The sequence below is a fragment of the Macaca nemestrina genome, chromosome 8, assembly GCF_043159975.1.
Source record: "Macaca nemestrina isolate mMacNem1 chromosome 8, mMacNem.hap1, whole genome shotgun sequence".
NCBI lineage: Eukaryota > Metazoa > Chordata > Mammalia > Primates > Cercopithecidae > Macaca > Macaca nemestrina.
Window position 1 is genome coordinate 51,861,372 of NC_092132.1, and position 144,179 is coordinate 52,005,550.

A 144,179-nucleotide genomic window follows, 5' to 3' on the forward strand; every position below is an offset into this window, starting at 1 on the left:
TGTTTTTACTTTCAGCCTATCAGGGAAACTGGAGAGAAATGGTACTCATTACCCACTAGGAAATATCTGTCCATCTTCATAGCATAGTGTGTATATATTTTTAGGGACAATATTTTATGTTACACTTAGACCTCCCCAAGAGAACCCAAGACATTATACTGGGGCAGGGAGTCTGATGCCTTATATAAAATGGGCCAGACTACCGACTGGTAAAGAAAAACACAAATTGTGTACATAGCAAGATTTAGTTTATTTTGTTAAAAATGTGTTTGCTAAGAATATAGAGGGATAGGAACATTCTTGGGATTGTTTCTTTTTTTTCTTTCTTTTTTATCTTTTTTTTTTTTTTTTTAACATTTGGAACGATTGTATAAATTCCTGATGCTAATAGAGTGTGGGTTGGTGTCCTTCCTTTACATTGTAGAGCCACTGTCAGGAGGGTAAAAAAGAGCCAGACCGGCAGCAGAAGGGCCCTTCTGTGCAGGGACAAGAGCCATTCGGTTCCCTCTGGGCTCCCTCCCGTCCATGTCCATGAGCAGCCAGAGAGGGACACAGGTGACAACTCTGGGCCTAATGGCCCTCTCTCTATTTTTATCTCCCAGCTGGGGGTTGAATGTTCTTATTTTATAGTCACTTGCCCTTTTCAACTCTGAGAAAAGAGATGGTTTCTCCCTCCCCCAACTCTATTATCTGTGTTTCGTGTTCTTTGTTCCAGAAAGAAAAGAAAAACAAAACCCTAGGATTATTTCTCTGAGAAGTTTCTTACATTCAGAAAACTGCATGTGAATGTAGCTGAGTGCTGTGTGAGGTGGTGCAGGCTGCCCCACTTCTGTCCAGAGTGTAGAGAGGTTGTGGAGCCACCTGCAGCCTGGGGATCAGGCAGGTGTGAACGTGGCTTGGGTAGGTATGGGAAGATGAGTGTAGTGTGCTTGAGAAACAAGTAAATCTTTAATCCTCTGGATGCCACCTCGGGTTCTGCATTGTTGTCAGTGAAATGGTGACTGGTCCGTCCGTCCATCCATCCATCCATCCATCCATCCATCCATCCATCCATTCATTTGTTCATGTGTTAATTGAATCAGTATGCATTTGATGAGCTTCTCTGTGTCAGGAACAGATGCCTGGTATGTAAACTGAAATAAGTCTACCAATGGAAGACACTCACAATAATGAGAGCTTCGATTTATCGAGGTTTACAATTTGCCAGGTACTATGCTGAGTTCTTTATATGTGTCATATTGTTCATCATTTATTACCCCATTTTTTTCAGATTAGGAAACTGAGACTCTAAAGGGCTTGTTCAAGATCACATAGCTAGTAAGTGACAGAGTCAGATTTGAACTTGGATCATTGCAATATTGTGATGAATTTATTTGTTCTTCAACCCCATTTCTTGACATGCAATTCCTGAAATCCTTAGTATCTTCAAAATGATGTCTTTTTGTATGCTAATGATTGACTGATGGCTAAAAGCTCCTAAGCAGCTTCTGGATAGAGGCTGGTCACCTGAAAGACCAAGGCATGATTAGAGGGTTTTAAGACTTTCAGCCCATCTCCCCACCTTCTGTGGACGGGAGAGGGACTGATGATTAAGTTGATCACCAGTGGCCAATGGTTTCATCAATCATGCTTATGTAATGAAACCTTCATAAAAACCCAAAAGGACTGGGTTCCGGGAGCTTCCAGACAGCTGAAAACATGGACGTTCCTGGAGGGTGGAGTGCGAAGGAGGGCATGGAAGCTTTGTGTCCTTTTCCACATACCTCACCCTATACATCTCTTCATCTGTCTCCTTTTAGTATCCTTCATAATAAGGGTAAATGTAAGTGTTTCCCTGAGTTCTGTGAGCCACTCTAGCAAACTAATAGATCCCAAAAAGGGAATAATGGGAACCCCAACATGAAGCCAGTTAGTTGGAAGTTCTGGAGGCCCAGACCTGCAACTCGTGGGGGTGGGGGCTGGTCTTGTGGGACTGAGTTCTCAACCTGTGGGGTCTGACCCTATCTCTAGGGAAATTGTGTCAGAATTGAATTAAATTAGAAGACACCCAGCTGGTGCCTACTGCAGAACTGACTGCTTGCTTGTTGTGGGGGAAAATCCTCCACATATTTGGACATAGACGTTTTCTGTATTGATTGCTGTTGTGGTGTGAGAGCAGAGAAAAACATAGTTTGAATTGGCTTTTCCACTTACAACTATCTTACTCTGGAACTTCCCATGTGGAGAACATTGCACTAGACAATGGTAAATGCAATGATGAAGCATGCCCGGGGGGAACTGAGTAATCAGAGAAGAGGGATTCCATCTACCTTTGAGAGTCAGAGAAGGCATTTTGGAGGTAGTAGTTTTTGAGTTTAATGTTCAACTATAGACCTGAAATAGCAGATTCAGCTTCTACTGGAGATTCTAGGCAGAAGGGATAACTTGTGAAAACAAGTGTGTGTGGGAAGAGTTGAAAATATTTGGGTGTTTCTGAAACATCACATGCAAGGCAAGGAGTGGTGAGAGATGAGCCTGGAGAGGTGGGGAACAGGGCAGATCATGGCGGATCTTTTAAAATCTACAATGCCAAGTCATGAGCTCAGTGGTCTAGGTGAAAAGTGGACATGGCAGGCACAGTTGGCTGGCAAGAGGGAAGAGAGGGAAGACTTGATGACTGATTGAGAGGGGATGGGAGAGATGGAGAGGGTACAGGATGCCTCCAAGACTTCTAACTTGGTGCCTGGATGGATGGAAATGCTAACCATGGATACAGAGGACCCAGCAGGAGGACTGGGTTTAGACGAAAGGTACTGTGTAGTTCTATTTCTCACCAGTCTGTGGTTATAATCACATATCATTAAGCTTTTTTAAAAAATAGCAGGTCAAAATGGTATTGCATGGATTTCAAACTATGATTTATAGTTAATTATTAACTTATAATTTCATAAATAACATATTTCTTGCCTGGGGGAAATGAAATACATTTGCTATAATCATGAAAATCAAAGAGTTAAGTAAGCCATAATTTATGAATACTAATCATAATAGCCACTTATTGAGCACACACGGTCCATATATTGTTCTTTATGCTTTTATATTCCATACTACCCAAAGCAATCTATAGATTCAATGCAATTTCCACCAAAATACCATTATCATTTTTCACAGAACTAGAAAAAACAATCCTAAAATTCATATAGAACAAAAATGAGCCCACATAGCCAAAGCAATACGAAGCAAAAAGAGCAAATCTGGAGGCTTCATATTATCCAACTCCAAATTATACTACAAGGCTATGGTTACCAAAACAGCATGGTACTGGTATAAAAATAGGCATGTTGACCAATGGAACAAAATAGAGAACCCAGAAATAAAACCAAATACTTACAGCCAACTGATCTTCAACAAGGAATAGAAAAACATAAATTGGAGAAAGGACACCCTATTTAATCAATGGTGCTGAGAAAACTAGCAAGCCACATGTAAAGAAAAAAAGTGGATCCCCATCTCTCACCTTATACATAGATCAACTCAAGATCTCAAGACTTAAATCTAAGACCCGAAACCATAACAATTCTAGAAGATAGCACCAGAAAAACTCTTTTGGACATTGGCTTAGGCAAAGAATTCATGACTAAGACCCCAAAGGCAAATGCAACAAAAACAGAAATAAATAAATGGGACCTAATTAACCTAAAAGACTTCTGCACTGCAAAAGAAATAATCAGCAGAGTAAACAGACAACCCACAGCATGGGAGAAAATGTAAGCAAACTATGCATCTGGCAAAGAACTAATATCCAGAATCTACAAGGAACTCAAGAAAAAAAACAAATAATTTTATCAAAAAATGGGCAAAGGAAACAGACATTTCTCAAAAGAAGATGTACAAATAGCCAATAAACATATGAAAAAATGCTCAATAATCATCAGGGACATGCAAATTAAAACCACAATGAGATTAAAACCACTTACTCCTGCAATAATGGCCATAATTAAAAAGTCAAAAAACAATAGATGCTGATGTAGATGTGGTAAAAAAGGAACACTTTCACACTGCTGGTGGGAATGCAAATTAGAACAACCACTGTGGAAAACAGTATGTGAATGTCTGTCTGTCTTTTTTTTTCCCCCGAGACAGTCTTGCTCTGTCGCCGAGGCTGGAGTGCAGTAGTGCAATCTTGGCTCACTGCAACCTCCGCCTCCCAAGTTCAGGCAATTCTCCTGCCTCAGCCTCCTGAGTAGCTGGGATTACAGGTATGCACCACCACATCCAGCTAATTTTTTTGTATTTTTAGTAGAGACGGGGTTTTGCCTTGTTGGCCCAGCCTGATGTCAAACTCCTGACCTCAGGTGATCCACCTGCCTCAGCCTCCCAAAGTGCTGGGATTATAGGCTTAAGCCACCATGCTTGGCAGTAATTTCTTTTTCTTTTTTTTTTTTTTTTTGAGACGGAGTCTCACGCTGTTGCCCAGGCTGGAGTGCAGTGGCGCGATCTCGGCTCACTGCAAGCTCCGCCTCCCGGGTTCCCGCCATTCTCCTGCCTCAGCCTCCTGAGTAGCTGGGACTACAGGCGCCCGCCACCGCGCCTGGCTGATTTTTTGTATTTTTAGTAGAGACGGGGTTTCACTGTGGTCTCGATCTCCTGACCTTGTGATCCGCCCGCCTCGGCCTCCCAAAGTGCTGGGATTACAGGCTTGAGCCACCGCGCCCGGCCGTAATTTCTTAAAGAACTAAAAGTAGAACTACCATTCAACCCAGCAATCCAACTACTGGGTATCTACCCAGTGGAAAAGAAGTCGTTATATGAAAAAGACATATGTACATGCATTTTTATAGCAGCACAGTTCACAATTGCAAAGATATAAAACTAACCTAAGTGCCCATAAACCAATGAGTAGATAAAGAAAATATGGCATATATATACCATGGAATACTACTCAGCCATAAAAAGGAATGAAATGATGTTTTTTGCAGCAACTTAAATGGAGCTGGAGGCCATTATTGTAAATGAAGTAACTCAGGAATAGAAAACCAAATATTGTATGTTCTTACTTATAAGTGGGAGCTAAGCTGTGAGGATGCAAAAACATAAGAATGAGGTAATGAACTTTGGGAGCTTGAAGGTGGGGAAGGTTGGGTGGGGGTGAGGGATAAGTCTACATATTGGGTACAGTGTACACTGCTTGGGTGATGGGTGCACTAAAATCTCGGATATCGCCATTAAAGAACTTATCATGAAACCCAAACTACCTGTACCCCCAAAACCATTGAAATAATAAAAAAAGAAAAGCAATCATGGAGGAGTAGGAAAAGGAGGGCAGTCATCACAATTAAAAGTCATGATCTATTTTTGTAGTTATTGAACCTGAGCCAGTTTTTAGCCTCAGACTTCAGTGCCTGAAGGGGTGTCTAGTTTCCAGTGAGAAGGATTCTGCATCATCATGGCAAGTGCATATGGTAATAATTCCTCCAGTGCTTCCACAACAGGACCTATGGCTATTTACTTGGGTGGTTATATAATGGATTTACTGAATTTTACCACAGCCTCACTGGGTGGTCCTTTTTCCTACCTCCTAAATATATAATTTGAATTGACAAACTTGGAAATTGGGTATTTTAGCCTGTGGAGTAAAGCTATGATCATGGGGAGGGCCAAGAAGAAGCCTTTGAAACTTCCTGCTCACGTTTCTAGCTGAGATAATAAATAAAAAGCAATAGCACACCATGGGAAGAAAGGTGAAAATTAGTGCCGCCTTAAGGATCTCAAGAATGTAGTAGTGATGGTCCCCACCATATCTTTATTTAATTAACCAGTCTAGTTTCTGCAGAAATTGGATGGATCCTGGAGAATAACTAGAGACTAACACAGACCCAACAAAGTCATAGCCTTGATTATGGTGGCTGTGGTAAAATGAATCTAGCTTGCTAGAGCAGACTAATATGCCTTTGTTACTCAATATGTAGCCATTGATTTGGTGATGAGGCTCTTTTCTTTCCCTATCAGGGAAGAGGCTGGAAATAGTTTACATCCATATACAAGGATGAAAAGCAATATACATTTGTAGTTTTGCCTCAGGGGTATTTTAAGTTGTCTGCTCTGTGCGTTAATATAGTCTGAAAAGATATAGACTGCTGGGACATCCTGCAAAATATCCACTGACTTATTACACCAGTGACATCATGCTGGTCAGGCAGTAGGTGCAAGAGAGATTAGTTAGCATGCTGGAGGCCCTTGGTGCCCAGTCCAAAAGGTGGTAGATAAATTCTACAAAGACTTAAGAACATGAAGCTTTGGGAAAATTGTTACGGGTCCACTGGTCACAGGGCAGGCTGGGACATCTCCAAAATACTTTGGAGATGGCAACTTGCGTCATCTACCATGCACTGCCACAAAGAAGGAAGTACATGTCTGTTAGGTTTTCTCAGGTACCAGAGGATCACATTCCACATCTAGGATTACTGCTCCAGCCCATAAATCACAAGACCCAAGCGGCTTTTTTGATAGGGGTGTGGAACAGGAAAGGGCCCTGCAGCAGGTTCAGATGGTGGCACAAGCAGCTTTGTCATATGGGCATGTAATCTGCAAACCTAAATAATCACGCATGTGGAACTGCTTTTATGAGTTGGGTTCTATTGACCCATCATGCCATACAATTGGGTGAGCACAGCAGCATAAGGTAGAAATGGTGTAGCCAAGATCATGGCCAGAGGGCATAAGTAGCCCAGACCCCATGACACTCATCATAGTTTCACCCAACTCATCCCTTAACTCAAACATGGCTATATGGTAGGAAGACAAAGTGGGAAGAGAGCCGAAAGAGAAAGAAAATCCCTGAGGTTCGTTAATCGATGCATTGGCTTGGAATTTGAGCCCATGCTAAAAATAGATGGCAGCAGCAATACAGCCACATGCAGGGGAGGCCTTGAAAAGTAATGCTGAGAAAAAAAATCTTCCCATAGTAGAGCTTTGAGCAGTGTACTTGGTTATCTACTTTGTGAGGAATAAAAACTGGCTCGAGGTGATAATATATACTAACTTCTGGGCAATGATGAATGGCCTGACCATGGCCTGGAAGGGAAAAGATTGGAAGATCAAGTGTAAGATCTGGGGTAGAAGTATGTGGTGGAAAAGATGGAAGTCGGCATGAAATGTGATTTTTGTATTACATGTTAATTAATGCTTACCTGTATGCATATACCATTGAAGTGGCATTGAAACAAACAAGTAGACAAAGCGACTCAGACAGTTGACATTAGCCAGCTTTTGTCATTGGCACGCTGGCCCCATGAATGAAGAGGCCACAGAGGCAGAGATGAAGGCTACACATGTACAGGCATACAGGTAGCTGAGTCCAGCTACATGGTCACAAGTTGACTTCACTGGAGTCTTTTTGTTCTGGGAGCACTAATGATTTGCTCTAACAGGAATAAATACGTATTCTAGACATGAGTTTGCCTTTCTTGCCTACAGAGCCTCAGCCAGCACCAATATCTTGAGGCTTTCTGATCCACAACATTTTACTATTTTTTTCTTTCTTTCTTAGAGATTGGGTCTTGCTTTGTTGCTCAGGCTGGACTTGAATGGGCTTAAGTGATATTGCTGGCTCAGCCTCCTGAGTTTCTGGGACTACAGGCATATACCACTGCACCTGGCCTGATCCATAGCATTTGTGCAATGAAGGATATGGGAAAATGCAATTGTTATCGTGGGATCTACTGGTTGTATCACACGTTACACCATCCAGAATCTGCCACCCTAATTGAGCATTGGAATAGCCTGTTGAAGATGCAGCTAAAGTGTCACTTTGGGGACAATACTCTGTAAGTGTGGGGTTCCTTGATTAGAAACATAAGGGAAGAGTCAGGTTGCTATTTAACTGTAGACTAGACTGTTGACATTCTTAGGGCTATAGCTTCATTCCAGCTCTGGAATGTGGCTTTCCTATACAATGTAATAAAGTATACCTTAAAATTCAGTGACCTCCCATTCAGTGATAAAAGAACAGCAAAGCTAAACTGAGATACCAGTGTTAGCACCTTCATGCTTCACCAGAGTGCTCCTCCCTGCCACCTGATTCTATAAACCCTTCTCTCCCGTTATTGCTCTAGGTGAGACCACTCTACAGTACACACAGTTCAAATTAACATACAAACAACATTACAAATGATGACGTGTTTTGGAACTTTAGGGTGACTCTGAAGTGCTCAAAACCATAAATGTTCTATTTGCTGAAGTTAAGACCCCACTGAATTGTGATTGCAAATTCTTTTGATTAAATGCTAGCCTTTCAATTGCACAGGTTTCTCTGGAGTCATAGCAATCTTCCAGCTCAGGTCTCTCATGCATTCCATTTGGAGGAATAATTTCCCATCTTTGCATTCACGTCTCTTATAATAGTGTGTCTTTTAGAGGATAAAATAAATATATATGATGCAAATAATAGCAAGTTGGGACAATGTATTTCATACATATAAATGTAATTTCTTGGTGCGACACATATGTCTACCACATGCTTGGTCCATCTTGTTTGGAAGCAGAACCATTTATTGTGTGATAAGAAGTCCCACCTCCAGTATTCATTTGGATCCTAAGGTTATTAGAAACGTATTCTTACTTCCAAAATGATTGCCTTGTTTTAAACCCAGCTGTATGTAAGTTATTATTAATCCCAAACCCAGAAGGAAACACTTATCTTTACAAATGTGGTTATTTTGTTGGAAATAGAATCAATATCAGATGGTTTTTAAAGAGAATGATTATATTCTTAAAGAAATCTGGAAGAGTGTGATGCCGCAAAGAGAGATTAAGACTACATAAGGAAAATTACATACTACCTCACTAAATTAGCATCAAAATGACTTACTTTACCTCTTACCTTTTTAGAAAGGTTCTGTTAAACAACCGTGGTATATTTTACTTGTTATTATTCAATGCTAAGTATTTTCACTGGGCTCTTAAAATAGTTTAAAAATTTCCAATTGTACTATTCCTCTGCAAAAAAGGACAGTCAGTGAAATAAACAATTCCATAAATATGGTTCCACCAAAGGTAGACAACATGCACAAGACACAGAATTTGTCTTGGTGGAACTCACTGTTGGGTTAAAGTAGGACTCTTGCTCATTAATCGCTATTTCAGAACTAACCATAGAATATAGCAAATGATATACTTAGGGATTAATGTCAAGTGCCAATGAGGAGCCACAGGGCCCTACTGCAAAGAAAAGTTACAAAGCCTCATTTTCTGTGGAGTCAAGAAGAAGGAAAAGGGAGACAATCTCAGACAATGTCGGTGGTGGGAAAGAACATAAGACACTTCTCAAGATGACTGAGTAATCAACTGCTCTCTGTTTTGAGATGGGGGAGATAAGTCTTCTATCCAGAAATGCTGCCTTTCAAGGGGACTTTCTTGACAGAGAGGGCCAGGTAGTCCCAAGGAAATCTGCTTGGCTCTGGGGAGCATCATCCACTTTCTACAAGCTGACTAGCTGGGCACCTACCATTTGCTAGGTACCCTGCTAGGTGCTGTGAGGGTTACAAAGATAAATAAAGGGCAAATTAACTTTTTTGTGTGTTTCTATTTTGTGTCAAGCCCTTGTTAGGAATTCTGTGAAATAAGCTTTACAGTTGCCATTTTTACACATAGGGAAATGGGGGTTTGGAGAGGTTAAGTAGTGTGCTCCAAGTCACACAACCAGCAGATGATAACCATATGATCCACTTCACAGGGTTGTTGTTAAGTCCTTGGTGCAAAGTGGAAGCTCAAAAAAATTTGCTTCCAGGGAATTATTTTATCTTAATGCTGCTTTCAAGCGGTGTCATCCAATTGACACCTGATTATAACACGTTCATCTTAGTGATGGTCTAGAGTTTTAAAATTATGCATTAGTTTATGCCGCTATGAAAATCTGTAAGCTTTTTGGAGATCTGAGACTATGACTCATACTGAAAGGTAAACTTTCACTGCTCCACAATTTGCCTCCTTGCTCATCAGACATTGCCTAGTGAAGACCTAGGTTTCACTCTTTAGCTGAAGTGCTCATTCATTCATCAGTGAGAATCACTGATGGGAAAAATTAGAATTTTACTTTAGATCAGTATGCTTTAAAAATGGCTTTCAAATTTCTGTCTAAAATCTACAGATGTGTTTTTCATTGGGCACTGCATATGCGTGCTTACATACACTTCAGTCAAAGGTTTCATGAATCAATACTTCCCATCAACGATGAACTCTGATTTGTGCTATTCTATTCTGTTCTCCCATTCCATTCCACCCCCATCCCATTAAATGTTTATCACAATTCACTAAATTGATTTAATAACCCACTAATGGATCATGGTCCACCTTTTGAAAAAACATTTCTTTAAGATATTTAAAGTTTGGGGCACATATGATTTTATTATTATTATTATTTATTTATTTATTTATTTATTTATTTTTGAGACAGAATCTTGCTCTGTAGCCCAGCCTGGAGTGCAGTGGCACGATCTCGGCTCACTGCAAACTCTGCCTCCCGGGTTCACGCCATTCTTCTGCCTCAGCCTCCTGAGTGGCTGGGACTACAGGCGCCTGCCACCACATCTGGCTAATTTCTTTTGTATTTTTAGTAGAGACGGAGTTTCACTGTGTTAGCCAGGATGGTCTCCATCTCCTGACCTCATGATCCACCCACCTCAGCCTCCCAAAGTGCTGGGATTACAGGGGTGAGCCACCACGCCCAGCCTTTTTTTTTTTTAAATTATACTTTAAGTTCTGGGGTACATGTGCAGAATGTGCAGGTTTGTTACATAGGTATAAATGTGCCATGGTGGTTTGCTGCATCCATCAACCCATCATCTACATTAGATATTTCTCCTAATGCTATCCCTCCCCCCTCTCCTCACCCTACAACAGGCCCCAGTGTGTGATATTCCCCTACCTGTGTCCATGTGTTCTCATTGTTCAACTCCCACTTATGAGTGAGAACATGGCAGTGTTTGGTTTTCTGTTCTTGTGTTAGTTTGCTGAGAATGATAGTTTCCAGATTCATCCATCTCCCTGCAAAGGACATGAACTCATCCTTTTTTATGGCTGCATAGTATTCCATGGTGTATATGTGCCACATTTTCTTTATCTAGTCTATCATTGATTGGCATTTGGGTTGGTTCCAAGTCTTTGCTATTGTGAATAGTGCTGCAATAAATATACGTGTGCATGTGTCTTCATAGTAGAATGATTTATAATCCTTTGGGTATCTACCCAGCAATGGGATTGCTGAGTCAAATGGTATTTCTTGTTCTAGATCCTTGAGGAATCACCACACTGTCTTCCACAATGGTTGAACTAATTTACATTCCCACCAACAGTGTAAAAGCATTCCTATTTCTCCACAGCCTCTCCAGCATCTGTTGTTTCCTTGCTTTTCAATGATCACCATTCTAACTGGCGTGAGATGGTATCTCATTGTGGTTTTGATAGGCATGGGCAAAGACTTCATGACTAAAACACCAAAACCAATGGCAACAAAGGCCAAAATTGACAAATGGGATCTAATTCAATTAAAGAGCTTCTGCACAGCAAAAGAAATTATCATCAGAGTGAACAGGCAGCCTACAGAATGGGAGAAAATTTTTGCAATCTATCCATCTGACAAAAGTCTAATATCCAGAATCTACAAGGAAGTTAAACAAATTTACAAGAAAAAACAACCCCATCAAAAAGTGGGCAAAGGATATGAACAGCCACTTCTCAAAAGAAGACATTTATGCAGCCAACAGACATATAAAAAAATGCTCATCATCACTGGGCACAGATGAATTTTGAACCTCATGTAATAACTAGCATGGTACTAAAATACAACTTGGATAATCTTGTGTGGTAGATTGCAAAAATTGCCCCCATTTTTTACCCACTCCCTATATCCACATTATTTGCCGTCTAACTTTACAGTGTATATCTATCTTAATATTAGCCTAGGCCACATGACTTCCTTTGGCTGACGGGAGGTTGGTAAACGTAATACAGTCAGAAAAGAAAAGTGTATGTGTGCTTGGGCTTGTTTGCTCTCTGCCTTGGTTATGAGAACAAGCCCTGACTTGTTGCTAGAGACACACGGATCAGAGCTGAATTGCTTTAGATATCCCAGCTGAGGCTATCTGAGATTAGAACACAGCCAGCCAATACTCACATGTGAGTGAACCCAGCCAAGATAAGCAGAGGCATCTAGCCATCTAGCCAACCATTCCAGACATGTGAGAAATAAACATTTATTGTTAAATGCCACTAAGGATTTTTGGTTTGTTACACATTATTACTGTGGCAGTAGATAACACACACCTGGCAGCACTCAGTCATATACTGTTCATGTTTGAGTGCATGATGTATGCCTATGTAACTTGAAATCTAGCAGAATCAATTAAGGACTCCCCCATCCTGCCTCACTCCTACTTAAGCACCAAAATGTATCCAGCTGGTTGATTGGAGTCAGCTGGTTCCAGCTTTTTCCACTTCAAAAAACAAACAGCAGTTCTCAAATCTTAGTGTCCATCAGATCACGTGATCTTCTGAATCAGAACCTAAGTTGAAAAGTGTGAGAAATGTTGATTTAGTAAATTCTTTATCTTCTTGGACTTGGAAGTGAAAGAATTAATTGATCAAGACCAATGAGTGAAATGCAAATTCAAAAAGTTTGCTTATACAATTTATTTAGGCATATTTATTTTATATACAATGAGTGATAACACATATGACACACGTTTCTTTGCTTAACTGTTAGTCTTCACACATTAAGTGATTAAAAGTAAAACTTCATCTTTGGTTCTGTTGTTTTAGTGCATGATCTCTCCAAAGGTTTTGCCTGTTTTGGCTGATGGAACCCCTTCGAGTGGTGGTAACATGCTTAGGTCTGTGTCGCACAGAAAGGCTGCAGGGACTCCTTTTGTTTTTAACAAAACTCAATTTCTAGTGTGCAAAACGTTTTCCTTTTGTTGCTGTTTAGCTGTTTATTTCTATTTTGCATCTTTCTCTTTCTCCTTGTATTTTCCAATTATCAACTTTCATTAACCTTTGCTGTACTTGGTTTCTTGGTGTTGGACAAATGTGGGGACACCTTGAAAATAAAATACTTTCTTTTTGATCATCTAATTATGAGGATAGTCCTTAGTATGCTTGCTTTCCTCAGAAGACTTCCCCTGGCTGTATGAAGGTTGTTCACAACCTTGAAAAGACCCCATATTGGCCTCTGAATATAGGGCCATTGATATTGTTGACAGCTAAGAAGATTATAGAGCATCAATGTTGAAACAGAATGAAGTACACTACATATGCATATTTAAAAAAGGGCATACTACTTCATATAGTTTGGATGTCTGACCCCTGCAAATCCCATGTTTAAATATGATCTCCAATGTTGGAGGTGGGGCATAGTGGGAGGTGTTTTAGTCATGGGCGTGAATCCCTCATGAATGGTTTGGTGCCCTCTAGGTGGTAATAAGTGAGTTCCTGCTCTGTTATTTACCACGAGATCTGATTGTTAAAAAGAGCCTGGCCCTTCCTCCCTCTCTTGCTCCCTGTCTCTCTATGTGACAAACATGATCCCCCTTTGCCTTCTGCTATGTCTGTAGGCTTTCTAAGGCCTGACCAGACACGGATGCTGACACCATGCTTCTTGTTAAAGTCTGCAGAACCATGAGTCAAAAGTAAACTTTTTCGTTATAAGTTACCCAGTCTCAGGTATTCCTTCGCAGCAATGCAAAATGGACTAACACACCAGTGTTAGGAATTTGATGGTTATTTTAAGTTAGAAGAGCATGACTGCTTATCCTTTTCATCTGTTCTTTCAAGTTTTCCAGCTTTTTGTTTTAGGACTTCTGTCCTAATTACTCTTGTCCTTATTGGCATTAGCCTTTTATTACTCCCTAAAGTAGGTATGAATGTTCTTCATTCTTCCCTTGTAAAACTTAGAAACTTGGGGTCTTCAAAAGAAGATACTGCCCACTGCTCTGGAAAATCTGAAATAGATGGGAGTATCTAGGTGTATTATTTGTCATGGATATCATCAAGAAAGTATAATGGCCAAAAAAAGGGTTATTAAAAGACACATGAACCGCTACCTCTCTCTCTGATATCAGAATGATCTCTAAGACTGAGCCAGAGTGCATAGTTTTAAAACAGCCAGAGTAGTCTCATTACCTTTCACTATAGAAGTCTTCACATAGTTGCTTTACTTATTATTAACCAAATTGAGTTTTGTCTTCCTAAGTTTGCCTGGGACCCCAAAAAGGCTAGGCCTTCTAGAGGGAGGGGGCCCAGCACCCTAACAGATATTCCTGGTCACCCCTTCTTTCAGGTGCACCAAGCATAGATGTCTTTATCAGTCAGGTCCCAGTGGCAGAACCAGACTGGCTTTCATCTTCACGTCTTTTTTGTTTCCTCTGACTCTTGAGTATGGATGAAACCTCTGGCTTGTGAACTCTGGGATATCAATAAGCCCTTTAGCCCAGTGGTTTTCAATCTCTGTTGCACTTTGGAATCACTTGAGGCACTTTGAAAAATCCAGATGCCCAGGCCACACCACTATTAATTATATTAGGGTCTCTGGGATCTCAGGCATTAATGCTTTTGTCAAACTCTTGGAGTAGTTCAGCATGAAGAAAAGTTGAGAACCATTGCTCTAATTAATTTCTCACAGCTCATTCTAAGTTCTGTACTTTCAGTAAATTGGGATATACTGTTTTATACCTCTGTGATTTGGGGGTAGAAAGTACTAGATTATATGCATTGTGCCCATAACAAGACTATCTTAAGATCTTCTTTTTCTTCTCTACCTTTCCTGTTTGTAAAAAAAAAAAAAAATCTATTTTTTCCTTCATGGCTGTTAGTCAAAGTATAAAGTAGTTCTGCTTTAAATGTAAAGCATGGGGCTTATGTTCAAACCACTGCTACCCCAGCAGAAAGTCTTGAAACCATTATGTCTTTCAAACCTAGCATATGGTATGAGGTAAACATATAATTGTTAAATTAAATTGAAACATGCATGTTTCTCCTTCACTCATAATAAGCACATTATCCCACTGTGTCCCTACATTTCTGAAACTCTCAGGTAATTCTGACTTGCCTGGACTAAACAGGATCCTTTCATCTTTCTAGATGTCTAGCTCCAAGTACTCACTGCCATGATGTTTAATATTCTATGAATTCTTAAGTTCTAAGGAGATTTTCAAGATAAATACAATATTATTTTGGCAGGCAGTTGTATGTTTGTGGGTGGGGGATGATACATGCTCCTATATATCTCTTTAACATGGAAGGAGCTTGGTTTATTTCGCTCCTATTTTATTCCCTTAGGAGCCAGGAAGAATACTCAAGAGGAAAAGGGATTTTATTTCACTCTGAGAGGTAACAGTGATAGAAACTTGGAAATGAAAGCAAGTGTGCATAGGTATGTAGGTCATGAATTTTAGAAGTCTGAAGTACTTCTGGTTTATTCATCTAAAATGAAAGTATTCTTCAACCATCCAAATCATATTTATGGCTTATTTGGGAAAATTTATCTTAAAACCAGATATGGATTTTGGAAGGAATCCAGAATCCTGGACGGTTAAATTCACTTGGGGTCGAAGGCAAAATTGCTGGAAGATTAAATTTTTCTTATTAAGCCTGCAATATTCAGATTTGGGGAATACAGAAGAAATAACTTAAAATATCTTCCTGGAAGTAACTGTATATCATCAACTTTAGATGAAAAAGCTAGGAATTTTATTTGAAAGGATAATTACTCCTCTCTCTAGAGTTTGCTTAAATAAATTCAAGGACCAAATTTACAGCTTCAATCATGCACTGTTAAAAGTTTTTTTTTTTTTTTTTTTTTTTTTTTTTTTTTTTTTTTTTTGCAGAATTTGTTAAAGTTGGAATACTTATTAAATTTTTGCTTGTTCATTCATTTGGGACATGCTTATTGAATGCCTACTATACACCAGGTTCTCTCAGGTCCTGGAAATACAGTGGTGGACAAGACGGTCCCTGTCCTCATGGAACTTACAGTTTAGAGAAGAAGAAAGTCATTGAACAAATAAGTGACCCATGTAGTGATTTAATGCCAGTTGTGGTAAGCACAACAAGAGGAAAATTACAGTGCGCAATGGAAATCATTAATATGGGAAGTGCCTTATCTTGGGGTTTAGGATGGTTTTCCTGAGGAAATTACATTTCAGCTGGCACTAGTGGGATTAGCACCTGTTAACTCACATGTTATTTTGCTAGTGATTTAAATCAAATCACTGGAAGCTGACATTTGTAGAGGAACCAGTTCTGTGTGACCAGTAGCCTAGGAACTTGTGTAAAATTTAATCTAGGATATCAGTAACTCTTTATATCCATAGAACCCAAAGCTTAACAGCCAAAGTGGCAGGAATAACTCAAAATATATTCATTCACTCAATAAATATTTGCACTGGCAGTACAGCAGTGAACAGAAATCCCTGTCCTCATGGAGCTTGCCTGATAGCAGAACAGAGAGCCATAAACAAGGTAAATAAGTACAATATATAGCATGTTATTGATAACTGCTCTGGAGGAAAAATAATGCAGATAGGGAGTTAGGAAGTGTTGGTGGTTTCAAACTTACCATAGCTTCCTTTAGCATAATGCTCTTGGAAGAAAATGTACTCCGATTCTACTTACAGACCAGGATTGCAGTTGGCTGGGACTGGTACCATATTTGAAAGTTCATTGGAATTCTTCAGAGCTGTCATCCCTAAATTATAGTGAGGAGACACTAATGTCATTTTCCTCACGACTTGTGATTTGTAGACTTCAGAGAAGCAAAAGTGCTGGCAGAGACGTCCTTGACTGCCACAAAGTGAGAGGCTCATCTGTTGGCTGAGGGCCTTTGTGTGTCTGCAGAGGCAGGGGAGTACAGTGTGATACAGTGGAGGGGGCTGGGCTTCTGGAGTCAGACCCAGGCTCTGATTCGTAAGCTGTATGATCCCTGGGAAACTAATACATCTCTCTGATCCTTAGTTTCCTTAATTGAAAAATAAATGGCTTGGACCAGATCTCTCAAACTTTTTCAAACCTGAAGACATCCTAAGCCGAAAGGCTCAGGGATGCTTCTTGGAGCCATTGAAAGCACCTTGTATACACTAATTTCCCTGCGTTCATTCATAGCCTTTCTCCTGGGAAGGTAAATATATTGTAATTATATTAACAACATTTTAATAACAATAATCAACACTTGTGTATTACTAGTTATGTGCTAGGTATATTTCTCAGCCTCTCACCTATAGTCCTCACAACAGTCTTACAGGGTGAATATTATTATCATTCCTATTTCACAAATGACAAATTCAGAGAGGTTAGTTAACTTGCGCAAGGTTTCCCAGGTAGTAAGGGATAGGAAATAGAAATAAAATTCAGGCAGTTCACGTCATTTTGAAAACACACATCCCACTAATAAAATAGTTTTGAGCACTCATCCCAATATATTTATTGATTTAAAATTATATGTATGTATTAATGTAATAATAGTATATACATTATAAAGCCTGCATAAAATAGAAACAAATTATCGGTCAAAGTGAAATAAATTTTATAGTTTTATTAACAGCACAAAAGGTTTTGCTTTCATAAATATGATCAAATATGCTTCCTTTTTTTTTTTTTTTTTTGAGACAGAGTCTCGCTCTGTCGCCCATGCTGGAGTGCAGTGGCTCAATCTTGGCTCCCTGAAAGCTCTGCCTCCCGGGTTCACGCCATTCTCCTGCCTCAGCCTCCTGAGTAGTTGGGACAGCAGGTGCCTGCCACCACACCTGGCTAACTTTTTATATTTATAGTAGAGACGGGGTTTCACTGTGTTAGCCAGGATGGTCTCGATCTCCTGACCTTGTGATCTGCCTGCCACGGCCTCCCAAAGTGCTGGGATTCCAGGCGTGAGCCACTGCGCCCGGCCCATATTTTGTTTTAAATTGTGGACTATGGTATGTGATTCAGCTATTCAAAGATCTATTTCTAAGTTCTTAGCTGAAAAAAATACCTCTGAAGATACTTGGATCTTTATGGAAGAAGTACAGCATTAGCTGCCCTTCATTATGATATGTGTTTTGTCAATCATCCACTGTTTATATAAAGGAGTTTTAAATTATTATTGTTGAAAATTCCTATCGTTGCTGATTTTATTAGTTGTTCCTGCAAACTCCTTGGAAGCAGGTGCATTTTTACATTTTAACGGATGAGATTAAAACCAACTAATATGTTATTTTGAGGGTGTTGAAGCTGCTTAGAATATTGTTTCTACCTTTTTTCTTTTTTGGTAAAGGTTTTAGAGGAAATATCCCTCCTTAGCTTAGTTTCCGCAGAAAGCAGAACGTGAGTTTTATTTATCTACTTTTATATTAAACTTATATGAATTTTTTAAGTTCAGGGGTACATGTGAAGAATGTTGTTGCATAGGTAAATGTGTGCCATGGTGGTTTGCTACAGGTTTCCCCCTGATGTGTCCATGTGTTCTCATCATTCAGCTCCCACTTATAAGTGAGAACTTGCGGTATTTGATTTTCTCTTCTTGCATTAGTGTGCTAAGGATAATGGCCTCCAGCTCCATTCATGTCCCTGCAAAGAACATGATCTCATTCCTGTTTTATGTATCTTTATGACAGAATAATTTATATTCATTTGGGTATATACCCAGTAATGGGATTGCTAGGTCAAATGGTATTTCTGCCTCTAGGTTTTTGAGGAATCGCCACACTGTCTTCTACGATTGAACTAATTTACACTCCCACCAACAGAATAAAAGGGTTCCTTTTTTGTGACAACCTCACCAGCATCTGTTTTTTTTTTTTTTTTTTTTTTTTTTTTTTTTGTGGTGGTTGTTTTTTTAAGATGGAGTTTTGCTCTTGTTGCCCAGGCTGAAGTGCAATGGCATGATTTCGGCTCACTGCAACCTCCACTTCCTAGGTTCAAGCGATTCTCCTGTCTCAGTCTCCTGAGTAGCTGGGATTACAGGAGCTCGCCACCATGCCTAGCTAATTTTTGTATTTTTACTAGAGACGGGGTTTCACTTCGTTGGCCAGGCTGGTCTCAAATTCCTGACTTCAGGTGATCCACCTGCCTCAGCCTCCCAAAGTGCTGGGATTACAGGTGTGAGCCACCACACCAGGCTGGTGTGAGATGGTATCTCATTGTGGTTTTGATTTACATTTCTCTAATGATCAATGGTGATGTTTTTTTTCATATGTTTGTTGGCTGCATGTATGTCTTCTTTTGAGAAGTGTCTGTTCATGTCCTTTGCCCACTTTTTAGTGGGGGTGTTTTTTTTTTTTTCTTGTAAATGTGTTTAAGTTCCTTATGGATTCTGGATATTAGACCTTTGTCAGATGGATAGATTGCAAAATTTTTCTCCCATTCTGTAGGTTGTCTGTTTACTCTGTTGATAGTTATTTTATTTTATTTTATTTATTTTTTGCTGTGCAGAACCTCTTTAGTTTAATTAGATCCCATTTGTCAATTTTTGCTTTTGTTGCAATTGCTTTTGGGATCTTCATCATGAAATCTTTGCCTGTGCCTGTGTCCTGGTGGAAAAGAACAGATAAGTCAGAAATAGGACCACACACCTACAACCATCTGATCTTTGACAAACCTGACAAAAGCAAACAATGGGGAAAGGATTCCCTATGTAATAAATTGTGTTGGGAGAACTGACTAGCCATATGCAGAAAATTGAAACTAGACTCCTTCCTTACACCATTTACAAAAATCAACTCAAGATGGATTAAATACTTAAATGTCAAACCCCAAACTATAAAAACCCTAGAAGAAAACCTAGGCAGTACTATTCAGGACTGAGTTTTATTTAGAAGTGTACAATCCTGTTGAGGATGTGTTATGAAGTTGGCCACTACTTCATATAGAGCATGACTGTTTGATATTGAGAGATGACCTTCCTACAATTGCTTTTCAGGACAGTCTCTTTGGGGAAAGGAATCTTCTCTAGTTCCCATCCTCCATTGTTCAAACCTTCATTCCATTTTTGGGTTGTACTTATGTGGATACTCATGGGGGCATCCTGTAGTCTTTCACTCTCCAAGTCAGCATGAAAGACCTGGGGTGGGAGGAAAGAAAGAGACATCTCACACAGGTAAGAGGCAGGGAGCTGTCAGCTTTTGACTACTTGAAGGAGATTAGAGCCCATGCACACACAGGGCTGCACAGGACAGAGGTGGGGCAGAAAGAGTTGAAGTGATACTGGAAAGACACACTTAAATGATGTCTATGGCAACAGAAATGTTTTCATAGTCACATAACTATGCAAACATTTTTAAATAGCCACTTTCAAAATACTCTCCCCTAAGCACTTTAAGAAAAACATTTACATTTTATTGTTAAAACATCATCTATATCTACCTAGGTACAGTGAACTGCAGCATGCTACAATATATCAAAGTAAAATGGGAAGATGGGGGGCTCCACTGTGAAATGCTTAAAGGAGTAAACCCTCCCTTCTCCCAGGATGCTCACAGACTGTATTTGAGTGTTTAGCAACTAGACTAATTCATGCACCAGGATCAACCTGTATATTAAATATTGGCATAACAATATTGGTATTAACTTGTATGTATTAGTCCATTCTCACATTGCTATAAAAAACAACCTGAGACTGGGTAACTTATAAAGAAAAGAGATTTAATTGACTCACAGTTCCACAGGCTGTACAGGAAGCATAGCTGGGGAGGCCTCAGGAAACTTACAGTCATGACAGAAGGTAAACAGAAGGTAAAGGGGAAGCAGGCACATCTTACATGGGCAGAGAAGGAGGAAGACAGAGTAGGGGGAGGTGCTATACACTTTTTAACAACCAGATCTCATGAGAACTCACTATCATGGGAACAGCAAGGGGGAAATCCACCCCCATGATACAATGCCACCAGGTCCCTCCTCCAAAATTGGGGATCACAGTTCAACATAAGATCTGGGTGGGGACAGAAATCCAAGCCATATCACTGTATATTAAATATCAGCATAATAATTTCTTATTTTTAATTGAAAATAAATAGAAAAAGATGTCAATATTTTCTAAAGAAGTTCTACTATTTTATTGCATCCAAACAGTGGATTGTCTTGCCCCATACTTCAGTAATCAGTAGTCTAGGTCTTGTAAGACATAAAGGAGTTAAGGCAGCTACGTTAGTGAATGTATTAATATATTAATGGATGTCTCTATAGTACGGAGTGTGAGAACATGGGCTTTGCAGTCAGCAGGCTTGGGTGTCAATGCCTTGGTGAAGCTATCTAAGTTTACTTTCCTCATCTGAAAATGGGCATGATAAAACTGATCTCTATATTACACAGTAAATTCTCAAAAAAAGAAAGTCATTGTAGTAGTAGCTGTTGACATAACAAGGGACAAGGAGAACTAGTTATGCAGCAGACTGCTGCCAGTGCTCCCATTCTAACCCAAGGTTTACAAAGTACTAGGAAAATGAGTTTTCTGCCACCTCCAGATCTTCCAAGGCTTCTTCACCAGCAGCTATACTGGTGGGCAGGGCAGTAGGCAAGAATTCATGCACATGAAATTACATGATTTATTATCTACACGGACTTAGCTCAGAAGCTCTGGAATATGAAACTCAAATTCTTTTCTTTATTGGTCTCACTTTGTTGATCACAAATTGGTTCCTCCTCAGACCTTCTCAAGATGGAGAAATCCGAAATCCATGTTGCTCTGTTGATAATTACTATGTATTTCAGTTGTTTATAATTTTTTCTTTCTTTTCTTTTTTTTTGGGGGGGGGGATGGAGTCTCGCTCTGTCGCCCAGGCTGGAGTGCAGTGGCCGGATCTTAGCTCACTGCAAGCTCCGCCTCCCAGGTTTACGCCATTCTCCTGCCTCTGCCTCCCGAGTAGCTGGAACTACAGGCATCTGCCACCATGCCCGGCTAATTTTTTGTATTTTTTACTAGAGACGGGGTTTCACCATGTTTGCCAGGATGGTCTCAATTCATTATTTTTTTTATCATTTTTTTTTCATTTTTTCATTATCTCACCAGCAGGGGAGAAGGATCCTGCTTTCTGAGGCAACCTTTAGTGGGCCAGGAGTTGTTCGGACCTTGTTGGAGCTTCTTTATTTGATCAGACGTGAACACTGATATTTACTTGCTTTCATTTTGTGGTCACGAGAATGAAACATTTCCCACAGTTCAGCCTGCAGCTTCTCCCTAGTTTGCATCTTTTCGATAAAATCCCTGACTTGTGTACTTTCAAATTTAAGTCATTTTGTATCTGCTAACCTTGATAATTTTTACCAATCTCCTATTCAGTGAATTTTATTCCTAATTTTATTTTCTGTGATTGATGGGGCCCATGCAACAGTAATAATTTCCAGAAGACAGTTTTTCAAACAATTGATAACTTTCCTAATATAACCTTACCTAATATAGCACAATTTAATGTTTTGCTTCTACTAATATGAGAAAAAATGATATTGCAAGATATATGAGCATTTAGCCTTCAAGTTTCATGTGTACTTATTCCAATCTGGCCTGAAATCCCAGCCTTCTGTGCAGATGAGCAAGGCTAATGCTATAGAGTGGGGTTTGCATAAAAATGTGAGCAAAAAAAGGCTGTAGTTGAGTGTCCTCTGCTTTAGAATTGACACTAATACTTTCTGTATTGCCAGCGTCCCCTAGGCAGTAGGAGCTCCCAAAGCAATGCTAGCATCCCCACCTTTCTGCTTATTTGTACCTATTAGGTTCTGACCTTTATCTGAGGCAGGAAGATAGATGGTGGTTAAAGTAGACCCAGCATTTGTAGAGATTGGGAAGGGTAGCTCTTCTGGTAGCATGTTTATGACCAATGTCCCCAATAATAATCATTTTCTTGCAGTGCCTAATTGAAATTGTGTGTGTGTGTGTGTGTGTGTGTGTGTGTGTGTATGAGAGAGAGAGAGAGAGAGAGAGAGAGAGAGAGAAATAGAGATCCCAGGAGGACAAAAGAGGTTGCTGCCTACTGGTGGTTGGGGTGGCACTCAGTGGGTATGGAGAAAAGGGTTGCTGTGCAGTGTTAATTAACATTGACTGGGTGGAGACTGACCCTCTCTCCCTGAAAATTGTATGGGCTCTGGTTGAATCTCTTTTTTGCCCCTGAAAACTGTTAAGTTTTAAAAGACATAAATTTATGTGAAAGAAATCTATCCATCCATACCAAAACTTCAAAAAGCAGCTCTCACTGGAAGCTTAAGCTGAAATTCTTTGGATCTCATCACCTTTTCGAAAAGATCTTTTATACTTAGTTCAGGCCCCCTGATGCCACCACACTCTGTATTTTTTCTATTGTAACTTTCGACACTCTTTATTTGCTTGTTTTATTATCTGTCTTTGCTGCCAGCCTGTAAGCTGCTTGTTCACCAGTATGTTGCCAAGGGGGCCAGCACTGTGCTTGACATTCAGTCTGGATGCAGCGGTCTGGCTATATATAAACAGTACTTTGCATATGTTTGTTGCAAGTTGAAAAAGTGCTTTAGCTTTACTCCTCATAAAAAGTCCTTCAAACACATTGCTTTCATTTCATGACTTTGTCTTTAATATCATGCATCTGTAAGAATGTGCGAAGACCTGTAAGTAGCCCACCTAGATCCATACTGAATATTCTTTACTTCTCTGCTGTTGCACGAAATATACAAGGAAGTATATTGATTTTTGTTTCTTTTGGGCTACTGCCACACACATTTCTACATAGTTTCAGATATTAACAACCAAGGCAGTCACTGATGTTATAGTTTTGGGGGTTTTGACAACAGGTTTGGTCTACGCAGCTCGTTCATCTTTGGACATGTATCTCCATCTGCCAGGCTGAGGTGCTTTTTCTCAGAAGCATTAAAATACACTGAACATGTGTTTGGGTTTGCAGAGATGGTGTGTCAGAATAATAATCTAAGCTGATGCCTCGGCAACAAAGAGGGCTGAGCAGAGCTCTAAGGCAGACAGGACACTCAGGAGAGCAGCAGTGACATTTCTGATGAAGGAACACAAACCTCACTCCCACCCATCCAGCTTCTCCCTTGAGGCATCCATGTCTTAGTAAGAGACACAGAAAAGGACAGAAATCCAGGTTTATCTGTGTCTGTGGGGATGGGGCCAATTATGTAGCCCTATCTGAAAGCCGCTGAGTGCATTTCTTAAAGGGTCTACCTTTGGCTGGAGGACTACAAGTATAATCACTTTCTGGTTTCTTGATTTTCCCTCTTAACTAATTATTTCCCTTTTCCTTCATCCGATGAAGAGAAAGCAATGGGAAACAGAATTATCATTTCCCCTGTAGTCTTAATTTGTGTTTAAGAGAAAAATAATCCATTGAATGTAATCAATGATGCATTTGTGAAACCTCTTGCTTAGTGATTGGGGTTACAGCTGATGCTGTCTAAACATCAGAGCTAGGGAGTCTACCCTGCTTTCAACATGGCACAATTTTCAACTCAGAGGGTAAACATCTTTAGTAGAGTCCCTGTGGAGATGAGTGAATGAATTATGCAGTTGAGACCTTGCTTAAACATTCACTGTTGTAGTTGACTACAGTGTTGGTTGGAGGTCCACCTTAGACTATTTGCATGCTGATATTTTAAGAGTATCCAAGAAGGGAGGTCAGCCTGGGAAACTCATCTTACCACATGATGGATGCAGAGCACACACATCTTGCTCAGACTGCTGCGTTGAGCCTCCAAGTTGTTTGCATGAATCCACTAAACTCTAAGTTCTCATGCAGGACATGAAAAGTATCTTGGAAAGTGACTTACATTCTTCAGTTTGAAGTTGGACCACAATCTAAAACATTTTTAAAATGATAAAAATGAGTGTCCTGGTATCATGTTTACATCATTGGCTTCAAAAAATATCAGAATCTACGGCTTCTTTGTGATTCATGAAGGATTTCTATCAAAGATAATATGGCTGCGCGTGATTCTTAGTTCTCAAGACGTGTTCGTTGGTTTTACCATGGTAGCATCAATGTAGACCTTGTTGTGCAAATGTAATTTTCAGATGGAAAACTTTAACATTTCTAACCCACCAGCACCTCCCCTCACGGGTCAATATCTGATGATATGGGATGTTGAAGTTTCACTGCTTGCTGGAGTCATGCTTAAAGGTGATGGGTCAGAGAGGGACAGCAGAGGCCAAGTTCTTTTTGTTTTTATTATGATACTTTAAGTTCTAGGGTACAAGTGCACAACGTGCAGGTTTGTTACATATGTATACTTGTGCCATGTTGGTGTGCTGCACCCATTAACTCATCATTTACATCAGGTTTATCTCCTAATGCTATCCCTCTCCCCTCCCCCGGCCCCACAACAGGCCCCGGTGTGTGATGTTCTCCTTCCTGTGTGCCAAGTTCTAATGATTGTATTAGGCTTCCTCCTAGCCACTTCTTACCACTTGGAGAACAGAAAATTGAAACTGTTTGTTGAAAAGAAGTTTTGGAGATAATCTATGGATTTGGTGTATCTTGGTAGCTGTAGGAAAGGAGACAAGATAGAGGACATGAAAGGGACTGGAAAAATAATGAAGGTCACCATGGTAGAGATGAGAGGGAGTGGATTATGTTGGCATTAATGTATATATGCCTCTCTTTCTCTCTCTTCTGTTTTCCTTTCATTCTTTTTCTCTCTACTTGTCACCCTTCTCCAAGTGGAAAGATAGATCTGGGTGTGTACCAAGGCCCTGTCTTTTGATCATGTCTTCTGCCCACTATTTGTTCAGTCTACTATATATTGAAGGCACAAATTGCATCTAGTAATACTAAAGTGAACAAAACAACATAAAGTGAAGTCTTGATTTAAAGTATATATGGGGAAATTTAATGACATTGGGGCACTCTATAGGCTGTGTGTATTGTTACACAATAATCATTAATATTTACTGAATGCCTTCTGTGTGTCAACTCCAGCAGTGGCAAACACATAGAGACAGGAATTTCTATGTCACAATTGCCATTATAAAAATATGTAAAAGGCACAATTGGGAGTGTCAAGAAGGAGCCTTGAAGTTTGCTTGGAGGAAATCAAGAGATAAACTTTTATCTTGACAACTGCTGTAAAAGTTTGTTGGGGAGAACTGGGATAATACATTCAGGGCAAGGGAGCACCATGTACAATGAGAAATGTGGGACATTTGGTATGGATAGAGTGTGAGCTGCAGGGCTAGAAAAGAGCATATGATGAATAAGTAGGAAGGCACAAGATCACAGCAGATGCTGAATGTTATACTCCTTCCCCTGAGCACTAGGGGCACAGAAGGATTGTAACCAAATCAGAAATAGATTATGAGTACGTGTAAGATTGAGTGGGAAAAGTTTATACTGGAAGCAGGGAGAGCATTTAGGGTATATGGCAGAGCTTCAGTGAGAAATCATTAAACCTAAACCAGGGCAGTGTTTTTCATACAGAGAAAGGTATGGTTTTGAGAGAGGTTTAAGATAATAAAAATGTCTAGGACTTATCAGGTAATTGGATATAGGCAATTTTTTTTTTTTTTTTTTTTTTTTTTTTAAGACAGAGTTTTGCTCTTGTCACCCAGGCTGGAGTGCAATGGCACAATCTCGACTCACTGCAACCTCTACCTCCCAGTTTAAGTGATTTTCCTACCTTAGCCTCCTGCATAGCTGGGATTATAGGCACCTGCCACCACGCCCAGCTAATTTTTGTGTTTTTATTAGAGACTGGGTTTTGCCATGTTGGCCAAGCTAGCCTTGAACTCCTGACCTTAGGTGATCCTCCCGCCTCAGTCTCTGTAAGTGCTGAAATTACAGGCATGGGCCACCATGCCCGGCCCTAGGCAATGGTTTTGTTTATTCATTTGATAAATATTTATTATATATTCACCAGGTCTCAAAAAAGTATTGGGACTACCTAGATGAAAACACATGAGACCTGCCTCCACGGTGTTTATACTGTAGTAGGAGAGACAGATACCTCAGTGGACAAATTAAATAGGGCACTTGCATAATGGAATTATGACTGTTACTTCCAATAAGGACCCTAATAAGGGGTTCTAGATGATGTGTTCACTTATAGATGTGTTAGCTTAAGAAACCTGTGAGACAACCGATGGAGATGCAGTAGCTGCCTGGGGACAGACGACCAGGACTCAGGAGACACATGCTTCAGACTAATCAGGGTAGTTCACAGCCAACATCTTGTGAGCAATGGAATAATGAGGCAGACTGGGTTGTGTCTTAAGCAAAAAATGGGCAAGGGGAGAATAAGATTTTAAGGGCAACAGAGAAAAAGATGCTAGTGAATGAGACCGAGGAACTTGCCAGTGGGATAATGGGGAACATTTGTGTCTTATCTCCTATTTCTTTTGAAAGTCCTGCTTTGATGGAAGAGAAGCACCTCTACTATTTCCAATATCTATTTCAGTGCCTAGTATAGAGCAAGTACTTTAAAAATGTTGATTTAATTAAATGTAATATAAACATTAGGGAATTAATTTCATCCTAATTGTGTGATGAAGGAAAGAGAAAGAGAGTGAAATATGCAAGATTTGAAAAGAACTGAACTTGGTATTTATTAAATTTGTGACCAGGGAAACTTTAGTTGTAGACTTTATCACCAACCACTGGGCCAGTTTGTTGTTCTTCAGTCTTGTACTATGTATCTCAGTGTCCTCTTAGTAAAATCAGGGGCTTGGGCTAAGAGACAAAGTCCTTTTTGGTTCTAAAAGTCTGAATTTAGAGACACCATTAGAGGGTCAAGCTGAAAGGATGATGTATTATCGACAGAAAGTGTGCTGTCAGTTTTCACTGATATATTATCTTATAAAACATTAGGACATTAAATATTTGATAGTGAGTGGAATTCTGGATATTGATTTTTTTCCCCTAGTCGTAAATGGCCTTTGCTTCTGAAGAATGGTAGGCATTGCAGAGTTGTTTATACCAGTAGATTGCATCTCTGCAAAACGAATGTCAAACAGTGCATCTGGGTATTGTCTTGATAAATTACATGACTCAGTGATCACTGACCCACATTTTGTAATATGATTTTATAAAACCCGTGTGACAATGCTAATGGAGATAGATGCACTGTAGTTCTTATACAGTAGAAGCCAACAGTGTTCCTTGGGAAAAAATGGAAACAGGAAATGTTATTACAGATGCGCTATTATAAGATTTCATATAAAGAAAAAATGTCAGGTGGGTAGATATTCTATATAGGGAAGTTGTTAGAATTTCAAGCAAATTTACTGAATGCCAACAAATAATACTACTTTGTCAAAAGTAACAGTTTAATTCTGTGCTTCTAGAATCTCCACTGGCATAGCACCAGGTGTGAAATAATAGGTTTGTGCTCTCTACATATGCTGGGTGCGTGATACTTTGGCTTATGTGGTCTTGGCTTGGGATTTCCGATTTATGACTTATTTTAGTGGTGGCAGCCTGCATCTGAGGCTTCCCAGCAGAGGAAAGACTCTGACCTTAATAATGAAGAGTTTTAGACAACCTCATGCAAAGAAGAAGAGTACCTCAAACAATAAATTCACCTGTGTTTACCAAAAAAGCAATTGGACAATTTTAAAGATTCTTTTATTTTTTTTTTTGAAACACAGCAGCTTGTATTGTTTCATCATGTAACCTGCCAAGATAGAAGGAAGAATTTAGTGAGCTTTAGAATGCAAGATGTGTTACCCCAAATCTCTTTCTAAACAGAACATCTGGATTCCCAGAGTTTTGTATGTCTGCTCTAATCCAGAGTCCAAGTTTTTGCTTATTGAAAAAATAGAATTATTGATTGGCAACTGCACATGATTATAGCCACCCTTTTAACTTTATTTTAAAAATAACTGTAGGAGGCAGGACATGGTGGCTCACACCTGTAATCCCAGCACTTTGGGAGGCTGAGGCAGGCGGATCACTTGAGGTTAGGAGTTCAAGACCAGCCTGGCCAACATGATGAAACCCCATGTCTACTAAATATATAAAAACTAGCCGGGTGTGGTGGCACATGCCTGTAGTCCCAGCTACTCCGGAGGCTGAGGAACAAGAATAGCTTGAACCTGGCAGGCAGAGACTGCAGTGAGCCAAGATCACACCACTGTGCTCCAGCCTGGGTGACACAGCGAGACTCTGTCTGCCTAAATAAATAAATAAATAAATAAATAAATAAATAAATAATTGTAGCAATCTAAAAAACACTAAGCTTATTTTTATCACCTTTTTAGAACAGAGTTTCTAGTCTCTAATTGCCAAGTGTGTATATAATGTTCTATTATTTTGCATCTTAGTCATCATTGTCAGAATCAAAGTGAGGGTGGAAAGGTGAAGCCAAATTTACAAAAACAAAACAAAACAAAAACAAAAACCACCCAGATAATTTAGGTTCATGAAAGGACGAAAGGATTTTTTTTTCTCCTGAATTTTTTTGAGGGTTTGAGGGCAAGGAAACTGATGAGGTGAGTTTCTGTGAGTTTGAAGTCTTAAGCTTAGAGCATATGCAAGCACAGATGTGAGCCTAGAGGTCAGATGTCATCATCTGTAAGTGTTAGTTGAAATTTGTGTGTGGGCGAGATTACTCGAGGGACAGCTTGAGGAGTGAGATAAGTAAAGCTCTGAGAGTCATATCTTGGTAAAGATCAATTTTTAAATGGCTGGTGGAGAGAGACAAGAAAACTCAAAGAGAAGAGTCAGTCAGTTATGAGGAAAACCTTGAAGCTTAAGGCAGAAGAGAATTTCAAAAAGAAGGGAACTGTCAACAATGACCAATGCTGCAGGGAGATAAAGTAATAATTGAACTGGAATGTGTCCATTGTATTTGTCAACCAGTAGATGTTACTGACCATTGTGAGAGTCAGTTTGGTGGAACAACCATGGCAGAAACCCAGATTGCAATGGATTGAGGAGTAAATAGAAAAAGAACAAATAGAACATACATCATTTCCTTTTGAAAAGAGACTAGTTTTTCTTCAGTGAAGTTGCATTATTACGTGTGTGTGTGTGTGTGTGTGTGTGTGTGTATGTGTGGTGGTGGTGGCAGGGTTGTAAAATGAGATTTCAAGAAGAAAAAGGAGTTTTAGAGTGTTGTAATAATGGAAAGAAAAGTCTGTTGTGATCTAAACTGGGGCCAGTTCGGGGATTTTATGAAGACAACAGAATCTGAAAAAATGCAGACAGACTAGATGCAGCATTATTCAGTAAACTTTCTTGGAAGAACATGAAGTACAAGCAAGAAAATAGAAGGAGGAAGGCAAGAGGCCCAGGGTCAGACTGAGGTTAAACACTGAAGCCCTTTAAAAAAAGTGGTTGAAAATTGTATTATAGTCCATAACATAATGGAATCTCAAGGTGTTAGGTATGGGACAGTCATCCTGAAAGCCAAAATAAATTTGTCAGTAGCTTTGAGCACTGACAATTTCCAAACAAAGAGGACTCTGGAAGCGACAGGCTGTAGAGGTGGCACAGGTAGAATTTGGAGTAGTGGGATTGGGGTTGCAGGAAAGGGGTGGCCCCAGCAAATGTTTGGAGGATACCAGTGGCTGTGCTTGAACTCAGCCTCCATGTAAGAGGTCAGAGGTGAGTGGAGAGCCACTTTTATACTTGTTTCTTGAAATGTTTGTGATAGAGTGGCATGGTCATGGGAAAGGAAGGTTGCTCAGCATTTATGACTAAGAAGATGGACAAAAAGGGACCACTAGGTCCTACGTCAGAATTCCTTAGGAGAAACTTATCCCAAAAGCTTTGATATCTTTGGTTATTTATGCTACAACATCTGTCATCATGGAGGTGTCAGAAATTTTAAGAAAGCATGAAACATGAGGAAGAGATGTTTGGGATCCTTTAAAAGAATGAGCAATAAAAGAAGGAATCAATTCCTGAAACCATAGGATAAATATTGAATGAAAGCAGACAGGAATGACTCTGAGGTGGCAATATTGGTCTGGAATAGTCATTCTCCTCTAGTCCTTCAGTGACATTGAGGTAGGGGTGGTTATGATGAATTTTTAAAATAGGATCTCAAGGTAGGAAAAGCCAGACCTCTCTTCCAGTATAAAAATTCCCTTTAAATATTCCCAACAAATTGAATGAACATCTCCAGTATCTTGGGTTTGTTATTAGACATGTTCATCTTTAGTGACCATCTCTGAGAGACGGCACAAGCCTCTCCATTGGTAGGAAGACCACAAGCTACAAGTCCACCTATTCCACTTACAGATTTGACATACATTGTCATCCAATGCTCTATAGTCAATTACCTCAACCACCCAAATTATTTTTCTTTCTTTTTTTAATCTACAAGTACATCAGAATATTTATTTATAGAGAAAAGCACTGGAAAGGAGGAACACAAAATACAAAAGACACAAAATTATTTTCTTCTAAAAATGTCTTCCTTATATAGAGCTTTCATTCGGTGGTCCTATTTCAATCCTCTGGAGTTACTCTTTTAAAAAATTAAAGTCTTCTATCGCTGTTCAGTTATATCTTTCTACCATTTTCTTATACCATGGTCTTCAAATACCTTGACATTGGGTATCTGAACCTAGAATTGGACACAGTTCCTAAATGTGAGCTGGTGATGTTTACTGGAGCCACTGCCACATCTAGAGCCAAACACAGTAATATCACTCACACGGTCTGTGTTTTATTTTCCTAGCAAGCAGGGTCACAGTCGCTGGCACAACAGGTTTTTGACTCTTGAATTTATAATTTCACATGAATTGTTATAAAGTGAGGATTCCCCATTTTATTCTTCTGGAAGAGATTATCTTTAAAACATAAATGAAGATTAAAATTTTATCTTACTGGCAGAGGCCCTTTGCTCCAGCCTGTCAAGAGCTTTCTGAATCTTGATAATGTTTCAACAACACTTTGCCTCCTTCCCAGCTTTTTGCAGTCCATAAAAAAGACTCTGCCTCAATTCTTGATAAATACACTGAATAAAACAGAATCAAAGAAAGGGCATAGAAAAATGCCAACAGAATTCGTTTTACTTGCTAACAATTTTATGCATTGACATTTCATGGGACAATTTTTCAAATAGTTACCAACTGACCTACTTCATTGCTACGCAGTTCGTAGTTCTCCATCATATCCCCAATAATGTGATGGGAGACTGTCAAATCACTTGGTGAAATCAATGTGCATTTTCTGGCTTACAGACCTCCAAAGGTTCTCTACTACTCTCAGAATAAAGTCTAAAGTACTTAACATGGCTTTTAGTTTGGACTCTTGTCTGTTTCTTCTACCTTTCTCTCTGCATTCCTTACTCTCGACTTTGAAGTCTATGCTTCAGTCTTCCTGAACTACCTACAGCCTCCTAAGCCAACTCGCTCTGTCAGCTTGAAACCTTTCACCTCCTGTTTTCTCTGTCTGGCACGTTCTTCACCTCCAGTTCCCAGTTGTTTTGGCCTGGCTTATTTCTCTTTATGCATCCAATCCCCTTAATACGCCAACTTCCTAGAATAGAGTTTCCCTCATCTAAGAGCTTCCTTTCATCTTTCCCCATTGCACCCATGCTGAACCCCATGAAGACTGACCTTGGGTTCTTTTCAACTTCTCCCACTAGACTTAAATCCCCTTGAAGGCGACAACTGTGTCCCGTCCGGCATTTTATCCCAAAGGCCTATTACGGTAAACAGCACATAGCAGGGACTCAATACATTTCTCTCTTTAAATCAATCCTGACTGGTGTTTGAATAAAATCTGCCTGTAATATTCTTTCCATTTCCTTCTAATATAGTAAGTGCATAAAAATAATTTGTCATGAATTATTTTTGGCTACTTTATGCTGGCCTTTGGTGATTGCCTCTTTCCCTATTAAGTGCATACACATAATTGAGTTAAGAATCCATTTTAAAATGTTGCTGGGTATGAAAGTCAAACTCATCTGGCTTTAGATTATGAAATCCCTCTTTTTGAAATCTAAGGCATTTACTTAGCTCTGATCTTCTGGCAATTTTCCCATTCCCTCTGATTTTTTTTTTTTTCCCAGGACACGAGCAGCTGCAATAACAGCTGCAAATTGTTTTAATTGTCTTAGATATAATGCATCTGGACTTGAACACATTTTAAAGCTGTTAGACACTCTCTTACTATCTCCCCTACTAGGATTTGTGTTCTATCCTTCGTAGTCGGAGTATCTTTCTCTTTCGTGGAGGAGAAATGGAATCAAATGAGAAAGAGAATCGTTATGCTTTTTTTCTTTTATCATCTTTAAATTAACTCGTCTAATCTTTTGTGTTATTATTAAAAACATGACTTTAAAACACACTAACAACATTATTATTTTGGTCTCATCTAAACTGAGGTCTGGAAGGGTTTCCCAGCGAGGTTGGTGGAGGTGGGTGTCAGGGCGGGGGTTGGGGGGCAGGAATCTAAATGGATAGACACGAAATGGCAATCATTGTGGGTACCGAAGATCTGCTTGGTTCCAGACATTTCGATAGATGGGGATGTTGCTACAAACATAATTTATTCCCCATCCTCAATGAGCTCATGGACAAATAGTGGGTATTAAAGGCCATAATGGTGTATTTCAGTTAGCTGTGAATCTACCTTGGTTAAAAAGAGAGGGGCTAGTAAAACAATTGTCTATTTTGTACAATTTAGTTTTATTTCCTTATATTCATCCACATACCTTTTAAGTCATGGCTCTCAACCATGGATTGAGAATTCCCCAGGGATTCTGAACTGGGTAGCAACAAAGTAAGTAGATTTGTAACTATATGGGAACTTTGCTAACACAATAGAATCAGAACCAACTTAATCAGAATCTCTGTGGGTTGAAGCCTAGGTAGCAGTATTTATTAAATCTCCCACAGAGATTCTAGATTCAGAGAGGTGAGAATCACTGTCTTAAGCATTACTATGTGTATAAATAGTGCTGTGCAGGGGCTGAGGAAGATCTATACTATCTTACGTAATAAAAGGCCTTGTTCATCAAGAGGTTATACTCTATTTGAGTAGACAAGGTGTGCACATGGAAAAGAGCAAAGTAAAACACCAGGGTAGTGTGTTGTATGGTTAAGAGCCAAAGTGAGAGGTAGAAGCAAAAAATGTCATGGAAGTTATAGGAAAAAAAGAAATCCATTATGGATTAGAGTTGTGAGAGGAGTGGGACTTTGGAGAATGTACAGGATCTAGGTAGGTAGTAGGACAGGGGCATGTGGTTCTGATAGGAAGCACGTAAATGAGCAAAACTTGATGTCAGGAATGTGTGTGGAATATCCTGAGCATTTATCGGACCAGATCAGCCAGGACTGACTGTAAATTTTATTTTGGAGAGCAGTCATAAAGTAAGTTTATGGAATTAAGACTGAAGCTTGAGCAATTCATAAAGATGTAGCAGAAATTATTCTGAAAAAGTTGGGGCCAATTGTAAATGGACTTGAATTAATTAAAAAAATCAGTCAGTAGTAGGGAAACCATGGAAGATTTTTAGCAGCAAAAAGCCATGATCAGAGCTGAGCTGATGTTTTGCATGTTATTTTGAGGTAATTTTACTTTAAAATATAGGTAATCCTTTTTTTTTTTTTTTTTTTTTAAAGAACGTAACTATAATCCATAAACATTCTCAAACCTTTTTGAAATTAGCAAATATTTTGTCATTGATCAGCCTCAACGTTGTCAATAATTAAGTGCAGAATCTGCAATACAAATTCAGTAAAGGAGGCCAGGCGCAGTGGCTCATGCCTGAAATCCCAGCACTTTGGGAGGCCAAGGCGGGCGGATCACCAGAGGACAGGAGTTCAAGACCAGCCTGGCCAACATGGTGAAAACCCGTCTCTACTAAAAATACAAAAATTAGGCCGGGCGCGGTGGCTCAAGCCTGTAATCCCAGCACTTTGGGAGGCCGAGGCGGGCGGATCACAAGGTCAGGAGATCGAGACCACAGTGAAACCCCGTCTCTACTAAAAATACAAAAAATTAGCCGGGCACGGTGGCGGGCGCCTGTAGTCTCAGCTACTCGGGAGGCTGAGGCGGGAGAATGGCATGAACCCGGGAGGCGGAGCTTGCAGTGAGCCGAGATCACGCCACTGCACTCCAGCCTGGGAGACACAGCGAGACTCCGTCTCAAAAAAAAAAAAAAAATAAAATAAAAAAAATAAAAATACAAAAATTAGCTGGGCGTGGTGGTGGGCGCTTGTAGTCCCAGCTACTCGGGAGGCTGAGGCAGGAGAATGGCGTGAACCCGGGGGCCGGAGCTTGCAATGAGCCGAGATTGTGCCATTGCACTCCAGCCTGGGCAACAGAGCGAGACTCTGTCTCAAAAAAAAAAAAAAAAAAAAAAAAAAAAAAAGAGAGAGAGAGAGAGAAAGCTAGATCTCATGGCCAAATGGAAGTACGCTAATGCTCTGATTCACCTGCGTCAGTGGTGTGCTGTAAATGTGTAATAACCCCACTCCACCACTCCAGGAGAAAAAAAGCCCTGATTTATAGCGTTTACTGATTTCCATGGTGTAAATACTACCACTATGACCAATTTCAAAGGTCCTATCGGTTTAAAAATGTTTGCAGTATTCCTGAAAACTTGACATTGACTCTCACAAACTGGTATGAGCTGTTCCCCAGCACAGCACTCTGTGTGTGTACATTACCTCTTTCGATATAACAGTTTGTCTCTGGGAAGATGGGCAGGTATGGAAAATTTGCCTTTGAAGGTTAATATTCAGTTTACTGTAAATTTATGTAATGCATTTTTAAAAGGGGATTAAGTGATTAAAGAGAGAAAATGCTAACACTTTCAATGTAGGATAATCGAAAGAATATTTGGACACCAAAGTCTCAGAAAATGCCATTGCAGAAGCGTCTTGCCCTGAGGGAGGGGCCATGTAGTGCTCAGGGGGCTGGGCGGAACTCTTCTCACCTTAGTTTGATGGTGTTTCCAGTGGAGCAGTGAAGGGTTTAAAACGCCTGGCAAAAAATATGCATGCGCTGAATCAATCAGATTTCCACGCAAGGGTGCTCTGCTTGCCCCCCGAGGAATCCTGGGCAATCTTATTCCCTGAAGCTCGGGCCCCTGCTGCACTGGATCCTTGCAGCGTTGGCCTCTGGGCCCCCTCCTGCTTAGTTCCTGGAGAAAAGCAGCCCGGCCGCACCTGCCTTGCCAGTGCAAACTCTGCAAGACTCTCAACGCCATCAGCCCTGGTCTGATTGCAGTTGCCTGTTCACAGCCCCCAATCATTCACAACGCCAATTAGCCCGGGCCGGGTCCTCCGGCGGAGCGGGGGCGAGCGCGCGGGAGTCCATTTCCAGCGCCCTGACGCCACCTGAGTCCCGCGCCCGGTAATGCGGCTTCCAAGGGCAAGGCCGCCGCCGCGTCCCTCCGTGTCAGCGCATTTCCCTTTCTTCTCCGCTTCAAGAACAACTGAAGTGTGGGTAGGAGAGCCATTTAGTCCAAACTACAGACGAAAATGTTTTTTCCTTCTGATAATGTTCCCGGTTCCGTCGCTCGGTATTATGCTCCATAATGTGCTGCGTGCAGCCATTTTGTCATCGCTTTGGGTCATCCTTGCTCACAATTGGTTATTTACTCAGGGGCTTTTGAAATTATTGAGTTGACACATCTGTCAGACGGCAAAAGCAGAAATGCTAAAAGGTCACTTGGAGAGAAACCAGCTGCTCCAGACAAACCTTTCTGCCTCCAAATAGCACAATCATTACAGCCTGACAGATGGGGCCTTCGCTTTCATTTCAGGCGCTCCCCTTGCCTTCAGGTATTTAGCTACCCTACCTCATTGCCAGGTCAGCCGGGCCTCCCTGTAATTACCCACACAATAGGCATCTCTCTGCTTAAGAAGAACAGCTCTATTTTCTCTAAGTAGGAAACCAGTTTCCTCACGGATATGAGCTACCCAATGCTTGCCACAAACTTTCCTATTAACAGATTCGTTTTGACAGTGGTAAGTATGTTTCTATTACTTCTGCAGCCTTTATTACACCCTGAAACATGAGGCTGGGTCTGATGGAACGGTTTGGAGGGCTTCTGAGGGTCTCTGAGTAGATGGCACCTGGGGAGTATGGCTGAGATTCCCTTTCCGCTTCACCTGAGTCTGCCTCCTTCTCACCTCGCTCACCTCTTTGCATGCCCCTGAGGCTGGGGGGGGGGGGGGGGGGGGGAACAGGGCCAAAGGCCATGCCTGTCTGTGCTGCTCCACTAGTAGGTTTCATGGAGATGCCTTTTTCAGGTAGCCTGACTTATGTGTGAATGTGCGTGTGTGTGTGTGCCTGTGGTAATGGGAGAGAAAGTAAAACAAAAATCAAAAATCAAAACAAGCTGATGTTGATCTTCAATCATATAGGGAGCGAAAGGAAATTCTTCCGTAGTCAGATACTTGCAAACTCTGTTTTAGGGGACAATTAATATGTCAGCAGCTGTAATAAGATCATCTTAATCTTTCAGAGTAATGACAAACAAATTGATCAACATAAGGATGTGTCTCTCAACCTGGAGTGGTAGAGGGGTGATTGTTAGAAACCTGAGTTTAAACCTGCGTCTTTTCCCTGAAGTAGTAATATTACCAGAGGTAAGGTAAAAGTTTTCTCTGTCGTTAGGGGGATGCTTCAGTAGGTAAGTTTAAAAAGCACTGCATTGAGCTACCTGCGTGAGGCTGACAGTGAAAGGGGGTTTGCGAGTTGCCACATAATTACAATTAAAATTCTAAAATCATCACAGATTGAGTAGGTGAGGTGATCTCAATATGCCCTTTCGGCTTGTTGGAGCTTCACACATAAATGAATGGGAATCCTGAGACTTCATTTGGGAAATGCTATTAAAGTGCTTCAAACAGAAAAAGAATAGCAAAACCGTTAACAGCCTAATACCATGGCAACTAATGATTGATGCTCCCAGATTGATGATTTGCTTTTAGTTTCCCCCGATCTGCTATCTTGCCTGTTAGTCTTCAATTTCTATCTGTGCATTTTCTTAATTCTATCTTTTATTCTGGAGGTTAAACAAGTGACTTGCAGTTGGCTTTATGGTCTGTGAGCTCCGAGAGTAACAGCAAAAAAGAGGGCTTCACACATTGTATCTCCGTTATCCCACAATGATTCAATAAAGTCTTGTTATATACCATAGTCTGAGCTTAGCTGTGAATCAAGAACTGGTGAGAAGTTGAGAACTCAGATAGCTTGTGTCAATATGACCTATTATTTCTAGGAAATTCTTTCTCAACAAGATAAAACTGTAAACCAGTAAATAACTTTACTGTTTGCTTTAGGAAATTCTTGCAAATTAATTTATCTGGGCAAAGCATTTGGTTATCTAGGCAAACAGTTCTATGAGAATGATAGACTCCTCATCTAAGCAACAGTTCACTTTTCAGATAATAATTTATCACAACTTGCTTCAAGACATGAGTGTTGCTGTATTCACCAATTCTAAACTACTATGTCATAAACGTTGTCTAATCTCAATTAGTTCTCCAGCTTGAAAGACTCCCCCTTAAGCCAAATTACAGAATTCTGTAAATATCCATTTTCTGATCTGCATCCTCTGAGACCAAGTTTCTGTCATGGTGGTATTCTTTACAGCGGTAAGTCTAATAAACTTTGCTTTGCTCAATCACCAGGTTTTTCTGGTGGTCTCTTTGGGGGAGTTGGTGGTTAACAAAGTGCACTGGTGTCCAGTCTTGAAGCACATCAGTGCAGGAAGAGAAAACACCCCAAAGAGACCCTAGGGAAGTTCTGATATAGCAGTATTTCAGAACATGGGTAATAGGGGGAAGTTAAGATAAATTTTGCAGCATATGGCTCCTCCACTGGGGTTCCCAGAAATTATGTATGGAGGAAACCTGGAAAAAAATAGACTTCCTGTGATTCACAGGACAGGATTCAGTCATTATAATTTTAATATTAAATAATAAACAATCTTATTTTGAGATCACTAGATGTTGAAGCCTAGGGGCATATGGATTCTTAGGCAGAAATGATGTAGTTTGGAGTTTTGGAGGAGGAGGACCTATGGGAGAAGGGAACGGTAACAGGAAAGGCTTTATGTAGGAGGTAGGTGGCATTTGGGATAGACCTTGAAGAATGGTAGAGTTTCTGTATGTGTGTATATGTGTGGTTATTTGGGAGGTGGGTGGTGAGGGCATTTGCATTTGGAATGGAGTAAGGTGAGACATAAAGTGGTTAAGGGAATGGGCATGTGATTAGAGGCCTGGATTTGAAACCTAATTCCAACACTTAATATGTTATAGGTAACCATAGGCAAGTTGCTTAACTTCTTTGAGGGGGGATATGATACCTACTTTATTAATGTAGTTATATGGATAAAGGGATATAATGTTTATAATTATCTATATTATAATTATAATAAAGAGAGATAAGGTAAAGGGATTAGAGATTATGTGGATGTAGTGAAGACTCAATAGGTGATGGCTATTACTATCATTCATTATTATCATTATAGGGTAACATAAATACCAGAAAAGAGAATGGAAAGAAAACTCAGGGCATATTCAGAGAAAGATGGAAACTTGAACTAGTCATAAGAATATAATCGAAAGCAATTTTGAAAAACTTGGGACTAATTGCAAAGAGCCTTGAATTTATTTTTTAAAAATTATTCATTTGGCAACAGGGAGCCCAGGAAGGTTTTTTTTTTTTTTTTTTTTTTTTTTTTTTTTTTTTTTTTTTTTTTTAAGCAGGGAGAAGGAATGATCAGAGCTATGCAGGATGCACAAGATGGATGACGCTGGAGAAAAGACGAAAGTTAGGGAATGAACTAATGAATCAATGAACTAAGTAGTAGACTATAAAAAAACCATTAAGAAGTAACCAGGGAGGGTTTCTAATATTGAAAATAAAGAATAAATGCAAGGGAGACTGTGGAAAGGTTTTTAGGTTAAAATTTTCTTTTGTTCGTTCAACTGTCTAGAACACATCCAATGAATTTTATCAAAACTTTAAAATAAGTTCATCATGCTGGCGTCACAGTTTATGCTCAGATCCCAAGGACATACTGGGAAGGTGAAATGAACGCATAGAGAAAGCAATGAGTGAATACACCTGAACACTGTCTAATTTATAATATATTTATACTGCCTAAGAAGTGACCATAGGATTAGGGCCCTTAAAGTAGTAGAGTATGATGCTTCATTTTACTGCAGTTCTGCAAATTCTAACCTTGTCTAACTTTTTATTATATAGGTAGTTAAATTTGATGCCCTCCCCATCCCTTTGAGTTCATATCAATTTGGGAAGGAAGCGTTAGCAAATCTACAGAATATAGTATTTTTTGAATCAATTCTTGCCATGCTTTATTTATTGGCACTTAAGTTTATTTAATTAGTAGGTGCTAATTTGCACTAAACAGAAATCCAGGACTCAGAGCAAGTATCAGGTGACACTTATGTTAACCTAATTGGTTAAATCTGTGTTAATTATCAGGTAACTTGGCTAAATAATAAAGCCATTCCCAGACAAGGACAAAGTGATTTTAAAAGTCTCTCTTAACAAGGCCTTACTTTTCTAGAACAATCTAGCAGCCTTGAGAGCCACAACGTGTTATTAATATTTACAGTGGCTTTTGTTAGAGAGTCTATTTTTAGATGAAGGCTGAGAATTAAGGCTCAGGGTTTAAGGTCAGAAGATACAAATCAGTGTAAGTGGAAGATGCACGAGGGAGGGAGATCAGCTTCAAGGGTTTGGATATTTAGAAAAAAAATGAAGAAAATAATGTATTTTATGCTTAAATAATTATGCCTTTGAAGAGACTGAGAACAATCTAGATAAAATCCAAACCACCTTCAAGGATTAATCAACAAAAGATAACACCTCCCCTCGCATACTGGGATCATATTGCACCTATGATGTGGTTTTCTGATCCTTTTACTTAACATACTATGAACATTTTTCCCCATGGTATTAATTATTCCCAAAACTCACTTGCTTAACTTTACAATTAAACTAGATAAATTATAGATAACATTTTAGCCTTTTATATGAGGAGGGAAATAACACATAAGAACAGGGTGAAGAGGGTATCTGTAAGGGTCCACATGGTTGAGTAGAAGTGCCCCATGCAGAAAAGAGGGAGGGAGCCCCTCTCTCCTTCATTCAGTCTGGGAAGTTAATTAACAATGATGTTAAGAGGGCGAGGTATGAAGCTGTACTAACCTAATTGAACCTTATTCAGATTTCTTACTCCAGAGCAGAAGCCATTCAATAACCTTTTTATATTTAGATATTTAGTTTGTTAACAACAACAACAACAACAACAACATGACCAGTGAGCCAAATTTGGCCCCTTGCTTGTTTTTGTGCAACCCATAAGCTAAGAATGTTTTTTATGTTTTTAAACGATAAAAAAAACCAAAGAAAAATATTTTGTGACATTAAAATGACATGAAATTCAAATTTCAGTGTCCATAAATGAAGTTTTATTGGAACACTGCTGTACTCATTCAGTTACATATTGTCTGGCTGCTTTCTTGCTAAGATGGTGAGTTCAGTGGTTGAGGCAGAGACTGTATGGCCTGAAAAGGTTAAAGTATTTACTGTTTGGCCCTTTACGGTAAAACTTCATCCACCCTTGCTCTAGAAGGTAAATGTTTATCTTCATATCCACATGTCTTCTTGGAATTTTAAAGGGAATTGCAGGCCTTTAATAACAACTTCCTGACATCACAACCTTGGCTACCAATTGAATATCCGCTTGTTTCTGAGAATGTTTGTTTCAAATAATTAACCACTACTGATAAGACAATTTCAGCCTGGACTACTTTTACATGGCCAAGTGCTCACACTCTACAGTCTTCTGCCTCACTTCTGGCTTGTCAGGGCTACATATGGTCACGTATTTAGAATTATTCATTAAGGAAAAATCAGCTTTCATTTGGTATTTTATTAAGCTCAGAAAGAACCTTAAAATATTGTGTTAACATAGAATGATATAATTTTAATGACTTTGCAAAGCACCTTGAGAGATCTTGGATGATAATGAGAACTGAATATGTAGCCGGCAAAACTATGTGTGGGCCAGTTGTTTATTCAAACACAGAATGGAAGATAAAATTATGTGGAGATTGTACCATCTGATTGCTGTCTTTCTTTCTCACCACGCATGTGCACGCACACACACACTCACAATAGTTGAAATACAAACTGACCACTCTATAGACAGTAGTGACTCTTATTCATGCAATATAGTATGTATTTTCATGAGACAGTAGCATTATGACTTATCTACTAACGCTTGCTTTTATTGACTATTCATTATTCATTAAATATGGGAAGAGCAACAATTTCATGTTTAGTGTGGCATAAGCACTTAATAACAGTTACTCATCATCATCATCACCATCACCACCAGTACCAGCAGCCAGTTGGCTAACATAAGTATATGTCCAGATAATATTTGGGAGGCCAACTGGCTCTAAGTGGCACAACTGGAGAATAGACCAGAGGATAGAGTTCAAATCATGCTGATGTGTCACTAATAAGATCTTGTGATATGTAAAACCAAAAGTAAGATGTTTTCAGTGTATGTAGAGTAACTGAGACAGTGAGAGATATGATTGCTTGTATATGGAGTTTTTGTTTGTTTGTTTTTTGAGATGGAATCTCACTCTGTCACCCAGGCTGGAGTGCAGTGGTGTGATCTCAGCTCACTGCAACCTCTGCTGCCTGGGTTCAAGCAATTCTCTTGCCTCAGCCTCCCGAGTAGCTGGGATTACGGGCATCTGCCACTGCGCCTGGCTAATTTTTATAGTCTTGAACTCCTGACCTCGTGATCCACCCACCTCAGCCTCCCAAAGTGTTGGGATTATAGGTGTGAGCCACCGCACCTGGCCATATATTGGAGTTTTAACAGAAATTTTTGCAGAGATCACAAATAGGGGCCCCAGAGTTGAATTTGGCCCACAGATAGCTTTAATTAGCAAAAGGAGTATTATTTAAAAATACATTTGGATGTTTTCAGGCAGGGCATGAACTCTTAGGTTTGCCATAGTCTTCACTACTCCTATTGTTTAGCATTTTACCTGTCTTATTCTTAAAGGCATTGGAGTTTGTAACTTTTGATTAGAAGTTTTAGAACAGTGTTTTAAGGAGCTTAGATAGGTGTGTGTTTATTCATATATATATATATAAAATTATAAAGTTCATATATATATAATTATGTATATGTAAAATACATATATTCATTATATATACAAAATTATAGAATTCATATATATGAAATATATACATATAAAACTAATTTTTGCTGCTAGGTTCCATGTTTCAAAATAATATAGTTAAATAAGTATTCCAACCGAAAATAACTTAAGACAAAGTCTGTGTAGTACATTTCTCTGTGTCTGGTAGTAAAAAAAACACCACCAACAAAAACAAACTCCTTCTTCCCCTTTTAAATGATGTAGTCTTATTGCCATTTACTGTGCTGAAAAAATAAAAGTCAGAGGGCATCAGCCAACAGAAAACTGGCACTACTCTGAAAATGTGTGCATCCTTGGTGTCTTAGGCTGTTTGGGCTTCTGTAACAAAATTCTGTAGACTGAGTAGCTTATGAATTATAGAAATGTATTTCTTACAGCTCTGGAGGCTGAGGAGTCCAAGAACAAAGCACTGACAGATTTGGGAGCCAGTTGGCCTCCCAGAGTTAAAATGATAGAGGGAAATAGAAATGATTATAGTCCTACTTGGCCTCTATATTTTCTGGTGAGGGCCCATTTCCTGGTTCACAGATGGTGTCTTCTCATTGTGTCCTCACATGGTGGAAGAGGTAAGAGATCTCTCTGAGGCCTCTTTTATAAGGACACTCATTCCGTTCATAAGGACTCTACTCTCATGACCTAGTCTCCTCCTCCCCACCTCTTACTACCATCATCTTGGGGGTTAGGAGTTCAACATATGAATGTGGGGGAACATGAGCATTTAGACCACAACGATTGGATTATATGAATTTGCTCTTCTGAGCTGAGGATACTATAGTCCCCCTGAGGAAAAAAAGCAGAAGCTTTTCCTGTTCAGAGAATTTTGAACACTAGCTGGAGTGAGTGTCCTCTGGATGAGTGAGGAGATTCAGACTTATTATGTAGACATCTGTCTATTAAGTACTTGTTAGACACAGTCATTTTGTTCCACAGAGGCCATAGATAAGTCTGATTTCTTTTCCAGTCACCTATTATGAGACATTCTCAGGAAGTGACTTGGTTATGTGGGGGTTCCTAATGGTAAAGGGAAAAAAATGTTGGAATGTGCCTATCCTGGTAGTAAGGTTGAAAAGAGAATTTTTAAAAGTTTACAGAATGGTTTCTGTAGCCACAGACCATAGAAAGAAATAGCATTCAAGAGGGGAAGGGAGCTGTAAAATGAAATATGGACCATGTCCATGGTAGAGCAATTCAGAAACACATCTGCTCGGTGTGGGGACTTGGCCCCTTTAAGACAAGGGTGTTCCTGACCGGAAAGTCAGATCCAACAGTGACGAAGGTATCCCTTAAGGAACCATCAATTAGTGACACTTGCCTCTGCATGGGGGACTGGAACTTCAGCTTTTAACCTTGGTTTGGCACCTGCCCACTTGCTGTCAGGTATGCTTGTCAGAGTTTGGACACTTGTCTGCCTGCCCTTTTGGCTGCCTGACACCTTCACCCAGTCTGGCCTTCCTCCTCTCCCTCCTGTGTTACAGAGAACCAACTTTGGACGCATCCTGGGCAAAATTTTGAGATAGATAAAAAGATGGAAATTCCTACTGTTTCAGAGTTTACAGTGAAAGAGAGAGCCATATGTAGGGACTAAAATAGAGATAAATGCAAAAAACTATGAGAAAATGAAGGAGGACTCTGTCCTTGATATTTGGACAGCAAAATGTATTCACAAACATTATCTCACTTAATCTCCCCATTTTCCTGTGGAGCAGGAGGTATTCACTCTCATTTCACTTTCTCATTGAAAGGTGAAGATTTGGAGGCTTACAGGTGAAAGAAGAAACAATGTGTGGAAGATTAAAAGTTCTAAATGTGCTAAGATTAGGAAAAAAGTGCTAAGAAAACCAAAAAAGATTATTTTCTATGTTTGGAACAAAAAAGAGAATAGGCCCATTATTGGAGGATTTAAAGTTAAAATGATAGAGGGAAGTAGAAATTATTATAGTCCTACTTGGCCTCTATATTTTCCAAAAAGGAACAAAAATCCATCAACTGTGGATTCCCTGAAAAGATACTAAAAGACACCTTTGATAAAACAAAGCAGTAAGAGAGACAATCGTTTCAGAGGAAGAACAATGAAAGTCATATATTTATTAGGTTTTTAGGAGTCTAGTCTAAGGCAGTTCTTTCAATATGGTGACCTGACTGGAACCAGGCAAAGTTCATGACATAATTGTTTTGATTGATGGCAAGGTGCTAAATATGTTTACATGTGCCATGTTGGTGTGCTGCATCCATTAACTCATCATTTACATTAGTTATATCTCCTAATGCTATCCCTCCCCTCTTTCCCCACCCCACAACAGGCCCCAGTGTGTGATATTCCCCACCCTGTGTCCAAGTGTTCTCATTGTTCAATTCCCACCGATGAGTGAGAACATGCGGTGTTTGGTTTTCTGTCCTTGCGATAGTTTGCTCAGAATGATGGTTTCCAGCTTCATCCATGTCCCTACAAAGGACATGAGCTCATCCTTTTTTTATGACTGTATAGTATTCCATGGTGTATATGTGCCACATTTTCTTAATCCAGTCTATCATTGATGGACATTTGGGTTGGTTCCAAGTCTTTGCTATTGTGAATAGTGCCACAGTAAACATATGTGTGCATGTGTCTTTATAGCAACATGATTTATAATCCTTTGGGTATATACCCAATAATGGGATGGTTGGATCAAATGATATTTCTAGTTCTAGATCCTTGAGGAATCGCCACACTGTCTTCCACAATGGTTGAACTAGTTTACAGTCCCACCAACAGTGTAAAAGTGTTCCTATTTCTCCACATCCTCTCCAGCACCTGTGGTTTCCTGACTTTTTAATGATCGCCATTCTAACTGGTATGAGATGGTATCTCATTGTGATTTTGATTTGCATTTCTCTGATGGCCAGTGATGATGAGCATTTTTTCATGTGTTTGCTGGCTGCATAAATGTCTTCTTTTGAGAAGTGTCTGTTCATATCCTTTGCCCACTTTTTGATGGGGTGGTTTGATTTTTTTCTTGTAAATTTGTTTGAGTTCTTTGTAGATTCTGGATATTAGCCCTTTGTCAGATGGGTAGATTACAAAAATTTTCTCACATTCTGTAGGTTGGATGGCAAGGAGAGTTTTGAAGGATAAGTAAGTGTTATGATGAGTCTAGTTGGGAGATGTATCATTGGTAGAAGGGGCTATTAACTTTGATAAGAGTAGCAGAGTTGTTCATTGAAGAAATGGATTTTTGGAAAGTTCTAGAAACAAAAGGCAATACAATTTCATTTTCTTGGAAAACTTCCTGGTAAAACTTTCATGGAATAGTAAAGTAAAGTAATATTGTAATAGTTATAGTAATAGTAAAGTAATATTGTTGTGGACAAGGTGTGGTGACTCACACCTATAATCCCAACACATTGGGAGGCCGAGGTGGGAGGATCACTTGAGCCTAGGAGTTTGAGGCCAGCCTGGGCAATATAGTGAGAACCCATCTCTACAAAAAATTTAAAAAATGAAAAATTGACTGGGCATGGTGGTATGTACCTATAGTCCCAACTCCTTGGAAGGCTGAGGTAGGAGGATTGCTTGAGCCCAGGAGTTTGCAATCAGCTTGGGCAACATAACAAGATCTCATCTCTACAAAAAATAAAAATAAATTAGCCAGGTGTGGTGACACATGCCTGTGGTCCCAGCTATTCAGGAGGCTGAGGCGGGAGGGTTGCTTGAGCCTGGAGGTTGAGGCTGCAGGGAACTGTGATTATGCCTCTGTACTCTAGCCTGGACAACAGAGTGAGACCTTGTCTCATAAAAAACATAATTCAGACAGGTGGATAGTAAAGTCATGTTAATATAAACACTGTCACAGATGGTTTCCATTCTGAATTCAAGTAGGAAAAGTAAATAACCTCATTAAGAGTAAACATAAGTTCAAAGTAAACAAGGAAAATAAAATGACATCACCTACATTTAAAAGGAATTCAATTCTTGACAAACCAGAGAAACTATAAATATTTTCTTGTAGATATGTAAACTTGAAGATGTTGAGATGTTTTCTCAGATTTGCTGCAAGTAATTGAGGATAAATTAAAATATGAGGGAGACGACAGAGTGCCAGAATGCCAGAGATGAAAGAAAGTTCCCTGGATTTTCAGAAAAATAAGGCTGACATTGATCCTATACAAAATTCTAGTCTGCACAGAGGTGTCTGACTTGACTGATCACTTACATATGCCAGGCACTAGAAATACCCTGGTGAACAAGGCAGGCATAGCCTTTTCCCACGAATTCTGTTGGTTCCTTCTCAAAATAAATTCAGAATCTGGACCCTATTTTCTTTAAACCTACATCCACTGGGTTCAAGTCAGCATCTCTTGATTCAAGTCAGCATCTCATGTTGGGATCACAGCACCAGTTTCCTAAATAGTCTCCTTGCTTTCACCTTTGTTCCTCTGTGGGTCATTCACAGCACAGCACTCTGAGTGATTCATTTAAATCCCAAATCAGATCATGTCACTCTACTGTTCATAACATTCCAAAGGTGTTGTCTCAGAACAAAGGCCAAAGTTCTTACATTGACCTACAAGACACTACAATATAGTCTCCATGATCTGGCTCCTGATACCCCACTGACTTCATTTCCTATACTTTCCACCCTTTCCATACATTCCCTCCAGCCACACTGATGTCCTTGTGCTTTTGTAAATGTCAAGTAAGATCCTCCCTCGGACACCTTTGTACTTGATGACCCTGTGCCCAGGGCACCTTTCCTTCACTTCTTTCAGGTCTCTGTTCAAATATCACATTATAAGTGAACCCTCCTCTAAGAACCCAATAGAAAAAGGTATTTCATATCTTACTTGTCCTGGGAGTCATCATGAAGGTCCTTGTTACTATTTTACTTTGGCTTTTACTCTGAGTAGCATGAGGAGTCATTGCAGGATTTTGAGCAGAGGAGTGACATGATTAACATATTCTTTAACAGGATTCCTCTGGATGCTATGTAAAAAACAAAACAAAACAAAAACAAAAAACAAAAAACAAAAAAACAAAAAAAAAAACCTGTAAGGGATGGAAACCAAGGTAGAAATGGGGACTCCATTGAAGAGACTATTGTAATAATCCAGGCAATGGGTGATGGTGGCTCAGATCAGGATGTTAGCAGTAGGAACTGACTGGATTTTGGATATATTTTAAGACAAAGTCAACAAGACTTTCTGATGGATTTGACGTAAGACATGAGAGAAAAAGGAGAGTTAAAGATAATTTCACAGATTTTGTCCTCAGCAACTACAGAAAGATGCTATGCATTGAGATGAAGAAGGCTGTGGGTGGAGAAAGTTTTGGGGGGGAAGATCAGGAGTTCAGTTTTGGACATATTGAGTTTGAGATGTCTATTAGACATCCAAATGGCAATGTTGAGTATCAGTTGGATATACAAATCTGGAGTTCTGAAGAGAGGTCTGGATTTTAGACATAAATTTGAATGTCATTGGCATATAGATGGTGTCTTAGCCTGAGTTTCTCAGAGAGTATAACTTGATGATAGTAGGAGTACAATCACAGAGAGTAGAAGAGAGGGCCAAGGGGAGCGAGGTGGGGAAGGAGAGGGAGCCAAAATGAAATGTGTTATCAGTCTGGCTGCCTCAAGATGAGACTGACTGATCTCATGGGGCTGTTGTACAAGAAATTATATAAAGTACATTTTAGGACAAGTTGCTTGGGGCTGTTTTGGTCAGCTCAAGCTGCCATAATAAAATACCATAGTCTGGGTGACAAACAACAGAAATTTATTCTCTTGCAGTTCTGGAGGCTGCAAGTCTTAAGATAAGGGTGCCAGCATGGCTGAGTTCCGGTGAGGACTCTGTGCCTGGCATGTGGATGGTTGCCTCCTTGCTGTGTGCTCATAGGGTGGCCAGAGCACTCTGGGGTCTCTCTCTCTTTTTATGAGGACACCAACCCCATCAGATTAGGACCCCACCCTTGTGACCCATTTTAACCTCTGTCATCACCTCACAGGCCCTACCTCCAAATACAGTCACATTATGGGTTAGAACTTCAACATGAGTTTTGGGGAAACAATTTGGTTTACAGCAATGCCCTATAAATCTCCTAAATTTGTGCAAAATGCATTTATTTTATCCCAACAGCCCCCAAAATCTTAATGCAGTCCAGCATCGACTCTAAAGACTAATGTCCTGAGCCTCATCTAAATATTTAAATCAGATGTAGATTAGATTCAAGGTACAATTCATGCTGAGGCAAAATTCCACAGTGGGAGAGAAGAAGAGCAAGGATATATCCATAGGCATCAATCTCCCCTTGTCCAAAAGTTCATCCCCAGGAATAAACTCTTCTTATCTTTCCAGGTTATACATTCCTGGGTATATTAGTCAGGGTTCTCTAGAGAGACAGAACTAAGGGAATACACACACACACACACACACACACACACACACACACACACACACACACGAGTTTGTTAAGTATTAACTCACATGATCACAAGGTCCCACAATAGGCCAGCTGCAGGCTGAGGAGCAAGGAGAGTCAGTCCTAGCTCCAAAACTGACGAACTTGGAGTCAAGTGTTCAAGGGCAGGAAACATCCAGCACAGGAGCAAGATGTAGGTTGGGAGGTTAGGCCAGTCTCTCTTTTCACACTTTTCTATCTGCTTATATTCTAGCCACACTTGCAGCTGATTAGATTGTGTTCACTCAGATTAAGGGTGGGTCTGCCTTTCCCAGTCTACTGACTTGAATGTTAATCTCCTTTGGCAACACCCTCACAGACACACCCAGGATCAATGCTTTGTATCCTTCAATCCAATCAAGTTGACACTCAGTATTAACCATCACACTGCATGCCCGGTGGGGCCCACCAGCATGTAGGATGAAGCCCTGAATGAGATGGGAGGCCCACAGTGGCATGAGGCAAGGCTTTGTCACATTGTGCCTGTGTGAAGTTGTTTGGAGCCATGTGGAGCTGGTTGTTGCAGTGGTGGCTGGAACAAGGGACTGTGAGGCCAAAGGGATCTGAAATGGTGCATAACAGAGCAGGATTAGTTAGGAGAGAAACCTTTCCCAGTGGTTCCCCATTCCTTAGTCAACGTAAAATGACCATATTTAAACATTTCTGGTATTAACTTACAATGCTGGAATTTATTTTAATATAGAGCAAAGCTTTTTACTCCACAATAAGGATTCAAAGTTTGAATCATAAATTAATATTTAAGGAAATACATTGACCACACTGAAGAGAACTCAAGCAATTATGGTACTCTGATCTGGTAGCCAATCCTTTCTTGATCTGATGGAAAGAAGGGAAAGTTAAAAGGTACGGGCACTGGAAAGTGGGGATGGACCTTTACTAAAGAAGACACGGTAGAAAAAAGCAATGGCATTCAATCAGCAAATTTCGAGCACTGGACCACTCTATTTGCCTGGTGCTCTTCTAGACACTGAAGTACAACAGGTTACTAAACAGACTAGATCCCCTAGGGGTTGGAGGAGGGGACAGACAGTAAACAAACAATCCACTGAAAAATATGTCAGTGGTACGTGAAAGTCCCTAAAGGGTGGTGCACCTAGAGAGAGCATGGAAGCTCCACACGCCTTCTTACGCAGTCCCTTTGCATCTGTTGGTATCTTTTGTAGTATCCTTTATAATAAAGCAGTAAACATAAAAAAAGAAAAGAAAATATGTCAGTGGTATAAGTCTTATGAAGAAGTATAAAACAGAATAGGAGTAAAGAGCGTAATAGAAGGGTGTTATTTGAAATAATTGAATGGGGAATATTGTAGAAGATGAGATTTTAGTAGAGATATAAAGCAACTCAGGGAAATGCCAGGCCAATAGATGAAAAAAAAAAATCTTGTACAGAGAATAGCTTGAGCAAGACCCCGAGTCAGGAGCATGCTAAGTTTTCAAGGAACAACAAGAAGGCCAATGTGTTTGGAAAGAAATGAGGTAGGTGGAAAATGGAGGAGGTAAATCAGAAGATGTTCTTGTGATGGAGGAAAAAGAGCATAGTTGGTTTTTTTTTTTTTTTTTTTTGGTAGATTCACTTTTCTGGGAGTAAGACCTGTTTGTTTCATTTGGACATGAATACACAAAAGGTGCAAGGAAACAGTCCATTGTGTAATGTTTTGTATGTGCCCAGTTTAATGCAACACTGTCCTGAAGCCTTATGTACACCTTTGCTTAGAATATTTCCTGAAGCCCTGGCCCTATCCATGCCTGCATCATTTGTCAATGGAAGCATCCTCACTTCAGAAAGAAAAGAGTCTATCATGCTGTTACCTACCATGTATGACTTAACTGCACCTGCCTGAATGAATCCTCCTCCTTTATACCTCAAGGCAAGATTTGTCCTTCCTGCCAGTCTGAGCTCTGGCTTCCCTCCTCAGAGTGTCTTTGTTCACAAATCACCCACTCCTCTTTTAATTACAAACTTCTTTTCCTCCATTGGTTCTTTTACTTCAGCTTTGAGAAAGGCTGAAGCCCTGCCCATCTTAAAACAACTCCCCCCAAACATGATGAGAAACTGTCTTTAGCCCATACCTATGGTGGCATAAACTCATTCTCTATACTTTTCATATTAATTTTTTACCTCAGCCACCTAAAATCTCAATTCTATACCACTTCTGCACAGAATGCTTCTCTTAGTTAATTTGCGACTGTTTGTCAAAAGTAGCTTATATCTTTCAGTTTTCGTTTTATGCAAACTCTCTGAAGTTTCTCTTTAAAAATTATTTTCCTGGCCTCCATGATGGCATTTTCCCTGATTTCCTTCCTTTGTGGCTATGCCTCAGTTTCTTTTGGTTGTTGCAGTGGTGGCTGGAACAAGGGACTGTGAGGCCAAAGGGATCTGAAATGGTGCATAACAGAGCAGGTGCATTTCCAGCTGCCTAAATGTAGATGTTTCACAGAACTGAGCTTCTCAATCAGCACAAAATAATGATCCCCTTGGTTCTTGTGGTAGCCAGAGACCCAGGAACCTTTGCCTGCAGACTCGAGCCACCTTGTCCTTTTATCTCAGTGGACGGCACAAACACTATCAATGTCCATGTTCCCTGACATGAAAAAGCCTGGAAAACATGGGTGCCCTCCACATTTGGTATTCTAGAAACTCTGTGGTGATACCATTGACTTACCTACCCCCATAGGGAGATGAATTTTAAATCTCTCATTCCAGCTATAATCTCTCTATTGAATTCTAGATCAATGTAACCTAACCAAATACCTCGTCATGGATGATCCTCAAACTTAACATGTCCAATATTAACACATTTGTTTCCAATCCCATTCCTCTCAGTGAATATCATCAACCACATACAAATGTGAAAGCGATTCTTCTTTGAACTCCATTACTCTCACATCTAATTAAACATCAAGTCTTCTTGATTTTGGTTGTGTCCTACCATTTCCAATCCTGCCTTGTCATCACTCTGATGCCACTTTAGTTTATGCCTTTGAATTGTTTTTACCTGAACCATCGTGGTAGATCTTCTTATTGTTCAAAACATTTGCAGTTCTTCCTTACAGCTCCCTTCTTTGTAAGACTCTTCGTGGTGGTGGGATTATACATTCCTCCTTCAACAAATTCAGAGAGGGTGGTCAAGGATTTGCTTAGGCTCAGAAAGTGCAAATGGAAGCTAGCAAAACTGCACAGTTCTAGGAAATGATGGTCTTCCAGTCTGCCAATTCTCCCAAGACTCCTGACACCAACCACAAGAAGTTAGAGTCCAACTACAGTTAGAGGGAAGAGTGTACACAAGACCACCCTTACTCTTACACTACTTGCAAGTTCACGGGTAATTATCCATTTGGATAATTTGTTAGAAAGACTTATAAAATCACTACAAGCTATTGTTTTCATGGTTATGGTCTATTATAGGAAAAATATACAGATGAAAAATATAGATGAAACATACAGACAAAGGAAGAGATACATAAGGTAGAGTCTGAGAGGTTTTCACAAGCAAAGATTCTGTTGTCTTCAGGATGTGTTACCCTCCCAGCGTCAGTGTGTGACAATATGCATGGAGTATTGCCAACCGGGGAAGACTGCCTGAGCTTTGGTGTTCAGTGTTTTCATTCAGGGTCTATCACATAGGCATGATTGATTAATTGATTGCCCATAGGTCGATTGCCATGTGGTTGATCCAAAACACCTTTCCCAAGTCACATGTCTTTCCAGTGACTCTAAAACTATTGGGTGTGGCTGGCCCCATCATAAGATTCACGTGGCCGGTACCTTCCCTAAACAAAGACATTCCTATGAGGTAGAACATAGATTACCTCCCAGAAGATGAAAACAAAGGCTGACCTAAATTGGGGCAAAGCCAGATTCTTTACTACACAGAAGTGAAGTGGATCAGTTCTGAATAGAAGCTTTAAAAACCAGAATAGGATTTGGAACATCTCTTTCCCCTCTGTCACCTGGCCAGCAATATTCTAGGTAAAATCAGCCTGGTCCTGAAGTGAAGATGGCATGGAAGTGAATTGCAGTTGACCCAACTGTTATATGAGTAAGAAATAAACATGATGTTCATGAGGCTCTGAGATTTTGAGATTGTTTGTTACCATGGCATAATTTCTAGAACGGGATCAGCTAAAGGATGGAGCAGTTGGCACGTGCCTCTTCCTTTTTTGCACTTTGATCTTCCAGGCCTCTTTGAGCTCAGGCCTCATTAAAGCCTATGTTTCCAGTCTCTCATGGTAAACAAACCAAGCAATTCACATTTCTGTCAGGCCCAACCAGATCCCTGCTCACTTGGTTCCAGCTTCTCCACTGGCTGTAGGCTGCTTAAGCCAGGAGCAATTAGCTCCCAGTTTGGGGAGAGAAAGAATAGAAGCCTTGCCATATTCTCTCATCCAGCTTATAAAATAAAGAATCTAATCAGATATTCTGATCCTCCTTCCCCATGGTTCCTGCCATTTGCTTTCAAATGGTTAAAACCTGGAAAGGGAAAGGTAATTGCTTAACAACCCCACACTCCAACATTGACTATCTGGGAAGGCTAAATTGCCAACTTCAGTACTTGATGGTGGGCAGAACTGGGGCAAGTAGGACTTGATAGTGTAAGTAGATTTTGTTGTTCATCCATTTTTATTTTTATTTTTGTTTTTTTATTATACGCTGAGTTCTAGGGTACATATGCACAGTGTGCAGGTTTCTTACATATATATACATGTGCCATGTTGGTGTGCTGCACCCATTAACTCGTCATTTACATTAGATATATCTCCTAATGCTATCCCTCCATGCTGCCCCCACCCCATGACAGGCCCCAGTGTGTGACATTCCCCACCCTGTGTCCAAGTGTTCTCATCGTTCAATTCCCACCTATGAGTGAGAACATGCGGTGTTTGGCTTTCTGTCCTTGCGATAGTTTGCTCAGAATGATGGTTTCCAGCTTCATCCATGTCCCTACAAAGGACATGAACTCATCCTTTTCTATGACTGCATAGTATTCCATGGTGTATATGTGCCACATTTTCTTAATCCAGTCTATCATTGATGGACATTTGGGTTGGTTCCAAGTCTTTGCTATTGTGAATAGTGCCACAATAAACATATGTGTGCATGTGTCTTTATAGCAACATGATTTATAATCCTTTGGGTATATACCCAATAATGGGATGGTTGGATCAAATGATATTTCTAGTTCTAGATCCTTGAGGAATCGCCACACTGTCTTCCACAATGGTTGAACTAGTTTACAGTCCCACCAACAGTGTAAAAGTGTTCCTATTTCTCCACATCCTCTCCAGCACCTGTTGTTACCTGACCTTTTAATCATCACCATTCTAACTGGTATGAGATGGTATCTCATTGTGGTTTTGATTTGCATTTCTCTGATGGCCAGTGATGATGAGCATTTTTTCATGTGTCTGTTGGCTGCATAAATGTCTTCTTTTGAGAAGTGTCTGTTCATATCCTTCACCCACTTTTTGATGGGGTTGTTTGAGTCTTTCCTTGTAAATTTGTTTAAGTTCTTTGTAGATTCTGGATATTAGCCCTTTGTCAGATGGGTAGATTGCAAAAATTTTCTCCCATTCTGTAGGTTGCCTGTTCACTCTGATGGTAGTTTCTTTTGCTGTGCAGAAGCTCTTTAGTTTAATTAGATCCCATTTGTCAATTTTGGCTTTTGTTGCCATTGCTTTTGGTGTTTTAGACATGAAGTCCTTGCCCATGCCTATGACCTGAATGGTATTTCCTAGGTTTTCTTTTAGGGTTTTTATGGTTTTAGGTCTGACATTTAAGTCTTTAATCCATCTTGAATTAATTTTTGTATAAGGTGTAAGGAAGGGATCCAGTTTCAGCTTTCTACATATGGCTAGCCAGTTTTCCCAGCACCATTTATTAAATAGGGAATCCTTTCCCCACTTCTTGTTTTTGTCAGGTTTGTCAAAGATCAGATGGTTGTAGATGTGTGGTATTATTTCTGAGGGCTCTGTTCTGTTCCATTGGTCTATATCTCTGTTTTGGTACCAGTACTATACTGTTTTGGTTACTGTAGCCTTTTGTATAGTTTGAAGTCAGGTAGCAGGATGCCTCCAGCTTTGTTCTTTTGGATTAGGATTGTCTTGGCAATGCGGGCTCTTTTTTGGTTCCATATGAACTTTAAAGTAGTTTTTTCCAATTCTGTGAAGAAAGTCATTGGTAGCTTGATGGGGATGGCATTGAATCTGTAAATTACCTTGGGCAGTTTGGCCATTTTCACGATATTGATTCTTATATCTATGATCATGGAATGTTTTTCCATTTGTTTGTGTCCTCTTTTATTTTGTTGAGCAATAGTTTGTAATGCTCCTTGAAGAGGTCCTTCACATCCCTTGTAAGTTGGATTCCTAGGTATTTTATTCTCTTTGAAGCAATTGTGAATGGGAGTTCACTCATGATTTGGCTCTCTGTTTGTCTGTTATTGGTGTATAGGAATGCCTGTGATTTTTGCACATTGATTTTGTATCCTGAGACTTTGCTGAAGTTGCTTATCAGCTTAAGGAGATTTTGGGCTGAGATGGTGGGGTTTTCTAACTATACAATCATGTCATCTACAAATAGGGATATTTTGAGTTCCTCTTTTCCTAATTGAATACCCTTTATTTCTTTCTCCTGCCTGATTGCCCTGGCCAGAACTTCCAACACTATGTTGAATAGGAGTGGTGAGAGAGGGCATCCCTGTCTTGTGCCAGTTTTCAAAGGGAATGCTTCCAGTTTATGCCCATGCAGTATGATATTGGCTGTGTGTGTGTCATAAATAGCTCTTATTATTTTGAGATACATCCCATCAATATATAATTTATTGAGAGTTTTTAGCATGAAGGGCTGTTGAATTTTGTCAAAGGCCTTTTCTGCATCTTTTGAGGTAATCATGTGCTTTTTGTCTTTGGTTCTGTTTATATGATGGATTATGTTCATTGATTTGTGTATGTTGAACCAGCCTTACATCCCAGGGATGAAGCCTACTTGATCATGGTGGATAAGCTTTTTGATGTGCTGCTGGATTCGGTTTGCCAGTATTTTATTGAGGATTTTTGCATCGATGTTCATCAGGGATATTGGTCTAAAATTCTCTTTTTTTTTTTTGCTGTGTCTCTGCCAGGCTTTGGTATCAGGATGATGCTGGCCTCATAAAATGAGTTAGGGAGGATTCCCTCTTTTTCTGTTGATCGGAATAGTTTCAGAAGGAATGGTACCAGCTCCTCTTTGTAACTCTGGTGGAATTCGGCTGTGAATCTGTCTGGTCCTGGACTTTTTTTGGTTGGTAGGCTATTAATTATTGCCTCAATTTCAGAGCCTATTATTGGTCTATTTAGGGATTCAACTTCTTGATTTAGTCGTGGGAAGGTGTATGTGTCCAGGAATTTATCAATTTCTTCTAGATTTTCTAGTTTATTTGTGTAGAAGTGTTTATAATATTCTCTGATGGTAGTTTGTATTTCTGTGGGGTCAGTGGTGATATCCCCTTTTTCATTTTTTATTGCATCTATTTGATTCTTCTCTCTTTTCTCATTAGTCTTGCTAGCCATCTATCAATTTTGTAGTTCTTTTCAAAAACCAGTTCCTGGATGCATTGATTTTTTGAAGGGGTTTTTGTATCTCTATCTCCTTCAGTTCTGCTCTGATCTTAGTTATTTCTTGCCTTCTGCTAGCTTTTGAATGTGTTTGTTCTTGCTTCTCTAGTTCTTTTAATTGTGATGTTAGGGTGTCAATTTTAGATCTCTCCTGCTTTCTCTTGTGGGCATTTAGTGCTATAAATTTCCCTCTACATACTGCTTTAAATGTGTCCCAGAGATTCTGGTATGTTGTGTCTTTGTTCTCATTGGTTTCAAAGAACATCTTTATTTCTGCCTTCACTTCGTTATTTATCCAGTAGTCATTCAGGAGCAGGTTGTTCAGTTTCCATGTAGTTGAGTGGTTTTGAGTGAGTTTCTTAATCTTGAGTTCTAGTTTGATTGCACTGTGGTCTGACAGACAGTTTGTTGTAATTTCTGTTCTTTTACATTTGCTGAGGAGTGCTTTACTTCCAACTACGTGGTCAATTTTGGAATAAGTACAATGTGGTGCTGAGAAGAATGTATATTCTGTTGATTTGGGGAGGAGAGTTCTGTAGATGTCTATTAGGTCTTTTTGGTGTGAGCTGAGTTCAATTCCTGGATATCTTTGTTAACTTTCTGTCTCATTTTTCTAATGTCGACAATGGGGTGTTAAAGTTTCCCATTATTATTGTGTGGGAGTCTAAGTCTCTTTGTAGGTCTCTAAGGACTTGCTTTATGAATCTTGGTGCTCCTTCATTGGGTGCATATATATTTAGGATAGTTAGTTCTTCTTGTTGAATGGATCCCTTTACCATTATGTAATGACCTTCTTTGTCTCTTTTGATCTTTGTTGGTTTAAAGTCTGTTTTATCAGAGACTAGGATTGCAACCCCTGCTTTTTTTTTTTTTTTTTTTTCCGTTTGCTTGGTAGATCTTCCTCCATCCCTATATTTTGAGCCTATGTGTGTCTCTGCATGTGAGATGGGTCTCCTGAAAACAGCACAATGATGGGTCTTGACTCTTTATCCAATTTGCCAGTCTGTGTCTTTTAAATGGAGCATTTAGCCCATTTACATTTAAGGTTAATATTGTTATGTGTGAATTTGGTCCTATCATTATGATGTTAGCTGGTTATTTTGCTCATTAGTTGATGCAGTTTCTTCCTAGCTTCGATGGTCTTTACAATTTGGCTTGTTTTTGCAGTGGCTGGTACCGCTTGTTCCTTTCCATGTTTAGTGCTTCCTTCAGGAGCTCTTGTAAGGCAGGCCTGGTGGTGACAAAATCTCTAAGCATTTGCTTATCTGTAAAGGATTTTGTTTCTCCTTCCCTTATGAAGCTTAGTTTGGCTGGATATGAAATTCTGGGTTTAAAATTCTTTTCTTTAAGAATGTTGAATATTGGCCCCCACTCTCTTCTGGCTTGTAGAGTTTCTGCCGAGAGATCCACTGTTAGTCTGATGGGCTTCCCTTTGTGGGCAACCCGACCTTTCTCTCTGGCTGCCCTTAAGATTTTTTCCTTCATTTCAACTTTGGTGAATCTGACAATTATGTGTCTTGGAGTTGCTCTTCTCACGAATTATCTTTGTGGCGTCCTCTATATTTCCTGAATTTTATGTTGGCCTGCCTTACTAGGTTGGGGAAGTTCTCCTGGATAATATCCTGAAGAGTGTTTTCCAACTTGGTTCCATTCTCCTTGTCACTTTCAGGTACACCGATCAAACGTAGATTTGGTCTTTTCACATAGTCCCATATTTCTTGGAGGCTTTGTTCTTATTACTCTTTTTTTCTCTAAACTTCTCTTCTCACTTCAGTTCATTCATTTGATCTTCAATCACTGATATACTTTCTTCCAGTTGATTGAATCGGCTACTAAAGCTTGTGCATGTGTCATGTAGTTTTCATGCCATGGTTTTCCACTCCATCAGGTCATTCAAGGACTTCTCTACAGTATTTATTCTAATTAGCCATTTGTCTAATCTTTTTGCAAGGTTTTTAGCTTCTTTGTGATGGGTCCGAACATCCTCCCTTAGTTCACAGACGTTTGTTATTACTGATCGTCTGAAGCCTTCTTCTCTCAACTCGTCAAAGTCATTCCTCCATCCAGCTTTGTTCTGTTGCTAGTGATGAACTGCATTCCTTTGGAGGAGAAGAGGCACTCTGATTTTTAGAATTTTTAGCTTTTCTACTCTGGTTTCTCTCCATTTTTGTGGTTTTATCTACCTTTGGTCTTTGATGATAGTGACATACAGATGGGGTTTTGGTGTGGATGTCCTTTCTGTTTGTTAGTTTTCCTTCTAACAGTCAGGACCCTCAGCTGTTGGAGTTTGCTGGAGGTCCACTCCACACCCTGTTTGCTTGGGTATCACCAGCAGAGGCTGCAGAGCCGCAAATATTGCAGAATGGCAAATGTTGCTGCCTGATTTTTCCTCTGGAAGCTTCGCCCCAGAGGGGCAGCCGGCCGTGTGAGGTGTCAGTTGGCCCCTACTGGGAGGCGTCTCCCAGTTAGGCTACTCGGGGGTCACAGACCCACTTGAGGAGGCAGTGTGTCCATTCTCAGATCTCAAACTCTGTGCTGGGGGAACTACTGCTCTCTTCAAAGCTGTCAGACAGGGACGTTTAAGTCTGCACAAGTTTCTGCTGCCTTTTGTTCAGCTATGCCCTGCCCCCTGAGGTGGCGTCTACAGAGGCAGGCAGGCCTCCTTGAACTGCAGTGCGCTCCACCCAGTTTGAGCTTCCCGGCTGCTTTGTGTACCTACTCAAGCCTCAGCAATGGTGGGTGCTCCTCCCCCAGCCTCACTGCCGCCTTGCAGTTTGATCTCAGACTGCTGTGCTAGCAGTGAGCGAGGCTCTGTGGGCGTGGGACCCTTTGAGCCAGGCATGGGATATAAACTCCTGGTGTGCCATTTGCTCAGACCATTGGAAAAGTGCAGTACTAGGGTGGGAGTGACCCAATTTTCCAGGTGCCGTCTGTCATGACATCCCTTGGCTAGGCAAGGGAATTCCCCAACCCCTTGTGCTTCCCAGCTGAGGCAATGCCTCGCCCTGCTTAAGCTCACACTCTGTGGGCTGCACCCACTGACTTGCACCCACTGTCTGACAAGCCCCAGTGAGATGAACCCAGTATTTAAGCTGGAAATTCAAAAATCACCCATCTTCTGCATCATTCACGCTAAGAGATGTAGACTGGAGCTGTTCCTATTTGGCCATCTTCTGTTCATTTATTTTTAATAAGACCATTCTAAGTACAGAAAATAGATGATTTACTCACTATTAAGGGAGACAAAAAAGGAGCTAGTAGGGTGTTATGGCAAATAATGAACATTTGTGTTAAATCAGTTTGGGTCATTTTCTAGGAGGGAATCAGCTAATGGATGAGGCAGTCAGCATTTCCAATGAGTCTGAGGCTGTCACATGCATGGGCAGCAAAGCTAGCAAGCAGCTGATGGGCTGGCCGTAGTGCAGCCTGTCAAGAGGGTGAGAGAGGCTCTGAGAGAGGAGATGGAGTGGTGGGTGGCTTTGAGGAGGAGGCCAAGAATCTATATTTGATCTAGGAGGTAAAAGCACAAAGTGGCTGAAGCAGTTCACAGAAGAATTAATTTCCAGGGAAACAGGATACTTAGCAAATTGTCTCTTTTCCTGAATTGACAGATATGATAGGAACTATAGTAATACATCTCAAAGGATGAGCAGTTTATTCCCAGGGGTACTTTATTTACTGAAAAGTAAATCTCACTGAGAACCCGGCTGGAAATATCTTTTCATTTACTAGGCTCTCTGCCTGCCTTCCCTTTAATAGAAAACAAGCCAGGAATGTTCTCAAATAAAACTAAAGACCATACGGCCACTAGTGAGTTCTAGAGGAACATTTATAACAATAATTGCAGACAGAAGATCATTCTTTCACGGATTGTTTCCCAGGCCTCCTTGTTGAAGGAAAACAGACGATACCGTGTAACACTGGACCTGATGCTTCCTATAAAGTTCAGAGATAGTCAACTGGAACTTAAGGGGAAAGAAAATGTGGACAGAAAGAAAATACTCGAGAGAAGGGTTTTTTTTTTAAATGGTAAAAGACCTTACAGGAAGTATGTTGAGCAGTTCATGAACTCCTGAGTTACTTTTTCTTCTTTTTCCACTTCGACAGCACCAAACCTTCTGCTTCTCTGTCTCTGCAACCCCCAGAACCCCAGGAACTGTCCCTAGGTGGGCACCAAAATGGAGCTGTCTCTAGGATCATGTGATACTATTTCTTGAAACTAGCAGAGGAATGACAATGGTGAAGGCAAGATGGCCATGATGAAATAGACACTTATGCAGAGTGGGTGTCTACTCTTCACTGATAATCTTGCTTGATATGCACTAAGCTTGGCACAGAATGTAGACCTTCCTTCGTTTTCCTTATGAAAGGGTGGAACAAGCAGCTCCTGCAAGGTTATGGTAGGGTTGGAAATACCAAATGGATCCCACGCCTCAAGATATTCCTTCTCCAGGTTTGTTCTCAGGATCTGAAAGACTTTTCTTGCCAATAAAATGATTTCTTGAGTGCCTGCTGGAGACATGCATCTTAAATGAAGCAAAGGCAAGAAGTTAGTTCTCTGGTGAGAGTGAGTGCTTGTGTTAAGTCCAGTGTGGCCCAGAACACTTCCTTTTCCTCTTTAGTATCATCTCTGTGAGGAGAGAAGTCCAGGGGAGGTGGAGCAGGGGTTAGGTAGTTTGATGGGTAAGCGGAGGTTTGAAACATGGATGGATTCCTCTCAGAACCCAGTAAAAAATTTTAAGCTAGAAAAATGCTTGTAGGATAAAGATATAAAGAAAGTAGGAATAATGGAGGGCACGGTCAGGCACAGGCTTGTGTGAGGATGCTGTGTGTGCACGCGTGTATGGGGACTACAGAAAGGGGCTGGAGGGTAACAAACAGAGAGGATGGCATTGTGAGACTTGAAGGTAGATGTTTTCAACTTCACAACTTTAAAATTTTTCTTACCTGGTAGTACCACTTATTTCCTGACCATGCCATATTAGTTTATCGTTGGTAGCTCCTGCAAGAGTTTTAATCTATATTTATATCCCTCTCTATATATTTTGTATATAATTTTAACTGTATATAATATTGTATATTATAATTTTATTTTTAGGCCAATTTCAGATTTATAGGAAAATAGATTTATGGAAAAATTGAGAGATTCTGTCTCCACCTCCTCACCCCCCAGTTCTCTTGTATTAATGTGGTACATTTGTTACAATTAGTAAAGAAATATTGGCCGGGCGCGGTGGCTCAAGCCTGTAGGCGCGGTGGCTCAAGCCTGTAATCCCAGCACTTTGGGAGGCCGAGGCGGGCGGATCACGAGGTCAGGAGATCGAGACCATCCTGGCTAACACGGTGAAACCCCGTCTCTACTAAAAATACAAAAAGAAATTAGCCGGGCGTGGTGGCGGGCGCCTGTAGTCCCAGCTACTCCGGAGGCTGAGGCAGGAGAATGGCGTGAACCCGGGAGGCGGGGCTTGCAGTGAGCCGAGATCGCGCCACTGCACTCCAGTCTGGGCGACAGAGCGAGACTCCGTCTCAAAAAAAAAAAAAAAAAAAAGAAATATTGATACATTGTAAGGCCATAGTTACATTAAGTGTCACTCTTTGTGTTATACCATTCTATGAGTTTTGGGGAATGCATAATGTCATGTATCTACCATTACACTAACAAACAGAATAATTTTTACTGCCTTAACAATCTCCATGCCTAACATATTCATCCCTCCCCCAGGGTTCATTTTTAAATTGAATATAGTAGCTAATGGAAGAGTGAATTCAATGTACACTTGTATGTGTGATGTAAGAATATGTGTATGTATATGTCTGTGTGTTTATGTGTGTGTGTGTGTATATATATATATATATTCATGCACTGCATAATGGCATTTCTATAAACGATGGATTATATATATGATGATGGTCCCATAAAATTATAATAGAGCTGAAAGATTCCTGTTTTTTAGGGATGTCCTAGCCATTTGTAAAGTTGTAGACCAATGCATTACTCACATGTTTGTGGTGATGCAGATGTAAACAAACTTACTGGGCTGCCAACCATGTAAAAGTATAGCACATACAATTATGTACAGTACATAATACTTGATAAGGATAATAAAAGACCATGTTACTAGTCTACATGCTTACTATACTGTTCTTTTAATCATTATTGGAGAGTGTACTCCTTTTACTTATTAAAAAAGTTAATTGTAAAACAGTCTCAGGCAGGTTCTTTAGGAGGCATTCCAGAGGAAGGCACTGTTACCATAGGCGATGGCAGCTCCGTGTGTATTTTCCCTGAATACCTTCTAGTGGGACAAGATGTGGAGGTGGAAGACAGTGACAATGATGATACTGACCCTGTGTAGGCCTTAGCTAACGTGTATTTGTGTCATAGTTTTTACAAAAAAATTAAAAAAGTAAAAAATAAAAATTTTAAGCTAGAAAGAAGCTCATAGGATAAAGATATAAAGAAAGAAACTATTTTTGTGTAGCTTTACAATGTGTATGTGTTTTAAGCTAAGTGTTAAATAAGCTAATTTGCTATTGAAGAAAAAATATATATTTATTATTATACTTTAAGTTCTGGGATACATGTGCAGAATATGCAGGTTTGTTACCTGCATGTTTGTTCCCTGTGTCTATATGTTCTCACTGTTCAGCATCCACTTATGAGTGATAATATGTGGTGTTTGGTTTTCCGTTCGTGTGTTAGTTTGCTGAGAATGATGGTTTCCAGCTTCATCCATGTCCCTGAAAAGGACACGAACTCATTCTTTTTTATGGCTGCATAGTATTCCATGGTGTATATGTGCCACATTTTCTTTATCCAGTCTATCATTGATGGGCATTTGAGTTGGCTCCAAGTCCTTGCTATTGTGAACAATGCTACAATAAATATATGTGTGCATATGTCTTTATAGAGGAATGATTTATAATCCTTTGGGTATATACCCAGTAATGGGATTGCTGGGTCAAATGGTATTTCCAGTTCTGGATCCTTAAGGAATCACCACACTGTCTTCCACAATGGTTGAACTAGTTTACAGTCCCACCAACAGTGTAAAAGTATACCTATTTCTCCACATCCTCTCCAACACCTGATGTTTCCTGAGTTTTTAATGATTGCCATTCTAACTGGTGTGAGATGGTATCTCATTGTGGTTTTTATTTGCATTTCTCTAATGACCAGTGATGATGAGCTTTTTTCCATATGTTTGTTGGTTGCATAAATGTCTTCTTTTGAAGAGTGTCTATTCATATCCTTCACCTACTTTTTGATGGGGTTGTTTTCTTCTTGTAAATTTGTTTAAGTTCTTTGTAGATTCTGATTATTAGACCTTTGTCAGATGGATAGATTGCAAAAATTTTCTCCCATTCTGTAGGTTGCCTATTCACTCTGATAATAGTTTATTTTTCTGTGCAGAAGCTCTTTAGTTTAATTAGATACATTTGTCAATTTTGGCTTTTGTTGCCATTGCTTTTGGTGTTTTAGTCATGAAGTCTTTGCCCATGCCTATGTCCTGAATGGTATTGCCTAGATTTTCTTCTAGGGTTTTTATGGTTTTAGGTCTTATGTTTAAATCTTTAATCCAGCTTGAGTTAATTTTTCTATAAGTTGTAAGGAAGGGGTTCATTTTCAGTTTTCTACATATGGCTAGCCAGTTTTCCCAACACCATTTACTATGTAAGGAATACTTTCCCCATGTCTTGTTTTCGTCAGGTTTGTCAAAGATCAGATGGTTGTAGATGTGTGGTGGTATTTCTGAGGCCTCTGTTCTCTACATGTATTAAAAAATACATTTAGTGTGGCCTAAGTGTACAGTGTTTATAAAGTCTGCAGCAGTGTACAGTAATGTCACAGGCCTTCATAGTCACTCACCACTCACTCACTGTCCACCCAGATCAACTTCCAATTCCGCAACCTCCATTCATGGTAAGTGCCCCCTATGCAGATGTACCATTATTTTTTATCCTTTATAATGTACTTTACTGTATCTTTTCTATGTTTTTGTATGTTTAGATACACAAATACTTACCATTGTGTTACAACTGCCTACAGTACTCAGCACAGTAACATGCTATACAGGTTTGCAGCCTAGGAGCCATAGGCTATAACATATAGCCTAACTGTGTAGTAGGCTGTACCACTGAGGTTTGTGTAAGTGCACTCTCTGATGTTTGAACAATGATGAAATTGCCTAATAATGCCTTTCTCAGAACATATCCCCATTGTTAAGTGACACATGACTGTGTGTGTATATATACATATATACACACACACACACTCAGACATACACATATACATATACATGCATATAAACAAATAATCCTGTATTTAAATGACACCAGTTTCTTCTGGCTGCTTTTAAACTATCTCCAATAAAAAAAGAGGCTGCATATGTATAAAATCTTTATTCTTCTACCTTGCGTCTGAGGTGTGTTCTTTGGCACAACAATGCAGCAGTATTGTCATCTATCATTAAACCCATGCAGTGTCAAACTTATCACCTTGACACTTTCATGATCCTTAAGATGTCCTTGTAAAGGCTTGATGTCATGGCAACCAGTGTGATATATCAGGACCTAGCACTGCTGAACTACTCTTAATAAATCAGGCATAATTGGCATATATGCATTATAATGAAATAAAAGTTATTCAACTGGAATGATTTTATATCGTGCAACATTAAGTCATTAAATTTGCTAGTCTTGATCTTACTTTGGTGTCAGTATTCTTGTTTAGTTTAAAAAAAGCCCTTACATTTTAGTATCTTGCTTTAAAAAGTAGCTATTTATGGATAATATATTGTTCAATAGCTCAATGCATGATTTATTTATTTCCTTTTGACAGTTAATTTTAAATTCTGGTGTGTTTAGGTCAGAGAGGAAATAAGTTATAAGACTGTCTTTCTGTTCTCCAGTGGAGTGAAGGTACTTGCATGTACATCAGTGTACCTGGCTGCTGTGTGGTCAGTCATGGTGCTGGTTAGCTGTTGGGTAGGTAACTGCGTGAGTTACAATGCATGTGCCAGGAGTGGTTACCTCACGCCCTCATGATTTCCTATTGTTTTTTTGATTGTTTCCAAATCTGGGGTGAAGCTAAGAAGAACTAACTATTGAAAGTTTGAAGGCAAGGAAGAATTTAGGAAGGGTGGAAGGCATAATACCTAGCTATTCAGAGTAATCAGAAGACTAGCAGATCTCTGATTCTGGAAGCTTGTTAGAAATGCAGAATTTCAGATCCCTCCCCAGTTCAACTGAATCAAGATCAGCTTATAATCATGACTCCCAGATAATTCGTATGTACAGTAAAGTTTGAGAAGCACTAGCTTAGTGGTTAAGCACATACACCCTGGAGTGGGAAGGACATGGGTTTCAACTGTGGCTCCACTATTTTCTAATGGCAGCAATTGGGCAGGTTACTCAGTTTCTATGTGGTCCTTTAATGTGGGAATCAAAATTATGCTCTTAGGAGGATAATGACACAATAGACGTACAGTGTCCAGCACAATCCTTATATTCAGTAGTGTTTGTGTCACTTGTAATTAAAACTGGTGGGAGACAATGAGATACTATCTCATACCAGTCAGAATGGCCATTATTATAAAGTCAGAAAATAACAGATGCTGACAAGGTGGAGAAAAGGGAATGTTTATACACTGTTGGTGGGAGTGTGAATTAGTTCAACCATTGTGGAAAGCAGTATGGCAGTTACTCAGAGAGCTAAAAATGGACTGCCATTAGCCTCGGCAATACCATTACTGGGTGTATACCCAAAGAAATGTAAATTATTCTACCATAAAGACACATGCATTTGTATGTTCATTGCAGCACTGTTTGTAATAGCAAAGACATGAAATCAACCTAAATGCCCATCAATGGCAGATGGGATAAAGAAAATGTGGTACATATAAACCTTGGAATACTATGCAGCCATAAAAATGAATGAGCTCATGTCTTTGCCAAGAACATGGATGGAGCTACAGGCCATTATCCTTAGCAAACTAATGGAGGAACAGAAAACCAAATACTGCATATTCTCACTTATAAGTGAGAGCTAAATGATGACATATGGCCACAAAAAAGAGAACAACAGATGTTGGGGCCCATTTGAGGGTGGAAGGTGGGAGGAAGGAGAGGTTCAGAAAAAAAAATCTGTTGAGTACTAGGCCTAGTACCTGGGTGATGAAATACAGCAAACTCTTGTGACGTGAGTTACCTATGTAACAAACCTGCACATGTACCCCTGAACTTAAAAGTTAAGAAAAAAATACTGGTGGTAGAGTCATTGCTCAAGGAAATACTGATATAAGTGACAGAGAACAGGCCCCAGCTGGAAAATGTGATAGGGCATATGAGTCAAAATCAGTAAGAAGTAATGAATAGCATTAGAACTTAGGAGGTGTCCAGAGAGTGGAGACAGTCTAACCAAATACTCTGGATGATTTACAGGGTCAGGATCTACCTTACTAGTCCAGCTGAGCTTTTCTAGTTTTGTATTTGCAAAACATCCCAAGTATTCAGTAATTGAGTATCATTGCTTCAGCAGCTCTTGCAAAGTAAGAAGAGGGCGAATAAGGAAACAAGAAAACAGCCATCTCCCTTTAGAATTATAGGAGGCCGTGTTTGGAAGAAGCTTTAGTGGTTATCTATTCACATCTCCATTTGATGGTTTAATTCCCACCAAGTTGTTCCCAAGCCAGATATTGAATAGCATTTTTGACTGAAAACTCACTGCTACTGAATCAGCTGGGAGGTGGCTGCTGTCTGTGGGCAGAGAAGTGCTGTAGAGGTCAACTGACTCAGAAATTTAGTGTCTGACGCACAGAGAAACTAATGACAGAATTTCAGATAAATTCTCCATATTCGCAGTAATATTTGTTGAATTATCTGCTATGTTCCAGGCATCAGGTTAGGTGCTGGGAATAAAAATATGAATGAGACACAGAAGCTAAACTTTTGTTGAGTTCATAGTCCAGATATAAATATAAATAAATAAACTATAAATTTATAATTTAATAATAATTAAATAATACATTATACATATAAATAATACATATAAATAATAATTATAACATCATGTAATAAAGGCAATGATAGAAGAATGAACAAGTCAACAGGAAGCAGAGACGGGTCATTCCTTCTGTGGGGGTACATTGGGGATCTTTTAAGAAGATGGTTTTTGAACTGGGTCTTGGTTGTAGGGCATTAATGTTTGCTGAATGAATGCATGGGCATATTAACTGTGTGTGTGTGTGTGTGTGTGTGTGTGCACGCGCGCATGCGCGCGCTTGAAGGTATGCATGTGTTCCTGAAGGAAACAGCAGGTATCTGCTATCTTGCAGTCCTGAGGTTGGCTCGTGCTCCATCCCTCCTTTGCTGGGTGATGTTAGGAACATTATTTCTCACCTATGAACCTAATGTTTAAACAAGAGCAGTTCTTGGTGTTTTCTAATAAATAATACTGCTTTGCAAATTCTGCTTTAAGAAACTCAGTGTGTGATAATAGAGATTTATAAAACAAAAATAATTTTATTATTATACACATAAAAACCATTCTTTACTTCATAAAATAATTTATTTTCAGAATGTTTATAATTTCTCTTTAGTGCATTTCAAATGTAGTTTGACTTAACAAAATCTTTCCTTATAAATATCTTGCTTTTAAAGAAATATAAATCTCCAATTATATGGTATGGATCATAAAACAAGTGTTATAAGTACTAGGGAAAAATAATTTATGTTAGAAATGTAGGGATCCTAGAAGCAATGAAAAAAATATGTTGAATTTTTTAAACTCAAAGGGAATTTCTTCAGTTGAACTGCTTATCCATTCATCCACTCACTAATCTATTCATCTATTGTAAGCCAAGAGTTATTCATTTTTTCCTAAAGTTGTAATTATATTGAGCACAACCAACTTAAAAATTAATCTCAGGGGTTGAAAAGTCTAAGATATTGTCTAGTTGTCCAGATTTTTTTCAAAAATAAAATTTAGATCACCCATATCTTTTATTTATTTATTTATTTTTGAGACAGAGTCTCCTTCTGTCACCCAGGCCAGAGTGCGGTGGTGCAATCTTGGCTAACTGCACCCGCCACCTCCCAGGCTCAAGTGATTCTCCTCCTCAGCCTCCTGAGTATCTGGGATTATATGTGTCCACCACCATGTCCACCTAATTTTTGTATTTTAGTAAAGATGGGGTTTCACCATGTTGGCCAGCCTGGTTTCGAACTCCTGACCTCAAGTGATCCACCTGCCTCGGCCTCCCAATGTGCTGGGATTACAGGAGTGAGCCACTGTGCCTGGCCACCCATGTATTTATACCTTTGGTGAATCATAAGGTAATACAACAGGTTATCTCTTTTCTATTAATTTTTAGATGAGAATTTGAATTTCACTCTTTGCCTGAAGTAAATGTTACTCTCCAATATTTCAAATGTCCATATATTATTTAATATGCCTGCTACTTGGATCTTAAATATTTTATAATTCATTTAGTATATTTCACCAGGTTAACCCTAAGAAAAACTTCTAACCATCTTAACATTCATAAGGATATCTTTGGCTTTTTGGACATCAACTTGGTACAAAACACAGTTTGTTACAAAAGATGTAAATGAATTAGAAACAGATGTATTCTATTTTTGTGAATAAATGCAATTAATGGTTTAAAAGCTCGGAGAAAAGTGTGTGCTAAAATTGAATTACTGGAGAGATAGTCTAGGAGATGTGACTAACCTCAAATAGGTTAGGATCCCTTTCCAAGTCCACCATAAAGTGTTTTTTTGTTTGTTTGTTTGTTTGTTTTGTTATTCTTATCTGTGTATCTACATGTTTAGTCAGTATTTGTATTTGTGACTAATTTGGAACTCTCAATTGGTGTTAGATTACCTGGAACACCCGTGAAAGGAACTGTACTTTAAACCAGGGGCCCCCAACCCCTGGGCCATAGACCAGTTCCGGTAGGAACCAGGCTCCACAACTGGAGGTGAGCCATGGATGAGCGAGCATTACACCTGAGCTCTGCCTCCTGTCAGATCAGTGGGAGCATTAGATTGTCATAGGAGTGTGAACCATATTGTGAACTGCGCATATGAGGGATCCAGGTTGCACACTCCTTATGAGAATCTAATGCCTGATGATCTGTCACTGTCTTCCATCACTCCCAAATGGGACCATCTAGTTGTAGGAAAACAAGCTCAGCGCTCCCACTGATTCTACATTATGGTGAGGTATATGATTATTTCATTAAATATTACAATGCAGTAATAATAGAAATAAAGTGCACAATAAATGCAATGCACTTGAATCATCCAGAAACCATCCGCCACTCCAGCCACCCGCTACTCTCTCTGCCCTGGTCCCTGGAAAAATTGTCTTCCATGAAGCTGGTCCCTGGTGCCAAAATGGTTGGGGACAGCTGCTTTAAGCCACTTCCTCATAGCTTAGACCTACTAGATAAATATGACAGTTAAAGTAATCACTTTATCATTTCTAGCTTTTGGTTCTGTTGTAAATGTCCACTTGTTGCATTCATTAATTGCCCCCCTTGCCTCTCTGAAGTAGGCATTATTGAGTCACGTCCAGAGTTTGCTCAATTAGATAGGACCAATAAACTGAATTCACAAGCAGATCTGATATTTAATATCCAGAAGAGGGCAGTAGGACACAGAGATTAAAACCCACTCAACTAGATGCTGTGACTAACAAAGGTTGCTATCAACTACTCAGTGTTAGATAAATCCTTACCACCTTCCCTTTGGCATACCATGGGCAGCGTGGTGTGGCTAAGAAAAGAAACTAGCACTTGCTGATCCCCTGCTACATATCAAGCACTAACCAGTTATTTTTCATGTGTTAAGTCTGACAATCGTGAGATGTAGGTATTATATTATTCCCATTTATATTGATGAGAAAATCAATGTTCAGAGACCTTAGGCAACTTGCCCAAAGTCACACAGCAAACTGAGGTCCTGACTTAACCCCATAGGCTCTGCTCATCCATATCAGGGTTTGGTTACTGACCCTACTACTCATAAATTTATTGACCTGGGGAAAGTAGTAATTTAACCATTCAGTACTTCAGTTTCTTCATCTGTAAAGTAAGACTAACAATATCCTCTTACTGTTTTAAGAATTTGTCTCTAGATCAATTTCTCCATAATCAGCTCTACCCAAGTGGATAGATTTTGTCCTTGGATAATGTTTTAAATTAGAATTTAAAAATTGGACAAAGTTAAGTCTAGAAAGAATATAGAAGAGCTTGTCCAACCCTTCTAGAGATGACAAAACCAATGCCTGGAGGGTTCAAATGACTTTAAACTGGAGTGACAGACACTAGAACTCAGGATGGACACCTTTACCCAGATCTCTTTTCTTACCTCTCTTCATCATCTGTTGGGGATACAGACACATAGATGTTGATGATAAGGGTAAATGCTGATGATAAGGGTAAAAATAACAATAAGTGTTCCTTAGGAAATTATAGAAGAGTTACTTTATTTTAGAAGGAATTTATTTTGTTAGGAAGTCCTGGTTTCCTTGTTCTGTTTAAGAGGCCAATATATATGATTTGTCTAAGACTGCTGGTTGACAAGTTGGGAAAGATCAGGGTATGCACCTTTAATATACTCTTTTTTTTTTTTTTTTTTGAGGTAGAGTCTCACTCTATCACCCAGGCTGGAGTGCAGTGTGCGATCTCAGCTCACTGCAACATCTGCTTCACGGATTCAAGTGATTCTCCTGCCTCAGTCTCTCAACTAGCTGGGATTATAGGAGCCCACCACCATGTCCAGGCAATTTTTTTTTTTTTTTTTACTAGAGACAGGGTTTCACCATGTTGGCCAAGCTGGTCTCAAACTCCTGACCTCAAGTGATCTGCCCGCTCGGTCTCCCAAAATGTTGGAATTACAGGCGTGAGCCACTGTGCCCAGCCAACATACTCTTGAAATGAGAAATGCTCACATGTAGCCTCCAGTCATAGATTCACATTACTCTCCCTTTATCAATCCATCTACCTGGCTTTCCAAGGATCTGTGATGGAGAGGCTAGCTACTTGGAAGCAAAGTGGGAGATTTATGTAGAAATGTCTCCTTTGAGAGATTTTGAGATAACCAGCTGTATTTTATTTCATTTCTTCTAACTTTTTCCTTTGTGAATTTGGTATAACTTTCTTTTTTTTCTTTTCTTTTCTTTTTTTTTTTTTGAGACAGAGTCTTGCTCTCTCACCCAGGCCGGAGTGCCTTGGGTGCGATCTCCGCTCACTGCAAGCTCCGCCTCCTGGGTTCACGCCATTCTCCTGCCTCAGCCACCTAAGTAGCTGGGACTACAGGCACCCGCCACGACGCCCAGGTAATTTTTTAGTAGAGATGGGGTTTCACAGTGTTAAGATGGTCTCGACCTCCTGACCTCGTGATCTGCCTGCCTCGGCTTCCCAAAGTGTTGGGATTACAGGCATGAGCCACCGTGCCTGGCGGAATTTGGTATAACTTTCTAGTACTCAATTGCACTCATGAAGGATAAAAGGAAGAGAAAACAGAGAAAGGAAAGAGGAAAGTGGGAAGGGAGAGGAGAGAGAGAGAGAGAGAAAGCAAGAAAGCGAGAAATGCTTCAGTCTTCATCGTCAAGAGGCTGAGATGCCAAAGCACCTTGTTTATGTGTTTGAAGCCCCAGGTTCCACTGGCCTGTGGATTTACGGACTATGGCTGGGAAAGCTGATAGTCAATTAAATAGATGCAAAGAGCTTTCTATTTTAAAGTTACAATCAAAATGACTTGTTTCCGTAATTTATCCAAAGGTGGCATTTTGTGTTAGAAATTGTTTGGAAAATGGTGATTTCTAGTAGTTTAGGTCATCTATCCCTTTGCTCACCTTTAAGGTGGTTTCCCAGATCTCACACCTTCCCGTTAGTCATGAAATCTATAAGGCTGTCCGTTTTCCTTTCCCTTCTGGAAACAGAAGTTCTCAGGAGTGTGGAGAAAGCCAGCTTATGTAGTGAGCCATGAACACATGTCCTAAGTACCAGGACATATTCTGGGCTGTCTCAGAGGCTGAGGGGAAAGGACGGGTGGAGACCAGTAATGTCATTGCTTCTGAACTCAGCACTTGAACATCTGCAGAACTCGTTGACGATTAGTCATGTGTCAAAGTCTTTTCCAGCTTTCTGTTATCACTAGCCAAATTTATATTTTATTTGTGTTTTTTGGCCTAATACTTGGCCTCCATGCCAGTTATGCCCAATCTGATCTCACATCCAGCGCCTAGAACAGTGCCATGAACACAGAGTTATGACCATACTTATTAATCATCTCAAATGACCGTTGAACTGGATGCTTCTGACCTCTGTCTAATTTAAATGGACTTACTGGAAAACTAGATTTTGAGATGCGAAATATAAAAAAAAAAAAAGAAAAGAAAACAGTGTTTGGCCATGCAACATGGTCTCTTTAAATACAGAGTTTAGCATATTAACAAATCTGACAATATTGCCTGTAAACTGCTGAAATAACTCCTGATATATTTCCTGCTGGATGGCACCAAATTGTGGTACAGCATTGCCAATGATAACCCTTTGTGAGAGGTGAAGTTTCTAGAGGGTGTAGTCTGCCCATTCTACATTGTATAGAGATCTTGCTGCCTTGGAACACTATTATTTCAGCATGATAGATGTTTGATTCAAGTTGTAATAATTTTATTTCCCACAGAATTCTTGGAAGGAAGTGATGGAGACACACACACACGCGCACACACACACACACACGGAGGCATGTGTATAATTTTTCACCAAGAAGCCCTTAGTTACCCATAGAGATGTTATAATTTTAGATGTTTGAAGGATCAGAAAAAATAGCAGATAGTAAAATCTGAGAATGAAATGACCACAATAAGTATTAAATGCTTGTATTGTCTATGATAACAAATGAGGATTGTTGCTCCTTAAAACATGGTCAGCCATATAAAAGGTTAACACGGTCAGTAGTGTTTAATACAGATTAGTGGTGTGTTGAGTTATGAGAAGACCAAAGGTCTGACTTTGCCATTTTTACAATAGGTTCAATGATGGATATTCAGAATATCCTGTATCTCATCACCCTGTAATACCACTATCACTTTTATCATAGAAGAATTATGTTATTCCATATATGAAAAATGCATTCTTGAACCACTGTGAATTAGTTTTTAATGTACTGTGACCTTGGATTGCCCTGGGATATTAATGTTAAATGATTACTTCTGAATGCTTTTTGAATAGCTGCATAGTGCAATTAAATGTGCAATACATCATGGATGGCATAGCTAAACGCTTCTTCTGGTCAAGGAACCCAAAGAGTTCTTGGGAATGATGGTAATTCTGCATTGCTGAGGATAGGAGAGAAAAGACTCTTTTGTTAGTAGTGAAATAAGTACAGACTGAAGTAGATGATAACCTTTTCCTGGGGTTAGTCAATGGGAAATAAATTTTTGATTAATAACCAGAATGGAAAATAATTTTTGATTACTGACAATGTAGTGTTCCGTTCTATCTGCCAAGTGCTCAAAGTGAATAATTGTTCTCAGTCTTTATGAGTGACAGGTTGCCAAATAGTATGTGTGGGCACGTGTGTGTGTATGTGTGTATGTGTGTGTGTAGTGGGTAGATAAAAAAGAATTTAGTTCATATTCTAGCCCATTTCCTAGAATGGGCTTATATTGAATTTCAATTTGTGTCAGTGTAGAACCTTGTAAACCTTGTACTTAATCAAATCTCTTTTTATCAAATTATTAGGTTTTGGGAAATTATAACAGATGAGTGGATGGCATGGAAGAGCCATGATGAAGTAGAGGACCTTTGGCCTATTGATCAATGACTTAAATTCAACCATGTTGGCTGGTGGCTGAAAGTGATTACTCTCCTGCTGGTTGTGGACAGGTGGTCAGAGCCTAGTTGTCAGCTGACCCCACGAAGCAAGGCCTGTGTCCAGTGGGCCCCCAATCAGAACTGGGCTTAGCTGTCTCACAGATGCTCTTTATCCTTTAGGTGAGAGGAGTGACTCTGAAAAGCCTGCTTGAAAAGTACCCAACATTTGCTGGCACAGTGGCTGGTGCCTGTAATCCTAGGAACTCCAGAGGCTGAAACGAGAGGATCCCTTGAGCCTGGGAGTTTGAGGCTGCAGTGAGCTAAGATGGTGTTACTGCATTCCAGTCTGGGCGACAGCACAAGACTCCATCTTTTTTTTTTTTTTTTTTTAAAGGGCCCAATACTAGAGATGCTCAATGTATGATCTGAAGATTTCAATCTTTGAGTTGTCAAGAAGAGGAAATTTTAACTAATGCAGAACTCAATTTTTCTTTAACTTGTAACATTTTAGAAAGAAAACATTAATAAGGACTTTGGTTTGCTGTCATGAAAACAAGCTGCAGTTGTGCCAGTCAGCACAATTTCAGAACTCAGACTTAAGTGCATCAACCCAACCAGGTCTAGGCTAGCTGTGGCCTCAAGTAAGACCTACTTGAGGGGCTGAATCAATACTGAAGTGCTCCAATGAGCCTCTCCCAGAGATCCCCTGGAGATTTTATGGGCCTCATTAAACCCAGAGACAGAAAACAAATTTATCCGTAGGGTTGAGTTCCTCATACCTAACCTTTTACTCTCTGTGCCTGCAATTGTAAGCCTTGCTTGCTGTTTGAAGACTATGACCTTATATTTTAAACGTTAGTGTTGTTGAGTAATAGCACCAGCCTAGATGTACCAATACTACTTCTCTAGAATGATACTCATGTAAATTAAATGTCAATATATTCACACTCTGTATTAGTCTGTTTTCACATTGCTGTAAGGATACTACCCAGGCCAGGTAATTTATAAACAAAAGAGGCTTAATTGACCCACAGTTCCACATGGCTGGGGAGGCCTCAAGAAACTTACAATCATGGTAGAAGGGGAAGTAGGCACATCTTACATGGTGGCAGGAGAGAGAAGCACGAAGGAGGAACTTCCAAACACTTATAAAACCATCAGATCTCATGATAACTCACTCACTATCGTGATAACAGCAGGGGAGAAACCACCCCTGTAATCCAGTCATCTCTCTCTTTTGATACGTGGAGATGACAGGTCCCTCCCTTGGCATGTGGGAATTACAATTTGAGATGATATTTGGGTGGGGACACAAAGCCAAACCATGAGACACTCCCATCTCAACTGACTGACTTCTCTGGGTGAGTCTTCAAGGACCTTTTTATGTGTACACATATATAGCTGCTATTCTAGAGTTTTATTTGTTTATGTATTTATCATGTGTCTCCCCAGTAGACTGCCAGTTTCATGAGCAAGGAACGGTGTTCGTCCTACGCACACAGCACCCTAGCACAGTGTTTGCCACATAATGGATATGCAATAAATATTTGTGGAGTGAGTAAATGAGTAAATGTATAGACATACTTGTTAGGATCACATTTACATGCCTGTGTGAATGGAAGAAGGGGCCTAGGAAGAGGAAAGGGGTAGAAGATTAATCCTTTTACCTAATCAAGTTATGAGTTTGGAATGTAATTACAAAATATATAATGTGAATCAAAGAAATTCAAAGCTCTTCCATGGGGCAGAGCAGAATTAAGAAATCTTTCAGTGCTTCCTTGCTGGCTTTGAAGCTCACTAGCTATGAGCTAATTCCCTTCTTAAATGTATTTGAGAAGCTCTGTTTCTCAAGCAGAGTTTCTCAAATTTTGATGAGAAACACGAATTATGGCAAGAGCTTTCCAACTTCTCTGATCCAAGAGTGGCCAGAGAAATCTTTCCAAAATGCAAATCTGATCATGCCACTTCCCAGTTTAAAACCTTTCAGTGGAACTCAGTACCTTTTAGAGTGGAATCCAAACTTCTTCTTGTAGTTCACAAGGCCTTTCTTGATCTTCCCTTTCTCTAATCTGCACCCTCTTGTCTCACTCCCTCTGGCTATCACCTGCAGTTTCCTGGGAAGCCAAGCTGCCCCACTGCTTTGTGCTTTTGCAAGGGATAGTCCCTCCCTTTCTTTTGCTTGGTTAACTCTTTTTTTTCTGTTCAACATCAAGTTTAGGTTTTATCTCTTTTTTTTTTTTTTTTTTTTCTTTGTGACAGAGTCTTGCTGTGTCGCCCAGGCTAGAGTGCAGTGGCGTGATCTTGGCTCACTGCAACCTCCACCTCCCGGGTTCCTGCCATTCTCCTGCCTCAGCCTCCTGAATAGCTGGGACTACAGGCACCTGCCACCATGCCTGGCTAATTTTTTTGTATTTTTAGTAGAGACGGGGTTTCACCATGTTAGCCAGGATGGTCTCGATCTCCTGACCTCTTGGTTCACCTGCCTTGGCCTCCCAAAGTGCTGGGATTACAAGCGTGTTTTTGTTTTGTTTTGTTTTGAGACAGAGTCTTGCTGTGTTGCCCAGGCTGGAGTACAGGTGGCATGATCTCGGGTCACTGCAACCTCTGCCTCCTGGGTTCAAGCGATTCTCCTGCCCTAGCCTTCCGAGTAGCTGGGATTACAGGCACGCACCACCACGCCCAGCTAATTTTTGTATTTTTAGTAGAGATGGGGTTTCACTATGTTGGTCAGGCTGGTTTCGAACTGCTGACCTCATGATCCACCCACCTTGGCCTCCCAAAGTGCTAGGATTATAGATGTGAGCCATGGTTTTACATCATTTTGATACCCTATCCATACCTTCCTATCACCAGGCTCCAATATATCTCTCTCCTTTCTGCTCCATGTACTCATGTGGCTCCTCTAGCTCTGTGATTGTGTGGTTCTGGCCTGTTCTTTCATCAGATGTTGAGCACCTTGGGGGCAGGACTCTTCCATCTCTGACTCTCTGGTGCTCGTGTAACCTGCACATTCTCATTGCTTGTGCTGGTCCCTGCATCCAGCCATGTGGAGCCACTCCTTTCTATCTGTGTATTCCATACTTTCCCACCTGTCTTGGTTCATTTGAGCTGCTCTGACAAACATGTCATACATTGAATAGTTTAAACAGTTTATTTCCCATGGTTCTGGAGGCTGGGAAGTCCAAGATCAAGGCATTGGCAGATTTGATGTCTAATGTAGGTCTGCTTTCTGGTTCAGAGACAGCCATCTTCTTGCTGTTGCCCTCATAAGGTAGAAAAATAGTGAGGGAGCTCTCTTGGGTCTCTTTTATAAGGGCACTAATCTCATCCATGAGGGTCTTGCCTTCATGACCTTATCACTTCCCATAGGTACCACCTCCTAATACCATCATCTTGGGGTTTAGGGCTTCAACATATGAATTTTGGGGGGACACAAATGTTCAGTCAGAGCACCACCTTAGTGTCTTTGCTCTGGCTGTTCCCTTTGCCAGCGATGATCCATCATTTATCACCTTAGTAGTCATTACCTAATATAGTTATGTATTTACTAGATAGGATTTGTCTGCTTCCCCTTTCTGTCCCCCTCAGGGACATTGCACAGAGTAGGTACCATATAGATATTTGTTGAATGAATGAATGAATAGAACGATGCTGGCAAGAAGACCATAAGCTCACCTTGCAGTGAAATTAATGATGTTAAACTGCATCTTGCTTCTTTTCTCTGGCTTATTTTTTTGGCTCATTGCCAATTTCTAATAACTTAAGTCCATGGTGGCTTTTCCAGATTCAGTGGTACAGTGGAGAGAGAGATGGAAACAGTTACAAAAGCACTTAGAAGATATCTTCTGGTGCAGGAGCAAAGAAAGTGGAATGAAATATTCTTCTAACACACTTGCAATAGGAAATTTCTGTTCACTGACCCCAGATAAAACCATTGTATGTATCACTCTAATAGTTTATTAAAAGTGTATTTTTTTCTTCAAATTATTGCAGATTGAATATATAATTATTTCAAAAACTGGGTCTAAAATTTGCCTTGCAAATCCTTAACTCCCTGAAGGCATTTATCAAATGCTAAGTGGCAACTCCAGAGCAGTAGTTTACTGGGTAATGAAAATGCTGAAATGGAAAAATCACAAGCTATATATTTTGGAAATCTTGTTACGTATTAATGTTTTAAAATAAATACACTTTCTTTTCTATAAGCCATAAATAGAATCACAGCTCATCTTAAAGCACTATGTTCATTTAACAATCCAAAAAGTGACTCGTAAATCAAGCTAAATGTTACTATGTTCTTAAATTGGAATGTTGTCAAATTCTTGGATGACTGTCCCTCCAACAAGGACAACCTAGGAACTGTATGAGCACCAGCAAAGGAAAAAACCAGATTCTGGCAAGGTTGGAAGCCCCAACCCAAAGCCAGAGTGAGACTTGGCCTCTTGGTTGGTCCTCAATATAGAGATAACTTGATAAACTTTTTAGCAAATCAGGTTCTTTTTCTATGCCCTAGGCATTAGTTTTCTGTTGCCACTGTAGCAAATTGCCACAAATTTAGTGGCTTAAAACAACACAGTGGTATTCTCTTACAGTTCTGGATGTCAGAAGTCTGAAATGAGTCTTATGGAGTTAAAATCAAGATGCCAGCAGAGCTGGGTTTCTTCTGGAGGCTCCAGGGGAGAATCTGTTTCTTGCTCTTCCACATCTAGAAGCTGCCAGCATTCCTTGGCTTCTGGCCGCATCACTCCAACCTATGCTTATGGGGTTACATGGCCTTCTTCTCTACAGTAGTCAAAACTCTTTTTACGTTTTGTGATTGCATCCAGGCCTGCCCAGATGATCCCATGATAATCTCCCTATCACAAAATCCTTAAACTTAATCATATCTGCAAAGTCCCTTTGCCATATAATATAACATTCAGAGGTTCCAGGGATGAGGGTGTGGATATCTTGGGGTGCCATTATTCAGGCCACCACACCTTGTTTTTCAAAAAACTTTTCTATATCCAGACTATTATTGACTTTTAAAAAACACTGACTTTCCCAGAAAGGAAAAATAAGGCATTTCAAAAGACTATGGGTTGTGGGGTGGAGAGTAGGGCAGGAAGGTTCTGATTTTGCCTTTGAATTGTGGCTCATGTGGTTTGGTTGCCACCAGTGCAGATTGTCTCTGTCACTGTGAGCCTGTGTTTGCTTCTATATGCAAATCTAAGGGGGCATATATACTTCATTATGATTTTGAGATATGAGAACCGTCGTATAACTCACTTCATCTTGCACAAAATGGATCTGTAAGCACTTAACGGTCTAATCAAGTATTTATGTAGTCCCTCTGTCACACCACCTATTATCCCTGTGCAGTCTTAGGGTACTAGGGTCACACTGTAAACCTAGTAAATTACTGTTCAAAGTGGAATTGATTTTTAGTCTGCTTGAAATTAGAAATGGAAAAATTCATCTCCACCTTCTCCCATTATTGTATCTTTCCTTATAACTCTGGGTAGAGAATAGTTTAAACCTTAATTCTGATAGTCCTTAATTTTATGAGTTACACTAAAACCCCTGGGAGTCATTTAATTTGATGGAGTTCAATGCTAATATCCAAATGCATTCTCTCTGAAATACATTTTTACCTTCTATTATAGAGATTGAGCTCCCATTTTTAACACATATGTTCTTAGTGCTTATGCAAATTTTCTGCTTATCTTTAAAATTGGCATATCATTGTTATTGTTATTATTATTATTGTGTATTGACCAAGTTGAATGCCTCATTCTCAAGGGATTGCTGTCAGAGTTATATAATACGAGAACAATGGGTGAATGTTGTTCATTTTAAATGTGAAATTATAAATCAATTACAGTGGTGGCTAAAACCCCTTCATGACATGCCACAATTTACTTCCAATGACATTTAAACCTATCTCACATGCTGAACAATCTGTAATAAATTATGATTTTTTTTTTTTTTTGCTTCTGAAATGAAGCTATAATTATGACAGTTGAATTCTTGTTCTGGGAAATAAGGTGGCATTTAATTCCTTGAGAACAAATGACACTCACAAAAGAACAGTTAATTATTCTCAGCTGCAAAGGAAGGGAGGAGGGGAGAGAAAAATTATGAAAAAGAACATGGTAGCACTTTATGTGAAGTATCTATTAACTAATCCTTAACTAAGGCTGAACTACAGTTGAACTTCTGGGGCTGTCCCCAGCCCAGGTAACACCTTTTATGATTTTCATTCTCAATAAAACCCAACTAGGAGGAATTAGCAACCTGAAACTTTCTCTATTTCTTGCACATGATAATGCAAATGTTCCACAATCAGCCTTTGGTTCTGAGAATGCAGACTGACACTCTAACCCAGTTAAATGAGACCCGGGGGGTGGAGGATAGCATAGTATTAGTTTTCAATTACGGCTGTCCTAATTCAAGTCTTTAACTGCTGTAGTCATTCAATCCATATTGCAAATAAAGGAAAGGAAAACATCATGCCCCAGAATTTTTTGTTGTTGTTGTGTTTGTTTCTAGTTTAAACAGCAGCTCTACTTTCATTGGCTTTTCTCTGATAGCCCTTTCCTGTTCATTCTGGCAAGAAGCCCTGATGCAATTGAATCTACCAGCAAACAGTAGGCCACTCCTCATCGCTAGTCCTGACACCATCAGCTGCAATGTGAGCAGCCTGCTATTAGAAACGCCTCTTTCTTTGACTTCCCTTTCTTCCTTGGGAGGAATAGATACTCTAGAGAAGGGCCCTGCTGAGTGGAATTCCCCATTTTGACTGCAATTAAGGATTGTGACTTGATTGATTTGGGGGCTCTCTGAAATGTAGCAGGATCAACACAGTTGCACACAAAACAAGGCATAATCCACTGGGTTAAATTAACGTTAAATCAGAGATGATTGGATTAATTGCTATTACATTTTATCTTCTGTGCACATGTGCTGTTGGCAGGCTTTCAGAGTCTTTTTAAAATTAGCTTAGAACTGGATGGAAATGGTACAGGTGCAAATGATTTGTGCACTGGGTCTTTCAAGTACACAGTGGGCTCATAAGAAGGTGCATTTTTTTTTCCAAATCATATTTTGGATGTGATTTACAAAAAACTGCACGGAGAATAAACTTGGCATCACTGTACAGAAGCTATAGATGTGTTAAATGGCAAAAGGACTCTGCTGACTGGAAGATAATTTGGAAAATGGATCTCCTTCAAATTGGTGGCCTTGGCACTGTCCGCCTGTTCAGTTTGCTCCCCTGACATGATTTTCTGCCCTTGTGGGAGTCTTCAGGGTCCTGGAGACCAGTGCAGCAGAGCCCTTAGCATGACGTCTGATGCCCTGGAATGTACACTTCCAAAGCTGCACCCCTTCAACCAATTTTAAAGGTAAAATGTTGGCATCATGGTTGCTAACAGGATAAATCTGTTTAAGGGAAATACTTCAGTTATGTGATGGAAAGCTTAGTGTAGTGACCAGATCAGGGACACAAAGCAAAGATAATCAAAGGCTAGAGTCTTTTTATGTGCTTGTTTCCCCATCAGCCAGTGGCTCAGGCCCACTGTGGGGCTTACTATGTGAAAACTTGTTAAGCTACTTGGAGGAAAGGTTGTGTGTTTATATTTTAGGAAACCGAGTGAATCAACAACTCTTTAAAATACCACTGTGTGCATGGACTGTAAATAGGTACTGTGGAGGAGACAAAGACTTCACTCCGGGGTTGATCAGATTTTGGATCAATACAAATAAACTGGTAAGTGCTTGATGTCTTCTTGTCCTTGGCCCCTTAAACTCTGTGGGTAATGTTAGGCTCCTTATTGCAAGCTGTGAATATCAACAGCGTTTTGCCTCCTGGGTCATCTCCCTTCTGCAGATCCTTTATAGTTTATGCATTCACTTTTGTCTAGTTTCTCTGACCTGCACTTCTTCCTCTTCTTCATCTTTTATTTTTTTTTTGAGACGGAGTCTCACTTTGTCGCCCAGACTGGAGTGCGTTGGCATGATCTTGGCTCACTGCAACCTCCGCCTCCCAGGTATCTCAAGCGATTCTTCTGCCTCAGCATCCTGAGTAGCTGGGATTACAGGTGCCCGCCACCATGCCCGACTAATTTTTGTATTTTTAGTAGAGATGAGGTTTCACCGTGTTGGACAGGCTGATCTCAAACTTCTGATCTCAGGTGATCTACCTGCTTCAGCCACCCAAGGTGCTGGGATTACAGGCATGAGCCACCACACCCGGCCTGTACTTCTTGGTTTCTTATCTGCCTTCATCATTCCTGCTGCTAGCTCTGTTCAGGCTGGTGACCATCTGTACCCATGCCCTCCTTTCTTGAACTTGTCTCTGCTTGCCTCTTGGCTTTCAACCACCCTTATTACTGCTCATGGGCACTTGTTTGCCAGTCTCTATTCCAGGCAATATCAGTTCCCCAAAGAAAGGACAGTTTGATATATACAAATATTGCATTGCAGCAAACAATTGGGAGCTGGGCCCACAAAGTCATTTCAACATATTTTAAAAAATCACCTTTTAATTTATTATTTTGAAAAAGTAACATATATATGATTAAATTCACAAGATGGCGACAAGCATAGTTAAGAAAAAAAGCTCTTTTTCCACCCGGGACTTCTAGTTTCCCACTTCAGAGACAGCCTACTGAGTTTTATTTTTCATCTGCTCTTCCAGTAACATTATAGTTATATAGATACCACATGTGCACATATTCTTCACCCCATTTTTGAACACAGAGAAATGACAGCATACTCTGAACAGTGTTCTATATATCCCGCTGATTGTTTGCTTACATATATATGGAGATTGTTCCATATTAGCACACACAGAGATGCCTCATACTTTTTAAAGTTTCCATAGTATTCCTGGATGTGCTCAACTGTATTGAATCTGTTATCTACTGATAGGTATTCAAGTAGTTTTTAGTCTTTTGCTCTCATGAAAAATGCTTAAGCTTAATTTTTAATACACTTATGCATCATATCTAAAGAGTAAAATTCCTAGAAATAAAATTTCTGATTGAAGGATATTATTACAAAATTTTAACTTCTTTGTATGTGTAGTAAGCACACTTAAGAAAGGAGAACAGAGATATATGTGCCAGCTCAGTGAATTGCACATGGAACACCTGTGTAATTATTGCTTGGGTCAAGAAAGAGACTGTGGTCAGCACCCCAGAAGGTGTCTTCCTGTGCCCTTCTGGTTTTCACCTGTTTTGCTCCTCTACTTACTTTACTTTAATACTGTAGTTTAGGTTTTCTTGCTTCTGAACTTTATATAATTGATTTACACAGTGTGTAATTTGTGTGCCTTGCTTCTTTGGTTTCTCATTGTGTTTCTGAGGATTGTTCGTGTTGTTTCATTTAACAGGAGGTAGGCCATTTTCACTGCTGTATACTATTCCATTCAATGGATATACCGCAGTGCATTTATCCAGTCTTCTGTGGTAGACATTTGGGTTGTTTCCTAATTTGGCTATTTGAAATAATGCTACAATGATCCAACAATCCCACTTCTAAGGGTATATATCCACTGTCATTGGCACTGTCACTGGGTATATAAGTGGGATTGTTGGGTCACGGGTTCTATGTATGTTTAACTTTACTATATAATGCCAAACTGTTTTCCAAAGTTGTATTCATACTAGTATGTATAAGAATTCCTATTGTTTCACATTCATGCAAATATAATTGGTAATATCACAGTTAAAAAGTTTTTTTTTTTTTTTTTTTTGAGACAGAGTCTCACTCTCACCCAGGCTGGAGGGCAGTGGCTCACTGGAACATCCATCTCCCTTGTTCAAGGGATTCTCATGCCTTAGCCTCCTAAGTAGCTAAGATTACAGATGTGCACCACCATGCCCAGCTACTATTTTTTTTTTTTTCTGTATTTTTAGTAGAGATAGGGTTTCACCCATGTTGGCCAGGCTGGTCTTGAACTCCTGAACTCAAGTGATCTGCCTGCCTCAGCCTCCCAAAGTGCTAGGATTACAGGCATAAGCTCTCACACCCAGCCAATTTATTTTATTTTTTATTTTAAACATTATGGTAATTTCATAGTGTTATGTCATTGGAATTTTAAATCATATTTTTTTGATTATGAAAGAAGTTGAATATGTTTCCTTATTTAGATATACTCTTTGTGAAGGGCCTATGGAAGTTTTTTGTCTGTAAGGTTATTAAGAACCATAAGAGTGTTTTATATATTCTGGATATAAGCCCTTTGTTGGTTTAATAGATGTAAAAAAATTTTCTCCCAATTTATGGCTTGCTCTTTCACATTTGTAATGTGGTCTTTTGATTAAAATTTCCTAGCTTTAATGTAGTTCAACTTACAAACTTTCCCTTTATGGTGATTCTTTTTCCTGTGGCATGTGTGTTGCTTGAGAAATATTTCCTTACCTTACCATAGTGAAGATATTCTTCTGTATCATAAAGTGCTACTGTTTGCTTCTACTTACTTGGAATTTATTTTTGTGTGCATGTGAGATAGGAGTTATTTCATATTTCCCATAAAGATATCCAACTGATTCAGCATCATTTATTGAAAAGACTATCTTTTTGCCTCTGAATTGCATTATTATGTTGTTATAAATAAGTGTCCATATATTTGTGGTTCTGTTTCTGGGCTTTGTATTTTATTTCATTGGTTTATTTATCAAACCTTGCAACAATATTGAATTTCTTCCATCCAAGTACTAACCAGGCCTGACCCTGCTTAACTTCCAAGATTAGACGAGATCCAGTGTGTTCAGGGTGGTATGACCATAGACTAATATTGCATTTCTTAATTACAGTTGCTTTCTAGCAAGTCTTGCTGTCTAGCGGAGCAAATTCTCTCACCTTGCTCTTTAAGATAATTTGCATATTCTTACCACTTGCATTTCCATATAGTTTTAGAATTGGCTTGTCAATTTCCTGATGAATAAATGTTGGGATTTTGTTTTTGTTTTGTAGAGACAGGGTGTTGACATTGCCCAGGCTGGAGTGCAGTGACACTATCATAGCTTACCACAGCCTTGAACTCTTGGGCTGAAATGGTCCTCCCACCTTGGTCTCCTGAGTGGTGGGACCACAGATGCAGGATACTGCACCTGGATGATTTTTTTATTTTTTGGTTGAGATGGAGTCTGTCTTTGTTGCCCAGGCTGGTCTTAAACTCCTGGCCTCAAGCAATCCTCTTACCTCAGCCTCCCAAAGTGGTGGGATTACACGTGTGAACCACCGTGTCCTGCAAGTGTTGGGGTTTTGTTGATAATCTGTAGAAAACCTGAGAGAAAACTGTATCTTTGTAATACTGAGTCTTGCTATCTATGTGTATTACTGGAATCCTGTGTTTATTTGTAAGATTGGCCCATGACTCTCCTTTCTTACAATAGTTTTGACAGGTTTTGACATCAAGATTGTTATAGTCTCATAAAAATGAAGTATTTTTATATATTCTAAGAGTTTATGTAGAATTACATCTATTTCTTCATCGATGAAACCTGAGTCTGAAATTTTCTTGGTAGAAAGTTTTTGATTTACAGATTTCGTGAATTTAATAATTATAGTAGTATCTGATTTTTCTATTTTTTCTTAGTTTTTTATTTTTTAGGATTTGTGCATTTAATTGCATTTTCAACAATAACTTTTTAAGTGTTTTTTTTTTTTTTTACAATACCTTCTTAGGATTTCTCAATGTCTCACGATGTTTCCCGTTTTATTCCTAATACGGTTAGGAAGAGTGCCTTTTGCCTTTTTTTTTTCTTTTGATGCATCTCACGGGTGTCAGGTTATCAAATTTATTGATTTTTAAAATAATGAAACAACTTTTGGTCTTGTCAATCCTCTCAGTTGTATATTTGTTTTCTATTTTATTAGTTTCTATTCTTATCTTCATAGTTCCTTCCTTTTACCTTATTTAGGCTTATTTTATTGTTCTATTTCTAACTTCTAGAGATGGATGCTTAAGTCATTGATTTTCAGCTTTTCTTCTTTTGTGAGGGATATTGGACATTTTCCCTCTGAGAATGGGCCCAGCTACATCCTACAGCATTTTACCATAGTCAGTTAATAAAAATAAGAAATGTGTTTATTAATCTACACACATATGGAGGCTTTCTAGTTATTGTTTTTGCTAGTGATTTTAAGCTTAATAGAGCTGTGGTCAGAGAACATATTTTGATCATTTAAATCCTTTGGAATTTGTTGAGCTTCCTCGATGGCTCAGCATATGGTTAATTTTTGTTAGTGCTCAGTGTGTATTTGAAAGGAATATGTATTCTGCAGTTGTTGGGTACTGTTTTCTACAAGTCAATTAGCTTAAGTCTGTTGATCGTGTTGTTCAAAATCTTCTAAATATTTACTGATCTTTTCTATACTGCTATCGTTTGCTAAAAGAGTTTTGTTTATGTCTTCCACTGTGATGATGGGCTTTTCTATTTCTTCTTGTAGTTCTGTCAATGATTGCTCTCTTTATTTTGAGGCTATGATATTAGCTGAATACAAATTAGGAATAGGTTAAGATGGATTGACCCTTTCATATGAAGTTCCCCTCTTTGTCTCCAAGTTATGTTTTTTCTGTACTTTACCTGATATTAATACAGTTTAAGCAGCAATTATTTTTAGTTAATGTTTACATGTTGTATCTTTTTTCATTTCTTTATTTTAAACTTTTTGTTCCTTATCTTGAGATGTGTTATTTATAAGCTGCATATATTATGTTTTAAAATTTCAGTCTGATCATCTTTATCTTTTAATAGGAGCACATGAATATTGACATACTTGGGTTTAAATCTCTCTTTTTATGTTTGTATTCAGTTTGCCTAACCTGCTTTATGCTTATTTTCTTTCTTTCTTGCGTGTTTTTTTTTGATAGATAAACATTAAACGTCAACATCCCCATCAATATCAGGTTGGTAGCTATACAATTACTGACATATTCCCAGGTCAGCCAGGAGGCTTGTGTGGCTGGAGTTAAATGAGTGTGGCAAGTATCAGTGGATGATGTCAGAGGGGTAGTGAGGTTTTTATAATGAGGTATCAAGGTGAGAGTAGAGGAAAGTCTCTAGGGCCTTGTAGAAGGATTTTTACTTATTATTATGACATAAGACCCAATTTAAGAGAAGATATAGAAGTTGAATGTAAAATACAACTTTTTTTTTCTTTTAACTTCCTTTTTTTTTTTTTTAAGAAGAATTAATTTAGACCAGGCACTGTATTAAGCACATTACATGTAAGATTTTATTTAATAGTCAATGGATAAGAAGTATGGGGGTTTCACACAGGTTAATTAACTTATGCAAGCTCACAGCTTATATGCAGCAAAGCTAGGAGTAAAGTTCATGTGATCTCTTACTGATAATTCTGTATTTTTCTGACTCTCCTTGTTATCCAATGACAGAAAATGTAACAATTCATCTGGAGAGATCTAGCTCTGGACTCTTTGGGTGGGCTTGTCCACTTGCTCTTCTTTCAATACACACAGCACCAGCACCCGCAAACGATCCCGAGACACTTGGTTTGTAACATGGGTCTGTGGTCTAAGTTTTCCTTGCCACATGCTACCTATCTAATTCTGGGCATTTGTTTCATAAGTGCCCATTGCCAGTGCATAAGGATGGAGAAAGACATCATGGATGGATCAATCTGAATTGAACACCATCACTGAAAAAAAAAAGCTCATGCCCCATAGAGGACATTGGTGTGTGAGTTATTTTAATCTATTATAAAATCTTTTGTCTACATTTGAGTGACCAATTGTGCTCCTTTTTGCCTTCTTATAATATAAAATAAAAATTAAAGTGGGTAGAATATGCAAGAAAAACTTGTGCTTAAGACAATCTAATGTTATACTTGTAATGTCATAAATGAGTAGCATATGCATTCTTAGTTTATCACCTTTCTAATCATGCCCAACGAACCCTCCTCAGAGGAAGGGATGATGGCCTAACCCAACCCCTGTGGAACAATCAGAAGGTTGGGCAATTCATTTTGTTTTGTGCACAATTTGGCTAGAAAACTGAAGATTTATTGATGCAATGTAAAATATTAGCTGGCAGGTAAAAATAAGCCTGTTAATGAATGTGATTAGAACAGCAGCTGGAATGAATTTCAGTGTTCGCAACATCAATGGAATTAATAGACCTTAAAATATTCAGGGAATCAATTAAAAGTCTTCTTTGGGATTCAAAAAATGTGTGTTCATGTGCTTAACTTTAAAATGAGCACCGGGAGAAGAAACGGCCAAACCTTCTGTCAGAAAAGCGTTTAAGGATTCCAAGGGCATCTGACTGTTTCTGGGCCCAGCCAACTACTGAAAGAAACCCTGGTGGGCTGAACGGCAGGCGTCTTGGAACACAGGCTCCAGACTGTGCTTCCAAGAATTAAATAAGAGCAGCACGTGAGAGCAATTGAAATGGGTGGCCTGGCCACATTCCCTGAAGGTTTTGCAACCTCGTTAACCTTTGAGAAGAGCACAGCTCCCGACCAGGATGAAAGAGTAAAGGAAGGTGATAGTTTCTTAAGCTTGTTCTTCTCTAATGGTCACCCCAAAGACCTTGAAAAGTTTTCAAGCATGAAGTTTTGAGCTCAATAGTCTTGTGTAAAAGTCCTTGGGAGGAATTAATTGGACAGCATAATGTACAAGCAACGGAAGATAGATATTATCTAGCTTTTCCAAAACTAGATTAATTAACCTCCATTCCCCTCACTAACAACAAATTAAACAGGCTTTTAAAGCTAGGCCTTTATGCTTGTACCTTCAGGGAAGAGCCAAGAGAAGCATCTATTGTCCTTATAATTGTTCTACAATGCAAACTTGAAGATTTCTCTTCAAATTAATATAACATAGAAGCATAAGATAATCAAGCTGTGGGCATCGTTTAGTCCAGGCCATGATTTGCTAAAACACCTATTTTAATTCTGGGGATAGACTCATGCCCTGGTCTATGTCTAAATCCAGAAGATATATACTTGTTCACACATTAACTACAACCTACACAATATCTATGTTGCCTTTTTTTTTTTTTTTTTTTTCTCATCATATCAATAGGAAGCTGCGCAGGGTCAGAAATCCTGCTGTGGGAACTACTGGTTTTGTGAAGATGACTTCAGGATTTCTGAACTTGTAAAACTTCCTATTGGTTGCTTATTGCCCACATAGCTCCAAGCTTCAATGTCACCCTTAGACCCCAGCAGCCAGGGCCCTCCTTGGTGCCATGCTGCTCATAGACATCTTCTGGCTACTCTTCCTGGGGACAGAGGAGTTAGCCAGGGGGATGTGCCCACCCAGAGTAGTCTCTTCTAAACCATGCTCCAGGGACCCTGGACCTTGAAATTACTGCTCAAACCTGCAGGTTGGCATTTAAGGCCACAGCTTGTCCTTCCCAGAGTGGACTGTGATGCCGTGAGTATGTACACACATAGGTCTAAGCAGTAGCCAGGGGGTGGCTGCTTATTGGGGAGGAGTGACCACTAGGGAAGAACGGAGCTTAGACATGTGGATGGATTTCCACAAGCATGCACCCTGGCCTTCCAGGAGGGCCAAATGACCCGGGACAGGCAGACAGGAAAACTGGGGCTGCCCACACAGTTAGGGAGCCTCTAACTTGCTGCTGCAGCTAACCCTGGCCACAGCCACACCGGAAGATGGATGTACTGTCTAAGTCTTGGGTCCCTAAAAAGAGACAGAAGACACAATTTACATTCTCACCAATTTTCTCTAGCTGTTTTCTTCAGGAACTGAAGTACCCACTTGACATTTTATTGGTGACATTATCAGAAGCAACAAGGAATAATGCCACTGTTTGTTCTACCCTATTCCTGGTCTTGGCAACTTGTTTCCTGTTTCAGCATCTCTTTGGTTCCTCCTGTTTAGTTCTTCCTTTTCTGGCAGTGTCTTCCCTGCCATGATCCAGCCATCAGCCATTGCCTCCATAAATGGCTTTTGTTGTCCTTACCTTGGTCCAGTCCACTAATGATGGAAATTTCAGGTGGAAGGAGGGTGTGGTATCATCATGCTGTATATGTGCATGTTTGCCAGAGGTGGGGCTAGGGGAGCACAGTGCATATTCTGCACTGGATACCATAAAACCACAGAATCATGAGGCTGAACATTATTTTGGAGTTTATGTTGTCAATTAACCTTTCAGATACCCATAAAAAGAAAAATGCATTTCCTGTGAAGAGTACTAATGAGAGCAAATTATTATTACTTTTTAGACAAAGCTGAAGAGGTGATATGTAAACACCCTAATCAAGAGCTCAGATTCTCATCTGGGGCAGGAGGGATGGGCAGGTAGAAGATAGGTTTAAATTCATCAAATTCAGGAAAATGTACCAATTTCAGACCAAGAAAGGGCATGCATTTGAATGGTGAAAACAATGCTGTGAACTCTCCTGAGCAGAAGAACTTAATTCTGTCTCTTATCATCAACTACATGCATGACCTCAAGCACTTTACCTAACTACTTTCATCTTCAGGTTCCTCATTTATAAAATTAGCATCATTTTTTTCTTGGAACCCCATAAGGTGGTTATAAGGGTGAATTGAAACAGAGAGTATGAAAACAGTTTGTTTACTGGAATATGCTATGTATACACATTTGAGCCCCAAGTTCTCTACCGAGTTCAGTTTGTGTCTAGGATCCAGACATGGTCAAGGACAGTAACATGGTGCTGCTTTTGCAGCTTTGCACTGCTGCTTTTGCTTTTTCTTCTGATTGTCCCACAAGCTGTTGCTCCCTGGATATAAAAGTTTGTTGTCTAAAGCCAGGAGTGGTAGCATGTGCCTTTAGTCCCTGCTACTTGGGAGGCTGAGGTGGGAGGCTCACTTGAGCCCAGGAGTTCGAGGCTGCAGAGGGAGGCCTGTTTTTTTTTTTTTTTAATTTTACTATTATTATTTTTTTAAAGCTTCTTGTCTCATGAAAACAATGTGGAATAATCTTCTTCTACTCCTGTCATGTGGTCCTTTATTTCATTTTTTGTTTGCTTCATTTTGATAATAAAGAAAGTTGATATTTTGGCAAGGCAAAAAGATCACGCCTAGCGTTCCTTATGTGCAGGATAAGTTCTCTTTCCCACAAGGAAACCTAATTTTGAGGGGTGTGAGTAGTTTAAGGGTTAGGACAACAGCTTGGCCATTGATGAACTGTGACGGACCTTGGGGATAATATTAATTAGGCTATTAGAATGCTAGGCTCCCTCAGCTATAAAAATAATATTTTGAGTGATATAATTTCTAGGATCCCTCGTAGGTTTACTTTCTAGGATTTGAAATCTACCATACATATTTGCTCAGCTTTTCTTTTTCTTTTTGAAATGATGAATAAGCAAAGAAGAACCAACCAGAATCTAAAGAATTACAATTAAAAACTATTTAATTAAATAATTTATTCATCCAACAACTGTTTTTTGAACAACTTTATGCCATTTCTAGGTACTGGGGACATGGGAAAACAAGAGAGACAAGGCCTTTGGAGCTCACTGCTTAGTGGGAAAGACAAAATAAAAAGTGAATAACAAACATGTTGAATAGAACATTTTTCTTATTAATAAAATGAAAAAATTGGAAAAGAGAATGGAAAATTTTAGGTTCACAAAATTAACCACAAATTTTTTCTTACGTCCTTCAAATGCCAAGATTTCTGGTTAAGTATTATCTTTTAAATAGATCTAGAGCATTTGGTTTGCCTGCATGGAAATGGGAAACAGAAAATAAGTTGATAGGGGTTTAGGAAGTACTGAATCTTTGTTCAATATCATTGACTTTTCCAATAGTTTGGGCAGAAAAACTAGACAGAAAAATGAGCAAGTCCTAGTCTTAGATACATCATTAAATATATGAGGTTTGTTTATGGGGAAAACACTACATACTAGAATCATCAACTTAAGGGGATCACAATTCGGGCATTCATTTCCATCTTGATCAAATATATTGATAGGACAGAAGTTCCAAATGAGATGGAACTAATTTGGAATCTCACACATCCTACTAGCTCAGCCAAACTAGTCACTCTATTTGAAATTTTAAAAATGAAACAGAAAAGAATACTAGTATAATGCTAGTAAATAAACAAAGCAGAAAACCTAAAAGTGGGTAGGATGTTTTGAATTTTATATTGAATGTCAGCTTTTGAAACTAACTGGTCAAACAAGAGCCACACATGACATAAAGTTAGAGAGAGAAAGCTTTGTAGACGTTTGGGAGAGCAGCAGTGGTCGAGGGGCTGTGTCCTTATTATGCCATCTTTCACTTCTAAATATGTGGCTTTCTTTTCCCTGGCATCATGCATTCTATGCTTAGGCTTCTCAGTCATGATTATAGTAATTTTATTTGACTCATAAATGGAACAATGTAAAGAGGAGAAGAAAGTGCATCAACACTTTCTCAGAAATGCAGTAAGAGTTGGAAAAGGGTTGGGAAGAGAAATGGGATGGAAGGAGATAAGAATATGTGGATACTTAAGGAAGAGGACCTGTCTGAAATTCAACCAGTAATGAGGGGGAAAGGCAAGAATGGGAAGAAGAGGTTGGGAAAACAAAGAGTATTTATCTTCTGGGCAGAAAGGAAAAACTATTGTAGAAGACTGCAGCAATGAATTTAAGATGGTGCTTGGTGCTGGTGAAACATTACCACCTATAATTTCTATTTAGGAATCTTCATAGATCAGATATTGGTAATGTTCAAGTATGTCTATTGTTTGAACATTTGCCTTTGATCTGCCAGTGTTTCTAACCATACAGCATTTTTTAAAAAAGACAAATTTAATGGTATTCTTTGTCATGCCCCACATCTACTGTCAGGAGTGGATGATTTGCTGACATTTTAATACCAACTACAATCTATTTTCCCCACTAAATGGTGAATTAGACACTTTATGCTCGTAATATGGATTTAAGAAATTTCCCTGCAGAGGTTAATGTGTTTAAAGGTCAATGGAGTGGGGTGTGTTTTGGAAGAATATAATATAAAGCGTTTAAAAATATAGATTCGACAGATCTTTTATAAACTTTATTGTCTAAAATGTAATGCTTAGTTTCTATGAGATTAATATGCCCACAAAAGAAATCATTACTGGGACTTTGACAGAATGAATTGTTTCCGAAGCTACTGTAACACCAAATCCATACTGAGCACAATGTTCACAGGGTGGCAATGAAGGTATAACTCAGCCTCCTGTGATTATGATGTTTAAGTGGAGAGCAAGATTCAGGGAAAGTGTTTTGCAACAATGTCCTCTCCAAATAACAGAGTATTTACTGATTCACCAAGAAAATGCCAGTGTTCAAAAGGACTGCAGGTGTCACAAGCAATTAGTGTGTCGACGAAGGATCTTCTGCAATTCCCAGAGAAGACAGGAAAATGTTATATAGAATGTGAAATGTAGGGGTCATTTCAAACGTAATGGATACAGACACAGAGCTACAAACAATTTTAAGGTTTACACATCACTCAAAGAAATTGGATTAGAGCCAGAGAAAAAGATGTCTTATATTATAAAAAAAAATCTTAAGGGCATTTGGTGCAAGACAGCATAATATCTACCTTCTTTTGAAATGTAATATACATGCAAGCAAAGGGTTCTGTCATTCCTGAGGTAAAATGTTACCATTTTGAGCACATTTTATTTCAAGTCTTTATCCCAACAATAGCCTGAACATATTAAAATAGTTTCCATATAGTATGTAAATGGAGTACCTACATTCTAGTGTTCAGTCCCCTGCTGAATGAATTTATCAGATGTTTCATAGTCTATGCCTAATTCTCAAATAAGAGCAGACTGCCATTTGTTTTTCTGGTAAAGACACACATTTAACCAGTTTAGTGCTTTGACTCAGACTTGAACTCATAATTGTGCACATTGGTTGACTTGGGAGAGTGGTTGACTCTCGGAAGCTGGACTCTGGTAGACATCATGAAAGTTATCTCTATGCAGGTGTTGTAGTGCTTTCAATGGTGGCCCCCCAAAGGGTACGTTTACATCTGAATTCCTAGAATCTGTGGGTATTACCTTATTTGGAGAAAGGGTATTTGCAGCTCAGTTAAGGATTTTGAGATGAAGAGATGCTCTTGGATTTTCTGGGTGGGTCCTAAGTCCAGTGACAAATATCTTGTAAGAGAAAGGCCTACCAGGCGCAGTGGCTCACAGCTGTAATCCAGCACTTTGTGAGGCCAAGATGGGAGGACTGCTTGAGGCCAGGAGTTTGAGACCAGCCTGGGCAACATAGTCAGACCCCATCTCTACAAAAGAGAGAGAGAGGAGAGAGAGAGAGAGAGAGAGAGAGAGAGAGAGAGAGAGAGAGAGAGAATAACAGAGGATAAGGCCATTTAGAGACACAGAAGAGACAATAATGCAGCCACAAGGAAAGGAAGCCAAGATATGCCAGTGGCTACCAGAAGCTGGAAGAGGCAAGAAGGATTCACCCACAGGAGGTCCTGAGGAAGAGGCTGGCCTGGGTGTTACCTTGATTTTGGACTTACAACCTCCAGAACTGTGAGCAAATACATTTCTATTGTTTTAAGCAGCCCGGTTTGTTGACGCTTGTGACAGAAGCCATAGGAAATGAATACAAGAGCCTTTAACTCCTGAGGTTCTTTGAGGCCTATTTATCCATCATGTCTCATTCTGCACTTATGGGAGGTGACAGTAACACACTGGGAGGTGACAACAAAGATGGAGAGTGGTTCCCAATTCCAAATGCCAGATTGTTCAGGTACCTTTAGTTTTGAGTTGAGGAAAGATAGGAACCATTTCTATCTGTATATTTCCTACACTGTCTCTACCTGCCTCCTTTTTCCTTGCCTGCTGTATACAATTTTAGCCTGGGGAAGTAGAGAGCAGATGAGACATGGGAAGGGGAAGGCGTGAAAAGAAAGGAAGAAATAACAATCAGGAAGTAGTAACAGCTGTGCTGTTAGCTGTGTACAGGGGTCAAGCTAAATAAACAGTGAGAAAAACTCATTGACTTTGGTGCTTAGGAGCTCACTGGTGGCCTTTCTAATAAGTCACAGGCCTTTTCAAGGATTTAGCATCCACACACTGTTCCACACTCAGATACATGTGTGTACATACGCATGCATACATATGTATATTTAGGTCTATGTGTATGTACATGTATATAAAATATAATTTTGACTCAAGACTTTGGAATGCCTAGGCTGGCAAGTCTACTATACTTTTGTAGTTAGCGATATAGTGTAGGTTCTCAGCACAAAGAGATATCTGCCAAAAGTTAAAGGAGGAGGGTATACTCCTGTGCTGTGGATATGATTTTAATCCTAACTCCTGTTGTATGCTATAATCTTAAACACTTCATCAGGTTTTCTAAGCTCCATCTGCTTCCCAGGCCGTTGGCTGCCACTGAGACCGATTAGTCATCTGTGGGCACATGCAATTTTGTCATCTGAGGCTGCACTCCCAGGGGTCTCCAATTCCTCTGTCTACTTCTAGGCTTGGATGCACAGGACAACTACAGCATTGGGAAGGGCTTCTTCAGCAGCTAGTGAGAAAGTTGGATGACATGACTTGGAATTTGTGGGGCAGTAACTCACTCTGTGGTGAACTTGGGAACTGGGAGATGGTAGGAAACCACACAGATAAATTATCTTTTCTTCCTTTTTTGAAGGAACTGCTTTGAGCCTCTTCTCTGAACAGCCTGCCTGGAGATGTCCTGGGTGGCTGAGTGGCTGCACCTGCTGAGTGACCAGCTGTGTGTCTTTGAGGCTCGTGGTAAAGCAGTGGCCAGTGCAATGACACCACAAATGTGGCTTTCCACCTTGCCTTGTCACTCCTCCTTTTTCACTCTCACTGCTTTGGGACTCCACCTTTCAAATAAAGCACCCTGTCCAGCCCCATTTTCAACAGAACACAGGCTGAGACATTTGTTTATCTCCCATGTCCACTTAGGTTGCTGGTTATTTTGGCAACACCAACAGCAAAGCTCAGACTTTTCTAGCCAATAGCTGATCTATCATCTCCTTCCCAGCTTCGTGGGAATTAATAGAGCAAGGACACCACACAATTTGCATGGCCTGAATAATCTGCTAGGATTCATTTTGACTGACATTCTGCCTGTTACGCAGAAGTTAGAAAACTGACTTGAATAAAGACATTGTTGTTTATTTTGGAACAAACACACAAAATCCACAGGCCACCTCCTCAGTAGAGCACCAGGCTCCGACTTAATTTCCTTGGCTGCATGTGGCTGGAGAGCAGGGCCATACAAATATCAGGAAGATGATTCTCTCAACCTTCCGCCTATCTGCTGGTTCCAGCAGCAGGGCCTCATTGGCGTGGATGTAAAGTTATATTCCTATTGAAACATGTCCTTTAGGTTAAGAGTAATAAATAATATCTTACTTAATTGAGAGGTCATTGGGATTATTACTTAGGCTTTTGGCAAACTTGCAAGAAGAAAAGTGAATCCATACACTCTGGATGAGAGGGAATGAGTTCAATGCCAAGATCTGGAGCAAATCCCTAAGTAGCTGGACAAGAGCTGAGAGAGGAGGGGAGGTTTTTGAATAGGCATTCCTATATAGGACTCCAGATGGAGGGGAGAAAATAAAATCAGCATGTGCCAGCTTCTATTTCTAGAATTTTGGTTATTTGGGGAAGAATAGATAGGATGGTAGAAGCAGAAGCTAGGTCAAGGTTTTCATCTTTCTGCATTGCTTTTTCAATATTAGGTAGACTTTTGTTTATTTACAGGCTGAGGGGAAGGAGCCATCTGTTGAGTTACAGAGTAGTCACAGAGGAATGTTTCCCTTGCTCCCCAGATGGCTCTTGGGAACTCATGTGAATTCTGATATTTTATGATCATTTTGTCTGTCTGAACTCGGTTTTTCTTATTGGCAAAATGAGGACAGGGCTCTAGGTGGTCTCCAAGGTGACTGTGATAAATGGTGGTTTTATGCACATTCATTTCGCTGTTTAAAGCCGATTATGGGCCTTGTATTCACTCATTTTCGGGCCCCACACCATGTCCTCCTTCCCTGACTCCCAGAGCAGAAATGTGTATGCCACTGACCACCCTTGTTCTGTTGCGTACGTTATGATTCTGAACACTTCACATGATGAAAACATTGGGATAGGATAGTAACAAGGAAAAAAAACCCAATCTTTGATAGATGGGCTGCACAGATTCTGAAGTCCTGTGGTGCTCAAGGAAGATGGCTGAAATGCAGATAAACAGAGCTCAGGCCAACCGTGAACAGGGTTGGGGGTGGTGCGGGGAGAGAGAGAAAAAGAGAGAGAGAGGAGCACAGGAGCATAGGGAGGAACAGAGAGAAAGAGAGAGAAAGAGTCAGAGAGACAAAGAGGGAGGAAGGGAGGAAGAAAGACAGAGAGATATATAGAGAGAACTAATGGCTTTACTATAGAAATAAATACCAGGAACCCCAGGCTGTGTTTTCAGCTGGGTAAAGCTACACTCACTCTCAGACCTACTAGCTCTCTCTAAAATTCAAACTGTCACACTTCCCTTTTGTCTCTTTCCAGTCTGTGGGAAAGGTCTGCATAGTCAAGGGCTTTGCATCTCCTTTCTGCTTATTCTAGCTCACTGTTGCAATGTATATTTGCTGAGTGCCCCTGCTATGCCAAGCACTGTGCCCCAAGTTGGTGCATAGCAGGGCACAAGACTGAGGGGTCCCTGTACTCGTGGGCCTTCCAGCTTTGGATCAAGCTTTCTATTCAGGACCTGATCACACATTCTGTGAAATGTTCAATACCTTTTTCTAATTTTTCATAGATAATTTAGAAAAAACAATGCAGATTTTATTCATTTGTCATAAAAACATTTGTTGAACACCTGTTACATACCAAAGGACTTTCTAGGTGTTGGGGTTAGTGTCAAAGACAGACACTGTTACTACCTCCTTGGAGTTTATGATGTAGTGTGGAAAACAGAGATTGAACAAATAATTACATGTGGTAAGTGTTGTAAAGAACTACAGAGTGTCGAGGAGCATACGTGGGGATATTTATTTTTATTTTAATAGAGATGGAGTCTCACTATGTTACTCAGGCTGGTCAGTAACTCCTGGGCTCAAGCGATCCTCCTGCCCTAGGCTCCCAGAGTGCTGGGATTACAGATGTGAACCACTGCGCCTGGCCTCATGGAGGGTATTTGATTGCGGGAGTCAGCGAACAATTTCTGAAGATGCCCTGTTCCAGGAGATGAGAGTTAATTTCTCAATTATCTGAGTTCGGTAACTTTAATGCAGAGTAAAATCTTCATTTCTCTGACTCCCTGTTCTTCCCTAGTAGGAAAGGAGGGTTTCTCCCTCAGCAATCAGTTGTGGCTTGCTAGGGAGCTACATTCTCATTTAAATGTTAGTATAAGCAAAGCACTAGTAGGAAAGTAACTTTGATGTAAATAAATAAATAAATACCCACATGAATAAATTAATGGTTCCAAAGCCCAATACTAATTATTTAAAAGTTATTGGCTGTGTTCGATGATTTGTGCCACTTTTTATGAATATGAATGGTTCAGAACTGACTGTAAAAATGCTATTTCTAGCAGCCAACTGATCTCCTCCATATATCAATTTAAGTTTTCTTATTTGTGTTTGATTTTAAAAAGAGAGTTAATGTTTTCCCTTGCTGTGTATCAAACCATATCCTATGGTGTTCCATGAAAGTGTGTCTTAATTCTAGTTTGAGATGCTAATGACTCACTTTCTGAGAATGTTAGCTAGCTGATACTGCGATGACTAGGGACACAGTGGAGATAGTCTCTCATGTGGGAGAAAAAAACCTATGATTTGGGTAAATGGGGGTGGCCCAGCTACTAGTTTGATTAGGATCTGATGATGCTTTTGGGTAGCATTACTTTTCAGGAAGCAGGTAGAACAGGCATTGACATCCCCTAATATAATTGTGGACACTAGAGAGAGGCCAACACCTTGGAAGGCCAATATTTAGGAACTGAGTTGAGCATCAGGAAAGCAAACCACTTGGGTTACATGCATTTTATGTCAAAGATTCAAAACCATGTATATCCCAACTCAATAACAAGAGTCAAAACGTAGTCAGAACAGAGGTGACCTCAAGGAGCTACCAACTTCTTGGGAGATGTTTCTATAACCTAGACAACTACATTGTAAATTTCAAAGCTAATTTCTATCTCTTCCAGGTATAAACCACAAATGTCCTGGAACCATGTCCAAAGAGCCTCTGAAGTGTGGTTCAGTCTGTATGCCACCTCTCAGGGCCATTTTAGAATAGAATTGTCTGGGGACTGAACAGCACTGCATCTGAAGGAGAAATAAAACTGGATCTAAAGTCAAAGTCTAAGATTGTCCTGATCTTCTAGAGGTTCTTTGATTTGTGAATAATTTTAACCTTTCTCATGACTCTGATAAAAGCTGTGGATTCTTTTCCAGGGAATGGAGCATGTGCATATATACATAAAACTTTGCTTGTTGCTTTTTAGGGGACTGTGGACTTCAGGTTAAAAAGCCTTGGCCTAGAAGTAAAATGGAGTGCAGTCACTCTTACTTGGACTGAAGTATTCTCCTATTAAATCTTCTTTGATATTGGCCTAAGGAGTCTTCAGTCATTCATGGGGAGTTCATGTTCCATTGTATTTGCTTTGATATTTATGATTTCTGGTACTACTTTTAGGTAAGAGAAGTTTCTGTAGTGCCATTCAGTTTCAGACACGGTGTCAAATAAATTCATAATATATCAAGTCTGGTGTTGTAATAATAATAATAAAAATGCTGACCTTGAATTAATGTCAACTTTTTTCCTCTCAAAATGTGGAACTGGATCCTGAAATTTTTGCAGACTGAAGGTCCAAAGTTTATGACTGGGCAAGGACTTTGACTGGCTTCTTTGCTCTTTCCTACGTGTGTTGTTTATCCTCCCTGATCTTGGCAGCTGTGATTTCTAAGCCCTTGAGGGTTGGAACAAAGTCAAGAAGAAGAGGAGGAGGAAGGGGCAAGAAAGAGCCCATTGACAAGTACTGTTGTGAGCTGGCTTCAGTTTGATGATACTATAATTTCTCTACTTTCTTATGGGACATAGTAGACGTCACAGGACTGAATTGAGGGAATTTTTTTTTGACAGGAGCTGCTGCTAAAGGTTGAGTGAGTTATTATGCACTGTGGCTGAGAATTAATGAGCTCTGTGAAAAAAGGGAATACATACCCATGCCTCTGACTTACTTTGGTCCTGCTGTGGTGTGAATGTTTGTGTCCCCCCTAAAATATGTTGAAACTCAACCCTCAAGGTGATGGTATTAGGAGGTGAAGCCTTTGGGAGGCGATTAGGATCTGAGGGCTCCACCCTGATGAATGAGATAAGTACTCTTTTAAAAGAGGCATGAGGGAGCTTTTTGATCCTTCTGTCATGTGAGAATAAAACAAGAAGATGTCATTTATGAAGAATGTGCCCTCACTGGACACTGAATCTGCTGGTACTTTGATCTTGGATTTCCCAGCCTACAGAACCACGAGCAGTAAATTTCTGTTGTTTATAAATTCCCCAGTCTAAGCATTTTCAGATCTGACTTTTTTCAGCATCAGCTTTGCAGTCTCCAATCAATTTTAGCCTGACATTCTCTTATGTGTATAATGGATATGTATGTGTATGTGTGTGTTTGTGTGTATGTGTAGAAGACATACTGTGCTTGGCAGAAGAGCATATAACAAGGGCTTAATATGTGGTTAAATTAAAATAGTCGCAGCCTATTTCCCGCTGTTAGGTCTCAGCTATTGGATTTGCTGTGCAATTTGGAAACAAAGGCACTCAATGTTGTGGCAAAGGCACAGGTCATCATTTAAAAAGTGAGGAATGTATGCATTACCAAGAGTGGGACAATCTCTTGATGTGAAAGATCTCTGCTTCTTAACACCTCATTCTTACGAGTTATTTGCTGAAGTAGTGAGGGATGAAGTGGCCTGATATCTGTGCCTAACTTTCAAATGGTTCCCAAAATAATACACACATACATGCAGAATAAAGCAAATGTGTCAAAATGTTAACAACTGGCAAATCTAGCTGAAGGGCATATTGTACTAATCTTTCAATTTTTCTGTACATTTGAAAATTTTTGAAATAAGCATTTGGGCAAAAATGAAAGTCAATATTAAAAAATATGGGTAGACTGGGTACAGAGTAGGTACTTATTAGTGTATATGCAAATTATATGTGGAAATGGTGGCATGGAGAGCTTAGGCACTTGCTTTAAGGTCACCCAATTAGTCTTTAATGGACTTTTTACTTACGGTGAACAATTAATAAGAAATCCAGGTCTTTCTGACTCTCAGTAGTCACTTACTGAAGCATCAAGGCAAGGTGCACACTGCTATCTTCCCCTTCCCCTTTCAGTCCCCACTCTTGGTCTTTCTTTAACATCTTTTAAGTAGAGCCAGAAATGTTTATCTTAACCTGATTTCATCCACGTAAAGATGGACTCAGGATGTGGAAAATCTTCTGTGCCTTATTTGAGACCCACACCAAAAGGGGATTACCTAGTGGTGAGGGATTCAGTGACTTCTACTTCCCTTCACCAGGGATGGGGATGCATTACTGGCACATGGAACTGCACAGCCACTGGCTACCCTCTGCTAGTTTTTAGAGTTGAGCAAGCTGAGAGAGTCTTCTTTCTTGCAACTTTTTGCATTTCTAGATGGATAGGGAAGAAAGCGTAATGAGTAGGAAGACTGTGAGCTTTGGGGACAAAGGAAATTGTGTCCAAACCTACCTTTTTCATTTACCAGCTGTGGAAGCTTTGTGAGACAGTTATTGTTTCAGTGGTTATTTTTCTAATTGGAAAAAGGATAATAGTAATAGCCACTTTGCGGTGTATTGGATAATCAGGGATAACGTTTATAAGGCATATGGCATGAATGGTAGCTAATAAGGTTATTTTGAAAATACCCCTAAGTCTCTTTAGCACAGGAGTCTATCAGGGCAGCACATCCTCATCCATTCTCAGTCTGTATCAAATATTCAATGTGGCCTCCAACACATTTACTGCTTTGAAAATTGAAAAAACCATTGAAGCTGAGGTTATTTTTCTTTTCCACATGTGGTTTCTCATAGTTCTACATGTGTGGCTTGGTTTTTGGATTCCACTCAGTCATTATGCAACATCCTGATGTTCCAAAGATGCGGTGTTGGAGAGAGAGGTACACTTAAAACAGACACCAGTATCAGAGTCAGACCCTTGGTGCTGTCAAGAGATGAACTCGACCAGATGTTCCCCAACCTCCCACAGGCTGTGACTCACAGGTGGCCCCTGGAGCCATGTGCAGCAGCTCAGAGGATAACCTGTTCTCCCAACTGAGTTCTCCATCATGGTTAGGTCAGAGCCCTTGTGTGTTCCCAAATTTATGAGCTCTTGGCAAGAGTGAGTGCAGATGGAGGAAATTTCAACTTTAGCTTTTGTGAGAGAATCAGGAATTACCTTTAGGAATTGTCACTGACATGACTTATTGGGGAGTTCTATCATGTGAACCCTTTCTCCCATGAATCTCTCCTTGGCTGCTGACTTCTTCCCTTTCATCTTTTTTTATTCCCCCTGACAATCACTAACTATGCCTACGGATCAAACCCTAATTCTTGACATCCTCTGCTCTTGATATTAGTTAGAAGTTTCTTCTTTTGTCTCCCATTCTGAACAGATCTGAAATTCCACATGGTCATGCACATTCCCTATTGATGACAGAACTGAGAATATGGGATTGCATCACTCAGAGAACTTGTAAATTGAAGTTGTCTTAGCTTTTTCTTCCTCAGTGGTCTTCACCATGGTCTTGTACCAAGTGAATTGCATTTCTTGGCTGTGCCTTTTGATGCTGATGAAATATCTTGGTATTGAACAATGTGTCTTGCCATGCATTTCTTAACCTTTGGTCAAAAAAAAAAGAAAGAAATGAAAACAAAGTGTTTACAGAAACAGAAAACCAAACACTGCATGTTCTTACTCATAAATGGGAGTTGAACAATGAGAACACATGGACACACGGAGGGGAACATGACACATCGGGGCCTGTCGTCAGGTGAGGGGCTAGGGGAGGGATAGCATTAGGAGAAATACCTAATGTAGATGACAGGTTGATGGGTACAGCAAACCACCATGGCATGTGTTACCTATGTAACAAACCTGTACATTCTGCATGTGTATCCCAGAACTTGAAGTATAATTTAAAAAGTGTTTAATGTGAGTTACTTGTTTTGAAACAGAAAGTAAATGAAATATCCTAGTCTATGGAACATGAAAGGTTCAGATTAAGTAGAAAATGTTCCACGGAATTCTGTAGAAATGGTCCTTTTCCACTGCTAGTCTTTTTGGTGTATGACTCCCCAGCCTCTGTTCTAACCAACAGCTGCTGACAATTTACCAATGAATCTCCCCTTTAATTAATCAATTGGAGTCCACATGGGGGAGGTCTGTATTTACTTTGTCAAAATTTTGACAAAAGCTTGCATGCAGGGGAAGCAGGCATGCACAGAAAATCCAATTTCTTTCCAATAACATTCAAATAGTAATCAGAAAGCTGCCTACAAGAAACATGCAACTGCCTTTGCATAGACAATGCGTGTGTCATTCTTTTTTTTGAAAAAGAGAGGCAGCTTTGGTTACTAGAATAAACATAACAGTACAATAAGATCAAGATCAGAAAAATATGTTTATGAAAGAAAAACAAAGTTCATTAACCCAAGAATTGGAATAACCGAGAGTTTTTAGAGAATGAGAATCAGAGAGGAGAGGGAGGGTTCCGATTCTTCCCCAACGTAAACAGAAACATAAGCTGAGGATATGTCTTGCTCCAGAAGTGCTATTAACAGGGGACAATTTTGCTGACAGAGAGTGAAGGACAGTTAGGGAGGAGGAAGGGTGAGAGGCCCACTTCCTGACATATTCTAAGGCATGTGGAATGTGGGAGAGTGGACACATGAGTCTGAAAAGGTTGCAGGGGATGACGCAGGGGCGGGGGGGGGGGTCCTCCTGTAAAAGCCAGATCTCAGTGAAGATGGGCAGCAAAAGATGTGTCCCATGAGGAAGTTCAAGATACAGGAGTGTTTGTTTAGATGGAAAAGGGCTCTACACCATGGAATGCATTTTATTTTATGCCACATGTTTTGCCTGTGTATATATACATATATTCACATGTATGTTAAGTACTTTATCTATTTCATGTTTTTTTTTGTTAAAAAAATAAAGTTTCCATGACCTCAAAACATTTGTGAAGCCTAGCAAATATCTTTTGCCAAGATGATTTTTTTGACTGTAAAATAGCTGAATTAAAACAAACAAACTGGCCAGGTATGGTGCCTCACACCTGTAATCCTAACACTTGAGGAGGCCGAGACGAGAGTATCACTTGAGTCTAGGCATATGAGATTGCAATGAGCTGTAATTGCACCACTGCACTCCAGCCTGGGTGACAAAGGAAGACCCTGTCTCTATTAAAAAAAATAAAGAAGCTGGGCATGGTGGCTCAAGCCTGTAACCCCAGCACTTTGGGAGGCTGAGGCAGGCGGATCACAAAGTTAGGAGATCGAGACCATCCTGGCTAACATGGTGAAACCTCGTCTCTACTAATAATTGAAAAATTAGCTGGGCGTGGTGGCGGGCGCCTCTAGTCCCAGCTACTCTGGAGGCTGAGGCGGAGCTTGTAGTGAGCCAAGATTGCGCCACTGCACTCCAGCCTGGGTGACAGAGCCAGACTCCGTCTCAAAAAAATACATAATAAAATAAAATAAAAATAAATAATATAGAAGAAGAAAGGAAAAAAGATAGCAGAATATGGCACAAAAACTCTGGATAAATGATATATACAGACGAATGGTATGTAATCCATATATTCCTATGTGTAATATATAGTAAAAATATACTCTATATTTTTATATATAGTATATATAATATACCTTTAGTATATATAATATGCTAATATATATTTTTATATATAGTATATGTAATATATAGTAAAAAATACATACTATATATACTATATAGTAAAAATATACTATATATTACACCTATGAATGTATGGATTAATATTCATCTGTATATACTATATATAAATATATACTACATATATAAATATATATACTATATATTATACATATAAATATATGGATTGGATGGATAGATATGAATGTAAATACTGGACAAACATCAAAGAAGGGAGTCAGGAAGTACATGGAGTTATGTAACACCTATCTAGAGTGCCAGGCTTTGATAATGATATGGTTTCTACTTTTTTCTAATCTTTAATCACCAACATCAAACAGTGCTAGTATCAGGGCCCCTCTGGAACATCTTCCTTTCACAGGGAGTCAGGAGTCATATTCCTGCCAAGATGTTTTGGGTACAGCCTGAGCGGGTGGGCTTTTGTCTTTTTCTTCTGCTTCATACATTGTTTCCCTGTGTTAGAAATGCCACTGCTGACAGTGTTCTTTCTCGGCAGTTTCCATGCCACAGAATGTGCTGAAGTCGTCTGGCAGCTTCCATGATGAGGGTAATCAGGCTGGCAGGCACCAGCCCTCGTGCACCTGCACTTGGCTCCCGCGCAGCACAGTGGATGGATGGAGGGAGGGCTCCACCACAGCGCTTCACCCTGGCCCTCCCTCTCTCCCTCCCTGCTGGCTCAGGGCTGCTTTTATCCTGCAGAGAAGTGTGCAGCGAAGGACTTGGGCAGACAGGGTGAGAGGCACAGTCTTTGCTTACCTGGAGGTTGCCTTCTAATGTACTGGGCTCCTGGGAATGCATGAAGGCTTCTTAGATGAAGAGTAATGGGGATGTCTTACACAGCAAGATGAGAAAACACAGACCACTTTGCTCTCTAGTGAGGACAGAATTTGAGTCAAAACTATACGGTAAGAAGCAACTTTTGTGTGTGGTACTGACATCCATTTCTCATGAAATGTTCTCAGAAGCATCACCAAACATTTATTCCAAAAAGAGAAGGAAGCTGTGACTTGAAACACAAAGGCAGTTCGTTAAATATAACAAGTAGTTATTGAGTGTATTGAGTTTGTCTGGTCCTGGACACTGCTAGGGGCGAGGGAATCCTAAAGGAAAGACTAGTTAGTGTCTTTTCTGAGGAACTATCCACGGAAAATGTTTAAGAAAGAAGTGCTTAGTTTCTTTTGTTACAAAAATACATGCAATAAGAATGAAGAGGAGGATTTGTTAGCTGAGAGCTGGGACTTGGGAAAGGTTCCCTGTATGGCATAGATTGGATGCTGGATCTGGAAGGAAAGGCAGGATTTACACAAGTGGAAAACGGAAAGATCATGGAGCAATACATTGATTTTAAATTCTTCTAGCCCATGTCAGATTTTAACGCAATTAGGAATCAGTGTTAAGGTCTGTTTTGTAAGTGTTAAGTGACAGGGTATTTTTCACCAAAATACGATGGGAGGGGGTGAGCACTAGGAACTGCTTGGGGAGATGTTATTAGATAATTTTCATCCATGTAAAGCTCATATGGCAGTAACAAACTTGGAGAGAGTGTGTGTGTGAAAGACGGAGAAGAAAAGGAAAGGAGGAAGAGGAGGAAGATGAAGCAGCAGCAGAAACAGGAGGAAAAGGAGAAAGGAGAGGAGAGAGAAGGGGAGGAGAGAAGAGAGAGAAGGAGACATACACAGAGAAAAACAGATACAGAGACAGCGAGAGGAAGGGGGTGGAGGAGTGGGGAAGAGGCATAATTACTCCAAAAAGGAGGAATTAAGTCTTGAGATTTTAAGAGTTGAGACATTGTTATTCTCAGAAGGCTTAGGACAATGTAACACCAGTGTTTGACAAGTGTAATCCCACTGGTTAAGAGCTGGAAAGAAGCCCAGAGAAAGGGTGCTTGTGCTGGGCTGACGCTAGGAGAAAGGTAAAGCAGCAAGAATAAGGAAATCTGCCTCAGTATGAATGGCATCATGTGCCCTCCCTCTTTGGTTCCAGGACTATTTTTTAACCACCTATATATTGCTTTGTATTATTCAGAATTTTGTAAAAGTTAATTTAGCCATTTTTATTGCATTGTTCCAATAAATGGTACTTTATGAAAACATTGCAGAATAAGCTATCTGGTATAGGAAAACTTGTGTTCTGTTAAGAAAACTTAAATTTCTAGGCCTCTGTTAAGGTGATGGATACCTGTAATCATCCATGGCAGGTGGGAAGGCATCTCCCAGCTCCTGGCTGCCATGTTTAGCTTCTCCCCTTCCATTGCCCTGTGTCTCATGAGCTGCCCCATGAGCTGCCCCATTTTCTTTCTGTAGTATCTCACATCTTGCCACTCTTCTCCATGTCCAGGGCAGCTATCCATGCTAGAATAACCCCTTGATATGGTTTGGCTGTGTCCCCACTCAAATCTCAAATTGTAGCCCCCATAATTCTCATATGTCATGGGAGGGACCTGGTGGGAGGTAATTGAATCATGGGGGTGGGTCCTTCTTACGCTATTCTCGTGATAGTAAATAAAGCTCATGAGATCTGATGGTTTTATAAAGTTCCCCTGCACATGCTCTCTTGCCTGCCACCATGTAAGACATGACTTTGCTCCTCCTTTGCCTTTTGCCATGATTGTGAGGCCTCCCCAGCCATGTGGAACTGTGAGTCCATTACAACTCATTTTCTTTATAAATTACCCAGTCACAGGAATGTCTTTATTAGTAGTGTGGAAATGGACTAATACACCCCTGCCTTTCAGCATAGCCTCAATTATTGCAAACACCACCATTTGGGCATCAAGGAAGGAGCTGGGATTACAACTGTGCATGAGACACAGTCCCTGCTTTTTGGTTGCTCACAGTCTAGTTAAGGAGCAGGACAAGCAAGCTGACAATGGAAATATGATTTTAGAGCAAAGAAGTCAGGATGTTTTTAGGATGTCAGAGGGCTAACCACCCCAGGGAAAGGGGTACGGGTGACTTTCTGAAGAAGGAAGCAATGCCAAAGCTAGTCAGAGAAAGCAGAGTGGGAAGGGAATGACCCATGCAATGGTTTGCAGGCATGAGCGAGCATGGCAAATTTAGGGAACTGCAAGGCATCCTGAGTAACAATAAGACAGTAGCTAAGCAAATGGACAAGATCAAGCTGTGATGGGTCTGTGTTTCATCCGCTTGCCATTTAGACATTCCTATGATCTGGACTTTGAGTATTCACCATGCACAAAGCAAGGGATTAAGCACTGTATGTTTAAGAAAACTGAAAAATATGTCAAAAATGTGTTAATGAAAGAGATCACAGGTGAGGTGTAGTAAGAAGCTGGATGCAGAGAGGAGAAAAGTGTTGATACCTGACTAATGTCCTGACCAGGGTTGTCCTTGTGCCTCTGCTTTCTCCAGTCCCTGCTGCAGAGCACAGCTGCAGTGACACTGGGCAACTAAATATCAAGTTAAGTTGGCTCTAAAAATATAAATGTAGGAAGGATGATGGGGTATTCAGCAGCGAGGAAATGAGTCAGGGACTAAGTAGAAGCAAACTAGATAGTTGAGCAATTTTCTTAAACGATATATGAAAGGAGAATCTTGAAAAGGAATGGGTTTTGACTTTATATTCAGAACTTATAAAAATGCGGGGCAACATGCACTCAGCAGAGCATTAGTGCATTAGGAGCCATAATCTAGTTGAGTTTCTACAAAGTAACTCCAACCAAGAAATGAAAAATGAGGGTGCTCGATTTCTGCAGAATCAATTTTTTGAAAAAAAAATGTAGTGAATAATGGATGCAACAGAATGGAATAATTGAATAATACAATGGGAAGGAATTGGGAACAAAACAGGGAAAAGTAAGTGCTCAAAGATAATCTGATCCATGGCAAAGGGTTATAAACTACTATTTAGCAATAAAGATACTTTGGAGCCAGGGAAAAGAACATGAGAAATAAAAAGTGATTTAAAATAAAAAACCCGGAAACGTAAAATATTAAACACTTGCACCATGCAATATAGAAAAGACAGAGCAAAATTAAAATAATATGTAAATGTTGACAGTTTCTACTTGTTTTTAAAACCATGTTTCCTGGATGAATGTGTTATAATCCCAGCATTTTGGGAGGCTGAAACGGGAGGATCGCCTGAGCCCACGAGTTCGAGACCAGCCTAGGCAAGATGTCAAGACCCCGTCTCTACAAAACAAAAACAAACAAAACCATGATTCCTCAGACTGACTCCCACACTCCTGCCGCTTCCCGGTGGTCTTTGCTCAACTCCTTTTGGGGAGACACTGGGAACCACTAGCCTCTTGTGTGCCTCTCTCTTCAGGCCATTCAGAGTTCTCTTTCTGCATTCACTGCTCCAGCCATTCAGCTGGATGGATGAGTTCCTGTTAAATTTCAGCGCTTGCGCCAGGTTCTTGGAACTCTGGGATAACAGTGCCTGCTCTTAAGGTAGGATGGCCAAGGTTCTAGAGACAAAATGATGAATACAGCCAATGAAGGGAAAATATACTCTAAAAAGAGATGTGATCATCTTCTTCTGGAACGTGTGTTCTAGGGCCAACAAAATCTCTTACCATTTTGACCTTTTCCCTTGGATGATTTCTCTACCTCAGGGATCCTCTAAGAGTGGTTTGTGGACCGGCAGTGTCAGTGCCACTTGGGAACTTACTAGAAATACAGATTTTCAAGCCTTACCCCAGACCTACTGAAACAGAAACTGATTCTGGGTGAGGCATAAAACCTGTGTTTAGAGGAGCTCTCCAGCTGATTCTGATGCACATTGAGGTTGAGAACCACTGCTCTGTCTTTTGGTCCAGCTTATCCTCAGGATTCATTCCTCAAGGAAGCCCGGACAAGAACTAGGTGCTTCCATACACAGTCTCTTTCTTAATCCTGGAAACAGCCTTATGAAATAGTTCTTGTTACTTGCCATTTCTACAGAAGACAGAACTGAAGCTCGGTTAGATAAAAGTATTTGCCCAAGGTCACAGAAATACCAAGTGTAAAAGCTGCGATTAGAATCTAGGTCTGGTCTCATTCCAAAGCCCAGGTTCTTCTCTACATGTTGTCATTTTCTCAGAACATCACAACCTTTTCTAATCCAACTTTTCATACTTCCAATCAACAGTTCCTCCTTTGAAGTCTACTGTATCCTATCTAAAATATATATCAGTATTTGTTCCCTCCTCACTGTCTCCTGCTGAGAGAGAGAGGGAGAGAGAGACAGAGGCTCCTTTGCAAGGCTAACCCTTCCAATATGTTGCCCTTGGCCATGACTCTGGGACTTTACTCTCTTCCTCTTCCATCTCTCTGTCATTTTCTATCTATTCCTGTCATTTCTTTTCTTTTCATTAGCACTTTGACAAAATTACCTAGTTGTCTCTTCCTTTCTTTCAGTTTTTATCACCAGATGCCCCTGTCTTTCCTTCTTGTTTTATATTCTCTCACTGAGTACTCACCTCTTCCCAGGATCTCCTCAGAGGAATTCCAGACCTATGTCTCCTGTCCTGGCCTCTTTCCTAAGCCTCAGACCCATGGTTCAAGCTTCTTCCTGGATCTCTTATTCAACCTCAGTTTAACAAGCCTGAAGCAGAGTTGGTTGTCTTATTCTCAAATCTGTTTCCTATCTGGCTAATGATGCCATTCTCCATCCAGTCTACCTGGAGAAGAAATTTGGCCTCTTCTGAATTCTCCCCTCTCTTTTATACTCTATATCTGATTAATCTTTGTGACCTGATAACTCTTTCTTAAGATATTCCTCAGATCTGATCCTTAGTTATATTCTCTAGCTCTGTGAGACATGGGAAGGATCTCACTCCCCTTTTATGTCTGTACCTAACTCATTGCCTTGCCTATTACAGGTGCTTAAAAATATTTACTGAATATATAGATAAATTATGGGGAATAAAATCATAACAATTGTTATTCTCATAGGAAGAGGAGAGAAAAAGCAGATACTCTAAAGGTAAGTTAAAATAATTTATTGACAGTCAAGGTGAGTGTTAAAATGCTAGCTGAATTATTAGCCCCAGAAGAGCAAGAGGATGGGGACTTGAAAGACTTATCAAATAATGAATCAAAGGACGGTTCTTGCAGCGTCCTGTTAAGAGGCAGAGATATTTCAACATCTCAAGAATCAAGTACTACAATTTTTTATGAGACTAGAAAATCATTGTAGGTCTCATAAATTTCGCTCTTCTTATTGTTCCAAAGGCTTAATTTAGGATGAGTCACTCCATAAATCTAGGCAAAGATGACTAATGATTATAATAACAATATCATAAATTATATAGTGCTTTTCCTCCAAAGGAAAACTGTATCTAATTTATTCTCGCAATATTCCTCATTGGTTGCTAGGGCCAGGGATCATTATCTCTATTTTTCAGATATCTGGGCATGGAAATGTGCTACCAATTTATCCTCATTGCCGTAGGATGCTCTATGGCGGCATCCTCACATCTAGTGAAGCTTACTTCTGAGTAGATTCCCACATCCTCTTCACCTCATTTGGTCTCCAGACCTTGGCTTGGTTTTCTTTCCTTCTGTTTGTCATACCACATTCCCAACCTTATCTGAGAAAATTTTCATACCACATTCCCAACCTTATCTGAGAAAATTTTCATACCACATTCCCAACCTTATCTGAGAAAATTTTGTAACTTAGTCGTTTTCTAACTCATTCTAGAATTCTGGGAACCTAACTGGAGGGGGAATAGAAAAGGTGAAAAAAGAAAAATAAGAAATATATTTGAAGTCAGTTTCTTGCTAATAATGATAATACTAGTTAAATACTCTCCTTTAACAGATACTTAAAGGTACTGTAAAACTATGGACATCCTTTGTGGTATATTCATTTCCAATAATCCAGTGTATTTCTTCTATTTATTAATTACAATAAAACAGGAAATATACATGTTTGATATAGCCTCAATCACTGTTTGCCAAATTATATTAGATGGTTATTAAGCACACAGTTGTTTACTAAATGGCTTGGTTAATATCACATGGTCAATAATACTATGATCACAGTGTTTGAGTCACAAAACATGAATCCATATCTTTTAATACTAAGTTTATCATTTGGTTCATACATCCATTATTGTGTAAAACCTTAAGCAGTATTTTTTTTCCCAGTAAAGTGCTACTGGTAGTTTAATCTCTGAACAATGATTTTTAATTATATAAAAGCAAAACATAATGCCTTGGATTCAATAAATTACTTTCTTATGAATTCAAATTGTATTGTGTGTTATTTAAAATTACTTCATAGGATGGTAACGTAAAGAACACTCACATTCTTGCCTTCCCCTTCATAGAGTAGATAATACTCTTCATTCATCTATTTATTCCACAAATATTTGTTGATTGCCAACTGTACACTAGGAGTTCTGCTAGGTGCTGGTTATACAGTAATGTACAAATCAAACATAGCCCTTGTCCTCCAAGAACTTAGCATATAAAAAGAGACAGAGATGGGGAGCAAAGAGACACATAAAGGGATGCGTATCTGGAGATCGTGACAAGTGTTATGAAGTGAAGGAATGGGGAGGAATGCAATTTAAAATGAGGACTCTGAGAAGGCCTCTTTGAGAAAGAGACTTTTTTTTTTTTTTTTTTTTTTGTGAGGTTGAGGGGTAAGAGTTAGGCATGCAGATGAATCAATGCGTGTGAATGACCAGAATGCAGCTGAGAACTTGCAAAGCAGAGTGTGGCCTGATGGCAAGGAGGGAGAGAGTTTACAAAATGAGGGGGGGAAAGGAGGCAGGGAGAGCCCTTGCCAGATGGCGTCTCATCTATTATCCATGTGAAGATTTTGAGAGGTTATATTAAGTGCAACAAGAAAAGATTTTAAGCAGGTGATATGGTTTGGCTGTGTCCCCACCCAAATCTCATCTTGAATATTAGCTCCCATAATCCCCACATGTTGTGGGAATGACCCAGTGGGAGACAGTTGAATCATGGAGGCAGTTTCCCCCATACTGTTCTCATGGTAGTGAGTAAGTCTCACTGGATCTGATGGTTTTATAAGAGGTTTTCCCTTTCTCTTGGCTCTCATTCTCTCTTGTCTGCCACCACTTAAGACATGACTTTTACCTTCTGCCATGATTGTGAGGTCCCCCACCCCCGAGCCACATAGAACTGTAAGTCCATTAAATATCTTTTCATTATAAATTACCCAGTCTTGGGTATGTATTTATCAGCAGCATGAAACTGGGCTAATACAGCAGGGAAATAAAGAGAATAAAATTTTTATTATACAAGGACCACTATGGCTACTCTGTGGGTGTAAAGGTTGGAGAGGTGTCAGAGAGTGTGTTAGGAAGCTCTTGAGTTAGTCCAGGTGAGTAAATACCAAGGTGATTACCATAAAGGTAGACTGATTTAAAGTATAATTTAGAGTCAGATCACCAGAACTTTGTGATGAATTGGATGGAGTCAGAGTGGGGAATGGGAAAACAAGATTCTCTAAGTCATTGAGTCTCTGACTGTTAGAGCCAGAAGGAGGCTTAGATAATATCTGATCCAACTCCCCCATTTCAGAGAAAATGCAATTGCGTTTCTGAGACATAGATTTTCTCACACAAATATTTTACTAGAGATAAAATGGGTGTTGCTTGGAGCCAAAAGGTTGAACCAATAGAATTAAGTGTTGTCTACTTATATTTAATTCTTACTTGTAAGAAAAATATCTGGGTAATTTAATATCATTAGACACTTGCCATTTATTTTATAAATATTTGCAATGTATTTGAGGATATACAGGAAAAAGTTTCCAGTTCTTCTTCCTGTATGTTTAAGTGACCCATCATTTGGGAGAGCCACCTCCTCATCTGGTTGGTTTCACAGTCTAATGCTACTGTAAAATGATTCCTTGATGTTTAGCTCAAGTTTATGCTTGTCCAATGTCAGATGTTATATTTTATTTGGAAAAATAACAGAAACCAGTATTTCCTAACTTTTCCCCTAAAAGGAAGATAGGGAGTTTATTCTTTTCATGAAGGGTGTTCATGCATACCATTTTTTTTTTAACTGTTGCAAAAAGAATTGGCTGCTGACAAACGAATCACAGTCCTTAGTCCTGTTTTGATCTGTGTGGCATATTCCTTAAAAGTTTGATTATTAGTTAAAATAAATGATAATTTTCACCATTCTCTTGGAAGAATGAAGCTTATATTCAGTGCTAATCATAATTATGTTTTAATAATGATAGCTAAACAAAAAGAGACATTTCCTATATGCTGGACACTGTAGCAGAACTGTTAACATGCACTATTTGCCTAGAGTCAGACAGCTAATAGTGACAGAGTTGAAATTCAAGCCCAAGTCTATCTGATTACACAGTGCATGTTCAAAGTCATTCTCCTGTACATTCATTCATTCAATAAATATCAAGCAGTTGGGTGCCAGGACTGTCCCAGGAGCTGGGTACACAGCAGTGAACAAAATGGACAAAAAGTCCTACCTTCCTAACCTTACCTTCTATTTTGAGGTGGGAAAGGGCAAGATAATAAAGCATAATAAATGAAGTATATAATATGCTAAAAGTGATAAGTGCTGTGGAGAAAAGGATATTTAAGTAAAAGGGGGTGTTGCAATGTTAAATAGAGGAGATGGGGACAGCATCACTGACAAGGTAACATTTGATCCAGGATTTCAAGGAGATGAGCAATTGAGGTCTGTGAGGAAGACCACTCCAGGCAGAGGGAATAGCAGTGGAAGGCTCTCCCTGGGAGTTGCCAGTTGCCAGGCAAATTTGAGGACAGGCAGGGAGGCCCATGTGGGAGGGGTGTAGGGAGGGAGAGGGGTGTAACAGAAGGCCAGGTCATCCTGTAGTGTCTTTCAAGCCAGGGTAAAGTTTTATATATATATGGCCATCAGTCTTGTATAAGAATGCTATTTGTCACACTATTACGATGTAAGCCTTATTCACATTGTGCTGTGTGTCCCAGAGAATTGATCAATGACAGTGTTGCTGCTCTCTGAGAATGTCTGATCTGCCAAGGAAGCAGTGCTGGCTCAGGAAAGCAGTTGTGTAGTGGAAATTTTGGAAACCCAGAGTGGTTTGGGCTTTGTTCAGCTTTAGAACGATTTCCTAAATCTGTCTTATAGTGCTTTAGAGCAGTCCCTTGAAAGTGCATATTGATTACCTTGAGAATCGTGTTAAAATGCAGTGTCTAGTTCAGTAAATGTGAGGTTGAGCCCGTGAATCTGCATTTCTAACAAGCTCCCAGAGGAAGTCCGTGCTGCTGGGTTGTGATCCAGACTTTGAGAAGTGGGCTTTAGGGTTGCTGGAAGACTTTTCTGTATGTCATCTCATTTTAATTTGTATCTTCATTGAAACCCTGAGTTAATTGGTTCAGATATTTTCATCTTCCTTTACAAATGAAGAACTCAAAGCTCAGAGGGGTGAGATGACCCGGCAGAGGTCATATGGCCAATTGACAGAGCTGTGACTTGAATTTAGTTCCTTGGCTTCTAGACAACAGCTGCCCTGATGGCTTTTAAACTCTAATACAGAAAGCACATGCTAATTAATGTTTTTGGCTGGTGCACGCATGTGTACACACACACACACACACAAGCACGCATACAAGGCTGTAGTGGGGCGTGGGTGGGGGATGATTAGGCCCCCCTAAAGCTGCAGCTGCCCAGAGGCAGGCCTTGGCAGTGGTATCTGGAACTGATCCAAACATCACAACATGCTCTGGAAATGTGCCTATCTCCTGCACAATGCACACCCCTACCTTGGATGGGAGAATTTTCTTCACAATTACTTTGCACATGAGCTAAATGGCATTTCATCTACCTTGGAGGTAATCTGGCCCCATCCTTTTGCCCATGTCAGAAAGTTATTTACTGTCAAGCTGGAAAATCCTGTTCTTCTCACCCAAGGAGAGCCGTGTTCTCAGAGATGAAGCACATCCCTTCATATTGAGCTCCAGCTTTCTGGGAAAAGCAGAAATCTTTGAAGCATTTCCAACCAAATCCTTGGAGAGGTAAACATATTTTTCAGCTGCAGGATTCCAGGTTAAAGAAGTGTGTCCCCCACTTGTTTACAAAGCAGCGCAGCAGCTGTTAGGAGGCCTCCACCCCCACTGGACAGACAGAGGCATTTGGAAGATGCGCCGAGCCTTCCCGTACAGTCTGCTCGGGCTCACCCCTCCGGGAACACCTCATCACCATCAGGCACCAGCAGCGCTGAGAGCTCAGGGGTACAGGAATGGCAGATGAGACATGCCTGGCTTCTCGGATTCAGTTTTGCTGCGCTCTTTTTATTAACATTTTAAGAAAAACATGCTGCCTCTCAACTGTTTTGTGCAGATGATGGGTAAAGAAAAGCCTGCACCATTTCCTGCCTCCTATTCCCTTGTAGGAAACATGGCTTCAGAGACACAGGCATTAGTGTTTTGGGTGCTGTGATGAGAAGGGCTCTACTCCCTCCCTTCTGCCTGTGCGCCCCTGCTTCAAAACCCTGACTTGTCTCCACCTTCTGTCTGCAAACTTAGATGAAAACCTTCAAGACAAGTAAGAGTACATCTGGACATTGCTGCATCTCTTTTTTTTATTTTTTACTTTTCTTAAATCAATTTCTACAAGTGTTTACATGACCTAGACTGTGAAAAGTTTCAACTATAATGAGTTCCCAGGGCCAGTCACACAAGAATTCTCACACAGGATAGATGGACCAAGATGGTGTAACCATGTTTATAAAGTAAGAGAGTTTCCTTCATCGGTCATTGCTCTCATAGAGCCAATAAAGCATTTGCCATGAAAAGATCTGGCAAGTTATTATTCACCTCTCTGAGTCTCACAGGTGGAAGGAGTGTGGGCTTTGGATTCACAGACATATCAGAAGGACTCCTGGGGCCCCACCAGTAACAAAGAGTGAGTGAGCTATAATTCATTCTACCCACTGCAATGGAGTCATCAGGTGTTTGTGTATTTATTCATGAAGTACAGAGATGATCTATATCTGTGCTGCCCAAAACAATAGCCACTAGCGATATTTGGCTATTTAAATTAATTAAATGTAAATCAAATTAAAAATTCAGTTTTTCAGTTATACTAATCACATTTCAAGCACTTAATAGTACATGTGGCTAATGGCTACTGTATTGGACAGTACAGATCTAGACCATTTCTAGAACATCCTTAGCATCACAGAAAGTAACATTGGACAGCATCAGTCTAGATTTAAAAAAAAGAGCAAGAGAGAGAACAAACTCTTGGTTTTCAAACAGCTCTGTTATTTACAGGAAGAGGGGTCATATGTTTTAGTGTTAGTTTTAATTTGGGGGTTGTTGTTTTCTAATGGGTTATATTAGTCAGGACTCATTTGATCACAAGGGGAAAAATTGAACTCAAAAATAGCTTAAGCAAATTAGCAAATTTCTTTGTCTCTATAACTGAAAAATCTAGAAATAAAGCCCAGTTGGATCAGGGGTTCAAATGTATCATTAAAACGATATCTTTCCATCTCTCAGCTCTACTTTCTATGTGGCTTTCTTCTTGGGCTGGCTTTATTCATATGGGGGCAAAGATGGCTCCTGATAGACTCAAGCTCATATGGTTCTTAGAATCCACAATCTCAAATTGGACCTTCTGTATCAGTTTCTCATTGGTTTGACCCTAATCCACATGGAAGTCTTTATTAAAGTACTGCTATTCATCACAGACTTTACTATTATCCCAGTATAATAGAAGAGGCATTATCATTACATATTGAGAAGTTAACAAGGATCCAAACACAAACCAGTTAAATTAATACTTTATGACTTGTCTCCACCTTCTGTCTGCAAACTTAGATGAAAACCTTCAAGACAAGTAAGTAAACTAGTTTGTGTTTGAATCCTTGTTATCTTCTCAATATGTAATGATAATTACAGTCCAGTCCAGACTCTCGAATTTATGAGCTGTATGACCTTTGCCATATCTAATCATTTCTCTATGCCTCGATTTTCTCATCTTAAAATGAGGATAAATAATAATGCTAATCTTACAGGGTCCATTGTTTTTGTTGCTGTTGTATTGAGACAGGGTCTCACTCTGTTGCTCAGGCTGGAGTACAGTGGTGAGATCTCGGCTCACTACAGCCTCTGCCTCCTGGGTTTAAGTGGTCCTCCCATTTCAGCTACTTTAATAAACATTTCCATATGGATCAGGGTCAAACCAATCAGAAACTGATACAGCACGTCAAATTTGAGATTGTGGGCACTAAGAACCATACGAATTTGAGTCTCCTGAGTATCTGGGCCTACAGGCGCACACTACCACATCTAGCTAAATTTTGTATTTTTTGTAAAGATGGAGTTTCACCATGTTGCCCAGGTTGGTCTTGAACTCCTGGACTCAAGCAATTTGCCCCTGTGAGGCCTGTTCTGAGGATAAATGGGATAATTCATACAAAGTGTGCAACCGCTGCAGCCTTGGGTGTTCAAGAAGGGCTTCATAGAGAACACCCAAGGCTGCAGCAGTTGCTCACTTTCCTAATTCCTGGAACACTTAGTGTTTTCTCTACTCATTGGATATTTATTTTGCACTGCTTTGTATGGTTAAGAGTAATAATAGTGACAATAATAGCTAGCATTGATAGTGTGATTGCTATTTGTTTCAAACTGTGCTAAGCACAATCTCAAATTTGACCTGCTGTATCAGTTTCTGATTGGTTTGACCCTAATCCATATGGAAATAACAAGGATTCAAACACAAACTAGTTTACTTACTTGTCTTGAAGGTTTTCATCTAAGTTTGCAGACAGAAGGTGGAGACAAGTCATAAAGTATTAATTTAACTGGTTTGTGTTTGGATCCTTGTTAACTTCTCAATATGTAATGATAATGCCTCTTCTATTATACTGGGATAATAGTAAAGTCTGTGATGAATAGCAGTACTTTAATAAAGACTTCCATGTGGATTAGGGTCAAACCAATGAGAAATTGATACAGAAGGTCCAATTTGAGATTGTGGATTCTAAGAACCATATGAGCTTGAGTCTATCAGGAGCCATCTTTGCCCCCATATGAATAAAGCCAGCCCAAGAAGAAAGCCACATAGAAAGTAGAGCTGAGAGATGGAAAGATATCGTTTTAATGATACATTTGAACCCCTGATCCAACTGGGCTTTATTTCTAGATTTTTCAGTTATAGAGACAAAGAAATTTGCTATTTTGCTTAAGCTATTTTTGAGTTCAATTTTTCCCCTTGTGATCAAATGAGTCCTGACTAATATAACCCATTAGAAAACAACAACCCCCAAATTAAAACTAACACTAAAACATATGACCCCTCTTCCTGTAAATAACAGAGCTGTTTGAAAACCAAGAGTTTGTTCTCTCTCTTGCTCTTTTTTTTAAATCTAGACTGATGCTGTCCAATGTTACTTTCTGTGATGCTAAGGATGTTCTAGAAATGGTCTAGATCTGTACTGTCCAATACAGTAGCCATTAGCCACATGTACTATTAAGTGCTTGAAATGTGATTAGTATAACTGAAAAACTGAATTTTTAATTTGATTTACATTTAATTAATTTAAATAGCCAAATATCGCTAGTGGCTATTGTTTTGGGCAGCACAGATATAGATCATCTCTGTACTTCATGAATAAATACACAAACACCTGATGACTCCATTGCAGTGGGTAGAATGAATTATAGCTCACTCACTCTTTGTTACTGGTGGGGCCCCAGGAGTCCTTCTGATATGTCTGTGAATCCAAAGCCCACACTCCTTCCACCTGTGAGACTCAGAGAGGTGAATAATAACTTGCCAGATCTTTTCATGGCAAATGCTTTATTGGCTCTATGAGAGCAATGACCGATGAAGGAAACTCTCTTACTTTATAAACATGGTTACACCATCTTGGTCCATCTACCCTGTGTGAGAATTCTTGTGTGACTGGCCCTGGGAACTCATTATAGTTGAAACTTTTCACAGTCTAGGTCATGTAAACACTTGTAGAAATTGATTTAAGAAAAATAAAAAATAAAAAAAAGAGATGCAGCAATGTCCAGATGTACTCTTACTTGTCTTGAAGGTTTTCATCTAAGTTTGCAGACAGAAGGCGGAGACAAGTCATGAGGTATTAATTTAACTAGAAATTCACCTAGTCATCAAGAGCCTTTGGAAACAGGCAGGCTGGAGTCTAAATCCTGACTTCTTCTCTTAGCACATTTGTAAGACCCCAGTTGAACCACTTATGCTCTTTAAGTGGTGAGTTATTGCAACTGAAAAAATGGGAATACTAGTATCTATGTCATGGTGTTTTAGTGTATATTAAGTGAAACAATACATGTTCAGGACTTAGAGTTCCCAGCATGTGGTAAGTGCTCTGTAAATGTCCACTGTCATCATTGTTTCCTATGATTATTGATCTCCATGGGTGATATAAGCAATAAAGTGCACAGCCATGTTGATGATTCTCTAACAACTTTCCGCATTGTGGATCCTCACTAGCCTGCAGCATCCTTTCAGTATGAAATTTGGCTGAAAGTTAAAATGAAGTTCCTCTCCACAAATTAGTCTCAACTGAGGTAAATTAAGATCCCTGGTCAGAAAGATGAGCTTCTGCCTGGCACTCACACTGCTTTTCGCTGTTCGGCAACTTTCTTCTCATCTTTCAAAGATGTCAAGGCTTCTTGGCAGTGGGATTAGAAAATGGTCCTTGCTGTTCCTTTCCCAAGGCTGAAGTGCTCAATACCTTAACAATGACATCAGGCAGCAGCTCCCCTAAAACACTGGTGAGGAGGCCCATGTCTCCACCCAGGGTAACTGCCTAGGTGCTGTTCAGAATAATTAGACTGGAGTTCAGGAATCATTTACTCTAAAAATATTGACTGAGCTCCTCCTACTTTCCAGACATCGTGCTGGCCACTGAGGATATAGTAATGAACAAAATAGACACAGTCTACAGCTACCCTCATCGAGCTTATGGTCTAAAGACTAACTGAGCCTGGGGGACGTTTTGGTGCCTTGTTTGCAGAATACTGGTCGTCTTTAAACTATCACCTTCTCATTAGGACAGCACCATTGGTGAAGCCTATGGGTACGTACACAGAGTTTGAGAGAACATTATTTGATTAGCTGCTGCAACTCCTCTTTAGCTTTCTATGCTCTTCACGCAAAGGGAAAGTTTCTATGTTCAAGTAAGATAATTTAATGGCTGGATTCAGGTATAATGGCATAATTCTATCCATTAGAGGAAAGATGAAATATTATAACATATTCGAGTCCCACACATTATCAGCTCATTTTATCCAGACTTATCTATAATACTTACTACAAAATAGAATGAAAGCATTTAGCATCTAAACATTAGGAAGCAGGCTCATCAGCATGAAGTATCTCACTAGCTAGAGTAGCCATTCGAGGTATTCATTCGACAAACATTAATATAGTACCCATGTTACGCCAGACACTGACAGGAATTTGGAAGCACTGAGACTTCTCAATTCTCAGGGAAGAGGCTGTTTTCAGTAGCTTAAGAGTAGTAGAGTTCTGTGCATTTACATGATTGCAACACAGTCTTTTAATGGAATCCTGCTTCTCATTTCTAAAAAAATGTTGTGTTGGGATTGCAGAAAAAAAAATCAAGGAATCAATGGGCTTACAAAATGAGTCTTTCATGCCTCATGCTGCATTCAGATTTATCTCCATCATAGGTGACTGTGGCACATGACTAATAATTCAAAGGGGACAAAAATGTGGAAATTTAAATTCATTTTAGTTCCTTTTACTTTAGCCATATTTATGGAGTCATATGCCCCATGAGGTACCATTAATAATAGTACACATTTACAGGGATTATCTGATGTCCTTTTACCACATTCTGACATAGGTACTATTTTTGTTGCCATTTAACAGATGAGAATATTGGGAGTCAGACTTACATTGAAATGCCTGAGATTAAGCTGCTAGGAAAAGGCATACGTGGATTGCATGCAGATGTATTTGACCTCAAAGCCCATTCTTTAAACCACCATATCTGAGGACATGATTTCAACTTCCTTTTAGTCCCTGCAATGTTTTACCTATAGAGAGAGCTCTCAATAAATACTGACCAATTGTAAGTTTGAGGATCTGTTTCAGAGTGGGGTAGGGGAATGAGAGAGTTTAGCCTTAATTTAAAAAATATTTTTCGGTACCTACTTGACCTGGCTATCACCTGCCATTTCTTTATATCTTTGAAATTCAGGTGAACTGCGTTGGAGTCAGCAGATTTTACATCCCAGTTAATACCACTTCTACCTCAAATTTTCTTATCTTGCCACCACGCAGGTTCTGTTTCTGAGCTGTCTTGATGTAAAATTTACCCTCTGCAAGTGTCCGCAAGACACCTAACTTCACAGTATAATGTTTTTCTAATACTTTTCTTGAAGGTGTTGGGATTACAATGCTTGGCTTACAATATTTTGTTGATACTTTCCCCTTCTACTGCTCCTTATCCCCACACACCTAAAACCACACACATGCTCTGAGTCTTCTAAAAGTCTAAGCTTCAGCCCCCACTGGGATGCCTTCTTGCAGCTTCCCAATGAAGCATCATCCGTTCTCCTCAAATTTTCTTCCATTGGAAATCTGGTGAATAAAATTCTTTACATTTTTTACACTAGTAGGTGCTTTGTGATTTTATGTACAGTGTTATGTAATGCTTGCAATTAGATGTTAGTGTCCTCACTTCATGACAAGAGAGAAAGAGAGAGAGAGAAAAAACAACAACAACAACAAAAAACCCGTCTTGAGCAGTTAGGACTTGTCCGAGACCAGTTTTCACTGGAGGTACTGCGTTGGGAAGCTTAGCCCCCTGTCTGGAACCTGATGACTTTTCCACTCTACCCTGCCTCCCCAGTCCAACTGAGGCATGCAGCAGAGGGGAAGAAAGGAGATTCTGTCTCAGGTAGCCAGCTCTGGCAGTGTTTCTCAATGGAATGCTATTGACACTTTGAGTAGGATGATTTGCTGCAAGGAACTGTTCTGCGCATTGCAGGTGATTGGGATCCGTGGCTCCCATCCACTAAGTGCTGGTAGTGTCTTCCGCTCACTGTGGCAACCAATGAAGTACTCTCGTGCATGTCTAAAGCTTTAAGGTATGTGGAGAAGACTAGATTATCCCTGAGATAGGTAGACGAAGTCTTTATTTCGATACTGGCGTCCTCATTTCCATACTAATAGATTAACTGGAAGGAAGTAATTGAATATAGCAGTCACTACTAATGTTAAAATGGCAACATGAAACAAAATGGTGAGGGAAGAAGAGAGTGGCCGTAGGAAAACTACAGCCCTCCTCTCCCCGCACTTGACACGTGGGTCCCGTGGAAGGCTCAGATTACAGTGTCCTTCTCACCCCTGGAATTAGGCTGTGGGTAGAAGCCAAGATAGAATGGAAAACAAGGTCAGGAAGGAAGCGGTGTCTTGGGAAGCAGCAGGAAAGAGGGAACCAGCATTTGGTGGTGGGGAGATGATTGGGCAAGCAGGAAGGGCATCTAGATAGAGTCTTTTCTTGGCTGCAAGCAATTGTGTAATCTTGAGCAGTATCCTCTTGACATGCAGAATGAGAGACTTGGATCAGGGGATGGCCAAGAGTCTTGGCCCTGTTTCTCAGTTCAGGGACTTTGAGGGATCAGAAGTAATGGTTATTTTGTTTACTGGTGTTTCTTAATACTTTGGTTGTTGTGTACAGTTTAGTCTGTTAATGATTTCCATATTTGTCAGCTGCTTCAGCCTGAATCATCTTTATCCTTCAGGAGGAAGGAAAGTCAAAGCCCATGATTTGATTCTGCCCAGAAACCATAACTCCCAGGCTCAGGCTGGGGGCCTGTGCCGCCCTATTTATTACTGCTGGCAAGTTGCAAGCTCTGGGTGAGGGAGATAGATGATCTTAAGTGTTTGTAGAATCAGATGTGCTCAGTGAAAACAGTCTGGCTGACTCACAACAGATTCCCAGCCCCCTTGGCTGTCCTCCAGAAATCATGTCTGTTAGGATTTCTGCAACAGATCTGATAGTTGCTGACTTAGGGAACTTGTTAGTTGCTTGTGAATTCATGGTGATGGTCCTAATTCCAGACGCAAATCCCCATTGACAATAAGAGGCTAGAAATTTACAGAAAATGCGTTGAAAGCTTATTTGTGAAGTGTGTGTGTGTGTGTGTGTGTGTGTGTGTATGCAAGAAAGCGAGAGACAGAGAGAGAGAGAGAAAAGGAGAGGGAAAGAAACAGGGAGAAAGAAGGGGAGAAAAACAGGAAGTGAAAGAGTTATTATGTAGATGATATAAAATAAAAAAATTTATATTGGTAGAGGCTGGATGCCCTCTAAATGGAATATTTTGAAAGATGGCTACATTGGGAAATAAGTGAGACTAGAATGATAATCTCTAATGATTTTCCTCACACAGAATATAACCTCATAAGACACTGTCCCAAAATATAGCATGCTCTACCAAAAGGCCAGTATATACCTTTTGAAAATGAAGAGAAAGCGGGTAAGCAGACTGGAGACACGGGAAAGCTGATAAACTTTACCAGAATTTACAGATTGGTTTTATTTATTTTGTGTTGCATAACATCAGATAAACTTTTTTGGTAGATGATAAGATTATTTTAAGAATTTGTTTTCCTTTTTGAAGCATAAATGGCATTTTGTTTATTTGTTCAGTGCATGTTTCGTAGAGCCTTACTCTATCCAGATAACAAGCACAGACTACTCTCATTTGTATGAATTTGTACATGAGTGTGTGAGCCAAAAGGTAATTTGTGGAGATAGTAGGTTAGATGGGAACTGGTTATTTTAATATCTTTTGCAGATTTGCTGCTTGTTTGCAAAATGACAATTCCAAACAAGTGGAGGAAAAATAATATTACTGTCTAATAAGTGATTTGTGGGACTCGGTGCAAAATGTGCTCTTGTTCAAAACTTAGTAAGAATTTTAAGTTGTCAGCATCAGAGCATTAAACCAAGCACAGGGTTCTTCCTAGTGTGGGGGCCTCTGTGACTGCACAGATCACATACTTATGAAGCACCCCTGGTCATGGTACATGACCCTCTGAGCCTCAATTATGTCTTTCAATTGGGAATAATGCTATCAACCTTGCAGGGTAATCATAAAGAAAACTTGAAATCATGTTGTGTGACAGTGTTTATTAAGTTTATTATGTTTACCAAGCTTATTAAGGTCATATTAGGTGTTTAATAAATAATACTATTAGAATGTAGTGATAGTAAATTGAATTAATAGCATAGATTAGAATTTACTTGGAGGACTTACTATGACAGTGGTTTTTTGTTTTTTTTTTATTGCTTTTGGTCGGAGGAACCATCTTGCTAAGTAATTTTACTTTTGCCCTAGATTTTTCTTTTCAAATTAATAGACATTTATTAATTTCCTGTTCAAAGAAATAAGAACTTAGTTGCAGGCCACATGTGTGTCATAAATCAAACCATGGGTAGAAAATATATAAAATGTAGAGAAATGCTTGACTCACATGCTTACTCACCTTATAATGTTCGCAATCATAAAAATGTCTCCTCTGATACTTCCAAACTGGAGCAGGGTATCTTTTTCACAGAGTACCATAAACAAGCAAGATTCCAGGTTCTGTAACATTCGTTAGAAATGCTTTAGTTGAGCTATTGAAAATAACATTTTAAACCAAAAGGAGAAAATGTATACAGCCCTTTAATATTTAACAGCTGAAATGATTTAAGCTCAAATTTCATCTTCAAACCCCAAAGTACCTTGGAGAAGAAGCAACAATAAAAACTTTTAAGCCATAAAGAATATTTTTTAAAATTTTATTTTGGGATGGAGTCTCGCTCTGTTATCCAGGCTGGAGTGCAGTGGTATGACTTTGGCTCACTGCAACCTCCTCCTCCCAGGTTCAAGCGATTCTCCTGCCTCAGCCTCAGCGTAGCTGGGACTACAGGCACCCGCCACCACACCCGGCTAATTTTTGTAGTTTTAGTAGAGACAAGGTTTCACCATGTTGGCCAGGCTGGTCTCTAACTCCTGACCTCAAGTGATCCACCCACCTCAGCCTCCCAAAGCGTTGGGATTACGGACGTGAGCCACCATGCCCAGTCACATAAAGAACATTTTAAAAAGTTATGAATTAATAAAAAACAGGCCTATTGATTTTCTGAAAAACATTTTTTTGACATATTTTTCTTGCCTGGACCCACAGAGTTGTTGAGAATTCATAGTTATAGAGTTTGAAGGTGAAGAGCTGTTATACCTTCATTTTCTTAGTAAGTTATCAGGACAATATTTCAGACAAAATAACTGAAAATCTAATTTTATTCAAATTTATTAATAGTTAATAGAAATGGAAAGGGAATAAACCCTATGAGGTTATAGTATTTTCTTCCATTTTATTACAAAGTCATTCCTTCTCTCCCTGTCTAGCACTTTAGTGTTTCTAGATTATCTCTTGCCTAAGAGTATCAAATGTTTCTATGGTGGTATCACCTCTAATTAATAATGCTACTATCAAAATCTGGTCAAGAATCCATGTATCAGTCTTCTGTCCTCTGCCCAGGGAGGCCCAGAGGACATATGACTCCATGAAGTGAACTCTAAGATTTTGAGGGAACTTCCTACCCAGTTCATAGGGGATCAGATGTTCCTGGTAAAATGCCAGAGGTGCTGACCTTGAACACTCTGGATAGATGAGGAATTGCTGCCCCTGTGCGGGATCAGGGCCTGTGGAAGCAATCCTGTGTCTTTCAAGACAGAAGTCCCCAGCCCCGGGCTGCAGACTGGTACCTGTCCATAGCTTGTTAGGAACCAAGTCACACAGCAGGAGGTGAGTGGCCAGCGAGCATTGCCACCCGAGCTCTGCCTCCTGTCAGACCTGTGGTGGCATTCGATTCTCATAGGAGCGGGAACCCTATTGTGAACTGAGTATGTGAGGGATCTATGCTGTGCACTCCTTATGAGAACCTAACTCATGGCTGATGATCTGAGGTGGAACAGTTTCACCCCGAAACCATCCCCACCACCTGGTCCATGGAAAATTGGTCGTCCACAAAACCTGTCCCTGGTGCCAAAAAGTTTGGGGACTGACTGCTGTTTTAAGGGGTCAACTAAAGAAGAGCTGGGCTGGTACAGACCAAAGAACATTACATACTTTGCTCTCCATCAGAAAGATTTCCTGTGTCTTTATGTGTTATTTCTGAGCCTAGCTCTAGGTTGTCCACTGATGCTGTCTGGGACCCCAAAGTCAATCTTCCCAGCTGGTAGTCCCATCATTCTGTTGCCCACTTTCCCTTGAGCTCTGTCAGAGTTTTGTGTCCTCTCATACCTGGCCTCACCTGCACCATTATACCTGTGGGAATTATCACTTGCTCCACATACCTGACGATCTCTGCCTCATGCCACATCCTGCTGACCTGGCTTTCCTCCATTGCTGCAGTATCTGGACATTTCCTTCCTGATTTGGGAGACTGTATTATTCCTATGCATGCTTGGTGTGGTGGAGGATCCTAGAGGCCCATGGGTTGGATTGCGTTCCCCTCCAAGTTTGGGTGTTCTAGTTCTAATCCCTGGGGCCTCTGAATGTGGCATTTCTGGAGATAGGGTCCTCGCAGAGATAACCAAGTTAAGATGAGGTCACGAGGGTGGGTCCTAATTCAATATGATTGGTTTCCTTATAAAAATGGGAAATTTAGGCTGGGTGCGGTGGCTCATGCCTGTAATCCCAGCACTTTGGGAGGCCGAGGCAGGCAGATCACCTGAGGTTAGGAGTTCAAGACCAGCCTGGCCAACATGGTGAAACCCCATCTCTACTAAAAATACAAAAGTTAGCCGGGCATGGTGGTGCGTGCCTGTAATCCCAACTACTTGGGAGGCTGAGGCAGGAGAATCGCTTGAACCTGGGAGGTGGAGGTTGCAGTCAGCTGAGATCGAGGCATTGCACTCCAGCCTGGGCAATAAGAATGAAAGGGGAGAAATTTGGAGATAGACTCACATACAGGGGGAAGACCACGTGAACCTGAAGATGGCCGTCTACAAGTTAAAAAGAGAGGCCTGGAAACAGATCCTCCCCAACAGCCCTCAGAAAGAGCAGACCATGCCGACACATTAATTTTAGACTTCTAGCCTCCAGAACTGAGAGATTATAAATTTCTGTTGCTTAAGCCACTCGGTTTGTGGCACCTTGTGGTAACTTCCTTAGTAATTAAATATAGGGTCTCTTCCAACAGAACTCTCAACTCCTTTTCTTGGTTCTCCTAGAGCATTCAAAGGTTCAAAGCCCATGAGGTGACAACCACTCTTTCTGTGCCCGAGAGCATGTTGCCGTGAAGGTGGGAAGATTCACTTCCATGTCCACACCACTTTCTGAAATGTGTTTGGTCTGCGCAGTGCAGGTCTCTCTGCTTTCTTGGGACCCACATTTCTGAAGGGGTTCCTGGACTGATGATGTCCATATGTTTAGTTATGTGTTGAACCTGTTTTATTCTTTGAGTACAAAGTATTCAGTCATCTCTTCAGACCATATTTTTCTCCCTTCACTGGCTTCCTCCTAAGTGGAGTGTGTGAAAGTCAGCCAGCCCTCAAATCCCCTCCAGTGAGGACAGTTGCCAATGTCTGGCTCTGCTGCTTCATCATGGAGGGTGACAGTGGGCCAGTCATGCCATCAGGGGCACAAATCAAATGTAGCCGATCCCTTGCAGTCAGATATAATATTGTTTCCTCTGCCCTCCTTACAAGCAAGTGGTCAGACCATAATTACTCCTGATGGCAGGTGGCAGGTCTACATCACATCTTGACATTAGCTTTTAGCTATTTTTTTTATAGCTGCCAGTGTGCTCGGTCAAATACCTGTCTGTCATCACAATCAGACAGGTCTTAATGTCTCTGCATTACAGAAGAGGACCTCGGCTCCCTTCCAGCCCGTTTATTATGGTCCCAGCATAGCATTTTATCACACATTCCTTACGCATAGCCTCTTCTCTACCACCACGGAAATCTTCCAAGTTGGCAGCTTTAGTGTCTACTGCCATTAATCTTCACTAGGCTGGGATCATGGGGCAAAGGATGATTTATTGCAATTACCTGTTATAGTGCAGAGCTCAGGTGAGCTGGGCTCAGATGCATTTACTGGGCTCCCTTCTATTCTCCCACAGCCAAGGAGGAAAGCATGTCTGCTTTGTTTCTAGGTATACTTGCTTTCATTTAGCCCATCAAGTGTTAGTTAATTAACAGGGAAGTGGAGAAATAGATTTCAATAGTGTTAGGGTTATGTATAGACATGGTGAAGGCTGGCTGTTCAAAGCCAGAACTGACACTGACATTTGACAGTCCATTTAATTTCTCTGTTGTTTCCGCATTTTAAGAAACATCCAAAGGAAATTCGAAATTGCACTTACCTGACACTTTCTGCACCATCTGTTCCAGGTGATTAAAACCAATCTGCATATAGTGTTGTGTTTCATTTCCAATTTCTCACTCCCTGGGATGGCAGGGGGCAGTGCATGAAGTGGGGATAATGTGTGCTTGGGTTCTGCTAGTGAGGGAGAAAACAGGGGTGATGGTGATGGAAAGTAAAGGGGAGAAGTCCTTTGCAGCAGAAATAAATGTGCTCTTAAAAGTGGCCCATTGTTTTCCCATTACCAGCTCTGATGGCAGCTTCTTGAATGCTCTGAGTCAAAGAGCCTCAATGCTCTCATGTCCCTGGCCTGGTGAAAAGTGGCAATTGTCAGGATAGATGAATGAAATTAAAAAGCTTTCTTTGCTATTGTACCCAGGATCTGCTTCATTCTCAGGCTTTATGTAATCTGTAGAAGATACTATTTGGTGCTCTTATTATGGACAATAAACCATTTATTTTCTACTGAATGGTCAGGTAGAGGGGGGCTGGACTAAATGAGCCTTAAAGGATTCTTTCTGGGGTTATGACCTACTAAGAGGACAGTAGAGTTAAGGAGAGAATGGCTGCTCCACAGTTCCCAGCTCAGACAGAGCATTAGCGTCTATCCTTACATTTTCCTACTTTGTTTTGTTCCCCCTCAACTTGGCTGTAATTCTCTGCATGGGCTGCTGGGAATGGGGGCGCTGGAATTTTATGTAGTTCCTGACCCAGTGCACCTTCCTCTCAGCATTGATGGACATCCATTTCCCTTGTATCCTGCTGCCAATATGGGCTGCCTGGGATTTCACAGAACAGCTGATGAAGCTGCAAGGAGCCACCAGTTTGCCAGCAAGACCCAGATTTAGTGGACATCCATTCTGCTGGGGTTTCACTGGTTCTGCATCCTAGTGCAGAGATATTATCCTACAGCGTATATTTGAGACACAAAGAGGGCCTTTTTGAAAATATCTGTTGCCAGGAATGACTGTGTGGCAAACTTCTATCACCAAACTGAAAGTTTTCTGTAAGGACTTTTCTTTCACATGTTCTTGGGAGATGGTAGTAGGAGAGAACAAGTTTCCATAGTTAGGGATTACTAATTAGGGATTAAGGCAAAGAAGATTGATGCATGGAGAAGTTTCCATGTTAACCATGGGGAGTAGAGGCTTAGCAAAGTTAAGTAATTTGCCTAAGATTGCACAGCTAGTAAGTAGGAAGGTCGGCACTTGACCTTCAACAATCGACAGGTTTTTTACATCAACAGACGAGTTAGAGTGCTTCTAAAATGGCTCCCAGTTATCACTGCCTCCTGGTATTTATTCCCTTATGCGATCTCCTTGTGTGTGAGTTGCTACTAGTTGCTACTACTGGAGACTAGCTACTAATGAATAGAATATGGTGCAAGTGATAGGATGTCCATTCTAAGATCAAATTATAAAAGATTGTGACCTCTGTTCCCTCCACACCCTGCGCTGATGAAGCCGGATGCCATGTTGTTGGCTGCCCTATGGAGAGACCCATGTGGGCAAGGAACTCTGGCCAACAGATGGTCTGGGTAGTGCCTGGTCAGCAGCCAGGGAAGAGCCGAGCACCTCTGACCAGAGACTTATGAGAAACTGAATCCTGCCAGCAAAGTGAGCTGAGAAGCTGACCCTTCTCCACTTGAGCCTTGCGATGAGTACAGCCCCACCTAACATCTCAAGTGCATTGTAAGAGACCCTGAATGAGAGCATCTAACTCAGCCATGCTCAGATTTCTGGCCTGCAAAAACCGTGAGATAGTATGTGTTGCTATAGGCCATTATATTTTGGGGCATTTTGTTATACAGCTACAGTTTGTATGTATGTTATACATAGGTATAATTTATTAGACAACTAATAAAACAAGGAAACCTTAAACACACAGGAATCTTTCTCTAATTGTTTGCTATAGAGAGGGATCTGGGAAAAGACCCATTTGTCTAGGAATCCTGCAAGGAGTACTAAATGAGATCAATGAACAGGTAATAATAAAAATATTTTAAAATCTCAATGGCACAGACACCAACCAATCCGAAAGTATCAGCCATCTCCCTATGCAGGGTGCCAGAGGGCCGGGTTCTAGCCCATTCATTGCTGGATTGTGGAGGACTCCCGGTGGTCTGGGAAAAGGAGTGGAGCAACATGCAGGTACTTATGAGGCTCAGGGAAGAGGTTAACTCCTCTGGGATGAGTTGTGGGATGACCATGTTTGTATTTTAACAATCTGCCTGCCCATAGGGCCTCCCTCCTGGCTATCAGGCTCGGGCCAATTCCCAGAAGCCCATTTCGGGTAGCATCATCTGAATCAGAAGGCACAGACCTAAGAGGTCAGTGAGATGGTGGGGAGGTGGGAATCCCTTTTTATTCTTCCTTCTGACTTACTGAAGAGACAGTCTTGGGGCTCCAAGCCTCCAAAGACCACAACCAGCTGCCTTTCTGTGTGCTTATCAGTAAGTAGTCTATTAAAAGTTCAAAGGTTTTGGAGAACATACCCTCCCACAGCTGGAAGCCCAGGTTTTGCTCTGATATTGTTTCTCCAGTTTTCATGCATTAGTGAATGTTATTCTTCAGTATGCAGGAGCCTGGGTAAAGGCAGGTCTTTTAAACATTCAGCTGCGTGCTTGAACTGGGGAAATCACAGCTGCTCCTTGCTTTTGATAATGCCAGGGAAATTGGTAAATAAATAAATAACTAGGGCCCAGGGTTCATTTACTAAATACCCCAATATGTGCAAGCAAGCCGCATCAGGCACATCAAAGGAAAATAAAAGCATAATTTAGTAATAATATGGTCTCCTGCAGCCTCCTGCTTAACTCAAGTGTTAAGTTAAAAGAGGTAAATCAGGGGTTTTGAAACACAATTTTATACTTAGTTTTCTTCTTTTTCTTTTCGTTTTTTAAAAAAAGAACAGGATCTGGGACCATTTCCTATGTTAGCAGGATCTGGCACAGTTTTCCTTTCTGTGAAAGGGAAGAATTTAAAAAATAATTGTTAACAATTATTCTTTATTTACCCTTCAACTAGGGAATTTTCCCACGTGCAAGAAGCATGCCATGTTTAAAGTGTTTGCAAGTATTTGAGGAACTTAAAATATTCCCCATGTCAGAGATTGGTTTTCAGTTTGGGTCTGGCAGAAACAGTGCAGGGCCCATACCCTGACGGAAGAAATTAATCTGCAAGGAGGAAAAAAAAAAAGACACTGGGACACCTTCCAAATTATCTATTCCCAGGGACACCCAGACTCCAGACCTATATTATGTTGGAGAACAGACCATATAACGAGGACAGTGGGAGTCCACAGTCAGCCCTCATCTCTTGTGCATTCAGCCTCTGGACTGTTGCTCTCACACTGGACCACTCACCGTCCTCCAGCTTTTCAGTGCCACTCCAGAATTCACCCCCACCCTGGGGCAAGCCTTCCCGCATTCCTCCCACTCCAGTTCTGTGGATTTATCCCTGCTGTGGATGCCACGCCCCTGTGTGGCCACATCCCTGTGCATCTATTCACCCATTGTGCTCTGATTTCTCACTCCCTGCCTTCCACTTCGGTGCGGAGTCTTTCAATTTCATCTTGTTGCGTGGTTGAATATTGAAAACTGCTTCTTCTGTCCCCTCTCCCAACTAAAATGATGTCTTTCTGTCAATCATGCCCTTCATTGAATGCCCTTGCCGTGCAAGGATGTGTGGGCTCTGGAATCAGTCAGCCAGTTTTCAAATACCACTCTTCCTACTTATTAGCTGTGTAATCTCAGGCAAATTACTTTAATTTGCTGAGCCTTGGCTTCCCATGGTTAAAATAGAAACTTCTCCAAGTCTTGTCTTTTCCTTAAGTAGGAATCAGTAATCCTTAAAACTCATAGGTTTGTTGTGAGGATTAAATGATTTACACGTATAAACTGTTTCACATGCTGATTGGCCACATAGGAAACCCTCAATAATTGATATGTACATATGTGATTTAATACTATCCTACTACGGCTGACTTTTTTTGAACATTAGATAATTTTATCCTGTTAACCTCCCTACTAGATAAGTACAATTATTATCCCCTTTGCACAAGTTATATATCTGTAGAGAGAGGTTTGAATCTGGGTCTGAATTCGGCGTCCCACTCTAGCTTCTCTTAAGATGATGGATGATTTGCTCACTGTCTCTTTTTTTAACTCTTCATCTGGCCAAGAACTGATGAAGTGTCTATATTTCAAATGGTTTACCCATACAATGGGATAAATAGAGAGATCTGAGAAGTTAACACAGGTGTAATTAGACAGATCATCAGCTGTTGATAGCGACTCTCCCAGATGTCAACAAAACAGGCTCTTAAATAGAGTGGATGCTGGTAGTAAACTTGAAAGCGAGCCATACCTTGGAAGATCAGAAATCACTGCTAATGAAAAGAGCAACAGCATAATTAATTCAACACATGGATTAATAATGATTTACTTTTGGATTTAGAATCTATTTGATACACATATTGGTTCATGTGAAGATGTTTAATAGTTCCACCATTTGGAGAAAGCATCCTGTAAAGACTCCATCTATAAGGAACTCAAACTGCATGCCTATCCCTCCATTTTCTTCTTCCACTTTCATTCCAGAGATGATGCTACACTTTCATCTTAGGGAAGCTCCTTGTAAGTTTCATACCTTCTTGGTGATTTGAAGAAAAGAAAGAAAAATTCAGTGTTTTTTTTCTTAGACTAAATCTGAAGTAGTTGCATGAGGGGTATGATCACGTCTTGATAATATTAGCTTATTCTGATGCGCTCTGTAGTCAATTAAGCATCTGAAATTCCTTTGGGCAAGCTGCTCTTGACTTCAGTTTCGTTAGAGGAAAAAATGAGAAACTCCCAAATTCAAAATCTTTCTCAATTGTTCTGGGCTGCAGGAGAAATGTATAAATCAACAGGGGATTAAGGAATAATAGAAGAGAACCAAAAGCAGAGTCTTTCTGAATAAAGAGGTCAACATTCAGAATTAATTAAAACTTACTGCCAGATCTGAAGTTGCTGGGTCATGTGTGGGACTTGCAAATCAGAAGCATGCAGACATTACTTGGTCTTTGGCCTTGAAAATAGTTTGAGTTTTATTGCTAATATCTGTAGATTGGAAGGTTTCATATGAAAATCTATATTTCAGATTTTCTTGAAATATAGGAAATTTTGGCAACAGTAGACCTGTATTTTTCTGAATAATAATCAGATGGTGCTGAGTAACAGCTAGCCCCTTAGACAGAGGAGAGGCTCCCCAGTTTGATCCAGTCTTGAGTAGGACAATTTCTGTTGTTTCCTGGCTCTCAGGATGAGTGCATTTGCCAATCATCTTGGTATTGACTTATTATAAGGGTTGTATGTATACACATATATAATATATTTATTATAAGGGTTGTTATAATTTAGGACTTTATAAGGGCAACTTATATGAATGGAGAATATACTAAACATGGTATTTATGAGATAGTTCGTTTGAATATTTATCTATCTGTAATACCTAATATTGCTTTATGCCTGGTATTGTATAGGCACATCACATTTCATTAGTGAAATTAGTGAAATATTGGGTCAGACCCAATATTAACCAACATTTTATAGATGAGGAAATGGAGGAACTAACAGCATTAGTGATGCTCACATTGCCCAGCTGGCACATGGCAGAACCAGGGTTCCAAGCCAGCAGTCCAACTCAAATGCCCACATTCTTAATCACCACCTTTCTCATCTCCTATCTGCAGGGAAGAGGGATCAGTAGTCGCTCCATGGCACTTCAGGCAATCTCAGGTGGAAGATTTGTGAAGAGTGAAATGAGTATCAAGTATATCTGCAGGGACTCCTATGTGAAAGGTGAAAAATAGCAGCGCATGTGCCTCCCCTGGTAAATTTGATTGTGCATAAGCAATGACGGAGTTTGTTGCCCTGCTGACTCTGGCACTAATAAATAGAGACATTGGCGGAGTTTCTAGCTGCTTCCTGCATTGCCATTAGCAGTCATGGTAGGCTAGACACTGGGGAAGACCAAAGCAGTATTTGGTCTCGTATCCTTGTGGGACTCTAATATCACATTATCTGGTGGCTGCTGGTGTTTTGTGAACTGGTAATGCTGGTGCTGCCAGCGACCCTGGCATTGCTGGCTAGAGAGCAGCTGCACTGTGGTGGAAGGCATGCTATCTCTATGTGTTCTATTTGCTTTGTGTCACAGTGCTGATCAAGCTATGGATAGCTTGTTAGAGGAAAATTTAACCACCATTGTCCTGTGTCCTGCTGTAAACGTGGAAAGCCTCATACACTATATTGCTAGAATGGGAACCAAGAAATCGTTGTGACTAATAATGTGATCTTAAGGGCCCAGTGGACCTGGGTTTGAATTCTAGCTTTGACTGTTAATAGCTGTGTGACTTTGGGGTTGTTAATTAACCTCTTTGAGAGTCAGTCTCACAATTTATGAAATAAGGACTAATGTGAGTAATGTGAGTAACTGGTAAAATAATATTTTAAATATTATTAGGAGCAGATGGAAAAATATATAGGTCTCTTACTAGCACCATGAGGCTGTGCTAAACCATGCCTCTTTGATTCCAAGTCATGCTTAATAGTACCATTGTCAAAATGGTAACTTTTAGTGAGAAAAAGATACACTACCACAATGAACCAACTTGTAAGGCATTTTTTTGTTTTGTTTTGTTTTGTTTTTGAGACTGAGTTTCGGTCTGCCGCCCAGGCTGGAGTACAGTGGTGCCATCTCTGTTCACCACAACCTCTGCCTCCCAGGTTCAAACGATTCTCCTGCCTCAGCCTCCCAAGTAGTTGGGATTGGAGACACCCAACATGACGCCCAGCTAATTTTTTTGTATTTTTAATAGAGGCGGGGTTTCATCATGTTGTCCAGGCTGGTCTTGAATTCCTGACGTCAGGTGATCCACCTGCCTCTGTAAAACTAAAAAAATGTATATTTCAAAATCATGGAAATGCGATTTATCAAGCCTGAGCTGTATCTGGTTAAAAAGACTTTGCTTTATTAACCTTCCAGATGTCGTTCCCCCAAATTGAGCCTACCTGAAGACTTTGTCTTTGTTATTTCTCTCATGAAGTTTTTGACAGGCCCTTGTCCATTCTGTTTCACACACTGTGGAGTAGCAGAAAAAACACAAGTGCCTCCTGTTGGTGGACATGTGGGCAGGTTACTTTTCTCTGGCTGAGCCTCAGTTTCTCATCCTTAAATTGGATATTACCCATCTCATAATTGAGAATTAAATGAGACAACATTGACAAGACCCCCACCCTGATGCCTTCCACAGAAAAGGAGCTCGATGTATTCTGCTGCTTCTTGATTTCACACAACAGACTGTGTGCTACATGAATTAGAGCTAAATGACTTGTACACAGGGAAGTGGCATGGGATGACATGGAACATTTCTGAATAAAAAAACAAAAATTAGACTGCTGAGAATTCTCAGCCTGTGTATTTAGCCAGCACTCATTGTGTAATGAGCACCAACATGACAAGCTGGCTGCAAAGCCCCCAATTAATTATGCTACCTGATGTAGGGTGGCCTCGAGATTATGACTCTGGAAGAGTCTACCTGGGTTTAGCAAAAGAGAGGCTCCTCAGATGAATCAGTGATTGTAGGGAGGCTCTGAGAGGTTAAAGCAAGCTTGAGAAACAGCACTCCTACTCTTTCCAAAGAGTCAAATTTTTCATTTATTTGTTTAACTATTACTTATTATTATTATTTTTTTGAGACAGAGTCTCATTCTGTTGCCAAGGCTGAGTGTGGTGGCATGATCATGATCATGGCTCACTGCAGCCTCCACCTCCTGGGCTTAGGCAATCCTCCTGCCTCAGTGTCCCATGTAGCAGGGACTACAGGCACACTCCACCATACCCAGATAATTTTTTTTTTTTGTAGGGACAGGGCCTCACTATGTTACCCAGGCTAGACTTGAACTCCTGGATGCAAGTGATCCTCCTGCCTCAGCCCCCTAAAGTGCTGGGATTACCGGTGTGAGCCACCATGCCTGGCCTATTATTCTTAAAGTACCTCTGCTATAGTCTAAATCTGTCCCTCTAAAATTAATATATAGAAATGTAGTTGTCAATGTGATAGTATTAAGAGGTGGGACCTATAAGAAGTGATTAGGTTATGAGAATGGAAACCTCGAGAATGGGATTAGTGTCCTTATAGGAGAGGTGTGAGGTAGTTGTCTGCACCTCTCACCGTATGAGGATGCAACAAGAAGGTGCCATCTTTGAAGTAGAGAGCAAGCCCTCTGAAGACACCAAATCTGCTGACACCTTGATCTGGGGCTTCCCAGCCTCTAGAACTGTAAGCAATAAATTTCCATTATTTACACATTAGCTAGTCTAAGGCATTTTGTTCCAGCAGTCCAAATGAAGTAAGAACACTGCCTTGTGCCAGGTATTGTGCTAGGCTGGGTATACAGTGGTGGATATGAGACACAAGTGGCTCTTGTCCTATGGAACTTGGAGTCTAAAGGAGCAGATAGACAATAAACACAGAAATAAAATCAGCAGGGAATTATAACTTGAGATAAGTATCACAAAGGAAAAGAGCAGAGCACGGGGAATAATAAGAGAATGTTGGATGACTGAGGAAAGTCTCTCAATGGGGCTGACATCTAAGCTGGAAAAAACCAGGAATTCAAAGCACAAAGAAAAGTATTTTGGGTGAGGCAATGGTATGTAAGAAGTTTCCGAGACAGGAAAGAACTTGGCGTGCTGTAGGACCTGAAACAAGCCATCGGGTAAAAGGACAGTGACCAAAGGACAGTCTCTTCTCAAACAACAGATTCACTTATTACTTTAGTAACGTGTTTTGGTGAGTCTTCCTGGATCATTATGATATGACCTGAATACTTGAACTCCCAGGGAGAACATGCAGGAAATGCAACCTGCAAGGAAGATGTGTGGGGGGCTGATTGTCTTTTTCTTCTCCTGGTACTACATGTTACCATGCCCCATGTATATCATCTATGCTGTTATTTGAGTCACACTTTGCCTCTCCAAAAGTGAAGGTTCAGAGAATGAAGCAGAGGCTCCTGGGATTTGGTTTCTCCAGCTGGTACTTATTTCATTCTGGCTGTGTGGACTGGTCATTTGGTTCCTGGAACTGGACCAGATCTTCCTGGAAGCAATGAGCTAAGAGCTCAGCAGAGGGTGAGAAGATTTTCTTCCATTAGCAGAATATTTGAAAGCAGTTTCATTTGCTTTTCATTGAGGGTTTGGTAGTCTAGAAGAGTGTACATCTTAATAGGTATTGGATGAAAAATAAAACTAGGGAAAAATAAGTTTGGGAAGTCTTGGGTGGTAAACAATGCTAGATTGCTTTATTACAGGACTTCCTGAAGCCTTTTATAGGCTTACAATTTCTCAATTACTGTAATGAATGTTTATATAGTCATGCGTCACTTAATGACAGGGTTATGTTCTGAGATATGTTCTGAGATATAAATGTTAGGTGATTTCATCATTATGCAAATGCCACAGACTGAACTTACACAAAGATAGATGGTATAGCCTACCATGTGCCTAGGCTAGATAGTATATTCTATGGCTCCCAGGCTACAAACCTGTACAGTATGTTACTGTCCTGAATACTGTAGGTAATTGTAACACAATGGTAAGTATTTATGTATCTAAATATAGCTAAACATAGAAAAGGTACTGTAAAAGTGCATTATAAGTTTACAGAAATGGTACCTCTGTACAGGGCTCTTATCATGAATGGAGCTTACAGGATTGGAAGTTGCTCTGGGTGAGTCAGTGAATGAGTGGTGAGTGAACACGAAGGTCTAGGACATTACTGTGCACTCCTGCAGACTTTATAAACATGGTACACTTAGGCTATGATATGGTTTGGCTCTGTGTCCCCACCCAAGTTTCATGTTGAATTGTATGCCCATAATTCCCACATGTTGTCAGAGGAACCTGGCGGAAGATAATTTGAATCATGGGGGCAGTTTCCCCCATACTGTTTTCAAGGTAGTGAATAAGTCTCACAAGATCTGATGGTTCTATCAGGGGTTTCTGCTTTTGCATCTTCCTCATTTTCTCTTGCCACCACTACATAAGAAGTGCCTTTTGCCTCCCACCATGATTCTGAGGCCTCCCCAGCTATGTGGAACTGTAAGTTTAATTAAACCTCTTTTCCTTCCCAGTCTCGTGTATGTCTTTATCTGCAGTGTGAAAATGGACTAATACAGTAAATAGGTACCAGTGGAGTGGGACACTGCTGAAAAGATACCCCAAAATCTGGAAGTGACTTTGGAACTGGGTAACAGGCAGAGGCTGGAACAGTTGGAGGGCTCAGAAGAAGACTGGGAAATATGGGAAAGTTTGGAACTTCCTGTTACCTTGTTGAATGGCTTTGCCCAAAATGCTGATAGTGATATTGACATTGAGGTCCAGGCTGAGGTGGTCTCAGATGGAGATGAGAAACTTGTTGGGAACCGGAGTAAAGGAGACTCTTGTCATATTTTAGCAAAGAGACTGGCGGCATTTTTCCCCTGCCCTAGAGATTTGTGGAACTTTGAACTTGAGAGAGATGATTTAGGGTATCTGGTAGAAGAAATTTCTAAGCAGCAAAGCATTCAAGATGTGACTTGGGTGCTGTTAAAGGCATTCAGTTTCAAAAGGGAAACAGAGCATAAAAGTTTGGAAAATTTGTAGCTTGACAGTGCAATAGAAAAGAAAATCCCATTTTCTGAGGAGAAATTCAAGCCGGCTGCAGAAATTTGCATAAGTAACAAGGAGCCAAATATTAATCCCCAAAACAATGGGGAAAATGTCTCCAGGGCATGTCAGAGGTCTTCATGGCAGCCCCTCCCATCACAAGCCCAGAGGCTTAGGAGGAAAAAATTATTTTGTGGGCCAGGCCCAGGGTCCCTGTGCCTGGTGCCCTGCATCCCAGCCACTCCAGCCATGACTAAAAGGGACCAAGGTACAGCTCCAGCTGTGGCTTCAGAGAGTGGAAGCCCCAAGTCTTGGCAGCTTCCACATGGTGTTGAGCCTGTCAGTGCACAGAAGTCAAGAACTGAGGTTTGGGCACCTCCGTGTACATTTCAGAGGATGTATGGAAACGCCTGGATATCCATGCAGAAGTTTACTTCAGAGACAGGGCTCTCATAGAAAATCTCTGCTAGGGCAGTGCAGAGGGGAAATATGGGGTCAGAGCCCTCACAAAGAGTCCGTACTGGGGCACCACCTAGTGGAGCTTGGAGAAGAGGGCCACCATCCTCCAGACCCCAGAATGGTAGATCCACCGGCAGCTTGCATTGTGCACCTGGAAAAGCTGCAGACATTCAATGCCAGCCAATGAAAGCAGCCAAGAGGGGGGCTATACCCTGCAAAGCCATAGGGGCGGAGCTGCCCAAGACCATGGAAACCCACCTCTTGCATCATTTTGGAACTGTGAGATTTTGACTGCCTTGCTAGATTTTGGACTTGCATGGGCCCTGTAACCCCTTTGTTTTGGCCAATTTCTCCCATTTTGAACAGCTGTATTTACTCAATACCTGTACCCCATTATATCTGGGAGTAACTAGCTTGCTTTTGATTTCACAGGCTCATAGGCAGAAGGGACTTGCCTTGTCTCAGATGAGACTTTGGACTGTGGACTTTTGGGTTAATGCTGAAATGAGTTAAGACTTTGAGGGACTGTTGGGAAGGCATGATTGATTATGACTGGTTTTGAAATGTGAGGACATGAGATTTGGAGGGGCCAGGAGCAGAATGATATGGTTCGGCTCTGTCCACACCCAAGTCTCATCTTGACTTGTACTCCCATAATTCCCACATGTTGTCAGAGGGACTTGGTGGGAGATAATTTGAATTATGGGGGCGGTGTCCCCATACTATTTTTGTGGTAGTGAATAAGTCTCATGAGATCTGATGGTTTTATCACGGGTTTCTGCTTTGCATCTTTCTCATTTTCTCTTGCTACCACTATATGAGAAGTGCTTTTTGCCTCCTGCCATGATTTTGAGGCCTCACCAGCCACGTGGAGCTGTAAGTCCAATTAAACCTCTTTTTCTTCCCAGTCTCAGGAATGTCTTTATCAGCAGCATGATAATGGACTAATACAGCCTACACTAAATTTATAAAAAAATGTTTTCTTTAATACATTAATCTTACTTTACTGTAATTTTTTACTTTATAAACTTTTAAAAACTTTGACTTTTTTGTTATAACACTTAGCTTATAACATAAACATATGTGTACAGCTGTAAATAATATTTTCATTCTTTATATTTTTATTTTATGAACTTTTTCTATTTTTCCTACTTTTACATATGTTTTTACATTTTAATTTAAACTTTTTTGTTAAACTAACACACAAACATAGGATTGGCAGTGTCACTGTCTTCCCCCTCCACATCTTGTCCCGCTGGAAGGTCTTCCGGGGCACTAACATGCATGGAGCTGCCATCTCTTGTGATAATGCCTTTTCCTGGAATCCCTCCTGAAGGACCTGCCTGAGGCTGTTTTACAGTTAACTTTTTTCTGTAAGTTGTAACACACTTTAATGATAAAATTATAGCAAATACATAAACCAGTAACATAGTTTTTAATTATAATTTGAAGTATTACATACCATACATAATTTATGTGTTATAATTTTATATGTCTGGCAGTGCAGTAGGTTTGTTTACATCGGTATCACCACCAACATGTGAGTAATGCATTTTGCTACGATGGTAATATGGCTATGATGTCACTAGGTGACAGAAATTTTTCAGCTCCCTTATAATCTTATGGGACTGCTGTGTATGTGTGGTCCAATTTTGGCTGAAACATCATCATGTGGTACATGACTATTTCTCTTAGGGCAAATATCAAGTAAAAGGAAAAGTTTTAAAATGATATTTAAAATTTCTTTAAAATATTTGGGAAAGACTCAACTTATGATAACATACGCCATAATCAAGATTGATTGCATTGGACAATTAGGAGTGTGAAGCAAATTATATGCTACAGTATAAGGAATTAATGGAATGGAATTTGAGCTGTAGCATGAAAGGCAACAGTATGTGTCTAAGTTTCAAATTAATTCCCTTCAGAAATAAACAACACACAGCCATAGTCAGCAAGATATACCTCAGTGAGTGTGTGAGTTAAAGGCATCTCTCATGTGGCTGGAATCATGGATACATTTGTAAGGATGTGTAGTTTGGGGGAAGAGTCTGTAAAAAAATGCCCTCTGTGAAAATAGAATGAGGTGGAAAATGAGGGAGAGGGAATTATTAAAGGAGAGGGTGGAGATGAGCCTAGCCATATGGTCAGTGCCATAGCAGGCAAGCCTGTCAGGGGTAGGCACTCTGGGAATGCAGGCGAAAGGGAATTTGTCCTGAAAGAACCACATGCATTCCGCCATGAGGAAATGAGGACAGAGGGCTGTGGGCAAGACTCTGCTCGGTGACTGACACTTGCACTGATTGGAGCCAACACTGGATATTGAATCATTTCTACACAAAGTTGATTAGGATGGATGGGAGCCTTCTAATGCCCTAAAAACATTCCATTCAGGGCAAACCATACTCATCCAAAGTGCCATACACAAGATTGGTTTCTGTTTTGCAATGTGTGTGACTAAATTTACTCAACTGATTAGAGGCATATAAATAGATCTTTCAAGAAAGTCCTCTTTTCTCTAACCTATCCCTGTTCCAAATGTCTCTCTATAGCTACCATTTATCTATTAAAGTATTGGTTATATTAAAATTTCAAGCTTTCTGGATTAGGCAGAAAAAATGATAACTTTAGAGATGTGCCTTTGTCTATGCAGACCTGGTACCTTTGGTTAGAAAAAGAGGACTTTCTTGAAAGATCTATTTCTATCCTTCTAATCAGTTTAGCTTTGAATACTTTAGAATTTGCTAAGAGTATGGATGAAAAGACTTTTCTTTTTTTTCACCAGCTTTCTAT

At 40.1% G+C, this 144,179-nt stretch overlaps 2 long non-coding RNA genes across 6 annotated transcripts; one reads left to right on the forward strand and one right to left on the reverse strand.

The window, feature by feature from the left end:
* Positions 1-19,802: 19,802 nt before the first annotated feature.
* On the reverse strand, positions 19,803-34,395 carry LOC139355809 (uncharacterized). Of its 2 annotated transcripts, XR_011606888.1 has the most exons (5): positions 33,583-34,395; positions 32,483-32,568; positions 31,749-31,878; positions 24,619-24,775; positions 19,803-20,062 (listed from the first exon to the last, which is right to left on the reverse strand). It is a non-coding gene; the product is annotated as an uncharacterized lncRNA (long non-coding RNA). The 2 variants fall into 2 exon arrangements; XR_011606889.1 differs by lacking the exons at positions 19,803-20,062; positions 24,619-24,775 and adding an exon at positions 28,514-28,584.
* A 1,421-nt stretch (positions 34,396-35,816) lies between these two features.
* Positions 35,817-77,403, forward strand: LOC139355808 (uncharacterized). 4 transcript variants are annotated; one of them, XR_011606887.1, is made up of 4 exons: positions 68,232-69,494; positions 70,040-70,141; positions 72,366-72,504; positions 74,918-77,403. It is a non-coding gene; the product is annotated as an uncharacterized lncRNA (long non-coding RNA). The 4 variants fall into 4 exon arrangements; XR_011606884.1 differs by lacking the exons at positions 68,232-69,494; positions 70,040-70,141 and adding an exon at positions 35,817-36,661 and having other exon boundaries at positions 74,918-77,402; XR_011606886.1 differs by lacking the exons at positions 68,232-69,494; positions 70,040-70,141 and adding an exon at positions 35,817-36,323 and having other exon boundaries at positions 74,918-77,402.
* The last annotated feature ends 66,776 nt before the right edge of the window (positions 77,404-144,179 follow it).